Raw genomic sequence first — 140,307 nt, 5'->3', positions numbered from 1 at the left:
TAAAACATTTCTTTTTCAAGTTATGTTTTTTTTATATATATTTTAAAGTTAGATTTAAATTTTTGTATTTAAAGTGAAAATTATCAACCTTAGATTACAATAAACCAACTAACTAAAAAACTTTTATATCTTAGATATGATATTATCTCATAATAGTTTTGTTATGGAGCAAACAAGTACTAAGTTTTTGAGAGGGTAGGCGTTTTAGCACGATCAGTAACTGATCTTTTAAAATAATTTATTTCATTAAGATTAAAAATATTTTAAGATAAAATAATTTATTTCATTAAGATTAATTATTATGTTGTAAATAAAGAATGTGGAAAAGTTCCTTAAGAGAATAAAATGTTCACTTTGAGTTTCTTTTCTATTTTTTTCTTATAGATAATGAAATTTTTCTTACCACTATTTTTAGTAGTTTGTTATATTGATTATAAATATTTATCACCCATTGTACTATGGTGTATATAAAATCTCACATTTTGATTTGATGTTATAATTGTTTTTTTTTTTTTTTTTTTAATGATATTCAATGATAAATAATTTATTTACTAGAACTTATACTAGGCAATAGATAAGTCAAAAAATTTTAAAATCATGTTTTAAACATGGATATAAATCTTAGTTTTTTTTTTTTTTAAAAAAAAAAAAAAATATGTGAGAAGTAACTTCAACCAAAAGAGTTTGTTTGCATCTATGTGCATATATTTTAAACATCTATGGTAAATATACCAAAAAGTATTGATGTAAACAAATTTTTTTAACCTCTACTTATCTTTAGTGCAATTATTAGATTTACAATTATAGATTTAAAACTATTATCTTTGGTCCACAATTAGTTCTGATTTATATACTTTTAATCAAAATTGTAGTCATGAATACTTTTTTGTTTAACATTAGAGTTCTTTGAAAGATGCGTTGTTTTTTTTGTTGTTTTTTTGTATGTGTTTTTTGTTGTTTTTCTATCTAACCAGACATTAACTAAATATTTCCAAAGTGGTATTTTTCTGTAGGTAACTAATTTAAAAAAAAAAAAAATTATGAAAACAAATTTTGAATTGTTTATGAAAGTTTATTTGGTCATTTCTTTTTCTACTATGTTTTATGAAACGATTCTTCTATTAACAATATTTTTTTATATTTTTTTTTGATATATCATTAATTTTTTTCTAGGTATTGATATTTGAACTCTCAGATACAAACCTTTTTGAAGATTTTGACATTTTTACAGAACAACATGATTGATATATATTAATGAATAATGGATCAAGCATCAATATATCTTTTTTTTGTAATATGGTTCATTTTGAACATAATGCTGTATGCACAAAATTCTTCTGGTAAGTTTTTTTTCCTTTGAACTTTTTAACTATTTATCTGTATGAAATTTTTAAGTATTTGACTAACTTTAATATTGTTAACTTTTTATTTAATCATTTTTTACAGGTTAGTTCCAGGCCATTTCAATCAGGATCAGGAATTGATGTTTTTAAATCTTTTCTAAACTTCAACACAACACTTTCTGTTTGTTTTTATAAATAACATTTCCTGAAAAGTTGAGCTTTACTGCATCTTTTTCCCTTTTATGAGTCTTTCAAATTTTGAGGGTGGTTAAAAAATTTCCACTTTTAAATTTCTTCAATTGTCAAGTGATTGTCATTATTTCAGATACCATTTGGTTTACGTCTTCACAAATTTTTATTTTATTTATTTTTGAATGCAGGTAATTTTTCTAGTAGCATAAAGTCATATGAAAGTGGATACATTCTGAAAATATACAGTGTCACATGTGGAAACTTAAAAATAGTTTAAATATTAGTCAAAAATTCCTTAAAAGTGGACTCAAAAATTGTATTTCAATAATTACAGGCCTCCAAAATCTATTTAAAAAGATTATTTGAATAATGTTCAAACTCTATTAGTCTAATGGACTTTATAGGCAAAATGACATTACTCCATTTAGCAAGTAAAGATATTTAAAAATAGTATAACACAAAAACTATGTTCTTTTTTAATTAAACTTTTATAATGAATTTATGTTGACAAGGCTTTAGCTTTTTGTATTTGAAGCATTCACTTTGTTTTTTGGATGTATAATGGTGTTCTATTAAATCAGATAATATTTTTGTAAGATTTTCAATAAACTTATCAAAATTTTTTTTTTTTTTCTACCTAACTGCAATCTGTGAAGAATTGCTTGGTCTTTAAATTTTGTTTCATATCTTTTCAACTGTTCTTTAAGAATGTCTCAAACACTCATCTTTCTGCAGAAAAGCTTTAATTTCCCATTTTGGTATTTGGCAGGTACTCATAACAATTATCATGTCAAACCAACAAGAATACACCATTTTGATCTAAAATAGGTAAAAGTTGAAAAGTCAACATTCACGTTTGAATTCTTATAGATTTTAATAGGTTTCAAAAATAGCAATCAATAACTGAAATGGCTGGTTTACAATAATTGTTGCAGTTTCAAAAGACAGTTTTAAAAATTTTTAAAAATGATCTTCTTCGCCTTGATATAGCTTTTTCATGGAGCGATGTTTAGTTAATATAAATATTTAACATACATAATAAAAACAGTCAAATTTTGACTTGAACTGTTTTTGAACTCACTCATTCAAATATCATTTATTGTTTTCAATACGTGTTATTTAGTTTCAAACAGTTAACATGTTAAACTAGAATCAATCAAAAACAAAATATTTTTGGTGTTAAATCATTATTTTTTAATTTTACCTCCTAAATAAATCATTATTTTTTAATTTTACCTCCTAAATAAATCATTATTTTTTAATTTTACCTCCTAAATAAATAATTATTTTTTAATTTTACCTCCTAAATAAAGCCATTTTACATGTGAAAAGGTCTTCTTGCTCACTATTTAAACTTTCTTGTAAAGTCCAGGTATAAATCTAATTAGATAAGACTAATTAGAAATTAATTAATTAAAAATAGTAAGATTAAGTTTGAGCATTTTTAAAATAGTCATACAATTGGAGGCTAAGAGTTTATTGGTTTTTATTAGTTTTTAAACCCTCCTTGGGGACTAGAAATGAACTTCAATAATTAAGACAATCAGTTTCTCACAAAATCTTTTTACTGATTAAGAGACACCTAAATTTCTCCTAGCACCAAACTTTCACAACAATTTACAAATATTTAGTTTTTATATTTTCTTGGTTAAATTGAGTTCAACAGTTGTTTCCACCTGTTTTGAAGCCATTTGTGGTGCTAATTAGATAAATAGCTATTCTGAAATTGAAATAATGAAGATTTCCTGAAGATCCTTAAAATTTTAAACATTCTAAAGTTCTAAAGCTGAAATGTTTAGCTTTTTTTTTTTTTTTTTTTTTTTTGTAGAAATAAACAGGTGGTGAAAATCTAAAAAAAAGATTTCAGAACACAAATTTGAATGAACCTATATTTATTGTTTTTTGTGCTTTTTTCTAGAGACTAGTACCAATATTCCATCAGCGTCACCAAAAGTTGTAGACAGTATAATAAGTACAATAAAGCCAGATAAAACATCTCTTCCACATATAGCAATGAGAACAATATATGTTGTAAGGATAATTTTTTTGATTTGTATGGATTTTGCATGCTATCCTCACAGGGCAATATGTGAGGGCAATATGTGAGGATAGTTTTTTTTTTTAATTTATGCTCAAAGATGTTAAGTTTTCTACATCTTGAATATTTTACTAATGATATACTACATGGGAATATATATGCCAATAAAAACATTTCTAATATGGAAAAAAATAAGTTACTATAAACATTTTAGTTTTATGAAAATCTCTTGATAGTTTTGATGCAGCACAGTTTTATTAGAAGATACTTATTCTTGTACTACAAACATTTTAAAAAGTTTTAAATTATTTTATTTTTGACTAATAAGGTTTTATGAAGCAATTATGGAATGTATGCAAGAAATATTTAGAAATGTTTCATAATAAATTGAGAGTTTTTTTGTTGAGTGGAGTAAAAGATGAAAATAGCTCAAGAGATTTTTTTTTTTTCAGATATCTGCTGTATCAGCATTGGTGATAGTTTATTTAATTATACGTGCAGTATGCTCTCGCAGAAAAAAATCCAAAACAAAAAGGTTAATTTTGAAATTTGATTAGGCCTGCACCAAATGATTACATATTGATGTTACTTTTCAACTATGTAACCATCTGGCATAAATTTTTTTTTTTGTTACTTTTATAATAAGATTGTTTATAAGCACAGAATAAAAGTGAATAAAGTATGAATGTTCAAGATGAATGTCAAATACTTATTCTGTGTTATTACTGTAATGTTGCAACATTTTGCAGTATTTTTCAGTATTTTAATTCAAAATTTTAAGTTTTATTACCATTAAAGGCTAACTTTGAGAAGTAGGTATTTTTAAATAGCCAAACATTAAAGGCTAACTTGGAAAAGTAGGTAATTTTAAATTACTTGACATTAAAGGCTAATTTGGAGAAATAGATAGTTTTAAGTTACCTAACATTAAAGGCTAATTTGGAGAAATAGATAGTTTTAAATTACTTAACATTAAAGGCTAATTTGGAGAAATAGATAATTTTAAATTACTTAACATTAAAGGCTAACTTAGAGAAGTAGATAATTTTAAAGTTTTTTTTAGAAACAATGAGACAAGTAATCTGGAATCATATCAGTTACTAGGTTGTAAGACATGTACCAGAAAAAATCTGCGCGTGTTCTGATGTAAAATATACCTATAAAAAATAATTATATAAAAAGTTAACAATTTTAAATAGCTAATTTTTTTAAAATGTCATTGTATTAATGTTATTCAAATTTTAAACAACTCTGTTATCAAAACAATTACTTTTAATTGAAATGTTATCAAATCAAGATAAGAAGTGAAAAAAAATTTTGCATTTTCTTGTTTAAAATCCAACAAAACAATTTCTAAAGAGCTGCAGATTGCTTTGAGAACAGTGCAGAGCATTGTGAAATGATTTAAGGACACTGGTACAATCAAAAGAAAATCAGGAACAGGAAGAAAAAAATATTTTTTGTTAGACGAGATCTTGGTAAAAAGTAAAAGATGCCTTAGACAGAAAACCAGAGATTTCTATTCGAACTTTAGTGAATAAATTTAAGACAAGTGTCTCCACTATACAAAGAGTTAAGAGAAATTGTGGCTATAAATCTTATAAAAAGAAAAAAGTTCCTCGTCGTGAAAAAAAGCAAGAAAATCTTGCAACTCGATGTTCAAAGCTGCTCTATAAAAAATCATGTGCTAAAAAATTTTGTTTGATTATTGACAATGAAACTTATTGTGCTGCATATTTCGGATCTCTTCCAGGACACCAATGTTATTCAGCAATTACATGCAAGAAACTGAATTCCAATTATAAATTCAAGATATTCATTTATGGTACAATTTTTGACATGCTGCATCTTAATTGCTCTTTTCGGCAACAATGTTGAAACTGCTATGTGTTAGCTGCAGCTGTCAAGATTTCCTGTGACACACAAAATGACACAAAGAGGCTCAGTAAATAACATAAGACAAAATCGATCATCAAAAGATTCTAGAACTCTTAAAGAATTTATGTGCATATTAAAGAATTTATGTGCATAATAAATAATATTCCCATTTTTTAAACAAATTTTGTCAGTTATGCAGTGGAGATGTATGCTTTTATTCAAATTGGCATTTCTTCATCCGCATTAGTTCTGTATGCAACTGACATAAGACAAAGTCGATTAATTGACAGAGTTACTTTAAAGTTAGATTTCATAGAATGACTGAATATGCAAAATAAAATAAAAATAAAATTACAAAACCTGGCCAGCCTAAAATGCCCTCCAATCATCACACCAGACTTTTGAACTTGGAATCTATTGGTATATGATTGGAATCATTAGTAAGACTGTCACAATTGTTTACAAGAGTTTTAAAAAATACTCGTGGTTCTCCTATTTAAAAAAATCATCATAGACTTCTAATTGGTCCTGGGTGATTGATCAAATATGAGTTTTTATTCAACAGACTTACACTACTTATTCTCATTATTTCATTAAAATCCTATTTTGAGTTTAATATCCATTCAACATCGTTTGAAATTTAATCGATACGATCAGTTTGCATATTACTTTATTACAAGGTAATGGCGTTGCGAAGATAGCGATTATTAACGTTTTGTTTAGCTCTTTTTTCTTCAACTTTAAGCAGTGTGCAGAAAGTAAAATGGATACAAATTTTCTTCATTTTACAAGATGACCTTTCATAATATGCAATAAAAAATAGGGAGGGGGTACTATAGTGTTCTAACGCAATCCTTGTATTCATATTATTTGCATTAACAATATTTTATAAAAATATAATATAAACGTAAATTATTATATCAGCAATATTTTGTATTCATACGTCCAATACTTACATTTGATTTATTAGGTTCGGGAATAAGTGCGTAGCGTTTTTATCAAGCACTTATATTTTAACAAAAATTAATATTTATAACTATATTATTCAATTATCTATTCGCCGTTGTTGTTTACGGCCTCCTTACACCTCTTGACCAATTTCTCAATAGTGTTCAGCCAAAAGTTGGCCGGTCTTGTATCGAAGAAATTGTTCAGCCAGTCTTTAAGGTCATCTTCATTGTCGAAGGTAACGCTCCTCATATTGACAGTGAGCGAAAAAGATGATAATCCTGTGACGAGTCGGTACAAAAAGCGCTCTTTATGACCGCGTGTTGCTCGATGGCGGGCATTATGTTGCTCGATGGCGGGCGTTATGTTGCTCGATGGCGGGCGTTGAGAGGAAATTTGAAGGCGAATTTCTTTGTTGTTTTCGTTAAGCTCGTGAGACGCCCAGTTGACCGTCCTCTTTCAAAAGTGCTTTGAGTCGCTCTTTGTCGAATTTAGATGGTCTTCCACTGAGGGGCGTGTCATCGATGTAAAAATTGCCATTTTTGAACTTCGCAAATTATTTCCGTGCTGTAGACTCGTCTTTGACACCTTCGTATACGTCGCAAATGTCCCGGGCTGCTTTAACAGCTTTTTAACTTTGATAAAAAGCAAAGAAAAGCACGCGTTCAAAAATGTTGCTTTTTACTTCCTGGATATTCCATTTCTATCCTAAATAGTAAAAATTACTCAAAAAGATGATTAGTACAGTTTGTAGAACAAAAAGAGCTCTATCAAATGAATATTATACACTTTGTCAAACAGCAAAAACTCATCGTAAAATAAAAGGAAATACAAAAAGGCTACGAACTAATTCCCCAACCTAATATATTTTCAAAACAATTTCTGACACTTTTAAAAGGAAACATTGCCGATTGCTTTACATCTGGTTACCGTAATATTTATAGTTCACAAATATTTTTTTATTGGAACTCTCTCTTCCTAACGCTGTCTAAAAGTTCCATCTGATCTTAACCCGATAAAAGTTGCATGCTGCGATCACTGATACATACAGGGGGATCAGATTAAATTTAGACAATTTTTTATAATTGGTTATTTAACTCTTATAGAGTTCCTATTTTTTCGTCTAATAAGTTTCGATTTTCCGTCTGATAAGTAGTAATATAATTATTACAGGGTGATCAGACCAAGTGTAGACAATTTTTTAAAGTTGGTTATTTAACTCTAGTAGAGTTTTCATTTATATTTTTGTGTTTAGATAAAACTTCATACTCATGTTTAGTATTTTTATACGTTTTGCAGATCGAATTTAGAAAAAAAAACTCACCATGTAGAGAATAAACTCGACAGTTTCTAAGCTGTGTTTCATACTGGAAAAATGTCTAGTGAGATTTTTAAGATTTTGAAGCCTCATGTTAGCCGATCTGATGTCTATAAACTTTTAAAATGTCTCAGACAAACTGAATCTGCTCTTCCAAAGGTAGGAACCACCCTGAATTGAAAAATCAGAACACCCAGCCTTATCGAGAACACTTAACAAAAAAAAAAGGAGAAATCCAAAGAGGAGCATAAGAAACTTTGCTTCAGCAGCAAATGTCAGCTATGGTACGATACAAACCAAGTTGATCTAAAACGTACAGTATTCAAAAAGGGCAAAGCTCAACTGCTGTCAAAAACCACCAAAGCCAAACGGTTGAGTGGAGCAAAGCTTCTTTTGGATAAACTTAAGGATGGCATGCAACCTCCAGTGCTGTGGACAGATTAGAAATAGTTTACAGTACAAGCAATGAGCTATCAGATAAACCGGATTTACGCACAGCGAAAAGAAGGCATTTTAGTGAATGAGCATATAGCTTATCAGCCCTAAAAACTAGCCTCTGTAATGGTTTGGGCAGGTGTAACCTCAACAGGCAAAAAAACACCCCTTTACTGAAGAGGAGGTAAAAATAAACCAACATGTTCACTTGAAAGTGTTAAAAGAGCATTTGATTGGTTGGATCAATAGGACATTTAAAGAGACTGGCATCACCCTCCATCAAGACGGAGCCACATCTCATACCGCAAACGTTGTTCAAAACGTTGTGCAAGGACAATGTCAGGATTTCGGGGAAAGAGTTTATGGTCTTCCTCTTTACCGGATTTAAATCCGATGGATTTTTGCTATTTAGAATATTTTGGAAAGCTATCTATGTTCATCCTCTCACCAAAGTGTAACATCGTTGAAAGCTAAATTAAAGCAAGGGATGGTGGGACAAAAATTCACCAGAAACCGTCCATTCTTCATATAATGAGGTTTCTGAGAGATAAAGGCAAGTGATAAAAGCTAAAGGAGGTTAAATCGAAAAATAACTTTTAATTTCTAAGAGTTTCATTTTGTATAGCGATGTACTTTGTTTATGCAAAAATTAAAAAATCATGTTTCCTTATTTTTGCGAAGTTATTTAAATAGAAATTTGTCTGCACTTGGTCTGATCATCCTGTAAATGTATATAATTAAAATGAAAAGAAATTTAAAAGGTAGTTTCAGAATATGAACTTTGTGTTCTTTTAGATATGGCGTATTAAAAAACAATAGAGCCGACGGAATGGAGTTGCACCCTCTTTCAGAAGGAGACGACGACGATGATGATGACGATATGACTGTGTTTGATATGCGTCAGCAGCGTAAAGCCAAACCGTAGCTCGTTTATTAAATCAGCTGAAAATGATTTAACTTTGTGTTATTTTCTTCTTGGAATTTATTTTGTCTTTACGAACATGGTATTGAACTTTTCCATTTCAAACACATTTATAGAGTCAAACCCCCTCATCGTAATTTTTAAGAGTTAGAATCTTCGTTACCTGCTGTAATCGTCATATCGTTGGAGGTCATCGGGGGGTTAGTTACATTTTTTAAAGATGTAAAAATTTAGAATTTAAATGAATCTTTTATTATGTTAGGTAACTAAGTTTTGCTACCGTTTACTTTTGAGGTAATTTTTATTTTGTTGTTCCCCAAATTTTCCTTTCGTTATTTTTGCTGTGTAATACTACTTCAAATTATCTCTCAAAGTCGCGTTTACACCCGTAGAAGTTTCGCGGCAATTTTTTTTTTTTTTTTTTTTTTTTGAGATTTGTTTTTTGATTCCTCTCAATCTTACTTTCCAAAAATATAGACGCTTGTGTAAAATTGGAATTTTTCATTTTCTTAATATTTTGTTGATGTGTTATGGTTTCATTAGGTAATGTAAAATATCCCACTGAAATGTTTAGCCCTTTTTCTTTTTTTTTGAATTTTAAGAAGTATCGGCAAAATTTTCTTTACATACTTTTTTGTGGCGTATTAAATTGTACCATCATACTTTCTAATTAATCAGTAGCCTCAAATGTTATGATACACGACTAAATATTTTTACTGTGAGTGAAACATTCAACGCATTCACTTCGTCTTGGCGGTTATTTTTCATGAGCAATAATGCTTTTTTTCCTTTAAAAAAAGTTTTAAAGCCAGTTGTTTAGAATTATGGAATGGGGCTCACACGATAATCGTGTGGTTATAGTTGGTCTAAAGACAAGTGGCATTGAAAGAGACGATAATCTCTCGAACCATGCGACCACTTCAAGCCACTCGTAATTTTGTGTATCGTACCATAAAGTTGTTTAAGGATACTGGTGGACTAATTGAAGCAATCCGTTTCCCACATTCTAAGACATGATTTGGGGCTTCGAGTGTATGCAAAAGACAGTAATCACTTACTGTAGCATTAAACCAACGACACGAGCGAATCCTGTTTACTGACGAGGAAATGTTCGTGGTAAAGGAATCGTTCAATAAACAGAAAAATATTTTATGCTCTGTCATCTCGAGAGTTAGAAGAACTCTTTTCCGAGAGTTGAGAGAGATCGCCAACCGGCTTCTTTGATGTTTGGTCTCCATTTTTGTGAAAAAAACTAGCGAAACTTTGCGAAAGTGTATCAATCCAACATTTTGGGGAAAGTTTTGAAAATTCTCCACATGATATCATTTGCAAACAAGCCGTGGACTTTTCAAAAAGATTTTACTCTGGCCCCTGAATTTAATACTGAGGCCCTTGATTTAAATCAACATTGCAAAGTTCATTTCCAGGTTGTAGTCTGTGTTAGAGGGTATAGCTTACTCGACGCCAAAGTATCGAGTCTTTAGAGCGGGTTCTCGTACGAGTAGTGGATAATTTCCCCATTCGTGAGGTGCTTGCTGCGAATGACTTCGCTCGTGCTGAAAAGCAAATGGTGTCAATTTTAAGTAAGTTGTTCTATTTGTAGCTATTGAATGAATCTAAATATTTTAAAAAGTTTTACAAAATCCTTTGTCGTTTTCATTTTGTAAACAAAAAACCGTGAACCAAAACATTTGAAACCGTCTAAAAGAAGTTTGTTTTGAATGAACGAAAAAAAAAAAATAAAGAATTATCTTAAACTTTTAACAGAAGTTTTTAATAATTTTCTTAATATTATCTACTTTTAATTACAATCTTGTTTCGTACACAACTTTTACATTTTTGCATTTTTCTATTTTAAGCGTTTTTATGTGTTCATGATCAGCTTCTTATCAAAGACTCAAAACACTTAGTCGCATGCTCAGCTAAATAGTTAGAAAAAAAGTCGTGCTCTCATTAGTTTCACCGTTTTCGGAAATTTCAAATTGTAGTTTCTTTTAATCCTTCAAATACCTAACTAGATTTCAAAACGATTTGCTCACGATGTTCCGACACAAGATAGCAAATGTAAGAAAAGAAAACCTGCACTTTATTTTTTTTTCTTGCTTAGACCTACATTTTAAGATGATAATTTTTTACAATTACAAAGAGATCTATTACAAGACAATTACAAGGTATTACAAGGCTAAATATCATATTTTCTTAAAGCTTCTTAGAGTTTTTTAAAATCTGGTCGTTGTTCTAAGTGAGTCTGACAAAAATTTACTAGCATGGTGCAAAAAACAAATCAAAAAGTAATTAAAGATTCAATTAACAATTCATTAAATGCATGTGCATTTTTTTTTCTTTTTTTAAAGTGAAAAGTGAGCAAACAAAAATTAGAATTGTTGTAAGTACTCTTTATGATAGCTAATACCTACTTGACAGAGTATACCTAATTTGATATCTATTCTGTTTTTTATTCAATGAAAGTTTCTAAAAGGTTTTATGAAACTTACTTCAGTACAAACATTTATATTTTATAAGATTTTTACAATTCTAATAATTGAACCATAATAACTCACAGAGAGTTTGTTACTATAAGATTAATAAAAACTCAAGTTTGTATTTCTAACCAAAGTAAATAAGCTGATATATTTATTTTTCAATCTGATTCTCAGTCAAAATCTGGTTTTTGGTCAAAACATCGTTTTATAACATGCAACACGTTTTTTCGAAGCAGTCTTTTAAACTCATAACTCAAAAAAAAAATTCGGCCTCAATAACGTATGTCTTGACAACCCAAAAGTCTCGTTTGTCATTCTTTTATTTTTTTTTCTCGATTTATAGACTACTTTAGGTTTATTTTTATGTTGTTCTTATTTATATTTCAAATCTGCATATGCAAATTTACATAAGAATGTTAGGAGGCAAATTTTTATAAATCTTCCAAAACTCTTTTTTCTATCATGTTAAATAATGTTTTTTCTATCATGTTAACAAAAGAAAATTTTTCATGAATAATGTACTTAACTACAGAACACAACTTCAGATGGTACATTAAAGATATTACAAGACTAAATTTAACGTTTTTAAAACTGGTTGTTGTTTACAAGTAAGATTTGCACGGTATTATGACTTGAGGAGTTTCATAGTGGAAGATAAAAATCAATCGGTATACTTTTAATTTTAATTAGGTATAAATGTTTATTCTTATCTTCTTTAGCTGGGGATATTTACCTTCAAGCACAAAAATCTGTGTTAGAAGATTTTGGGCATTCTTGAAATCCCAAAGTTTAAGTTTAGATCTTCTTTGATTGGTTTGATGGAAGTTTAGATCTTCTTTGATTGGTTTGATGGAAGTTTAGATCTTCTTTGATTGGTTTAATGGAGTTGGAGCATCAATAATTAAAAGTAACTAAAAAAAGCTTTGCTAAAAAACTTTTAAAATTCTTAAGTTGTTGCCCTCTTGTCTGATAGATAGTTCTACATAGTTTTCTTCTAACTAAATTCTTATTAAAAAAAAAAAAGAAAACTTTAAAAGAAAAAACCATAAAAACGTAAAAACAATTGTAGCTTTGTTAAATCAGATATCTCAAAACCACAAGAGTGTAGCGTTTTTTCCAGTGGTGTAAAAAAGAGAGAAATAAGCTGAAATATAGGTTATAAGAACTTTATGAATTTAACGATTTACATAAGAAATAAGCAAATTTGCAAACAACAAATTTCACGCATTTAGGTCTATCAAGTCGGACAAACATAAAGAGATGCATCCACACAAGCAATGCCGTTAAAACGCCAGCCGTAATCACAATTTCTCGGTATCGTGCGGCCATTGATGCAATCATAATACCCGTAACAATTATATTGGTTAATGTACTTCCCATTCGAACGAGTGGCACAAAATGCTGGTTCTGATTTTCAGAATTGAAAAGAAAAAAACTCAATATTTTACAAGTTGTAAAGATTATTTCTCAAACTTCGCTCTCAAGGAGAAAAAAAAAAAAAGAGTTCGTTTTAACAAAATCTTACCTTCACAGGAAAATGAATACGATAAGACGCATGTTCCTGTCTTAGGAAAAAAGTTTGTGTGTAGCGGACAAGTTTTCTTTAATGGAATTCCATCGGATGTGCAAGTATAGTATTCATTGCATTTATCCGTGGCATACGCACCAGCTATTTTCCCATAACAGTTAATTGATTGAGTGTTCGCTAAAATATTTTTAGACTATAGCAAAGTTGTTGGAGTTACTTTAGATAAGCTTTATAAATAAATACTTCCAACGAAAAATTGTAGAAACCCCTTCCAAAATGCGGCAAATCACATAGATGCGAGAACAAGTTGCATTAAAACTGTCATATATTATCAGAAGTATTTTAGAATTATCTCATTTCTTTCTTTCATTTTTTTTTTTTTTTTTTTTTTTCAAAATACCCTTTTCAAACAGTTTACCTACTTACGAATATTTTGGACGCATTGGACATTTTCTGGATAATCGCAAATGTTTTGCAGTTCATTAAACCATAACCCGTGAGGACAACTTTGCACTAAAACAAGATCTCCGGAGCATGTAATAAACGCTCCACAACTACTAGGATGTGCGTAGTTCCCGGACTTTTTTCCATAACAAATGTTTAGAGGCAAACTTGGCGTAGTGACTTCAGCAGAAGAAGTTGTCGATGTTTCAGTTGACCATGCTGTTAAACAGCACAATTATAATCATAAAAAAAAAAGAATTAGAAAACATAAAAACTTGGTGTTTATGGCTCTTAGAAATGGAGTACTTAAAGAAAAACAAATGCATAACATTTTAAGAAAAAATACAACTTACTGAAGTGTCCACGTATACGAATAAAGTACAAATGTAACGTGTACATACGAACTTTAATTGCTTTTGAACAAAGTTTCAATTATTTTAATTTTATTGTAATTAACTTACGAATACAATTGACGTTACTAGGGTAGTCACAAATATTTTGCGTTTCGTTAAACCACAATCCGTGAGGACAGCTTTGAACAGTCAAAAAAGCACCAGTACATGTTACAAAAGCATCGCATCTCGTTGGATGAGCGTAGTTTCCTGGAGTTTTTCCTGCGCAGAAAACTAGCGAAAGTGTTGCTTCCGAAGATGTAACTTTCGATATTTGAGTTGTTTTCAAAACTGGAGATGTCGCTTGAGAGGTTATTTGCGGTAAGGCTTCAATTGTTGTTTCTTTAGAACTATCAGTACTCCAAGCTATATATATATATATATATATATATATATATATATATATATATATATATATATATATATATATATATATATATATATATATATATATATATATATATATATATATTTATATATATACACACACATATATAGATTGACAACACCTGCAAAACTGTGCGTACTTTTAATAAATATAATAATGAGAAATAGTGGTTGTAATGTAGTCTGTAATAAGTTGTGTGATGTAATATAAAGTTATACGAACTTACAAATGCAATCGACGTTGTTAGGATAGTCACACATGTTTTGTGTTTCATTAAACCACAATCCACTGGGACAGCTAAGTACAACAAAAGAAATCCCAGTGCATGTTATAAATAAGTCGCATCTAATTGGATGAGCGTAATTTCCTGGTGGTTTACCCACGCAAAAAAATGGATAAACAGTAAATTGTGCTTGAGATGTTTGAGTTACAGAGAGTTTTGACAGCGCCTCGCTGGCCACTGTTGATGTAATTACTGCTTCTAATGTTCGAGTGTCTGCTTCTGTGTTGACCACTTCAGAAAAAATAAAAAAAAAATTGTGTTGTAGAAGTAAGCTATTATGTTAAATTCAGTGACAAAAAACACAGTTGCTATAAAATGACCAAAAATCTGTATCAAATACTTTTAATGTTTTAGTAACATATCAAAACAAAAGCTACCCAACCAATCACATATAAGCAATTGTATAGAAAATAAGGCAAATAAAAAATATAAATGTTTAATCGCCGTTTGTATTTACAAAATCGCAAAGTTTTTCTTTACAAGAAAAACGAGAAAAACGCTTCTCTTCAAAACCTGTTGGTTATTATAGTTTCACCTTTTATTATTTTTTTTTTCACCTAGTTTTTCTATTTTTTTTCTATTCATTTTGCAAGTCTAAGTTCGATATTTCATGTAAAAGTTGTTTATCACTTACAAAGGCATCTGACGTCGCTGGGATAATCGCAAATATTTTGTGTTTCGTTAAACCACAACCCATCAGGGCAGTTTAGGATTGCATAAGATACCCCAGTGCATGCAACAAACGCATTACATTTTGTTGGATGAGCATAATTTCCAGGTGCCTTTCCATTACAAAAATCCTTTGGAAGCATTTCCTTTAATGGAATTTCTTCCTCTGTCGAAGATATCAGTGTTGGTGTTATTGGTGCTGAGCTTGATGTTGTCCAGTCTTTTGAATCTCCTCCATTCCATACTTTCAAATATATGTGTGTATTTACATACTTTCAAATATATGTGTGTATAAATATATATATATATATATATATATATATATATATATATATATATATATATATATATATATATATATATATATATATATATATATATGCATATATTAATATATATATATATATATATATATATATGCATATATTAATATATATATATATATATATATATATGCATATATTAATATATATATATATATATATAAAAGCATATATTAATATATATATATATATATATATAAAAGCATATATTAACATACATACATATATATATATATATATATATATATATATATATATATATATATATATATATATATATATATATATATATATATTATCTACCTGTACAATTGACATTCTCGGGAAAGTCGCATTGCCCATTATCTTTATTAAACCAAAGTGGCTTTGGACAATCTATCTGATACTTCAAGCCTCCGTGGCATGCTATATAACTATCGCATGCAGTCGGATTTGGGAGTGCTTCATTCTGCTTACCCTCACAAATGTTTTCTGTTGCCGATCCTATTAAAAATTTTTAAGTATTTGTATACATGTTATATCAATTCATTATAAGACCAAAAATAATATAAAGTTATCTTTGCATGCACAATAATTTTTTACAATATTATTTACCATTAACGCAAGGATAAGTGCTGTTGTGTACGCAAATCATGTATTTTGGATGATAATGGAGACCAGGTGGACAAAATTTAGTGGTTTCTCTTCCATTACTTTGACATACCAAGTATGCAGAGCAACTGCCAGGTTCGGGAAAGATTCCTATTCTTCCATTACATATTGAAGATTTTAGGGAAGAATTAGCCGCTTGTAATGCTCGCTTGTTTGCTAAATATAACTATACATATATCATATACTTATATATATATATATATATATATATATATATATATATATATATATATATATATATATATATATATATATATATATACACACTTAAATTATACCAATAAAAAAAAAAACTGTTAAAAAATATTAAAAATTAATATAAATCACCTATACAGTCTACATTTTCAGGGTAATCGCACTTATTTGTTTCAGGATTAAACCATAAAGATTTAGGACATTTCATGTAATAAACGCCTTCCGGATAGCAAACAATATATGCCTCACAGAAACGGTTGTCTGGATACATGCCGTTTGGTTTATTTACACAAGGGTTAATGATGGTAGATTTAATTCCTAACAACGGAAACGGTAATATTACAAAACTTAAAACAGCAATAACAAGTAGAATCATGAGTCTATTAATAGAAATGTTTTGAAAAACATTTTTTTTATCGTTTTCAATTAATACATTATTGACCAGCAATAATAACAAACTTTTCTTTAATCAGTTGAAAGAAATAAGTTGTGTGGAGTTTATTGAACAAAAACTGTTCTAAAAATAATTAAGCCTAAGGGGATCGGGAGTTGGCAAATGGGTCGTTGAAATTGAATTCGTTGCCTAACTGAACATAGATTATACATCACGGGTCACTTATTTGGAAAAAAAAAACTGCAATTGGGAAAATAAGTTCAAATCCAATTTTAATTTAAATGAAAAATAAATTTCGATTAATTAATAAAAAAAATACTACCGTTGCATTTGACATTTTTTGGCCAATCACATATTTGTAATTTTGGTTCAAACAATAATCCTGCTGGGCATTTAGCTTCGAAGATCTGTCCATTAGAGCAAGTTATAAAATGGTGGCAAGTGCGAGGATCGCGATAGTTTCCATTTTTTTTATCTTTGCAATAATCACGAGCAATCGCGTTTTCTTCATGAATCTTTATGGGAGACAATGTTGTTATCTTTTTCACTAAAATTTTTTAGCAGTAGAAACTTTCGTAACGGAAATAAAATCTTAAAGAAAAAGGTTTTTTCATAGTTGAGCTTAATTTTTAAGATATGTTAAATCATATTTAATATACTTCTAGCAAATGGATTGCTGTGTGATAAATACCTTTACACTTAACGTTTTGGGGAAAGTCACAACTTTTTTTCAAATTGTTGTACCATAAACCTGTTGGACATGCTTGATTAAACGTCATGCCTCCAACACATTTGATGAAACTATCACATTTCTCTGGATTTGAATATACTCCATCTTTCTTTCCTTCACAAATGTTTTTTTCTAAAAAAAAATTGCACATTAAGTTATGGTTTCCTGAAGATATTAATATTAGTATTTGATTGAACCGAGAGCCGAACAATAAAATCAAATATAAACTTTATAAACACGATCAACAACATTATTTGTTCTGTCATTTCCCCCTCACCCTGACATTTGTAAATTTGATTCCACACGCAAGTCTCGAAATCTGGATCGAAGTTTTCACCTACAGAGCATTCTTTTTCTACACCGAATCCAACCCCTTTGCAATAAAAATACTTTGTGCAACTATTTGGATGTGGAATCATTTTATTGCGTTGACAACCTGCAACAAATAGCTGAACGCCAGAATTTCTATAATCTTGAGTACCTAGATAAAAGTGTTCAGTTTAGAAACAAAAGTAGGTTACTAATTTCCTAAAATTTTGTAAAGTTATATAATTAAATTACAGCTTTTATAATGACTATGGCAAATTTTTTTTTTTATCTGTTACGTGCGAAAATCGAGAATCTTTTGAGATTTCGTTGCTGTGGTAAAGATTCTTCAATAGAAAAAATACAAATTTGTTAAACGTTTATCTATTTGACCTTAAAAAATGATTTATTTACCTTGAATTGCTACCACTGTACATGCTATTAGGGACAATATGGTCAGCATTCCAAAAGACCTTAAATAAATTTCATAAAGATTATGGAAAAAATAATTTTGACAAAAAATTATTTTAGCCGTAAAATTTCAACGTTATTTTTTCTTTTCTTTTCTTTTTTTTGATATTTTTGCAATTTATATATAATGCGTCATATTTTTCAAACAGAAACCAAAAGTTCAGTATTTCCGGTGTAAGGTTTCATTTGCATGAACTTTTTTTATTGTACGATGTGTTGAAAAATAATGTTTATGAGAAAAAAATTGGAAGATCCTATATCATTTTTTTTTTTTTTTTTTTCACTTTACGTTAGGAGTTCATCCAAACCTAAGCTCGGGTTTTTTTCTTTCCAAGTTACTTTTTTTTTTCTATCAGAAATTTAAAATGAACTTAGAACAATTTTGCAATCCTTGTTATCGATTTTCTAAGTGCAAAGATTTATCCAAATTAGTGTTATAAGGACACCCCCTGTTTCCAGTCCGAAACATTTGCGATTATAACAAAAGCTTCAAAGAAATGGAGAAACTTTTTATGATAAATGGTGATATGAAAATAAAAGGAAAGGAGGGGGTGGGGGTGGGGTGGAAATATTATGGAAATAAAAAAAGATTTAGAAAAAGTAATTTAAAAAAGATCAAACTAATATGTTGTAAATATTACTATTTACAATTTGGATCTTCATTTTTATCTTGGGTAAGAGGTTCACAGCTGCCATGCCAATCTATAGGTTGGCACCCATCAAAGTGTGGACGGGAGCCTAAAAAGGCGCTGGGGAATGGGCTGAGTGGTAGTTTTTGTCTACGTTCTGTACATTAAAACGTTAAAGAAACTATGGGGCTTTAAGACGCCTATAAAATAAACCGTAAACTCCGAAAAAAACTTTCTTTTCCGTTTTTACCTGAATATTGTTTACTACAAATATCCGAAAATATTATCAATTACAAAGTAAATAAACCAAATCATCTATTTTTAAAATAAAGTTTCCTATGATCAAAAGAAAAAATTATAAATGAGAACTAATAATACTCTGTGCTTCACAATAACTAGAGTATTTAAATACAAAAGCGAAAAACAGAAGTCATTGTAACGCCAATATTTATCTCCAAAACACGTTAATCCCCAAAAGACGCAAAGGATTAATACAAAGCACGGATTTTTTCGTTGGGTTTTATTTAAAAAAAAAAACTCTCCTTCAAGTTTAAAAAAAAAAATCACTGCAGCGGCAGTTTTTACCCAGTTGTGTTTGCTGTAACATCAACATAATATTGATCACGTTATCACTCAGCAGATTGATCGGATCATCATCCAGCAGAGTATCGTTTCTTTTGCTTCATCTAAAAATCTAGCAAGTGCTGTACAGAATTTCTAGTTTATACTTTTGAACGAAACAAAAATGAAGCATTGGAGATTATCTGGGTTAAACAATGGATTAATAATAGTAACAACTGATTTTCCATTCGGCAAATTAAGTTTCTAATGTGTTTCCTGCAAATCCTCTAACTCCCGATAAGATGTAATTGAATATTCTGCTTAAATATTTTTTACTAACCCTATTCTGCGGTAAAATTATGTCATCAAAACGTTGAAAAAGCAGGAATGATATTCTGAATTTACTTAACTTATCTCCATTTTACATTATACACAAAACATTTGAGCATCAATATTTATGAGTTTTAAAATCAAAAATTGTTAATTAATTCAAGTTTAAAATAATTTTAATTAAAAAAGTGACAATATAAAAATAAATATTTAATATCTATAATTACAACATAAATCATCTCTAAAGCGCTCGCGTTTAAACTTTACAAGCATTTATTCTTACCGTGATAATTTCTTTAATGCATCAATTTTTATCCTTAAAAAATTTTGAAACCCCAAAATGAAAGTTTTAAGATGAAGTAAAAACGTAAGTTTTATGATGAGTAAACTTTTAATGGTATGAGAAAAGTAAGTCTAAATGATAACATATCTGTGCAAGAGAACACTTGAAGATGAAGTGTGTATCATAAAAAGGTAGGCAAACTACTTTACTACAAACCACTTTTTCGGTTTGAAAAGCTCCGCAGTTTCCAACAGACGCAGAAGTTGGACATGCTTGATTATTCATTTTCCTATGATTCTAAAAAATCAATAAATGACTAATTTACGTTTGAACCATTCACAGAAATTTGCAGCATGCTATGTAAACAATGAGGACTCAAGAGCACTTCTAAAAAGTTTAACAGATCTCTTTAAAGTAAATATGTTTGGCAAATCTTCTCACAGAAGCGAATTACCTAAATGTAATATTTGACACTCATTTATTTTGATACTCATTTCACTTGATTAAATATACAAGATACTTGGCTTAAAGCTTTATAAAAAACTGCATAGGTTGGTTTCATGGATGATCATAACGACAGCAATATCTTTAATATATTATTTAATATATTATTTTTTAATAATTTTATTTTTTCTTTTAAATGTTGCCAGTCAGAAAAATTACTGGTAAAAAGAGTGTCATGAAAACTGCAAGATAAAGAATGGGATGTAAATATTTTCCTCTTCTTAAATCTAAAAAAGAAAGTTGAATTTGCTTTTAATGTGAACTAGTTGATACGTTTTGTGCCGCTGAATTTGTTAGTAAAGTTGAAGGTAGATGATGCAGTATAATGATGATGGTGCTCTAGTAGATGATGCGACAATATCAAACAATTTTGAGATACTGCAGTAGGCTGAACACTGATTTATTTCATTTATTTTACTGATTTATTTGATTTATTTAAGATTTTTATGGCTTAAAAATCAATTAAAAGAATTTCATGCTCGCAAACCGCAGTTTGCTCTATACCTGATCTATATTTTTTTATATATAGTTTCTATATTTATATGTATTTATATATATTATGCTTCTATATTTTTTACCTGATCTATATTTTTATCTTTTAGATATGCCCTTGGAGTCTGGATTTAAGTCAGCTGAAATCCAAATTTTCGAACCAGAAAAATATGTCGAGCAAATGAACCGTGCAATGCTTGCCGAAAGTGAGACCTAATAATAAAAATCATTTTATTTTCGTTAGAAATAAATAAACATGATATTTGTTTTTGTTTTTTAATTCATTCTTGATCTATTACAAGTTATTTGTAAATGACAGTTTGAAATATTGCTACGGATCTTGTGAACAAATATTGGAGAGTTTACTTACTATTAGTTAAAGAATTCTTTGTTGAATACAATATTCAAATCTTGGATTTTTTTACATGTAGGAGCTTCTATATAATATCTACTGTAAAAATTACACAAGTATTATTAACTAATATGCATCCAAATCCAAAACGCAATCAAAGGTTTTTTACGTTTTCTATATTGCTTCTGGCATCTATACTTGCCTTTTTTGCTGGGTTCGGCTTCCAATCCTACTTAACAAAAACAGAATCAGGCAGAAAAAATCACAGACGAGACTTAGGCGATCAATTGCCTATTAAAAGAAACTTTGAATCTCGTGATCGATCTCCGGCAGATGTTGCGAATGAAGACATGCTGTATCATCAAAACGGTTTAAAGCAAGTTAGAAACAGTACGTTAAAAGAGTTTTTTAAGTAAGTATTCACAGAGCAACTTTTAAGTAAAGTATTCACAGAGCAATTTTTAAGTAAAGTATTCACAGAGCAATTTTTAAGTAAAGTATTCACAGAGCAATTTTTAAGTAAGTATTCACAGAGCAACTTTTAAGTAAGTATTCACAGAGCAATTTTTAAGTAAGTATTCACAGAGCAACTTTTAAGTAAGTATTTACAGAGCAATTTTTAAGTAAAGTATTCACAGACAGTGGCGTATCTAGGGTAGGGCAGGTAGGGCACGTGCCATGGGCGCCAGCCTGAAAGGGGCGCAAAAGAGGCTTGGTTGCGATACAATAAGCGAGAATTATATAAAATAAATTAAGAAATAATATATCATATAAAATAAATATATTATATAAAATAAAGTTTGTGTCATCATTTATTAAAAAATTGTAATTAAGCACTTTATGTGGGGGAAGAGGGGCGCGAGATCGGTGTTTGCCCCAGGCGCTATTTACCCTAGGTACGCCACTGTTCACAGAGCAATTTTTAAGTAAGTATTCACAGAGCAATTTTTAAGTAAAGTATTCACAGAGCAATTTTTAAGTAAAGTATTCACAGAGCAATTTTTAAGTAAAGTATTCACAGAGCAATTGCCTCTCGTGATTTTCTCGTGATAATTACCTTTAATTTGATTTGTTTTATTTGCTGACTTTTTGTTTTTAATCGTTGTTATGTGATTGGTCCAGGTATTTTTTGTTAAGTTAGATTAATTAACTTTTACAAACTTTATTTAAAAAAGTAAAAACTTCAACTTAGCAGACCGAGCGAAAATAGAACATTTTAAGCTTTTTCCGTTAATAAAGAATAGCAACGAATAAAATACAAACTTCTTCAATCAGCCTTTCAAAACAGAGTTTTCTGAACTTAATAATTATAGAAGTTTTAATGCGTTTAAAATAGCGAATGCTTTTGGTTAAACAAATTTTAATACGAATCAAGGTTTGTTACTTCTGAAAAAAAGTTTAAACAATTATTACGCAACATTTTTAAGAAATGAAGAAAAACTGCAAAAGGTTTTAATGGTGGTACTAGTTTCAGAAAAAAATACTGTAGTGTATTTTTTAAGGAAATTTTATGACTTTGCAACTCTAAATATATGTGTATATATACATATATATATATATATATATATATATATATATATATATATATATATATATATATATATATATATATATATATATATATATATATATATATATATATATATATATATATATATATATATATATGAAATTCACTTTCAAAAGGCTTTTATTGAATTTGTACTTTTTTCGTTATTCCTTGTTATTAACGCAAAGACAAAAGGCTGAGCATTTTCACGTTTTTAAAGAAAACTTAAAAACGTTATTTGAATTACAGAAAAGTAGATATTTTACAGAACATCCAGTTTTCAATATCATACGTGTTATCGAGCAAATTATAATATCAGGGAAAGATTTTTGGTCCAGTTTTTGACCACCTATCGTTCAGTTGTTTATTGCAAAATATTTTGCTTAAGTATAGTTAAATATAATTTTATAGAAATTGATATTCCCACACGTCGATCTGTTGATTAGCCGGTTAATTTCTGTGTAAGTACTTTTAACTGTGTAAGTCCAATTGATTGAGTCACGAAATAAAAAAGGTCTTAATTGGTTAGGTAGGAGGTTTATTCAGTCTTAAATTGCATGGTTTTGTATTTTTGATTTTCCAAAAAAAAATGCCTATATTTTTGTGGTTTGAAGTTAACCTTTGGTTTCCAAGAGTTATTCCCCTAAACCCCTTTTTGTACCTTAATAGATTAAATTCAAATCATAAAAATTAAAATGAATGGTAGGTAGGTGAGGAGGGAGGGGGGGGGGGGAGAAAGGGTTGGGGGCGTCGATGGGTGTAAAGCTATATAAATGTAATAAAACAATGTGAAATAACACAACTGACAAGCAATCAAAACAAAAATTGAATAATATTATAAAAGTGAGACAGTTGTTTAAAATAAATAAGAATCACTTTAGAGTTTCTATTTCATTAAACCTAAAATTTTTAGTTTAACAAAGTAAAATTTTTTTTAAAAAAAGTTAGAATATCAACAAAAGTGTCAATAAAACTCTTTATAGATACTTTACAAAGGAACCTCATTTGGCTGGTACACCAATTGGAAAGCAGCAAGCGGAATATGTTAAGAATGAGTGGGATAAACATGGGTTTGATAAAGTTGAAATAAAAAGTTATGAGGTTCTTTTGTCTTATCCACGTTCACCTGCAAGTTTAACTGTTCTTGATCAAAACCAAAATGTGCTATATACTGCTAATACTGTTGAAGAACCATTTTTTGAGGAAGAAAGATCGAATCTATCAGTATACCCCTTTAATGCTTACTCTGCTTCTGGAGATGTTGAGGTATACATAAGTTGGCTTTTAAGTTGGAAAACCATTGTTGTTAACTTTTCCAAACAGTTTTTTACCTATCAATTACCTAACAATGTTTGATTGCTAGGAATTTAATTTTATGTATGTTTAATTATGTATTTTGATTTGGAATTTTTGCTTTTATTATTTATGCTTTTTAAATAGAACCACATTGTTCATTTTGCAGAATAAGTTTTTTTAAGTTATGGGTGTATGTTATATTTTTAGGCTGAGTATGTTTATGTAAACTATGGCAATGTGAAAGATTATTTGAGGCTAGCTGAGCGCAATATTAGTGTTATGAACAAAGTGGTCATAGCAAAGTATGGAACAAATTTTAGAGGTGAAAAGGTAAGTATAAGTTAAGTAGCAGATAATAAAAAAGTAGCAGATAATAGTTAAATAGCAGGTAATAAATGAAAGTTATAAATTAAAGTTATTTTATTTTAAAAGAAATAAACTTAAATTTTTTAGGAGTATCTGTGATTTTTCTATAAAATATTCTATATTTCAACCAGTTTCTCAATTTGTTTAATCTTAATGAGTTGCAATTCATATTGGCATTTTAAAGTTCAACTTTATTGTCGAAACTCAACCATAATTTTGTTGAAACAAATGCCAATAAAAAAAAAAGATAACTTTTGTTTATCAATTAATTTTTTTACTTAAGATTGCACCTTTTACAAATATGTAAATTTTGTTTTATTTTTAATCAAAAGCGAAGAGCTGAATGTCACATAACCAATATCAGTTTTATTTAACAGAATTTGATTTTATTTCTCTAACACAGGAATTGTTTTTAAATGTTTTAATTTTTCTAAATTTTGCCTCTTTCTAGTTGATAATGTAAAGTGTTCTTTTTCATAAGTTTTCATGAATTTTGTTTCATATTATAGGTTCGTATTGCTGAAAAGCTTGGTGCAGTTGGTTTAATATTGTATGGTGATCCTTCAGATACAAATGATCCTGGTGTAAAAACTTACCCTTATAGTTGGAATGCTCCTGCAGGAAGCATACCTCGAGGAAACATTGCAAATGTTAAAGGAGACCCTCTGACCCCAAAATATCCTTCAACAGGTATTGATTGAGGTTTTTTTAAATTGCATTATCATATAAGTAAAGTTTCATAGTTCCATTTAAATGTGCAAGATGAAAACCTGAATACCTCTAATATCAGAAGTATATTCATAATAGTGAGCATACAAGTCATTTTAATAATATTTCATCCCCTAAATGTCTTCAGAACAGTAAATTGTAATTGAACAAAACAAAAAAAGGAATGTAATTCATAAGTTAAAATTTAAAATAGGCAAATTAGGATTTATTTTTTATAGCTTACAACTTTCTAATCCATGGTTAATTTTTTGGTTCATAAAAGAATAAAATCCTTAGAAAAATTGTAAAAAATGCATGCTATATTCATTTTTTATATAGTCCAACATCAATTAGGATGATTAAATAATGGATGCTTTTTTTGTGTGTGAAAAAAAAGTTATGTTGTAGAGGGGATGCACAGAATAAGAGTTTCAGATGTTTCATATTTCACCAAGATCCCTGTTCAACCTATCAGTTATCAAGATGCGGAGCATATATTAGGGTTTGTAAATTTTAAACTTTTTAATTACTTATTTACTAAATTTTTTCATCATTTAAAAAAAAAATGTAGGATAATTCCTTTCAAGAATTTGAAAAAATTATTACTAAAACTTGATATCTTATTATTAATTATCTATCTAATTTTTATTAGGTAGTTTAAAAAAGTATGTATATCAATAAAGAACATGAGTTAGACAAGCTTTCATGAGTTTGACTTTCAAATCTATTTACTTTCATTCACAAAATTTTTGATATAATAAATAAAGTTCATAGAAAATTTTGAAAAAGGCAGAATGTTTGCTGGTTTACTACTTAAAAATACATTTCCAAAAAACAAATCATTATGAGTAAAAATAACTATAAAAAAAAAGGAGGAAAAATAGATAAGAAGAGTTAGACAAGCTTTCATTGTTTTGTCAATCGTAATTATTTATGACGAAAGTTAGGATTTTATGAAAGGTTGTTATGTGATGATCTTTAAAATATTTCAATAAAGAAAAGTATTATAAACTGTAAAATATGTTGAAAATGTTTTTTTTAAAATAATGTTTCCATATTTAAGAAAAACATGTGAAAATGTTAAAAACAAAATTTCACTCTGATTTTTATTTTTCCTTTTTGTAAACTTCATTTAAAGTTTTCCTATTTTTGAAAATTTTCTGAGCTTTTTTTCTTTAAGTTTCATTTTGTTTACAAATTCCTCATCCTTCATTAGTTTCAAACCTGTGAATCAACAAAAATGACCTCTTTGCTGATAAACTTTTTATCAATTTGATTATATTTAACAAGATATCGGGAGTTTGTTTCCTTTTTCACAGGTGTACTTGATGTGAGCTTCCCTTTCACATTGTTCTTCACAACTGAGACGAAAACAAAGTATTTTTTAAAAACATTTACAAGTTTATCCAATTTTTCAATGAAGTTCTCTTTTACAGATATTTGTATTATCATAATTTTCATAGGGAGTAATGACATGAACTTATCTTTTTTTTTAAATTATCTCTTCTGAACTAACTAAATAATTCTAGCACCATATCACTGAGAAGCTGATCAACATCACATTTTTTTTGTGATTTCTCATTTGTTTCTCTATGAAGACGCCTTTAATTTATATCTGTGAAAGTTGCAATCTCATTTTAACAATTGCACTCTTTTTTTCTAACCAAGTAAAGAGTCCAGAATCAGATCGCAAGTGTTCATTTTGATATGTTTTGTAAAATTTTAATAAACAAGTTTTGTTAATAGTCATTCATTATTATATTGTTTTTTGTACTAAAGTCATGTTATTGTTTAAATCAAGGTTAGGAAGGACTAAAAATTCTTTTTATAATGCAAAAGTTGTGATAACCATTTTTTATGTGTACATTCATAATCAGGACCTCTTAATATCATTTTTATTGGGTTTTCATAATCATACATTTTTCATAAAATTACATTCATAATCAAGACCTCTTGATATCAGTTGAACGCAATTAAATTAGCACTCTTTAATCATTAATTACTTGAAAACTGCTTGGCATATTTTTCTAATTGTTTTGCACAGTGAAGCTAATGTGTTGACATTTGATTGAATTGGTGTTAAATATTATTTGTCATTTTTATTGGGTTAAAATGAGTAAACATATGTTAAATCAAAAAATGAAAATCAATGTAAGTCATAGGAAGATCTTGCAAAAAACTTAAATGCAGCTTTGAAAAAAACATGCTGGATTTTTAAGAAAATGTTTTGTGGGCACCATGCTCCGCAGATATAAACCCTCTAGACTACATTATATGGGCACATGTTGAGTCAAATACATGTACACCTCCCCAAAACAGTATTAAACCTCTGAAACCTTTGCCATCAAGCAGTCGAATCCCATGACCAATGAGTATGTCTTAAAAACATGTAAGAGGTTCATGCTTTGATAGGAAAAGTAATTAAATCTCAAGAATATAAAGCATATCATAAAAAGAAAACTCTACAGCAAAGCATTGGCAGAGAAGTTAAAGCAATAGGCTTTAATTTCTGTTAATGGACTGCTTTGGAGTTAAGCTGAGAAAACTTGTGCATGATTAAAGACAATGAAAACCGTTACAAAATTCAAGTACATTCAAAACGATAAATTTGCTCCCAAGTTCCTTGTATGGCAAGCAATCTGATCTTGTGGTTTTAAAAGTGTATATTACTTATAAGAAGAATGTTTAATGAAATGTCTTTTTTTATTCATTAAATAGCATGATATGCAAGCAGCATTTTAGCCTATATTGGGCACAATCCACTACCCTAAGAATTCATTAGAATATTATGAACAAAATGGCATTGAATTAGAACCTAAGAAAGCAATTTCTTGAAGTTGGGCAGCAAGCTACTGAAAGATGTTAGTCAATTGTTAAAGAATCTTATTGAAAAGCAAGAAACTAGCTCGAGATGAAGAAGATTTAATAGAAAAAATGAATAGCAGCTTCAAAAAAAGTTACTCAATGCAAGATAAGGAGATGATGTTAAATACTGAAAAAATATTCAGCTTCTTTTTAAGTTTCAAATCAAAGTTAAAAAAATAAACAAAATACAAAAATGAATTAATTATTTAGTTAGCTTTTCCTTCAAAAAAAAATTAGAAATACCTTTTAAGTTGTTTTTGATTTGTTAATAATTAAAGGTGTCAAGTTTCTTTGTACTCATCTTAAACATAAACATTGAACAGATTTTCTGGCAAATTTGTGGGTTTTGTGGGTAATTCATTGTATTAAATTATATATGTATTTAAATATGTATTCATCTACTTATATATTATTCTTTATATATTTATTTATTGATGTTTTCATATTCTTTTGAGATTTCATTATCATATCATATTAGAATTATGGATGGTGATGATGCTCTTGAGCCTGAATGGGCCGGAGGATTAAATATCACATACAGAATTTTTTCAAAGACACCAAGGTATTGGTTTTTCATCAAATCATATTTTAAATAATTCTATCATTTTTTTCAATTTTATGACACAGCCTTTTATTCTAAGAAAAATTCGATTAATTGTTGATACACCAAAAGAAGTTCGGCCTATTTACAACGTTATTGCTACAATCAAAGGAGAGGTCGAACCAGGTGATTAAAATTGTTAAAGATATACTTTCATTTTAAACTTAAAATTTTTCTAAATTTTACTAGAGAAAGAAAAAAAACCTTAGGTAAAAAAAAACCTTAAGTAAAAGTTTGCTAAAGTAAGAAGAGAAAGAATACCTTATATGGTTTGGAGTTGGAATCCGTTGAACACTCTGTTGCTAATTGTTAATCTTAGCTTGGAATCCAACTTTTTCTTTCATTTAAATGTGGATGACTACATCCTGGTATTATTTAGATGCCATTTAAAATTATATGTTCTATTTTATTTAGATCGCATTATTCTTGTTGGTAATCATAGAGATGCATGGGTTTTTGGTGGGGGTGATGCATCTAGTGGAACAGCAGTTTTAATGGAGACAGCTCGAGTTCTTTCTTTGATGTTAGCTGAGGGCAAGTTATATCATACATTTTAGTTACTTATTTATGTCAAACTTTTTAATTAATAATTCTAATGGTTTTCACCAGGCCCACTTTTACAAAATTAATTGGTTTGTTTTAAGCCTGATACATAACAAATAGTTATTTAAGCTTTTTTTCCATACAGTTTAAATCTATAATGCTATCTATATATCAATGACACATCCACTTTGTTGTAAAAAAGGGTTTCCTGAAAAAACTGTATTTGCTTTTGTATTAACAATAAGAAATATAATTATGTTTACATCAATAAAATGAAAATTTCTCAATTTAAAGGTTTATGACAATGCTATAGTTTTTAGGATTTTTACTAATGATTCAAGACAAGAGACATATATTTAAATAAATCAAAAGATAACTGGCAAAACCTGTTTATAGGTTTTTTTATGACCCAAATGTCTACATAAAAACACAAATAAGCATGTACAAAAAAAATTATGTTCTATCCTGGAACAACAGATGATTTAAAATGTTGATGCATAAATACAGAAATGGAAGGATTGAGAAAAACTTGGAAAGCCACCAATATGACCCACAAAAAAAAATTACACATACAAACTAAGGGCCAGGCATGATAAACGTAAATGAATACCACCCTTATACTATAAACGAAATTTATTGGGCCTATTTTTTTTAAAGTACCATGTCTGTATGAGCAGTATATTAATTCTAGGTTGGCGTCCAAGAAGAACTATTATGTTATGCAATTGGGATGCAGAAGAATATGGCTTGATGGGTTCTATTGAGTGGGCTCAAGTAAAATTCAACATTTATTTAATTACATTGTTTTTCCTAGTATATGCTATTTTTATAAGAAGAGATACAGTATGGTCAAATATATATTTTCAAATTGATATTTAAAAATAATAATAATAAACTAGTGATGTGTGTTTTCAGGAATATTATTCAGTGCTGTCGGAGAGAGCTGTTGTTTATTTAAATATTGATATAGCTGTTTCAGGTAGAAAATCTTTATTGTATTGTTGTTTAGTATGATTATGATACATGATTACATATCTTGTTAAACAAGTTTAGTTTTTTCCTTAAAAAACTGCTTTTTTTTTCTTTAGGTGGTTACACTTTTCGGGCAAAGTCATCACATTCAATAATTGATAAAATGTTTGAAGTTACTAAATCGGTATACACAGATTCTTTACAAAAAGTTATTTACTGAGTTACTTAATTATCATATTTTTTTCGAGGAATTTGTGAATTTTGCATAAATATTTTTTGTAGACAACAGATCCAGATTATGTGGATGAATCAGCTAGGAAGAGAAACCTATTGGTTGTTAACACAACATTGTTTGAAAATGAAGAGATGAAGAAAAGAGAAAAAAGCTTGTTTTCAAACTGGAGAGACAAGTTAACAAATCCAAGTCATCCTTCTGAACCAAGGTTATAAATACTTTTATAAATTTTTGAAACTTGGTGCAGTAGTTGGATTTTTGTTGATGTTCAACTATTTAAATTTGTTTACTATTTATTACCTATTATTATACTATTATTATTTCAAGTTACATATGCACAGATGGTTTTAAATATGCTGCTAAAAATCACATTTTTTCCCTACACAGTCATTTAATATTCAGAAATTTCCAGAAAAAATTAAATTAAAAAAAATTTTTTTTGTTATAAACTCCATTAAAGTAAGAAATTTCCTTTCTTACTTTAGTTGAATTTATAACAAAATTAAGCAGCAGTAAAACTTGCAATTTTTAAAAAAATTTATTCCATTTATAAAATTTTCTACTGAAATTTCATTTGATCAAACTACATTTAATTCAAATTACATTTAGTTAAATTGAGCAAGTGTTTCAATTCTTTGTTAAACTTAATCAGTTTTATTTTTTTATTTGAATCTATTAAATTTCAAAATCTCTGACATTAAAATTATTGTTATTATTACTTAGTTTGGGACAAACTTCTATCCATATTTAGGTGCCCATTAAGCATTAGGTGCCCATCAGATAAGCGGAATTTCACTTACTTTCAATGAAATTAAAACTTATGTGAAAAATATTTTTAGGACTAAAAGTTGTTGAACATTTGGCTAATTAAACCTCTCATCAACGTTTCTTTGATTTGATTCTTTCAACAAGATTTCTTTGAGATACAGAAGCTAAAATGCACATCAGGAGCAGTTAACCATAGAACAAGATTTAAAATGTTAATTCACTCTTTGTATAGTTTCTGGTTTTAATTTAAGCTAAATATCTTTGTGCAAACTCAGTTTACTTCTCAAACATTCAAGCAGCAAATCTTTAAACAATTTGATTTAGTTTTCAAACGTTCTTTCAAAACTACTTTTCAAAAATCAGTCCAAACAGCAAAAATTTAAACATCTTAATTTAAACAAAAAACCTTGGAAAATATTCAATGAAATTTAGAAAATCAAATAGTAACTTTTTTAAGATATCTTTAATGCGTCTCAAAAAGATAGAAAATTGACAAAGGCTGGATTCTCATTTTTTGAAGTTGAAAATTCTTCTACTTAAGATTTAAATGATTTAGTAAATTAAATGACCCTCTTTGAAGTGGAATTGTCTACCATCTTGTGCATTTATAAATCTTTACTTAAATACAAATAGCTTTAGTTTTCAAGTACCTTTTTACAGATATTCAGATTTGGAATCTGGTAGTGACTATGTTTATTTCTATTCTGTAATTGGCATTCCTTCCATTGACATGAGGTATACATTTAATGAGGTAAGTCATTATTGATTTTTTAATGTTTTTTTTTTTCATTTTAAATAAAAGTAAAACTAATAATTTAATGGTAATGAAGCCAAATCTTTTGATGTAAAACGAATTTTTTTTTTTTGAATGAAAGAAATTGCATCCTAAAAGATCGCAGTATCCAACATACCACACTATCTATGACAATTTTTACTACATGACAACATTCATTGACCCAGATATGCGTTACCATGCTACTATTACTAAGTTATGGCTTCAATTTACACTGGAAATGGCTGATGACCAGCTACTAAAGTTTAACTTGACAAGGTATGCAAAGAAAATCCTTAAAGAGGTAGATTTGTTCCAGTTAACATTCAGAGAAATGCTTGAGCCTCGGCACATATCAATGGGTAAGAACATTTGTTATACTTTTTCTTGAATTTCTTTCTGGTTGTAAAAAGTTTTATCACTTAAAGTTTTGTATTGCACTTAAAGTTTGACATTTTGTAGTAAAAATTTCAGCATTGTGTTACAAGTAACAGTTTGACATTTTGTAGTAAAAATTTCAGCATTGTGTTACAAGTAACAGTTTTTCTTCCCATTATTTTGCTTCTTTATTTGCAACTTATCAAAAATATTATAAAAATATAAAAATATTATTTGTATAAATATCAATAGTCCTAAAAAAGGTTTTTGCTGTTTTTAGTATGCTATCACTTAATTTTCAGCATATGATGCATAATAATGCATCTAGTAACTCATAATGAATTATGGTAACTTATGTGAAAATATATAAATATATGCTTCAGCATCCATTATTATATACTTTATTACATTTAACGTAAATTGTTTAATATATATATATATATATATATATATATATATATATATATATATATATATATATATATATATATATATATATATATATATATATATATATATATATATATAATACTAGGTTTATCTATTTTTATTATAAAGATTTAGTTAAGACGTCAGCTGAAGGACTGGTAAAAGCAGCAGAAAACTTTCATAATAAACTTGAAGATTTAAAACTTGCAGAGTAGGGAAATCCTTTTTTATTTTCATCTTAACACACTTGTGTGAGTTCTAACTGATTTTGGGTATGTGTGAGATGAGTGTCAGACAAACTCAGATAAAAGATATCTGGATTCCTCTCACAAATTCTTTCAATTTTAGCTCTCTATCTGTGAGAAGAGCAAACGATCAAATGATGGCTTTTGAAAGAGCATTAATTGTACAAGAAGGTATCCTTGACCGAGCTGATTCAAAGTATGATTTTTAAAATTTTTTTTTGTTTTATCTTTTTTTTGTTTTAACGACATTTTTTTCTTGATCATTTCTAAATTGTTCTTGAGTTATTAAATCTATTTATTTCATAAAAGTTATTTTACTGCATAATACAGTTGCAAAGTATACAAACTATTACAAATTTGTTATACAATTATAATATTACTATTTATACAGCTATTCACAAAAGTTTAAACGATAACAGAATTTTAAGATCTAATCTTCGGTTTTTCTTGAATAAAAATCTAACGGAAATAGATATCAAAGTAATTTTTTTTCCAATTTGGCAAATAGGTTATTTGTTAATAAAATAAAAAAAAGTAGGTTTCGACTCATCACTGTTTACTCAGAAATTTCATTAAAAGGTAGCTGATACAAATTAAGAGGTGTCACAAAAGTTTAAACGATTTTATTTAGGATCAATTATTTTCTAATTAATTGATTAATCCGGTGCGAAATTTTTTTTTTATTTTCAAATAAAGTTAAAGTAAGTGGTTTACAATCAAAAAATTCATCACAACATCATCAGGCAGCTTTTAATTCATTAAAAATCAACTTGAAATATTGTGAATTTCAAATTAATTTCAATTGCGTGCAAATGGGTCGAATAACAGTTTCTAGTGGGATCAAGTGGCAAGTTATTGGTATGGCGAAGACAAAAAATCACACAAACGTTTAAATAGGCAAAATACTTCATGTTTCTGAATCTTGCTTTCGAAAAAGCAATAAAACCTGGGAACTTACCAAGGACGTCTCCGATATGCCGCGTACTGGGAGACCATCCAAACTCAGCAACCGTGACAAAAGTGGTATATTCAGAATGAGCAGAGAAAACCCCAGACTCAGCTACAAAAAGCTTGCACAAATCTTCAACGACTCAAAAAATAATCAAAAAGTTAGCAGAGAGCTCGTGAGACAAACATAGTTGGACAAAGGTATTGGAACGTACATAGCTGCTAGAAAACCTATTCTTTCAATCACGGATAAACGTAAACGACGAGTGTGGTCCAAAGAGAGGCTGAACTGGTCTGTAGAACAGTAGGCAAAAGTTATTTGGAGTGATATAGCTAATTTTCAAGTAGTAAACCGCAATGGAAGAATCTATGTCAAAAGATTTGCAACTGAGAAATATTCAGACAGGTTTTTGTAACATCGTCGACAAGGCGGTGGAGGTTTGGTTGGCATCTGGTGATGTTTTTCTCACAAAGGTATAGGCTTCTGTGAGCTGTACGAAGGCTGAATTAATCAATACACTTACAAGAACACATTGGAAACGTATTTAGTTCCATCAATCAGACACTTGTATGTCAGAAGCAAGAAATTTATCTTTCAACAAGACGGGGCTTCAGCTGACACAGCTCACTCAATCAAAAAATATTTTTTGAAAAAAAAGTTCAATGTGATGCCCTGGTGCCCTAGATCACCAGATCTCAACCCAATTGAAAATATTTGGTCTTGAATCGACAATCAACTGACATACCATGAAATTCAATCAACTCAGCAGTTGAAGCAACTTTTGAATGAGTACTAGCTAAAAGTACCTCGTGTGATGTGCATGAAATTAGTTGAATCAATGCATAAACGAGTTTATCTTTGCTATAAAAACAAGGAGGACACTTTAAATATTAATTCTGCTTTTTTTTTTTTCATTTTTTGTTCAAATGTTGCAATTCGTTTAAACTTTTGTGCTACTTATTTTACCTATATGATTTTTTGTAATTTTTTTTTTCTAACTAAATATTAAAGTTTTTATAATATGTTCATATTTATTTTAAAGCTAATTACTTTTTCTTTATTAAATAAAAAAAATTGATTCGATATTATTTTACAGTTTTTTTTTATTAAACAATAACCAAACATACTTGATAAAAATTCTGCAATCGTTTAAACTTTCGTGAATAGCTGTATAGTTAAGTTATCCCTTTGCGCAGTTAATTTTCTGACTACTTTTTTACACAATTCATTTTTCTTTTTTCATATAGACACGTAGTTTATTCACCTGTTCGGAACTCATTTTTTAAAACCAAGGCATTTCCTGCGTTATTGTCCATTCTTTACAATATCGAAGTTGAAAAGCGTGACGAATGGGGTCTACTTAAAGAGCAAATTTCAGTTGTTGCTGATAAATTGAACAATGCCAGAAATATTCTAAACGATTTTGGCATTATCTAAAGACCGTTGAAATATAAGTTAACTTCTTAATACGCAGCATGTTCAACAATAATTAGTGAATTACCCATTTTTGAATTGATACCAAAGTATGATGCGTGTTGTTGATAGAATTTGACAGATTTTTCTTCTGTTTTACTTTCATCACTGAAACATAAAACAATATTTTTCTTACATGTTTTTATTACAAGTTAATATATCAATTGTATAATACGTTCTAGTTTATAAAATAAAAAGAAAATAAGTAGATATTCTACAGAAAATGAAACAAAAACAAAAAAAATCTGAAAAAAAAGTCTCAAGTAGCTTGCATCATGGACCTATAAGAGATGGACGTGCAACCTATTGTTTTACATCAAAAAGGCCGCAAAAATCAGCGAGCCATTCGAGTTTCCGACAAACTCTAAATTTTCACCCGTCAACAAAAAAATCTATTAAAATGGCTGCCTACAGTTTTAAAACAGAAACTCTGATCACGTGGTATTAATTTAAACTTTTATAGAATTTGTTTAATAAGACTGTTCAGGATAAAGTAACTACTTCACGCGTCAAAAAATTGATAAACAAATTACACCAAGGTATGGAAATTAGTTGTTGGCACGAACAGATTTTCATCATTTTTCCATGATAAATATTTGTAAATTTGGGAACTTTTTTCGTGTAAACAAAGTTCCGTCAATAATTAAATACCCCTATAAGGTTAATTTTAAAATGACTGAAAAAAGTATAGCGAAATATAAAAAAGCTTAAATAAAGTTTTTAGTCAAGGCTTGGTTTCATTCAACTCCTTGGTCTTTCATTCACCAGGCTTAATTTTGTGTATTTTTTGAGTATTCTTTCCGATATGTCGCCATTTTTTGCCTCGACTACTCTATAAGCTCCATAATATATATTCCACTGTGCATTATTTTTTATAATTCATTTGATAATGCAAAACCTTATAAAAAGTTATTAAAATTTACAATTATCTTGCAGAATGCGGCCAGATATTTCATGCTTTCGTTTTTCATATTTCATATATTATTTCATGTCATAAAAAGCACATAATAACCTATTTGTTTTTGTCAAATAAAAATTAGTTTATATATAGCTGGTAAATCATACCATGTTAATATTAAATACTTAGTTATTCTTGCGGTTTGCCATAAATTGGCTTTGCTAAATTCTTTAAAACTGTGATAAATAACTTTTTTCTTTATTGTATTTACATTCATTTTATGTATAAGTTATTTATCCTTAACTGTATATAATTCTGTTGTTAAACATAAAAGAAGAAAATTCTATAATATTCATAAACTGGAAGTCTACAGCAACATAATAGATGGAGTAGTTCCCTGGACATGAAACCATTGTGCTCCAGGTAGCTACAAAACTAGTTGATATTTTCTATTATTACACCTCTAGTTATACATGTACTAAAGTAGTTAAGTAAATGATCTCAATTTCTATATCATCATCAGCGTTATTTCTTAAAATATTAAGAATATCTAGCTATGTAAAATTAAGCTAAAAATCTGATTCTATTGCTGTTATCTTGAATAACTAAAAGGAAGTTGATGTGACTGGTTAGACGAGACCAAAAATTTCGACGAATCCGACAGAATTTAATATAATTTAATTTCTATTGTTTAAAACAAAAGATTTGTAACAATGCGCAACAAGCATTGTTAGCAAAAAAAACAATAAGGTTACACGTCCATCTCTTAAGGTGACTTTCCACTCATCCGTTTTAGCTATGGGAAAGGGAAAGAGATGGGAAAATTAATCACGTGAGCATGCGCAGTTTGTAATTTAATTTTGAAAATTACTCACTGCGCATGCTCACGTGATTAATTTTCCCATCTTTTTCCCTTTCCCGTAGCTAAAACGGATGAGTGGAAAGTCACCTTTATAGGTCCATGCTTGCATGCAGCTTTCTCGCAGCGAATGCAACGTTGCGATTCTTCTTAAAAACTCTGTCCACATAATATTCGCATACAATTTATACTTCTCAAAATCCATAAAAGTGCCCTCAAACTATATTTACAAGATCCAAAAAAATCCGCTCAAACTATATTTACAAGATTATAAGGAAAATATGTCAATATCCACTTTACGTAACTTCTTCCGGGTAATTCAATTACACAACTTTTTTGATTAAAAAATAGGGTGCGCTAATTCTTTTTAAAAAAATAGGGTGTATTAAATTCATTTTAAAAAATAGGTTGCATTAATTCTTCTTAAAAAAAAAGGGTGCATTAATTCTTTTTGCATTCTAACAAGTATATAATTTGACAATAAAATCGATATCTCATGTTAAACCCAGTGAACCAATAAATTAATTGTAAAAAAAATTTTTATAAAAATTGCTGCTTTTTTATTTCAACTACTTTACTATTTTCATGAATTTTGCTCATATATCTCTCCTACTCAATTTATTTTATTTAAATAAAGATTTTTTAAAGCGAAATTTGCTTTCAAAAAAGGGATGTTTCATAACTGGAAAGATTAATAAACATAATAACAGCAACAACAACAACAAGTATCAGCGCATCGACTATTAAATATTCAACACCGACAAAGAATCTTATTCTTCTTAAAAGCGCTTCAAAATCGACTTGTCAACAAATTAAATATTATGTTGCAGAAACTAATTAAAGATATGCTGCTAAGTTTTAGGAGCAGAAACTATATCAGTCAGTGTCAGCTTTTTTGTATCACTGGCAGTTGTATTTTAAGTTAGAGCAAATAAATAAAAAGATAAAAAGACCTGTCAGTGTTACTTTTGCTAAAATAAATATTTGCCTGAATATTTAATACCCCAAGTAGCAGCGCTCGTATTGAACTATGTAAGTACTGGCATCGCAAATTTGTAACTTCTCGTATGTGCCGGCTATGCCAGTTCTGGCAATCCAATTAGGTGACATTAAAACTCCATGAGAGACATGCCGGATCCAATAACTGCTGTTTTTTCAAAAACTCATCTATTTATTGCAAAGGTAATTGAGGACTTTGCACAAGTTTCTTTATATGTAATAAATCGTTTTCAAATGAAAATGCTGAAATATTATGCTTAGGACCAAATGCTTTGGTATCTGGCGTCAAATGTATAAGCGCATGCATATTATTAAAGCCTCTCAGATATATATTGGTAGAAGTTAATTTACTTTTTCCACAGTATAATGCAGTTGTAAATGGATCCCTTTTTATCAAATCTTTCAAATTGTTTAAGCTTAGAATTGGACAAAACTGCACAACTAATATTTATATTCATGTAAATGTTTTAAAACTATTTACATATTTTATAGTGTACCCAGTCACATAATACATTTTTAAATTGATAAACTAAGTAAATGTTAAAAAAAAAATTAAAATATCCTAAACATCTTTTTTTTATATATCATAAATAATGTGATTACTATTTTACTGCACTCTTATGAGCATAGTGACCGCAATCATTAAGACAATACTACTACAATATGCGGATTCTGGCTCATTGATACTTTTCCATACTTAAGGAATTCAAGATGGTGTTGTGTTTTTAAAATGTAAAAATGTTATTAGATTTCCATCTCATTGTTAATATCATGCCGGAACCTGCAAAGAAGTATAAAACTGTATCTTTTTCGTAATTTATTCTAGACCAAAGAGTTTATCATAGTCCATAAATGTAAAGCACGGTTTTAGTTTGTAGTGTCCAATGGCTAGGGTATGAATACCGTCTTCCAAAATGACTCTTTTGTCGTCGTTAGCGCTGAGAGCCACTTTGTTGATTTCTTCGGTGTAAATGTCATGGTCATGTGATCGTATAACGTTCATGGTTGCAAGCTTTTCCATCTTATTCATTAAGCAGTCTTTATAATCTTGATGAGTGATGTGTTTATCAACAACTTTCTTTTTAACCCCTTTGCATCTTTTCTCTTCTTTTTCATTAAAGAGCTTATAGGAGTATAGCTTAGGACGAAGTCCAACAAACTCTTTAATTTGTTTACCAGCAGCTTCATCCTTGAACTTGCCTATAACCTTTTTATTTTTAAACCCAATATCAAATCCAAAGTTTTGAACGGCAGGATGATCTTTCGCGAATTCGCTCGTGTCAAATTTAGCTTCAATATCGTTGGCAATGTCTTGATAAAAATCATCCGTTTCGATTTCGTAAAAGAGTGAGTCAGTATCGGTCATGAGTAATTTCAGCTTATCCCCGTATTTAGGTTTCATGTAGTCGTAATGATGCTCAAACATGAGAATTTTGCTTATGTCTAGAACACACAGTCCCAAGTAAACAGGCTTGTTGTAAAAGAGTTTTGTTCTTTTCATGTGAACCGCTGCAAGGTTTTCATCAAAAATGGTATTTCTATCATAGTTAGGTTTTCTTGACAATTTTAGAACTTCTTTTCTTGTGGTGACAAGTTTAATATCAACATGTTTTAGAATATTCTCCATGGTTTTTCCAAAGACAGAGTTGTTCATAAGCTTGAAGAATTCTTTTTCAAACTCGTTTTTAGCTTTTGCTCTTAATGCGGTGTTGAGATCGATGTATTGTTTCATAAAAGGTTCTTCTTCAAAGGTGATACCACGATGAATTTTGGTAACGATCAATCCAAGTCGTTCATATAGTTTTAGGCTTTCATTGTGAATAGTATATTTTTCCTTGTTGTTTAAATTAGGAACAAGCTTTTCCACTTTTCCAATGGTTAGTCTTTCAGGAGCTAAAGGATAGTCGTTGTGTAAATCGTGAAGCTCTTTAGGATAATCCAAGTCGACTTCGAGAATACAAGGCATGGATTTCCAATTTAAAAGTTCATCCTCAGTCATCCATCTGAACCCTCTAACAGGAAGAGGTTTACACATAGCCCATCCATATAAATTATTAGCGTCTAAGTACTGAATGAATTTCGAAGGTTGTGAAGGATCATAATCACTCATGTATTTGTTGTTAGCAGTTCCATGTCGTTTGCTGATCATGCAAATTCCACCGCGTATCCCTCTTTGAACCATGAGAAGCATATCAATATCAGACAGAAGCTCTAACTGAATTCCAGTTAGCTTTAACATGGCATCCCAAGCCAAACCAGGTGAGGTGTAATACCAAGCAGGGTCGAGACTGTAATATTCCATGCAAGTGTCTCTGAAATTTTCAAAGATATCGGCAAGTATCAAGACGTCAGACATGTTGTACAGTTCTTGGTAATCTTTAAACGTTTTACATCCAAATATATTCCAAACGTTTTGTGCATGCGCGTAGTCTTCACAGCTTATTTCCTCATCATTCAGTTTGGAATAGAATGCTTCAATAGGAGGCAATTGCGTTTCGGAGAACTTTTCAATCGAGTCCACCCAATCATAAGGGTAAATACCTTTTTTTCTTAATAAATCAAACTTCTCTCCAGAGTAATATTGAGCAACGTTTTTGCATTGATCGTTGTTTAGATTTTTAGCTAAACTGTCTAAACTACCAGCCATGAATCTATAGCTGTCAATAAACCTCAATTCTTTCCATACTTCCTTTAGTTTACCCTTCTTATCAGTAAATTCTCTCACTTTGATTTTTTTCGAGAAGCTGATATATTTTTCTTCATTGTTGGGTATGCAATTAAGCTTTCCACCTAATTTCTTGATGAACAAATGACTATCGTAACCAGACAAATTATGTAAAATGATGGGTATGAATTTTGGAAGTTTATAATTCAAGTTGCATTTCTTATGAGCAGCTCCACGATACTTTCCAGTCAAATGACAATGATCCCACACTTTATCATCGTTAAGATCTTTATTGCAAATATGACATAGAGTTGCAACCTCAAAATTCTTTTCATCCTTATCAGTAACCACTTTCTTTTTTACTATATCAATCTTGTCAAGAATCTTTATAAGATCTGATTCAAGCATGGTTATAAACTTTTGAGCTACGTCATCCTCTTCGCTTTCAGCTGTGTACATGACTGGTTTTTCTTTGTAAAGATTATCGTCAAAGCATTTGATATAATAGCAGAAGGAGCTTGGAATGTGCTTTTGGTATTGTTTGGTGTACGACTCTTTATTATTATATTCAGTGTTGTCATCGAAGGGTTTGATAAAACTTTCAAAGTCATCATAGACAACGTATGGAACTTTCATACCCTTTTGATAGTTTTTAAACTGAACAGTCGTCCCTTCTTTAGGAAGTTCGATTCTTACTGAGGTGTTATCATAACAATAAGGTTGATGCTGTTGAAGCTTTTCTTCCTGCTCATAGCCTTGCAAGCAATTTCTGCAATAATGTTGTTTTCTTTTACCTTTTGATGTTTGTGTTGACAATAACCGACTCAAACTTTTAATCACGCAATAATGGTCAGTGTCTTCGTTTGAAATAAACTACAAATCAACACAGTTATTTCGATCAGCAAATTCAGATACTCGCAAAGGATAAAGTTTTTTATTTTCATACCCAAAGACGTTAATGCTAATAGTTGGATTATTCTTTTCAAACTTGTTGATTTTATTAAGCTTGACAGGAAACTCCATTCCATCCCAATTCAGCTCTTCTGATTTTAAAATAAGATCATTGTCAATTCTTTCGTTGTTTTTATTTTTCAGATTCAACGCTCGAGCGACTGACCATTTAAAGCATTGATCGTCCTCGTTTTCCATGTTGATGATCGCCTTTTTGTCTTTCAGCTCTTTAGACAGTTCAATATAGGAGGAACCGCTGATAGGCTCGTAATCAGTAAAGTTAATATCCATCCTTAAAATCTTAGACAGGGTAGAATTAGATCCTAAAGCATTGTATTTAACACTACTTTCCAATACTTTTTTTTCCATCTCACCCATGAGCTCTCTTACATTTGTAGTTGCTAGAATAATCTCTGATCTTGATGAAAAGCTCGCTTCCCGAGTCACTTCTTCACCAGTCATCATGCTTACAGATTTCATTTTGCACGTTAAAATAATTCTTACTCTGGTGTTTCTTTCCCCTTCCATGGTTTGAATGGCAGACTCTCTCACCAAATTAAAAAAGGATGCAATGTCTTGATATCGAGAAGAAGGTCTATAAGAAAATTGCCTCACAGAACTCTCCGCTGAATGTTCAGTCATTTTAAACTTTACTATAATTGGCTTTGGCAAGGGCTGTTTGTACACTGTTTTTGATACAAGAGATTTGATAGACTGTATCTTTTTATCGATTTGTTTTGCTGATTCGCTCACATTCTTCTTGACTACTTCAGGAACGTAAGGCTCTATCCATTCTTTAACATCATTAAACTTAGTTTTAACATAGGATGCTACACTTTTTGTAACTCTCGTCAGAGTTGAAAATAAACCAGGTCTTGGTGCTGGAACAGGTATAGGTGTAATAACGTTTGTTGAATCAACAACCGGTGTGTTAAGAATAGAGGGTTCATCTCTTGTTACCTGATTTTGCAAGAGAGTAGAAGGCTCGAATGAAATCAAGTCGCTAGACCTTGGTCTTGGAGCAGGCACAGGTCTTGGGGCAGGCACAGGTCTTTCAGGACTAACAACAAACCTTACTTTTGTCGGCTTTATTGAAACTTTTGTCGGTTTTACAGAAACTTTTACAGGTGGTCGAACAAACCTCACCACGGTAGGTCTTTCAGGCAAAGGTCTTGCCTCAGTCGTTCGTCTACGAAGAGCAGCAGGAGCAGAGACAACTCTAGGAGGCTGCAAAGCCATTATAAGTTCCTCCTTTCTCATTTTAGAGTATCCTCTTATTTTCTCCTCTTTAGCAATTTCTTTTAATTCTTTCACACTTTTACTTTCCATTTTTATTACGGAAAGATTTTTCTTTATGTCACTTTCAATTTTTCGCTCTTTGGCGAAAGTTTTTGCTTTTTGCTTTTTAGCATCAGTTTTATCACCCATTTTATTAAGGGAAAGAAAATTTTTTTCGGTGCATTCAATTTTTCGCTCTTTAGCAATTAATTCTGGTTTTGAAGAATAGATACTCATTTTTATTGTACCAAGATTTTCTTTAAGTCAATTCAATTTTTTTAAATCTTGGCACACTTTCAGCATATTTTCTTCTTCGAAAAGTTTTTACCGTTTTTTAATTCTTTTCGCGGGAGAATTAAAAACTTATGAAACAAGATAATTGGCAAAAATTTCGCTTATTGAGTCGTATACATGTGCTTGACCCATTTCATCAAATCTAATCGTATACTTTCTTCCCCACTCGTCATGTGCAGTAAATTCACATCCAGTCGCATGAATTTCTTTTTCTTCATAAAACAGATGCGCACGACCCATGGTATCAAATTCAATCACATACTTCCTCTCCATCTTTTTATTTACGCCAAGAATTTTATTTAAGTCAATTTTTTAACATGTTAAAAGTTAAAAAATCAATTTTGCTGCTTTTTACGTTTTTCAAGCTTTTCAGAATTTAAAAATTCAATCTTGATTCCATCATCCACCTTTCCATCTCGACGCTCTAAATATCTCCATCCACGTCCAGTCCCTGCCATCGCTTTGTAAAGAGACTTGTATTCAGTCACCTCACCCGTTTCTATGTCGGTTATTCTCACAGTGATGGGCTTTTTCTTAACTAAACTAAGCCATTCCCATTTTGGATCAACAGGTTTTTTTTCTTTTGGAGGAGGCTTTACTTTTTTTTCTTTTGCTCTTTCCAAAATCTCATCTTTACTGATCAAATTATTTTCAACCGCAAGCATCATCAACGTTATTAAATCATCTGCTGTTTTACTAACGCCGTTTTCATTCAACAAATTTTTCAAATACGATGTTGTATATCTCATTTTATTATAACAAGATTTTTTTTAAGTCAATTCAATTTTTCCTGAAAAGACATCTTAATAAACTTAATAAACAGCAGTCATGTTGGTTCCGTCTGAAACAAATTTAAGCAGTTTGTCAGAGATCACCACTGCAAAAATAACGGTATTTGCAATAGTTGAAGTTCGAAATTTAAGGTTTACCACTAATTCAGCTGTTTCCGACGCCACTCTTTCTTTTTGCTTGCTGATATCCACAAAGAACAACGGATATAATTTTATATATTCAAGCAAGCTTAACCCAGATTGACAAACAAGTTCATTTGTACCGTAATATTTTTCATCAAAAGAGAACGCATCTGAATAAGCCATGACCACTCTCTTTTCTCCAAAATTCAAGTCGTAATTGTAATTTGGATACTTTATTCCATTAACAGTCACGTAAAAATTGCTAACATCACAATGGTCGAATAGTGATGGATTAACTGTTTGACTAGAATTTCTGTTTGTCTGAAGTCCGAACAAGATAAATCTTGGAATGCTTTTGTCAGTGACTCTTCCAAGCGACCAGGTAAATTCTGTTTGACCGGCTGGAATAAGCTGTCTTTCACATTTGTTTGATTTATAAGCCACTTGAATGGGAATTTTTTGAGCTATTAAATTCATGAAATCAGTCTTTTTCGAAATATCTAATTCAACGCGAGGCATATAAAGTCTGAATTTTTTAAGGTTGATCATTCCTGCACTAACGCTCTCCGCTCTGTAAATCGCATCATCGCATTCTTTCTTTGTAAAGGTGATGGTATGTCTAAACCCATAAACAACTTTGTCATAGGTTTCGCAAAATCCAAAAATGTGTCTCAACGGAATTTTAAACGAAAAAGCTCCAACGGATGTAGTGTCTGCAAACAAGTGGTCTCGTCTAACATTGAATCCTGAATTTCCAACAAGATTTGACGTATCCATATACCACATTTGCTTTAATCCATCAGCAAACTGAAATCCATAAGGATATTTCATCAATCCAAGTATGGTGGTGGCTGGACCTGGATACATCACTCTTTCCACTTGCTCTCCCGACAAGTCATAAGTCACATCATTAAACAAATACATCAAAGCGTTGTTCACCAGTGCAATGTTGTCTTTAGCATCGTAAAAGGTTCCATCGTTCTTTTTCAACACTCCTTCAATAAGAATGTAAGCCTCTGATGGTACTGTTTGAATCGATTGACAGTCTATCTCAAAAGTAATCGTACCTGAAGAATTTAAATCGAGATTGGTTGGAAGGTACTCAAAAAAATCAACTTTTTCAATACCAATATCATACTCTGGGTTCTCAGTAACTCTTAATCGCTCAGTACTTATCATTTTTTTTATATAATAAAAAAAATTATTTAATTCATTTAAATGTCTCTCATTGCAAGACATTGCAAGTTTATAACAAGTCATCGCAATAGAATGCTATCTTCATACTATTTTCATACCCTGTCCCATTTTCACCAGGTCTTGGATTCGAATCGCGTTCTTTTTAGACATTTTATTACTTTGAATAGATGAACCAGTCTTTAATTTCTCAATGGTCTTTTTACCTTTATCAATAGCTACATCTCTAGCAGCGGAGATGGCTGAAAGGGCTAACTCTGTCCCAGCAGATTTTGCAGCTGTAATCGCTTCTCGTCCAATTTTACTTGTAGCAGCATTTTTAAGCGAATTCACTGTTGCTTTTGATACACTTGACGCAGCTGCTCTTTTTATGAAATTTTTAATCATGTCTACAATACCACCTCCTCCAACAACGTTCTTTTTCACATATCTTCTTTTGTTCACAATGAGCATTTTTTAAATAAAAACAATTTTTTAAATAATTTTATCAATAGTCTTCATTAACGATTTATATTCCTCTTTATTAATCTCTCCTTGTCTCAACAGCTCATCGCAAATAGCAACAGCCACATTTCTCGACTCTTTATTTCCAGCATGCCATGCAGCAATACTCAATTCAAGCTTTTCCACCAACGCATTAGGGTCGCCTGGAAGAATAATGACACCGCGACCTTTTTTACCTTTTTCAATACGCATCATTTTTTCCCAAATAGGAGCAATAAGTTGCTGATACTTTGGTCTTCTTGATGATTTCGGTTTATGCGGTTGCGAATCAGATCTTATAGCATCACTATCCATTAAAATTTTTTCATAATTTTGCAAATCTTCATCGGTATAGCTCTTTGGTATTGTTAATTCAGTCATCAGCTCCCAAAGACCTTTTGTCCCTTCATACCTTTCACCACCGACAATGATATCATCTCCATCTATTTCAACCTCCATTTTTCCAATATACATTTTATCTCCAACTTTGTTCACTTCGAAAGGCCTTTTTTTTTTTTGATCGACTGACAGGCTCTTGATCATCTTTTCATTGCTCTCTATGATCGGCTTGAACAGCTTGCTCAAATCAGCTTGAAAATTAACATCTGAAATGTTGTCGTTGATGCTGTTCTGATAAATTCTCTTTCTTCTGTCATTAATTTGTTTCACAATTTCATCCCTTTTATTTAGGTCTTGTATTTTAAAGAAAAACATCTTTTTAAAATACGTGGAAAAAAAACATAAATTGGTTTTTACGACTACGTTGATCCTTTTTTAAACAAATTGTTAAACGTTTGAATCGCATCTTCTCGACCTTTTTGAATCAAGTTTTCTTTAGTAACTTCATCTATTCCCTTTTTGGTTTTGGTTCGTATTTCCTCCATCAAGGATTTAAATTTTTGAAGCTCACCAAGAATCAATTGAAACTCTGAATCGCTTATTTTCCCGTCTATCAACGCTTTGGAAATGTGTTCACTAATCGTATTCAATTTCGACTCAGCCAACACTTTGATCTTCTCATGCTTTTCCGCTTTTAATGCTAGTTTTTTGTTGACTTGTCCTCCTACAATGAATAAAAACCCCATTCCAATAGCTACACCTTCACACGCAATCGCTACTGGACTGGCAATAATCGTAGACAAAAGCCCTATTCCAGTCGCACCTAGTGCTATACATAATCCTTGCATCACATTGTCCACATTCGAAATGATTCTAAACACGCGATGGTACTTTTTGCTTAGATGAACTCGCTTTGCTTTTTCACTCTCTATCTCTTTCTGAATCTCGCTTATTTTCTGAAGCCTATAAACATGTCCTCCTTCATCTATAGGAGCTGATGGAAGAACTGGATAAAGTTTTTCATTCAATATTTCCATTTTTATTAAGCGAAAAAAACTATTTTAAATCAATGTAACTAATCTTACAAAGTTTTTCTCCTTTTTTAATAATGACATCTGAATTGCTGTTACTATTCACGTCTATAATAACATCATCTACAGACTCTGAAATAATAACTTCGTTTTTTCTATAATTCAATTGATCAGTAATTTTATTCATTAATGTTATCACTGCAACACCTTTCTCCAAATTCAGCCCAATGGATAAAGATATCGTTGTATGTGAGAGAGCAGCAAATTTAATGTCTTTCTGGGCAAAAATCTCATATTGTTCGTTAACATTGAAATAAGGTGGATGATCTAACGTGTTCGTAGACACAATAACGTTGTTTGGTCTTCTTTCCTCCAACTCTCTAACCCTCTCTTCCAAAATTTTTAATTGCAAATCCAAACTGTGGACTTCTGCTGATACAACATTTCTAAAAAACTTGTGAGGAGCATGCATTTTTACATATTAAAAATAAATTTTTAGATCATTTTATTCCTCACATGTAAAGAATAAAATGATTATCGTTTTTTAAGCAGTAGAAGCGCACACTCTATATTTATCTTTTTTAAAACCTTTAATCAACGCTTTAATCTTTAATCTATTTCTTCTTTTCTCCTCCTCATTAATGTATTCTACGCTTTCATCATCTTCGATGTAAATGGTAAAGTTGTTTCCTCCCGTTTCATTACGCATATCTTCTAATAATTCATTATATATATAATCATCATATTCATTTTGTTCTTCAACACTCATCGAATTGTAATCTAAAACTACAGGATCACCCAACATAGACTCATTGTAAGGTAAATCTTCAGGATCATTGTAATCTAAAACTACAGGATTAGCCACAGAATCATCGTCAGAACTATCATCAGAATCATCGTCTTCTGAATTAGACCAACTAAATATGATAGCTTCGTCTAATGCATTCACATCATCGTCTTCGCTTTCATATATTTCATCGCGCTGATCTTCTAAAAATTCATTATCTAACATACTCATTGTTATTTTTTATATGAAAAGAAATTTATTTAACTCAAAATTCAAAATTTTTTTCTTGTCATACAAAACGACGCGTCTATTTTTGCAAACTTAACAATTCATTATTATCTACCCATGAGTTGAACGAGTCTGGATATCCCAACCATTTGACTAACGACTTGCTCTTTGTTTTGCGAATGATTTTTTCAATTCTGAATATGTCTTGATGCGTCTTTTGCATCTCCTGCTCGTAAAAGGTGCCTTGAATTTCTTCACCGTTAGCGTCAGAGATTTTATACGTAGGCGGATTCGAATACTGAACTTTTGACACTGTAAAAACCTCCTCGGTCCATCTCGGCGTATACCCCTTTTCAAAATGAGACTTCTTTTTTGCAATCCGCACTTGATCGCCCATGGAAAATTTCGGTTTTGCTGGTAATGTTTGATCCTTTCCATACAGATTCCGCCATACCCTACCTTTATTCTTTTCATCGCTAGCTTCCACTGGTGTCATTTTGATAGAAGAGTGCTTTGTGTTGTTGTAATTTTTCACCATCTCATCTAATACGTCAATGTATTTATTGGTATTGTTGGCTGAAAAATATTTAAACATTCTCTCTTTCATCGTTCTGTTCCATCGCTCGACAACAGAACTTTTTTCCTCGTTTTCAGTGGAGTATAATTGCACACCCAACGCTCTCACGTGCTTGTTGTAAAACTCTTTTCCTTTATTTACCCACAATTTGACGCATTTTCTTTCACCAAAAATCTTTTTCAACGATTCTGCCACTTCAAGACCCGTTTTGCTTTTTAACGGAACGATCCATCCATACTTTGAAAACACGTCGATCACCATGAGTAAATATTTTACACCCTTGTTGAATTTTGAAAACGATTGCATATCCACCAAATCAGCAGCCCATATTTCATCAATGTCATTCACAATCACCCTTCTTCTTTTAAAATGATGAATCACCGGTTTATGAAGCTCCTCTGCAAGCTGATCCGTCCATTTCAAATCACTCACACCCAATCCAAATTTAGCTTTGGCTTTGATGATGGGAACGATGATTTTTCGCTCGCTTATTTCTTTTTGAGTAGGATTTTGTATAGAATCCATTTCTTCAAGCATCATTCGATCTGCTAAATTTCTGTTTTGCTTGTCGTTAAAATACTTGTAAGCTAAATCATGGTGATATGCGGCATTGTCCACTCTATCCACCGGTTTGCTCCACTCTTGATACATGTTTGTGGAAGTGAGTCTTTTATCCAAATTGGTGCCAGGTCCTGCAAAGTTCATCCCTGGAACGTGCATTTCTCCTGGAAACTTTGCCCATGGAAGCTTTATTTTTTTTGAAAAATTGTTGATCGATTCCACCAAGTCTCCTCCATTGACCGCATGCGAAGATGATCCATGCGATGAAACAAACTTGCATTTTGTTATCCCACAAGAGTTGCAAGTCCCTTTCAACATAGGTCTGTTGTTTTTTGTGATCTCGTTTTTCAAGTGAATGGTTTCAGTCTCTCTTCTACACTTAACGCAGTACATTTTTAACATATATAAAAACCTTTTAAATATAAAAAATGGAAGTGATGAAATTGTCATGTAAAATTGGGAAAACCAAAAGAAACAACAGCGCGCTTTTACCTAGAAGTATACGCGGAATCATCGTTGGAAAGTCTGGTTGCGGAAAAACAACACTGCTACTCAATTTACTTTTAAGACCTGGATGGCTAGATTACAGCCGCTTGCAAGTCTTTGGCAAATCCCTTTTTCAACCTGAATACAAAATACTCAAAAGATCATTCGAAAATAAACTTCCTAAAAAGGATATTGTTGATTTGTTAACGGATGATGTACAAGACGAAATGGAAAAATTGAATTTAAACCCTGAAGATGTTATTGAGGAAATTTCAAAAAAATATTCCGACAATGATGATATGGAGTGTCAATTCTTTGAAACGGCTGATGATGTACCTGAACCTGAATCCTTAGACTTAACCAAAAACAATTTGATGATCTTTGACGATTTGCAATTGACCAATCAAAACAAGTGTGAAAAATATTACATCCGAGGAAGACATTCCAACGTCGACTGCTTTTACCTCGCTCAAAATTATTTCGAGATTCCAAGACATACCATCAGAGAAAATGCTAACTTTATTTGCCTCTTTAAACAAGACCAAAAAAGCGTTAATCACATTTATCAAGATCACGTTTCCTGCGATATGAAAATAGAAGAATTTAAAGCCTTTTGCAATCATTGCTGGAATGAACCTCACGGATTTGCAGTCATTGATCTCTCTTCTAAAAAGAACGAGGGAAAGTACCGAAGCGGTTTTGACGATTTTTTATTTTTCTAAAACAATTTAAAAAATAATTCTTATTTAAAAAAATGTCAGGTATAATCATCGATGTAGATGGAAAATCAAGTGTTATCACCACTGATTTTTTGGATAAAATCGTTTTTGACGAAGGAAAAAGTTGGCTTTTCTCGGTCTTGAGACTTACAACAGCATTCCAAATGTAAACAGTAAAAACAATTCTTTCAAATACAGCATGAACAATGGAGCTAATTGGGAGAACATTATCATTCCATTAGGAAACTATGAGATTAAAGGCATCAATGAGTATTTGCAAAAGTCTATTTTAAACACAATAAAAACAGCTCAACGTGGAAGTTATATTATTGCAAATAAAATTAATTACTCTCCAAACAACCTTCAAATTGGAATCAATCTTAATACTTTAAAATCAACCATTAAACTTGGCTTGAATTATTTGATTGACTTTAATGTGGAGAATAGCATCTCTTCAGTTTTAGGGTTTACTAAAAGAAAATTAAATTCCAATTCCGAATACGAGTCGGATCATATCGTTAGAATTTCAAGCATTAACACCATCAGAATCGTTAACAACGTGATCGGATCATCCTATATTAATGGAACCCAATTAAATTGCATTTACTCGTTTTATCCAAATGTTAGTCCAGGCTATAAAATCATCGAGAGACCAATGCATTTGATTTATCTTCCTGTTAAACTGTTTGAAATTTCAACAATGGTTACTCGTATCATTGATCAGAATGGAGATTTGGTTGATTTTCGTGGAGAGGATATTACAATGCGATATCATATTCGAGAAGTGAAATAAATAATTTTTAATACATAAAAAAATGAGCAATTATCAAAATATCAAAATTAATATCTCGCAGAGCCAATCTGATAAAATTAAAAAAGCTATGCATGATAAAACCGATACTAGCATTAAGCTTTCTCATCAAGACTTGAACGGTAAACATATTCTCGCTATCACTCGTGCGCAATTGAACAAAATTAGAAAAGCGTATGAAGCTGGTAAAGGAGTCACTCTTAAATTGAGCAAAAGACAAATTGCATACAACTCAACCATTGAAGGCGGATTCATCGGAGCTCTTCTACCTTTATTAGGTATGTTAGGTAGCACTCTTGCAACAAGAGTAGTTCCTGCTCTAGCCACCGGATTGCTAGCAGGTGTAGGCTCTTCTGCTGGCTCTGCTATGGTTGACAAAATTGCAGGAAGAGGAATCGTTTACTTGAAAAAGAATGGAAATGGAATGAAAATGGGAACGCACAGAGGAAACGGATTATTTTTAACACCCTGGCCTAAAGGAGGATCATTCAAAGACGGAGTTTACGTTAAAAGCGGAAGAGGATATGAATCTATCGGCGCTGGTTTGCTTCTCGGACCTAACTCACCCTTTAATAGTATACCCTTTTTAGGCGCTATTCTATGAAAAATCGCTTGTTAAAAAAATTCGGATAAACTTTTTAAGAAATTAAAAAAATGATCAACTTTCAATGGATTGACGTAGAAGGAATTGTTTTACCTAATGAAGCTTTAACTAACTTTCAATTGATAAAGTCTGCTAAACAGTTAAAATTAAAAAACTTTCAAGGCGTGTTTGTCAGGGATGAGTTACCGAAAAAGACAAGAAAAAAAGAATGTGGAATTGTGAATACGGGAGATTCAAGCACGGATGGGTTTCATTGGGTATGCTGGTATAAAGACGGAGACAGAAAATACAGCTTCGACTCTTATGCTCAGCCTCCTCTTGTTGAGCTGGTCGACTACTTGAAAAGTCCAGTTTATTATAACAGTGAAAGAGTACAATTTGGTAACACTTCTTATTGTGGTCATTTGTGCCTTTACGTCTTGAAAAAATTGAATGAAGGTCTTGACTTTCAAGAAGTTATCAATACCTTGTGGTGAAATTTTTAAAGAATAAATTTTTTTTAAAAATAACAAACCATGAACGTTATACGATCACATGACCATGACATTTACACCGAAGAAATCAACAAAGTGGCTCTCAGCGCTAACGACGACAAAAGAGTCATTTTGGAAGACGGTATTCATACCCTAGCCATTGGACACTACAAACTAAAACCGTGCTTTACATTTATGGACTATGATAAACTCTTTGGTCTAGAATAAATTACGAAAAAGATACAGTTTTATACTTCTTTGCAGGTTCCGGCATGATATTAACAATGAGATAAAAATATAATAACATCTTGAATTCATTAAGTATGGAAAAGTATCAATGAGCCAGAATCCGCATATTGTAGTAGTGACAATATTATATATATTTATATTGTTTTTGTCTTTATCAACACAGTTTTAAATTACTTTGTGAAAAAAGACCTGGAATAATACTTTAAATCTATTAGTTTGTGATTTTTTTAACTTTTGCATTTTTATAATGGCTAATATAAAATTTGCAACAGTTTTGTTTTTAGATATGGGCGATACAGTGGCAGTGGTCCGAGAAAAGTGGCTGATAATTAATGAATGCTATTGGCCATCATATACAAGTCAGCAGAGAAATGACAAAGGCGAAAAAGAATGTGAGTTACCAAACGAAAACTGGGTAAAGATACTTTCTCGCAGTGTCTCATGGTCACTGGTAATAAATCTCAATAGATTACGAAGTTGGTCAAAATGGGTCCGTACACCAATAAGAAGATCCAACATGCTTTGCGGTTTCTTTCCTTTTGTACCACTTTACAATTTCTTTCATGTTTCTTGATCCACATTTTTACCCGCTCTTTTATGCTCATTCAGGGTCTCAATTTTTTTTACTTATGATAGGTTCACGCTGCTCGGAGTCTTTTTTTCAGCATCTTTTCTCCGATTTTCTTCATCATTGTTTCTACCGCTTTTATTCTTTTGGAACAATATCACTGTTACTAATATCTATCAAAGGAATTATGTTTTCGCGAACATCATTTACTACAGAAGAATTTAGAGCTGCTTCTTCTGCTGTTAAAAGTATATTTTTTGCTCTTAAATCTCTAGCAAGCAACTTAGACTTCCAAAAAATACTGCTTGTTTCCATTTTTCGATAGGTGGAACAGGGGAATGATGCCAGGCTCTACGGAATCTGCCCTCAATTTTTTGTGTTCTTGAAAGACTTATTAACGCTTCTTGTATCATTGACAAATTACAGGTCACAAAGTACATGGACCTGGAAGCCACTGGCAACTTCGCCTTGCCTATCGATTGTATTGTCCGCCACAGTCGTGTAAACTGTGATTTTACTCAGACAAATTGGACCTTCGACGTAAACATCGCATACCAATTTTTGAGATTTGTACTTATTATTTGTTCTAGCTCTACAGCGTTCGGCAGACAACCTGAAAAAACACTCATTGCCTTCAACCTAACCAAAGTTGACATTACATTTGGTGGAATTTCTTGTAAAATTCAGGGTATGTTTCTCAGCCACTTCTTCGAGGAAACATATTGAGTGCTAAAGAAAGTAACAGAGAAGTATCTGCTGAGACAAATCATATACTCGCAATGTTTAGTTGTTCTCTTGCCTTTACTGCTAGTTATCAACACTGGAAATCAACAAATTCCGGTCGTAGACTAACGAACTGTCTTCGTTGGACAGTTCCACGACGAAGGAATGGAGCTACTTAATTCTGTCAATGCCCATCAAACCTCAGTCACTCGCACTGCCTCAATTGGGACAATTGATACCACAGTATTCAATGAGATGGGTGCCACCACGATGTTTTACGGTGGTCAACTTGAAGGTGTATTATGGTAAAAATACAAGTAAAAGTGCCTTTTGTAAGTAAAAGTGCTTCTAACTTCAAACCTTACTAGGGGGAGACATGAGTAATTCATCATGGTTGGAAGCTACAACCTAACTTATGTCTTACACCTCAGATAGTAATAGCATAAAATTAATGGCTCTGAAGCACTATCTAATGACCAAAACTCGAAAAGTAGAACCCAAAAAAACTATTCGGAAAAAGACCCTTACATTATGAACCGCGACGCAAATGATAAAAGCTTAAAACAAATTGGTCCGATTTAACTTAGTCATGCTGCTGCTATTAAAAAATGGATCATACCCAACATGAATATGCTCCCTTCTCGGACTCAGCAAAAATACATAATAATAGGCAAAACACGTTTGAAAATTTCTTTATCGTTGCCTGTGTAATTAATAGAAAAAAAAGGCATTAGTTTTAGAAATAGCTTAACATTTTTCACCACAAATTATCAAAATAAAATAAAAACAAGGCACTTAAATAAAAACATACACTTGGTAATATCTCTAATAGTGAAATAATATTCTAGTTCTTTTACGGATTATTTTACCCGTTTTCCGACGCTTAAATTTTGATTGAAGGAAAGATTTCACTCGATGCAACATGTCATCAGCATGCAACTTATGTTTTCTCACACTCCTAGATGAAGAAGCGACTGCACCATTGGAAGAAACTGAACTAAAATTTTTTACATTTACAAGATACTTTTTATGATCATCATCAGAAGTGCGAGCATGACCTTTCAAAGCCTCAGTCATCGCTGCATGTAACGCCCCCTTTTCAAACAACAACGATAGAGTATGGTTTAAACGAAAGGTTCCCTCGAATAAAGACTTATCACCTTCATTAGAGAAAACAACTGGAATGTCAACAACTTTTGCTCCAAAATCCTCAGAAACAAGATTGTTGCACGATTCAGAAAAACTAAAACATCCCTGTAAAACGTTCTCCTCAAATGCGATCGCAACATTTCCCTTCGGTTTATATCGAGCAACAAAAATAGTGCAAAGTGATCCATCTTTAACAAAGCTAGCTTTACCAATCCCAAAATATTTACTACCTCTCCAAACAACCTTCAAAAAAATTAAAAAATATATATATATATACAATAAAAGAAGGATCAAAAAAAAAAACCACAGAAAAAAGACCATCTAAGAAAATATTAGAAAAACAATTGAAAAACAAAAACTAAAAACAGAAAATGAAGATTAACCACTTACTTGAGTAAAGTGTCCCGTACCGGAAGTGCCCTCGCTGCCAAACGTGTATCCTCGCTTGCACACCTCAGAGTACCTAAACATTGCAGTCCGAAACTGTCACGCGCTGTTTCAGTACACAACAAACTCGCTCCAGTTCAACCATTCAAGGGCTTCGATTTACAGGCGTTAATACGCGCGTTTCGTTCACAAAGCAAGAAGCGGCCGAAGCAGTTGCGCGGCGAAGCGTTTACGCCGGGCTGAAGTGACTGTGCAGATGAACAGTTGTCTTTTAAACAACCGAACATCAAAAAAGTCCACAACAGCTCCGTAAAACACAGCAAAATGCCTTCGAGCCGACGCCCTTTCATTAAGCACCGCCACAACGGTGAGTAAGTGAAAACGAGCGACGCTTTCTCTCCGCGTTAGACTGGCCTGGAGCGACGCATCCTAACTCGAGTTCAAAGCACGTACGCGTTTTAGCGCTGAAAATCAAAGAGCATTTTAGAAAACTCACCAGTCCTTTACCGCTTCTGCAGCAGTCATTTCCCTTCCGTCAGAGCGACATGCATACGCCAGGTTTTCGCCTTCGTCTGCGAGCTCAGCATGCTTCAACGTTTGTATGCCTGCTAAGTAAACGGCATATTTCTGCGCGGACTCAGACATCTGCGCATCCAGTTGCAAATCGGCAACCCCGTGAATTTTGCGGAAAACGTTGTGCGCTCTCACTCCGACTTGATCGAACGCGCTTCCTTCCGATTCTCCCGGGCTCGTCTTCGAGTTTGAAAAGGCCGCGCCGTTTTCCACATTGGCTGCGCCAGCTTCAGAATCGCCACCAGCTGCACCGGACGCACCATTCAAAGCGCCGCCTAGCGCTGCACTGATCATTAAACTGTCTAACTTGCTGCACGGACTCTCCGATGCAAAGGATCCAGCCAGCACGTTTTCTTTGTATTGCGACGCTACGTTTCCAGCCGGTTTGTATCGCGCAACAACGTACGTGCAAAGCATACCGCCTTTGTTTGAGACCGCCATACCCATGCCAACGAATGTGCTACCTTTCCACACCACCTAAAAACAAGCTTGTACCGATAACAACTGCTCCTGAACGAGCTGCCCGACAGAATTGCTTCGTCGAACAATAACAAACACTCTATGGCCTAGACGTCTTAGTTTACGAAATGCAAGTAATGTGGCGATCTCGTCGCCTGCAAACTTTTCCCGCATACCTTCTCAGCGAGCAGCAATCAAGCGGAATCAAAGGCAAATGCGGTGTTAGACAAACAGAACAAAAGTAAAAATCGTCAAACTAGCGTATCCACTTACTTGAGTAAAGTGTCCCGTACCGGAAGTGCCCTCGCTGCCAAACGTGTATCCTCGCTTGCACACCTCAGAGTACCTAAACATTGCAGTCCGAAACTGTCACGCGCTGTTTCAGTACACAACAAACTCGCTCCAGTTCAACCATTCAAGGGCTTCGATTTACAGGCGTTAATACGCGCGTTTCGTTCACAAAGCAAGAAGCGGCCGAAGCAGTTGCGCGGCGAAGCGTTTACGCCGGGCTGAAGTGACTGTGCAGATGAACAGTTGTCTTTTAAACAACCGAACATCAAAAAAGTCCACAACAGCTCCGTAAAACACAGCAAAATGCCTTCGAGCCGACGCCCTTTCATTAAGCACCGCCACAACGGTGAGTAAGTGAAAACGAGCGACGCTTTCTCTCCGCGTTAGACTGGCCTGGAGCGACGCATCCTAACTCGAGTTCAAAGCACGTACGCGTTTTAGCGCTGAAAATCAAAGAGCATTTTAGAAAACTCACCAGTCCTTTACCGCTTCTGCAGCAGTCATTTCCCTTCCGTCAGAGCGACATGCATACGCCAGGTTTTCGCCTTCGTCTGCGAGCTCAGCATGCTTCAACGTTTGTATGCCTGCTAAGTAAACGGCATATTTCTGCGCGGACTCAGACATCTGCGCATCCAGTTGCAAATCGGCAACCCCGTGAATTTTGCGGAAAACGTTGTGCGCTCTCACTCCGACTTGATCGAACGCGCTTCCTTCCGATTCTCCCGGGCTCGTCTTCGAGTTTGAAAAGGCCGCGCCGTTTTCCACATTGGCTGCGCCAGCTTCAGAATCGCCACCAGCTGCACCGGACGCACCATTCAAAGCGCCGCCTAGCGCTGCACTGATCATTAAACTGTCTAACTTGCTGCACGGACTCTCCGATGCAAAGGATCCAGCCAGCACGTTTTCTTTGTATTGCGACGCTACGTTTCCAGCCGGTTTGTATCGCGCAACAACGTACGTGCAAAGCATACCGCCTTTGTTTGAGACCGCCATACCCATGCCAACGAATGTGCTACCTTTCCACACCACCTAAAAACAAGCTTGTACCGATAACAACTGCTCCTGAACGAGCTGCCCGACAGAATTGCTTCGTCGAACAATAACAAACACTCTATGGCCTAGACGTCTTAGTTTACGAAATGCAAGTAATGTGGCGATCTCGTCGCCTGCAAACTTTTCCCGCATACCTTCTCAGCGAGCAGCAATCAAGCGGAATCAAAGGCAAATGCGGTGTTAGACAAACAGAACAAAAGTAAAAATCGTCAAACTAGCGTATCCACTTACTTGAGTAAAGTGTCCCGTACCGGAAGTGCCCTCGCTGCCAAACGTGTATCCTCGCTTGCACACCTCAGAGTACCTAAACATTGCAGTCCGAAACTGTCACGCGCTGTTTCAGTACACAACAAACTCGCTCCAGTTCAACCATTCAAGGGCTTCGATTTACAGGCGTTAATACGCGCGTTTCGTTCACAAAGCAAGAAGCGGCCGAAGCAGTTGCGCGGCGAAGCGTTTACGCCGGGCTGAAGTGACTGTGCAGATGAACAGTTGTCTTTTAAACAACCGAACATCAAAAAAGTCCACAACAGCTCCGTAAAACACAGCAAAATGCCTTCGAGCCGACGCCCTTTCATTAAGCACCGCCACAACGGTGAGTAAGTGAAAACGAGCGACGCTTTCTCTCCGCGTTAGACTGGCCTGGAGCGACGCATCCTAACTCGAGTTCAAAGCACGTACGCGTTTTAGCGCTGAAAATCAAAGAGCATTTTAGAAAACTCACCAGTCCTTTACCGCTTCTGCAGCAGTCATTTCCCTTCCGTCAGAGCGACATGCATACGCCAGGTTTTCGCCTTCGTCTGCGAGCTCAGCATGCTTCAACGTTTGTATGCCTGCTAAGTAAACGGCATATTTCTGCGCGGACTCAGACATCTGCGCATCCAGTTGCAAATCGGCAACCCCGTGAATTTTGCGGAAAACGTTGTGCGCTCTCACTCCGACTTGATCGAACGCGCTTCCTTCCGATTCTCCCGGGCTCGTCTTCGAGTTTGAAAAGGCCGCGCCGTTTTCCACATTGGCTGCGCCAGCTTCAGAATCGCCACCAGCTGCACCGGACGCACCATTCAAAGCGCCGCCTAGCGCTGCACTGATCATTAAACTGTCTAACTTGCTGCACGGACTCTCCGATGCAAAGGATCCAGCCAGCACGTTTTCTTTGTATTGCGACGCTACGTTTCCAGCCGGTTTGTATCGCGCAACAACGTACGTGCAAAGCATACCGCCTTTGTTTGAGACCGCCATACCCATGCCAACGAATGTGCTACCTTTCCACACCACCTAAAAACAAGCTTGTACCGATAACAACTGCTCCTGAACGAGCTGCCCGACAGAATTGCTTCGTCGAACAATAACAAACACTCTATGGCCTAGACGTCTTAGTTTACGAAATGCAAGTAATGTGGCGATCTCGTCGCCTGCAAACTTTTCCCGCATACCTTCTCAGCGAGCAGCAATCAAGCGGAATCAAAGGCAAATGCGGTGTTAGACAAACAGAACAAAAGTAAAAATCGTCAAACTAGCGTATCCACTTACTTGAGTAAAGTGTCCCGTACCGGAAGTGCCCTCGCTGCCAAACGTGTATCCTCGCTTGCACACCTCAGAGTACCTAAACATTGCAGTCCGAAACTGTCACGCGCTGTTTCAGTACACAACAAACTCGCTCCAGTTCAACCATTCAAGGGCTTCGATTTACAGGCGTTAATACGCGCGTTTCGTTCACAAAGCAAGAAGCGGCCGAAGCAGTTGCGCGGCGAAGCGTTTACGCCGGGCTGAAGTGACTGTGCAGATGAACAGTTGTCTTTTAAACAACCGAACATCAAAAAAGTCCACAACAGCTCCGTAAAACACAGCAAAATGCCTTCGAGCCGACGCCCTTTCATTAAGCACCGCCACAACGGTGAGTAAGTGAAAACGAGCGACGCTTTCTCTCCGCGTTAGACTGGCCTGGAGCGACGCATCCTAACTCGAGTTCAAAGCACGTACGCGTTTTAGCGCTGAAAATCAAAGAGCATTTTAGAAAACTCACCAGTCCTTTACCGCTTCTGCAGCAGTCATTTCCCTTCCGTCAGAGCGACATGCATACGCCAGGTTTTCGCCTTCGTCTGCGAGCTCAGCATGCTTCAACGTTTGTATGCCTGCTAAGTAAACGGCATATTTCTGCGCGGACTCAGACATCTGCGCATCCAGTTGCAAATCGGCAACCCCGTGAATTTTGCGGAAAACGTTGTGCGCTCTCACTCCGACTTGATCGAACGCGCTTCCTTCCGATTCTCCCGGGCTCGTCTTCGAGTTTGAAAAGGCCGCGCCGTTTTCCACATTGGCTGCGCCAGCTTCAGAATCGCCACCAGCTGCACCGGACGCACCATTCAAAGCGCCGCCTAGCGCTGCACTGATCATTAAACTGTCTAACTTGCTGCACGGACTCTCCGATGCAAAGGATCCAGCCAGCACGTTTTCTTTGTATTGCGACGCTACGTTTCCAGCCGGTTTGTATCGCGCAACAACGTACGTGCAAAGCATACCGCCTTTGTTTGAGACCGCCATACCCATGCCAACGAATGTGCTACCTTTCCACACCACCTAAAAACAAGCTTGTACCGATAACAACTGCTCCTGAACGAGCTGCCCGACAGAATTGCTTCGTCGAACAATAACAAACACTCTATGGCCTAGACGTCTTAGTTTACGAAATGCAAGTAATGTGGCGATCTCGTCGCCTGCAAACTTTTCCCGCATACCTTCTCAGCGAGCAGCAATCAAGCGGAATCAAAGGCAAATGCGGTGTTAGACAAACAGAACAAAAGTAAAAATCGTCAAACTAGCGTATCCACTTACTTGAGTAAAGTGTCCCGTACCGGAAGTGCCCTCGCTGCCAAACGTGTATCCTCGCTTGCACACCTCAGAGTACCTAAACATTGCAGTCCGAAACTGTCACGCGCTGTTTCAGTACACAACAAACTCGCTCCAGTTCAACCATTCAAGGGCTTCGATTTACAGGCGTTAATACGCGCGTTTCGTTCACAAAGCAAGAAGCGGCCGAAGCAGTTGCGCGGCGAAGCGTTTACGCCGGGCTGAAGTGACTGTGCAGATGAACAGTTGTCTTTTAAACAACCGAACATCAAAAAAGTCCACAACAGCTCCGTAAAACACAGCAAAATGCCTTCGAGCCGACGCCCTTTCATTAAGCACCGCCACAACGGTGAGTAAGTGAAAACGAGCGACGCTTTCTCTCCGCGTTAGACTGGCCTGGAGCGACGCATCCTAACTCGAGTTCAAAGCACGTACGCGTTTTAGCGCTGAAAATCAAAGAGCATTTTAGAAAACTCACCAGTCCTTTACCGCTTCTGCAGCAGTCATTTCCCTTCCGTCAGAGCGACATGCATACGCCAGGTTTTCGCCTTCGTCTGCGAGCTCAGCATGCTTCAACGTTTGTATGCCTGCTAAGTAAACGGCATATTTCTGCGCGGACTCAGACATCTGCGCATCCAGTTGCAAATCGGCAACCCCGTGAATTTTGCGGAAAACGTTGTGCGCTCTCACTCCGACTTGATCGAACGCGCTTCCTTCCGATTCTCCCGGGCTCGTCTTCGAGTTTGAAAAGGCCGCGCCGTTTTCCACATTGGCTGCGCCAGCTTCAGAATCGCCACCAGCTGCACCGGACGCACCATTCAAAGCGCCGCCTAGCGCTGCACTGATCATTAAACTGTCTAACTTGCTGCACGGACTCTCCGATGCAAAGGATCCAGCCAGCACGTTTTCTTTGTATTGCGACGCTACGTTTCCAGCCGGTTTGTATCGCGCAACAACGTACGTGCAAAGCATACCGCCTTTGTTTGAGACCGCCATACCCATGCCAACGAATGTGCTACCTTTCCACACCACCTAAAAACAAGCTTGTACCGATAACAACTGCTCCTGAACGAGCTGCCCGACAGAATTGCTTCGTCGAACAATAACAAACACTCTATGGCCTAGACGTCTTAGTTTACGAAATGCAAGTAATGTGGCGATCTCGTCGCCTGCAAACTTTTCCCGCATACCTTCTCAGCGAGCAGCAATCAAGCGGAATCAAAGGCAAATGCGGTGTTAGACAAACAGAACAAAAGTAAAAATCGTCAAACTAGCGTATCCACTTACTTGAGTAAAGTGTCCCGTACCGGAAGTGCCCTCGCTGCCAAACGTGTATCCTCGCTTGCACACCTCAGAGTACCTAAACATTGCAGTCCGAAACTGTCACGCGCTGTTTCAGTACACAACAAACTCGCTCCAGTTCAACCATTCAAGGGCTTCGATTTACAGGCGTTAATACGCGCGTTTCGTTCACAAAGCAAGAAGCGGCCGAAGCAGTTGCGCGGCGAAGCGTTTACGCCGGGCTGAAGTGACTGTGCAGATGAACAGTTGTCTTTTAAACAACCGAACATCAAAAAAGTCCACAACAGCTCCGTAAAACACAGCAAAATGCCTTCGAGCCGACGCCCTTTCATTAAGCACCGCCACAACGGTGAGTAAGTGAAAACGAGCGACGCTTTCTCTCCGCGTTAGACTGGCCTGGAGCGACGCATCCTAACTCGAGTTCAAAGCACGTACGCGTTTTAGCGCTGAAAATCAAAGAGCATTTTAGAAAACTCACCAGTCCTTTACCGCTTCTGCAGCAGTCATTTCCCTTCCGTCAGAGCGACATGCATACGCCAGGTTTTCGCCTTCGTCTGCGAGCTCAGCATGCTTCAACGTTTGTATGCCTGCTAAGTAAACGGCATATTTCTGCGCGGACTCAGACATCTGCGCATCCAGTTGCAAATCGGCAACCCCGTGAATTTTGCGGAAAACGTTGTGCGCTCTCACTCCGACTTGATCGAACGCGCTTCCTTCCGATTCTCCCGGGCTCGTCTTCGAGTTTGAAAAGGCCGCGCCGTTTTCCACATTGGCTGCGCCAGCTTCAGAATCGCCACCAGCTGCACCGGACGCACCATTCAAAGCGCCGCCTAGCGCTGCACTGATCATTAAACTGTCTAACTTGCTGCACGGACTCTCCGATGCAAAGGATCCAGCCAGCACGTTTTCTTTGTATTGCGACGCTACGTTTCCAGCCGGTTTGTATCGCGCAACAACGTACGTGCAAAGCATACCGCCTTTGTTTGAGACCGCCATACCCATGCCAACGAATGTGCTACCTTTCCACACCACCTAAAAACAAGCTTGTACCGATAACAACTGCTCCTGAACGAGCTGCCCGACAGAATTGCTTCGTCGAACAATAACAAACACTCTATGGCCTAGACGTCTTAGTTTACGAAATGCAAGTAATGTGGCGATCTCGTCGCCTGCAAACTTTTCCCGCATACCTTCTCAGCGAGCAGCAATCAAGCGGAATCAAAGGCAAATGCGGTGTTAGACAAACAGAACAAAAGTAAAAATCGTCAAACTAGCGTATCCACTTACTTGAGTAAAGTGTCCCGTACCGGAAGTGCCCTCGCTGCCAAACGTGTATCCTCGCTTGCACACCTCAGAGTACCTAAACATTGCAGTCCGAAACTGTCACGCGCTGTTTCAGTACACAACAAACTCGCTCCAGTTCAACCATTCAAGGGCTTCGATTTACAGGCGTTAATACGCGCGTTTCGTTCACAAAGCAAGAAGCGGCCGAAGCAGTTGCGCGGCGAAGCGTTTACGCCGGGCTGAAGTGACTGTGCAGATGAACAGTTGTCTTTTAAACAACCGAACATCAAAAAAGTCCACAACAGCTCCGTAAAACACAGCAAAATGCCTTCGAGCCGACGCCCTTTCATTAAGCACCGCCACAACGGTGAGTAAGTGAAAACGAGCGACGCTTTCTCTCCGCGTTAGACTGGCCTGGAGCGACGCATCCTAACTCGAGTTCAAAGCACGTACGCGTTTTAGCGCTGAAAATCAAAGAGCATTTTAGAAAACTCACCAGTCCTTTACCGCTTCTGCAGCAGTCATTTCCCTTCCGTCAGAGCGACATGCATACGCCAGGTTTTCGCCTTCGTCTGCGAGCTCAGCATGCTTCAACGTTTGTATGCCTGCTAAGTAAACGGCATATTTCTGCGCGGACTCAGACATCTGCGCATCCAGTTGCAAATCGGCAACCCCGTGAATTTTGCGGAAAACGTTGTGCGCTCTCACTCCGACTTGATCGAACGCGCTTCCTTCCGATTCTCCCGGGCTCGTCTTCGAGTTTGAAAAGGCCGCGCCGTTTTCCACATTGGCTGCGCCAGCTTCAGAATCGCCACCAGCTGCACCGGACGCACCATTCAAAGCGCCGCCTAGCGCTGCACTGATCATTAAACTGTCTAACTTGCTGCACGGACTCTCCGATGCAAAGGATCCAGCCAGCACGTTTTCTTTGTATTGCGACGCTACGTTTCCAGCCGGTTTGTATCGCGCAACAACGTACGTGCAAAGCATACCGCCTTTGTTTGAGACCGCCATACCCATGCCAACGAATGTGCTACCTTTCCACACCACCTAAAAACAAGCTTGTACCGATAACAACTGCTCCTGAACGAGCTGCCCGACAGAATTGCTTCGTCGAACAATAACAAACACTCTATGGCCTAGACGTCTTAGTTTACGAAATGCAAGTAATGTGGCGATCTCGTCGCCTGCAAACTTTTCCCGCATACCTTCTCAGCGAGCAGCAATCAAGCGGAATCAAAGGCAAATGCGGTGTTAGACAAACAGAACAAAAGTAAAAATCGTCAAACTAGCGTATCCACTTACTTGAGTAAAGTGTCCCGTACCGGAAGTGCCCTCGCTGCCAAACGTGTATCCTCGCTTGCACACCTCAGAGTACCTAAACATTGCAGTCCGAAACTGTCACGCGCTGTTTCAGTACACAACAAACTCGCTCCAGTTCAACCATTCAAGGGCTTCGATTTACAGGCGTTAATACGCGCGTTTCGTTCACAAAGCAAGAAGCGGCCGAAGCAGTTGCGCGGCGAAGCGTTTACGCCGGGCTGAAGTGACTGTGCAGATGAACAGTTGTCTTTTAAACAACCGAACATCAAAAAAGTCCACAACAGCTCCGTAAAACACAGCAAAATGCCTTCGAGCCGACGCCCTTTCATTAAGCACCGCCACAACGGTGAGTAAGTGAAAACGAGCGACGCTTTCTCTCCGCGTTAGACTGGCCTGGAGCGACGCATCCTAACTCGAGTTCAAAGCACGTACGCGTTTTAGCGCTGAAAATCAAAGAGCATTTTAGAAAACTCACCAGTCCTTTACCGCTTCTGCAGCAGTCATTTCCCTTCCGTCAGAGCGACATGCATACGCCAGGTTTTCGCCTTCGTCTGCGAGCTCAGCATGCTTCAACGTTTGTATGCCTGCTAAGTAAACGGCATATTTCTGCGCGGACTCAGACATCTGCGCATCCAGTTGCAAATCGGCAACCCCGTGAATTTTGCGGAAAACGTTGTGCGCTCTCACTCCGACTTGATCGAACGCGCTTCCTTCCGATTCTCCCGGGCTCGTCTTCGAGTTTGAAAAGGCCGCGCCGTTTTCCACATTGGCTGCGCCAGCTTCAGAATCGCCACCAGCTGCACCGGACGCACCATTCAAAGCGCCGCCTAGCGCTGCACTGATCATTAAACTGTCTAACTTGCTGCACGGACTCTCCGATGCAAAGGATCCAGCCAGCACGTTTTCTTTGTATTGCGACGCTACGTTTCCAGCCGGTTTGTATCGCGCAACAACGTACGTGCAAAGCATACCGCCTTTGTTTGAGACCGCCATACCCATGCCAACGAATGTGCTACCTTTCCACACCACCTAAAAACAAGCTTGTACCGATAACAACTGCTCCTGAACGAGCTGCCCGACAGAATTGCTTCGTCGAACAATAACAAACACTCTATGGCCTAGACGTCTTAGTTTACGAAATGCAAGTAATGTGGCGATCTCGTCGCCTGCAAACTTTTCCCGCATACCTTCTCAGCGAGCAGCAATCAAGCGGAATCAAAGGCAAATGCGGTGTTAGACAAACAGAACAAAAGTAAAAATCGTCAAACTAGCGTATCCACTTACTTGAGTAAAGTGTCCCGTACCGGAAGTGCCCTCGCTGCCAAACGTGTATCCTCGCTTGCACACCTCAGAGTACCTAAACATTGCAGTCCGAAACTGTCACGCGCTGTTTCAGTACACAACAAACTCGCTCCAGTTCAACCATTCAAGGGCTTCGATTTACAGGCGTTAATACGCGCGTTTCGTTCACAAAGCAAGAAGCGGCCGAAGCAGTTGCGCGGCGAAGCGTTTACGCCGGGCTGAAGTGACTGTGCAGATGAACAGTTGTCTTTTAAACAACCGAACATCAAAAAAGTCCACAACAGCTCCGTAAAACACAGCAAAATGCCTTCGAGCCGACGCCCTTTCATTAAGCACCGCCACAACGGTGAGTAAGTGAAAACGAGCGACGCTTTCTCTCCGCGTTAGACTGGCCTGGAGCGACGCATCCTAACTCGAGTTCAAAGCACGTACGCGTTTTAGCGCTGAAAATCAAAGAGCATTTTAGAAAACTCACCAGTCCTTTACCGCTTCTGCAGCAGTCATTTCCCTTCCGTCAGAGCGACATGCATACGCCAGGTTTTCGCCTTCGTCTGCGAGCTCAGCATGCTTCAACGTTTGTATGCCTGCTAAGTAAACGGCATATTTCTGCGCGGACTCAGACATCTGCGCATCCAGTTGCAAATCGGCAACCCCGTGAATTTTGCGGAAAACGTTGTGCGCTCTCACTCCGACTTGATCGAACGCGCTTCCTTCCGATTCTCCCGGGCTCGTCTTCGAGTTTGAAAAGGCCGCGCCGTTTTCCACATTGGCTGCGCCAGCTTCAGAATCGCCACCAGCTGCACCGGACGCACCATTCAAAGCGCCGCCTAGCGCTGCACTGATCATTAAACTGTCTAACTTGCTGCACGGACTCTCCGATGCAAAGGATCCAGCCAGCACGTTTTCTTTGTATTGCGACGCTACGTTTCCAGCCGGTTTGTATCGCGCAACAACGTACGTGCAAAGCATACCGCCTTTGTTTGAGACCGCCATACCCATGCCAACGAATGTGCTACCTTTCCACACCACCTAAAAACAAGCTTGTACCGATAACAACTGCTCCTGAACGAGCTGCCCGACAGAATTGCTTCGTCGAACAATAACAAACACTCTATGGCCTAGACGTCTTAGTTTACGAAATGCAAGTAATGTGGCGATCTCGTCGCCTGCAAACTTTTCCCGCATACCTTCTCAGCGAGCAGCAATCAAGCGGAATCAAAGGCAAATGCGGTGTTAGACAAACAGAACAAAAGTAAAAATCGTCAAACTAGCGTATCCACTTACTTGAGTAAAGTGTCCCGTACCGGAAGTGCCCTCGCTGCCAAACGTGTATCCTCGCTTGCACACCTCAGAGTACCTAAACATTGCAGTCCGAAACTGTCACGCGCTGTTTCAGTACACAACAAACTCGCTCCAGTTCAACCATTCAAGGGCTTCGATTTACAGGCGTTAATACGCGCGTTTCGTTCACAAAGCAAGAAGCGGCCGAAGCAGTTGCGCGGCGAAGCGTTTACGCCGGGCTGAAGTGACTGTGCAGATGAACAGTTGTCTTTTAAACAACCGAACATCAAAAAAGTCCACAACAGCTCCGTAAAACACAGCAAAATGCCTTCGAGCCGACGCCCTTTCATTAAGCACCGCCACAACGGTGAGTAAGTGAAAACGAGCGACGCTTTCTCTCCGCGTTAGACTGGCCTGGAGCGACGCATCCTAACTCGAGTTCAAAGCACGTACGCGTTTTAGCGCTGAAAATCAAAGAGCATTTTAGAAAACTCACCAGTCCTTTACCGCTTCTGCAGCAGTCATTTCCCTTCCGTCAGAGCGACATGCATACGCCAGGTTTTCGCCTTCGTCTGCGAGCTCAGCATGCTTCAACGTTTGTATGCCTGCTAAGTAAACGGCATATTTCTGCGCGGACTCAGACATCTGCGCATCCAGTTGCAAATCGGCAACCCCGTGAATTTTGCGGAAAACGTTGTGCGCTCTCACTCCGACTTGATCGAACGCGCTTCCTTCCGATTCTCCCGGGCTCGTCTTCGAGTTTGAAAAGGCCGCGCCGTTTTCCACATTGGCTGCGCCAGCTTCAGAATCGCCACCAGCTGCACCGGACGCACCATTCAAAGCGCCGCCTAGCGCTGCACTGATCATTAAACTGTCTAACTTGCTGCACGGACTCTCCGATGCAAAGGATCCAGCCAGCACGTTTTCTTTGTATTGCGACGCTACGTTTCCAGCCGGTTTGTATCGCGCAACAACGTACGTGCAAAGCATACCGCCTTTGTTTGAGACCGCCATACCCATGCCAACGAATGTGCTACCTTTCCACACCACCTAAAAACAAGCTTGTACCGATAACAACTGCTCCTGAACGAGCTGCCCGACAGAATTGCTTCGTCGAACAATAACAAACACTCTATGGCCTAGACGTCTTAGTTTACGAAATGCAAGTAATGTGGCGATCTCGTCGCCTGCAAACTTTTCCCGCATACCTTCTCAGCGAGCAGCAATCAAGCGGAATCAAAGGCAAATGCGGTGTTAGACAAACAGAACAAAAGTAAAAATCGTCAAACTAGCGTATCCACTTACTTGAGTAAAGTGTCCCGTACCGGAAGTGCCCTCGCTGCCAAACGTGTATCCTCGCTTGCACACCTCAGAGTACCTAAACATTGCAGTCCGAAACTGTCACGCGCTGTTTCAGTACACAACAAACTCGCTCCAGTTCAACCATTCAAGGGCTTCGATTTACAGGCGTTAATACGCGCGTTTCGTTCACAAAGCAAGAAGCGGCCGAAGCAGTTGCGCGGCGAAGCGTTTACGCCGGGCTGAAGTGACTGTGCAGATGAACAGTTGTCTTTTAAACAACCGAACATCAAAAAAGTCCACAACAGCTCCGTAAAACACAGCAAAATGCCTTCGAGCCGACGCCCTTTCATTAAGCACCGCCACAACGGTGAGTAAGTGAAAACGAGCGACGCTTTCTCTCCGCGTTAGACTGGCCTGGAGCGACGCATCCTAACTCGAGTTCAAAGCACGTACGCGTTTTAGCGCTGAAAATCAAAGAGCATTTTAGAAAACTCACCAGTCCTTTACCGCTTCTGCAGCAGTCATTTCCCTTCCGTCAGAGCGACATGCATACGCCAGGTTTTCGCCTTCGTCTGCGAGCTCAGCATGCTTCAACGTTTGTATGCCTGCTAAGTAAACGGCATATTTCTGCGCGGACTCAGACATCTGCGCATCCAGTTGCAAATCGGCAACCCCGTGAATTTTGCGGAAAACGTTGTGCGCTCTCACTCCGACTTGATCGAACGCGCTTCCTTCCGATTCTCCCGGGCTCGTCTTCGAGTTTGAAAAGGCCGCGCCGTTTTCCACATTGGCTGCGCCAGCTTCAGAATCGCCACCAGCTGCACCGGACGCACCATTCAAAGCGCCGCCTAGCGCTGCACTGATCATTAAACTGTCTAACTTGCTGCACGGACTCTCCGATGCAAAGGATCCAGCCAGCACGTTTTCTTTGTATTGCGACGCTACGTTTCCAGCCGGTTTGTATCGCGCAACAACGTACGTGCAAAGCATACCGCCTTTGTTTGAGACCGCCATACCCATGCCAACGAATGTGCTACCTTTCCACACCACCTAAAAACAAGCTTGTACCGATAACAACTGCTCCTGAACGAGCTGCCCGACAGAATTGCTTCGTCGAACAATAACAAACACTCTATGGCCTAGACGTCTTAGTTTACGAAATGCAAGTAATGTGGCGATCTCGTCGCCTGCAAACTTTTCCCGCATACCTTCTCAGCGAGCAGCAATCAAGCGGAATCAAAGGCAAATGCGGTGTTAGACAAACAGAACAAAAGTAAAAATCGTCAAACTAGCGTATCCACTTACTTGAGTAAAGTGTCCCGTACCGGAAGTGCCCTCGCTGCCAAACGTGTATCCTCGCTTGCACACCTCAGAGTACCTAAACATTGCAGTCCGAAACTGTCACGCGCTGTTTCAGTACACAACAAACTCGCTCCAGTTCAACCATTCAAGGGCTTCGATTTACAGGCGTTAATACGCGCGTTTCGTTCACAAAGCAAGAAGCGGCCGAAGCAGTTGCGCGGCGAAGCGTTTACGCCGGGCTGAAGTGACTGTGCAGATGAACAGTTGTCTTTTAAACAACCGAACATCAAAAAAGTCCACAACAGCTCCGTAAAACACAGCAAAATGCCTTCGAGCCGACGCCCTTTCATTAAGCACCGCCACAACGGTGAGTAAGTGAAAACGAGCGACGCTTTCTCTCCGCGTTAGACTGGCCTGGAGCGACGCATCCTAACTCGAGTTCAAAGCACGTACGCGTTTTAGCGCTGAAAATCAAAGAGCATTTTAGAAAACTCACCAGTCCTTTACCGCTTCTGCAGCAGTCATTTCCCTTCCGTCAGAGCGACATGCATACGCCAGGTTTTCGCCTTCGTCTGCGAGCTCAGCATGCTTCAACGTTTGTATGCCTGCTAAGTAAACGGCATATTTCTGCGCGGACTCAGACATCTGCGCATCCAGTTGCAAATCGGCAACCCCGTGAATTTTGCGGAAAACGTTGTGCGCTCTCACTCCGACTTGATCGAACGCGCTTCCTTCCGATTCTCCCGGGCTCGTCTTCGAGTTTGAAAAGGCCGCGCCGTTTTCCACATTGGCTGCGCCAGCTTCAGAATCGCCACCAGCTGCACCGGACGCACCATTCAAAGCGCCGCCTAGCGCTGCACTGATCATTAAACTGTCTAACTTGCTGCACGGACTCTCCGATGCAAAGGATCCAGCCAGCACGTTTTCTTTGTATTGCGACGCTACGTTTCCAGCCGGTTTGTATCGCGCAACAACGTACGTGCAAAGCATACCGCCTTTGTTTGAGACCGCCATACCCATGCCAACGAATGTGCTACCTTTCCACACCACCTAAAAACAAGCTTGTACCGATAACAACTGCTCCTGAACGAGCTGCCCGACAGAATTGCTTCGTCGAACAATAACAAACACTCTATGGCCTAGACGTCTTAGTTTACGAAATGCAAGTAATGTGGCGATCTCGTCGCCTGCAAACTTTTCCCGCATACCTTCTCAGCGAGCAGCAATCAAGCGGAATCAAAGGCAAATGCGGTGTTAGACAAACAGAACAAAAGTAAAAATCGTCAAACTAGCGTATCCACTTACTTGAGTAAAGTGTCCCGTACCGGAAGTGCCCTCGCTGCCAAACGTGTATCCTCGCTTGCACACCTCAGAGTACCTAAACATTGCAGTCCGAAACTGTCACGCGCTGTTTCAGTACACAACAAACTCGCTCCAGTTCAACCATTCAAGGGCTTCGATTTACAGGCGTTAATACGCGCGTTTCGTTCACAAAGCAAGAAGCGGCCGAAGCAGTTGCGCGGCGAAGCGTTTACGCCGGGCTGAAGTGACTGTGCAGATGAACAGTTGTCTTTTAAACAACCGAACATCAAAAAAGTCCACAACAGCTCCGTAAAACACAGCAAAATGCCTTCGAGCCGACGCCCTTTCATTAAGCACCGCCACAACGGTGAGTAAGTGAAAACGAGCGACGCTTTCTCTCCGCGTTAGACTGGCCTGGAGCGACGCATCCTAACTCGAGTTCAAAGCACGTACGCGTTTTAGCGCTGAAAATCAAAGAGCATTTTAGAAAACTCACCAGTCCTTTACCGCTTCTGCAGCAGTCATTTCCCTTCCGTCAGAGCGACATGCATACGCCAGGTTTTCGCCTTCGTCTGCGAGCTCAGCATGCTTCAACGTTTGTATGCCTGCTAAGTAAACGGCATATTTCTGCGCGGACTCAGACATCTGCGCATCCAGTTGCAAATCGGCAACCCCGTGAATTTTGCGGAAAACGTTGTGCGCTCTCACTCCGACTTGATCGAACGCGCTTCCTTCCGATTCTCCCGGGCTCGTCTTCGAGTTTGAAAAGGCCGCGCCGTTTTCCACATTGGCTGCGCCAGCTTCAGAATCGCCACCAGCTGCACCGGACGCACCATTCAAAGCGCCGCCTAGCGCTGCACTGATCATTAAACTGTCTAACTTGCTGCACGGACTCTCCGATGCAAAGGATCCAGCCAGCACGTTTTCTTTGTATTGCGACGCTACGTTTCCAGCCGGTTTGTATCGCGCAACAACGTACGTGCAAAGCATACCGCCTTTGTTTGAGACCGCCATACCCATGCCAACGAATGTGCTACCTTTCCACACCACCTAAAAACAAGCTTGTACCGATAACAACTGCTCCTGAACGAGCTGCCCGACAGAATTGCTTCGTCGAACAATAACAAACACTCTATGGCCTAGACGTCTTAGTTTACGAAATGCAAGTAATGTGGCGATCTCGTCGCCTGCAAACTTTTCCCGCATACCTTCTCAGCGAGCAGCAATCAAGCGGAATCAAAGGCAAATGCGGTGTTAGACAAACAGAACAAAAGTAAAAATCGTCAAACTAGCGTATCCACTTACTTGAGTAAAGTGTCCCGTACCGGAAGTGCCCTCGCTGCCAAACGTGTATCCTCGCTTGCACACCTCAGAGTACCTAAACATTGCAGTCCGAAACTGTCACGCGCTGTTTCAGTACACAACAAACTCGCTCCAGTTCAACCATTCAAGGGCTTCGATTTACAGGCGTTAATACGCGCGTTTCGTTCACAAAGCAAGAAGCGGCCGAAGCAGTTGCGCGGCGAAGCGTTTACGCCGGGCTGAAGTGACTGTGCAGATGAACAGTTGTCTTTTAAACAACCGAACATCAAAAAAGTCCACAACAGCTCCGTAAAACACAGCAAAATGCCTTCGAGCCGACGCCCTTTCATTAAGCACCGCCACAACGGTGAGTAAGTGAAAACGAGCGACGCTTTCTCTCCGCGTTAGACTGGCCTGGAGCGACGCATCCTAACTCGAGTTCAAAGCACGTACGCGTTTTAGCGCTGAAAATCAAAGAGCATTTTAGAAAACTCACCAGTCCTTTACCGCTTCTGCAGCAGTCATTTCCCTTCCGTCAGAGCGACATGCATACGCCAGGTTTTCGCCTTCGTCTGCGAGCTCAGCATGCTTCAACGTTTGTATGCCTGCTAAGTAAACGGCATATTTCTGCGCGGACTCAGACATCTGCGCATCCAGTTGCAAATCGGCAACCCCGTGAATTTTGCGGAAAACGTTGTGCGCTCTCACTCCGACTTGATCGAACGCGCTTCCTTCCGATTCTTTTGTCTTCATGTTTAAGTTGTTGTTTTCTGTATCAACTTTTTCATTGGTTTTTCCCGATTTAGAGATTTCGTTATATGCCGGTGATGTTAGTCTTTCAAAGTCGATATTTTCTGTTATTTTATTTATTCTTGAATTAATAAATCCTATATTTTCGGAACCAGTTTCTGAAGTGCGATATGTTATTGGCATTCTTTGTTTATTATACTCGTTTTCATACATCATTTTGTTTATTTCTGGAGCGCTGGTTTTTATGAAGTTTTCTCTTTTTTCACATGGTTCTTGTTTGTTATTTACAATTATTGTGTCCAGATGTTCTGAAGGTTCTGTGTTTTTCCGATCAAGGTAAGAAGTTTCGCGGAACTTGCAAGGGTTTACCCCATTTACTAATATTTTATTTTGATTTGCCAGATCATTTTTGCTTTCCCACAATATCTAAATCCCATTGAATTTATTTTTTTTGTTATGATCTTAAACTTTTATTTATTTAATTCTATTTACGGAGTTAGTTTTGATTTATATCCGAAAATCCTCGTATTTATCATTTCATGGTGTAAATTTTTTATATGATTAATTTGTGTTTAATTTACTCATATTTGTGTTTGTATGTTAAGATTTATATCTCTTAAATTTCTTAAGTAATCGATCGTTCATTCAAACTTTTCTTTAGTTTGTACGGGAATCCAATAGATGGTTATGTTCCAAATTTATTTCTTTTTTTTTGAAATGTTTTTATATTTAATGCAACTACTTACATTTAAATTGTTTCCCATTCCGATGCCGTAATTGTTTTCTATTGCCAAAGTTGGTTTGCAGTTATTAGAGTTCCTAAATTACAAAGGCTTTTTAATATATATTTTTTTTTAACAAAACTGCTATTATCTGATAAAAGTAATTTTCTGAAATTCAATAAGTGTTTTTTTTAGGTTGCGCGTCTCTTAGCTTTCATTCTTAAGTCTTTAATACGACAAGTACTATTCTTTAAGTATTTATTGAAATCATTTCTTATGCACATGAAGAAGATTTCGAGCTTTCCACAGATTCAAATTTCAAGTGAAAATGCCAAAATCGAGAGGAAAAAAAAAATTATGAAAAAATCCTTGCAAGAATAATTGTTTACCAATACGACAGCTCTTGTCCTTCCGCCAACTTTGTATTTTCCATATCACACAGAAAATCCGAGTTTTCCCCTTCGTTGACATTTTTCATTGTACTGGTGTCTTCTATGTACTTATGAAAGCTTTCGGCATTTTGATGAGTTATTGGATTCAGTTGTAAGTTGGGTTCTTCAAGAACTTTGTTTAAAATATCATAAATATTTCCTTCATCTAACTGTCTTTTATCATTTTTTACATCTACTTTGTATTTTCGTGATGTTTTTCTTTTTTTAATATTTAATGGAAATGCTGTGTGTTTGATGTGATCCTTATTTTCCATACTCAGCTTTTTAAAATGATTTTTAATGTCGTTTACCTCTTCGGTAAGAAAACTGTTTCCGTGCTTTAAATTTTCTTTGTAACTAAAAAAAACATTTTTTTAAATGTTATTTAATATAATTTTCTTATTCTACCCAATTTTTAAAATCCCGTCCATTTAATGGAGGTGTTACTTTTCTTTCTTGGAGTTTTAATGGAACAAAGTTTCTTTTATTTACCCGTCAAGTTTTAATGGTGTAGAACTTTTATTTTCGTTCCAAACTTTATTTATTCACTATATTACAATCTTTACAAAGTATTACAATCTTTGGCGTTTTCCTATCTTAATCAAAACCTTTTAAATAAACTTTTAACTGCACTTATAAAAACATCTTCTGCCTTTCTCTATTTCAACTTTAAGAAGAGATCCTTGAGCAAGACAATTTTTAATTTCGATATGACATAAATGCTCAACTTTTTATTAGTGAAATCTCCATCAGTTTGGTTAATGATATTGGAGACAGGGATGCACTGCCATCGACCTATTTAATTTTTTTTTTCTTTGATTCTTACCTTTTTTTCACATCTTGGGTCAATTTTAGAATGAAAGGAGACAGTTTTCTCTTCAGAGATTTCTTGTAAATTTCAGTGTCTTCTTGCTCATCTGGTGCTGCATAATAAAATGAAATATCGTATTATATACAATCTTGCATTTAGGCTTCGAGTAAAACTACATCTAGCAAGTTTAATACAAACAGCTATTGATTTTTACCTTTTATTGATAAACCTGGGATGATAAATTGGTAAAATAATTACATAATAAGACAATGCTCAAATAATACCTTTAAATGCAGCAATCTCTGAAGACAAAATTACTAGTAATAGCTTTATAAGCATAACTTTTTATATTAAAAAAATAATGAAGATTTAAATCTCCATTACTCAAGTATCTGCTTCACGCCAAATTGAGATGAACTTGTCATAGATAAAAGCTGTTTTTCACAGCTCGTGAGCAAGTTAACTCAACTGTGTTATAGCTGTCTGTCAACGACTCCCGCTTCATATTAGCCTAGTTAAAAGTTAAAAAGCTCAACCAGTTTATATTTATAACACTAAAGATTGGAAACTAATGTTCAATTTTCAATTAAACTTAAGTTTTTAATCTTTAGTGTTATAAATGTAAACTGCAAAATTAAAGCGGCTTCAAGAAAATATTCTTAGGTTTCAAAGTGCTTTTTCCAAATGATTTCGAAAGTAAATTCTATATATGTTTTAAAAAGTCTTTAAAAATTCTTTATAAAACAAGTTATCCTACAATAAAAATTTAAAAAGAGTGACCACAATTGTCGCACTTTTTCACCTAGAAGCGACTAACTGAGACAAATCATCTAAACTGCTTTTCGTATACAGGTTATTAAATTATCCTCCGTATTTGCCATTAGGATAACAAACCTTCTAATAATTTCGATTTACTATTTGTATCTATTAATAAATATTGTACACTGGAGTGTGAAATTTGGTTTTTATCGATTTTAAATCTGCTTGTTCTCTCATATTTGTTAGAACCAATTTTTTATTGTTGATTTTTTCGGTAGTTTTTTTTTCTTTTTTTTTTTTTTTTTTTTTCCCTTTCTTCTTTTTTCTCCTTGCTTTGATGTGAACTAGACAATTCGAAGAACGTAACTCAAGCTTTGCTCATAATGATTTTATACGTTGGCAGAGGTCGTGCAGAGGCTGAAGCAAGCAACAGTCGGCTCCAAATCATAAATGGGCTTACTCGGTTAGCAACAGCAACAAATAAAGGGAATGGCGCTACCAGTTTTAGGGAGAATTGAATATAAAGAGAATGTGATTTCTTAGAATAGATCTATGTTAAGAATATTTTTTGGTATTAATATTTTTTTTTTTTTTGGTAAAATTGCTGACTGATTGAAAAAAGAGGGGGTACATTAACGTTGACGAAACTTATTGCTTATGGAAATCTTACCTCGAAAAGAATTTTTTCTAGGAAAATGCGCACGTTATTCGTTACTATTTTTCTATTTGGTCTCATAATATTCTGACTCCCATGTTTTCAAGTTTCACGCTCCAACATCTACCAGTACTAATCGATGTTCCTAATGAGATTTGAGAGAAAATAAACTTACTCAAAATTTTTTAATGAATATTTGAATTTTAAAAAAAAAATATTCGACTAATGTTCGATGAAAATTTTCCAAAATGGTCAGATTACCTACGTTGACCGTGAAATTCTAGGACTATTTTCTCAAGGGAACATTCCCCTAATGATCTGAAAATAAACTATAAGAATATATCTTGCATTTAAAACCAATTCAACCTACTTTGAAAAATAACTTTTGGGCTTAGAGTAAGCATAAGGGAAAAAGAAAAGGTGATTTTTATTTTTGCCACAGTTGTTTTAGCCATATTTGAATATTTATTGTTAAATAAAACATTATATTCTGTCTGGGAATGTCTTAAAATCATTCTTGTTAAAAATATTAACATACTGAAGGATATTAATAAAAAATGCTTTACAAAAATTTTGATTGAAATTATTTTTCATATAAAATAAATTTTGCAACAGTAATTAAAATATAAGTTATTACTAGTTTTTTTAACATCTTAAATTGGCTTTAGTACCTTCACATGGGGGTAATAAGACTTATATCCTATATAGCATAAAAAGTATTGAGAAAGGGTTTTAACATGTAGTTTAACATGTAAATGATGCAGTGTTTTTAGTATTAATTGAGGATAAACTGCAGTGTGAATATATTAAATCCTCGCCATTATCAGAATCATATTTGATAATTGCTTATCATACCAGACATAACACTTATAAAGTATAATATCGTGCATTCCATCAGCTTACCTTTAGAACAGTGCATTTTAAGCAGCTTTAAGCGCATCCTTTTAGCTGATATAGCTGATTTTTTGACCCGTTTGCTATAGTTTTTTTAACAGTATGGGTATAAGGAAGGGAAGTTGGGATAAGTTTTAAGAGGGAGATCAATTGTTGCAGCAAGATTCAAGGTAAGCGAACCTGGGCGAAAATATTCGAAAAGGTGTTCGAAAGAAAAAAACCCTGTAAATTGTTTCTTTTTGAAGTTTTTAATTTTATGTTGTTTACCTTAATCCTTTATACTTCATGTTATTATTATATTTCTTATATTTCACAGGTATATCCTGAAATTTGATAAGTCTATAAGAAGTGTAACAGTCTGCATATCTAAAAGCGCTCTGATTGATTTATGCTCTAAAGCATCAAATTTTCCCCACTTTTTGAACTTCAAACCTAAAACCTCATTATTTTAAACCTGAAAATAAAATTTTTGTTTTTCTACTAAACTTTAGTTTTAAGCGAATTTTTAAAGATCAAACATTTTGTCACTTTTTGTACGACATGATCATGGACCATAGTGGGCTATAGAAACTTTGCGAGAAGACTTTAACAAATAATTCCATTAAAATTTAACGTTTATTGTGTAATTATGTTTACAACGTTATTGTAAAAAGCACTTTGTATAATCCAAAATATTTATAGTTTTATTTATAGTTTGAAATACAAATTTCATAAACTTTTTAATGTTTAGTACGTATTATTTTGGTTCCTTGCACTTTTATAACCATTACATAATCCACTTATTTTTGTAATGGTAGAAAAAAATATCAATAATAATGTCATTTATAAACAAGACAAACAGCAATCCAACAACAGTATCATCACCATCGGATATTTATAACTGACGTTGGGCAATAAATAGGTAAACCAGATGAAGAAAAAACGATAGCGTCTTTATTTCTGCCAATAATATTCCCAATGCTGCTCTAAGATTCAACATCAGACATTTCGTTTAAGAAAGGTGTGTACAACTTGAACGCAAATTGAAAATCGTTAGGAGTTAAGCAACCTTTAAATAGATTCACGGACTTAATGAACAACTTTTGTTAAATGATAATTGGCTTTTCTGTCACTCTCAGCGGTATTTCGAACCGGCATATCTTTAAATTTTCGACATTGTAGAAAAAAATCTGGCTCAAATGTGTGAGGATGCGTAATTGAAGGATTGGGTAGAAAACATCCGTTAAACTTTGGTAATGTAAGTGGCATTCTTTTCTGCAATAAATTGTTATTTGCCTTCAAACACAAGTCTTTAAAATTTTAAAATATAAATAAGTTTCTCGCATATAAACATACATGTGTATATATATATATATACACTTGAATGTCGCATTTAACAAGACACCTACAAAAAGTACGCCAAGATATTTTTTTAATTACTTACAAGCTCAAACTTATTCAGACTTTTGGTCCTTCAGATAGACATTCGTTATAACAAGTTGAGAATAAACTTATAAAAATAATTTGATAAGTGCTCTAGTCGATAAATATTCCTAAGTGAAGGATTCAACGTTTTTTCCATCAGGAATATAAAAAAATTCACAAAAAAAACGTAAAGAAATATTTTAGTGTATGATGATCATTGGTTAACTCATCCAGGTCATGCAACGCACAAATTTAGATTTGCTTAGCCATTAATTGACATAAAACTAAGAAAATCCCCAAAGTTTGAGTAACATGCTCTGGTGGTTCGGAATTAATGAAAAATTTTACTTTCCAGTACTCCGCTATAAATTTATCATCGTGGATTTTCGGTTTATCTTCAAGCCATTTTAGCTCAAAGTATTATGACTTAAAAGTCCCATACACTGTTGTAAAGGAGCAAAATAACCAGTATTACAAGTTCATAGTGACGTAGGACCTTTTTTTACGTTTAAAACCTCCCCTCCTTACCCATAGAAGGAAATATTAATTACTTCTTTTAGAAAAACTATGAATATTAAAAGGTTGTTAGTGAGCTGGTGCTTGAGGGAATGCTAGTTATTTTAAATTAAAACTGAGCAATTAAGTCTTTATTTACCTTCAACTAAATATGGTAACACTAACTATTAACACAAGCAGTCTTTTCTTATGAATTGTGCCAAGATTATAAACTCTATAGATGCTAAATTAGTAGGACTTTATTAGTAATGATGTCACCCACAAAATTCTTAAATTTAGAACTTCAAGACAATAAATGTCTTTTATTTTTCAATCTCAAAAATAAAATTTAAATAGATTTAAGTGCTAAACTGAGAAAATATGATTTCATAAATTTTTAATTAACATAGTTTCTTTATATTTTATATATTTAACATAAAGCATTTACTTGTACTCTAAGGAGTAAATATTTATTTAAAAGTATTTAAATATTAAATATTGCCTTCTGTTTTTACTTTAAACTGTAAATAGTAATTTTTTATGGTTTACATTTTTAAAATTTTTATTATTTGCAAAGGAAAAATATTTACTTTGTTTTTTCTGACACTAGAGGTTGTGTATTTTCATTATAATTAGTAAGAAAAATTTTCTTGGTGTAAAATGCTAAAATTTGGAAGGTTATAATTTAAAATTCACCCTATATAGGTGAATGAAGAAAAGATTGCAATTTTATGCATGTATGTGAATAACAAATATAATGAATTCAAAGATTTTTTCAATCATTTTCAAGGGTTTTTATTTGAAGAACTAATTATTTAAATGAATGTTAGGATGGCAGTCAAAAATAATTTCGTCAATGGTAGGATGGCATCTTAAGTAATGGATGCTAAAAATTCTGAACCAGAAAAAATAGACCCGTTATTACTGGTACACATGGGACTAAACCAATAGAACTAACTTGAATTTAAAATTTAAACAATTTCTGTTTACATATAAGGATAAAAGATTATCTTTAATTCGTTCCCCTCAAAAATAGTTATTCACCATTTTTTAACAATTTGACTTTATCAAAACAAGATCTAGAGGAAAAAAACAGAATCCATAATGGTGGTTTTTGCTTCTATTTTTGAGAAAAAGGACAAACATTTCAACAGTGGTGCTGTTTGAGTTGAGCAAACTTCAAACTTTTGGCTTGTCATATTTTAAAGCCACTTAAAAGTGATTTTAACATGAACAAAATCCATTATTGTGGGTTGCATAAATTAATTTTTACATTTTTTAACTAGATAATTTGGCAGGGAATTTTTAACCAACTTTTACCAACAATAACTCTATACTGTTACTTTTTCTGAATAAAGTCATTATTACTAGCTTAGTAAAAGGGTTCATTGGTGATTTAATTCAACAGCATGATTCTTTGTGACAGGCACTACACTTAGTAATGTATAATTAGCATAATAATAAGGACACTATTTGGTTTGGAAGATCTAGCATAACATTTTGTGATCAAAAAATAAAACCTTAATATTTTCTGATCACAAGACTAGAACCTAGGTATTAGAAAGTACCTAGGTTCTATTTTTGTGATAAAAAAAATGGAACCTAGTTACTTTCTAATAATTTTTAATTATAATTATTAGAAATTATCTCTATTTTATGGAAAATGGTGTATTGATTCTAAGGGCAAAAAAAATATTGGCAAGAATATTACATATAAAATGTAACTCATGAACTACCATATTGGATTCTCATAAAAATATTTTTTAGTGTCAATTTCATTCGAGCATCTCAGTGCGTATATATACAAAAAAAAACCTGTGGTAACATTTTTGCATATTTCATAAATAGTATGAGTTTCTTTTAATAACCTTACCTCACTTTTCGGTCTGTTATGTTTGCTAATATTTTGATATGTATTGTTCATAAAGTCATTTTTGCTGCAATTTTCTCTCTTATCAATTGAATCATTCGTAGGAGAGGAAAAACAATTAATATCTCTATGAGTTGTGCTGTCTTGAAAATTGTAACTATGAAATAAAGAAATTTCACGTATGAATACATATTTCAAACCAAATTTCAAAGCAAGTTTCAGAGCAAATTTCAAAGCAAATAAAACTGATAAAGCATTATTAGCAACAAAGAGTAATAAAAATAATAATAATAATAATAAATTGTAAAAGTTAGGACAACAAAACTTAAGGTACCTTTTTGGTTCTTCTGAATAATATTTTTCTGAATTCATTTCATGAGAAGTAACTTTATTTGTTTCATCTACATATGAATTTTTATATTTTTGTCTAATTTTACTTAATTTAATTTCCCTATATTCTTCCATATACTTGTTAATATCTGTGTAATGATGAAATGTAAATTCTGGATCTGGTACTGAAGGTTCTTTTCCTTTCAAATACCATTTCCGTGACTTGAACTTTTCGTTTTTATTATTATTCTGTGATTTCAGATTTTTTGACATTTGCAAAGAATGTAAAGGGTTGTAAACATCTTGATGCAAACCTGTAATTGAAGTGTGCCAACCTGAAAGTTGTAAATCTGTATGGGCCCTAAAAAAACATTACCAGGGCCATTAAAGACACTATTGAGAAAGTTTTCTTTTTATCAACAGTATCTTTCAAAATTAATCATATGGTCAACATGCATTCACTAGAGTCTCAATAACTTTACAAAAAATTGACCAATTTAAAACTTATATGTGTATTTGATAGAGCGTTAAGTGGAATGCAGAATCCATTTCAAATGACAATTAAAAACATTGTTGTAAAAGTTCAGTGCAGGATTTTGAAATAAGCAACATAATTCATCATTCAAAACTAATCATAGGATTAAAATTTGTGTTTAAAAATCATGCAGAAAAGTTTGGTAACTATCTAAAACTAATTTATATTTAACTGTTAAGTACCCTACATTAATCTAATTGTCAAAATTTTTTAAGATGGAAAATAAGAAGAAACACATGCCTTTACTGATTCTTGATTGGATCATCCAAGACTGGAAAGGGAACAAAATAGGAACTTATCTCTAGGAAAGATAGATCCCTCATTAAGTGTGCATTAAGAGATTGAAAATGAAATTGGAACAGCAGCCAGTCTGCATACAATTGCAAGAGTACTAAAAAAGCATGACTTAAAAAGCTTTTACATTTTCAAGAAACCATACATCAACAAGAATAATCAGAAAAACAATTGAAATTTTTAAAGGATTATGTTGAGAAACCAGGATCCTTTTGGAGAAGTTTCCTTTTCCATAAGGCAGTTTTCAACAAGCATGATGCCTTCAGTGAGTATAGAAAAAGACGGGAGAAGCTCTGAAATTAAAAAACTGCTAAGTGTGGTCCACCAAAACATCAATGATAAATATTGAGGTTAATTTATTTAGAAGAACATTACAAAACAATTTATCTTTGTCAGGCCACATAAAAAAATTTTGAATTCTCAAAAAAAATATTAAAGGGAAAGTAGCTTTGAATTAATATTTCAGTATTTAGGGGATTTTTTAGGAATCACAAGGCCAAAAACCTTGCAAAGCTAGTTGAGACTCTGGTAACAAATTATGGCCTAAAACAATGTAGAATGTCTCTGAAAGTCCTCATAAATAGTCCACATTTTAATAACCTCCAGAATAATTTGGAAAACTTGTGGAAAATCTTTATTAAAATTTATAAAAATATTAGGCATATACATTGCAACTTAAAAAACATACCTTGAACTGGTAAGTGTTTTTTTGGACAAGTTAAATGGTGGAGCACTAGTAGAACGAAGCACACTTGTTTTGAAACGTAAACACTGATCTGCTGCCATAAGATTGTAAATTTTTGAACTATATTAATGAACATACACATGCTATACAATTATATAAGACACAAAAACACACACACACACACATAAAAATTGGGCTGAAGATATACTTTTTTTTTTTTGCATGAACTTTATAAAGTCGCATTTTTCCTCATTACATAGGAGACGAACTTTTATTTAATAACTATAATATAGTTTATGATAATCCAAAAAGGCAGTTTACGTATCTATGATAACTTTTAAACTAACTTGAGCTTGAAAATGTTAAAAGCTATTATATATGGTATAAAAGTGTAACAGTTATAAGATACGAATAGAATTTTCATTACTCTTTTACCGTAATGGCACATGCATTTATCGCCAAGGGAAACGATTGAATGGGGTTCTCTTTTTAGCCGGGGCCAATGCTATAAACATAAAAAACGAAGTTTTTTCCGTAAAACACGAAGTTTTTACCGTAAAAAGCGAAGAAAAAAAAAGTCCATTGCTATAAACATTCAAAAAATTCCGTTTTTAAGATAAAAACTTCGTTTTTAAATCCAATGCTATAAACGAACAAGGGAATCGCCTTTTCAGATAAAAAATGCGTTTTTTCGAAAAAAAACTTCAGATAGATTTTTGATCTCAATTTTAGATATTTTCTTCGTGATTTTTGGCGGCCATTGCTGGAACAACGTTAGCGCTTCAAAATCATTGAACATTCTTTGTTTGTGTTTTTATGTAGATATTTTATAGATAAAACTGAAAAGGATTTTGGTAACTCCATAATAAACTAATTACTTAAAATCTGCATTTAATCGATTATTCAGTTCCTTGTTGTTTTTCCTTGTTAGGTTTTCGATAGTAATTTTGGTTAAACAAATTTTTCATAATGTTTGACTAAAGAAAAGTATAAATAGTCAACAAATATGCCATATAATACACAAATACACAACAAAATAATACACAAATACACAACAAAATAAAAAGCTGTCTAAAGAACTTAAAATGATACTAGCAATAAAGATTAGAGAAAACAAAGAGGTTCTTCTTGGGAAGCTTGGTATGTTCTAATTAGCAAACTATTTAAATAAAAATATGTATAATTGCATTATATTTTATATATATATATATATATATATATATATATATATATATATATATATATATATAGGTAAGCTTTTTTAGGTATGATTCCTATTATAAAATAATATATTATTATAGAATATTTAGTATTTTACTATATAAGACTATATTATACTATATATTGATTATTTATTTCATCTACTTTTAGGTCCATCTATTACTATGAGGCATAGAAATAGAATTTGGGAAGACATAATGTCACATTTAAATAGTTTAGGGGCAAAAATTGAAGATATCAACCAGCTACGTAGTAGAGAGTGGAATTATTTGCGAAGAGCTACAATGCAAAATTTTGCTAAGAGTCTAAAAACAGGTATAGTTTTGTTATATATATATATATATATATATATATATATATATATATAGATATAGATATATATATATAATTAAATATTTTTGTATATATATATTATATATACAAATATATATATATAATTTTTTTTTTTTAAGGTGCTGCAGGGAGACAACTAACAGAATTAGATAATGTTGTTTTAGACATTATTGACAGGAAGTCAATAAATGTATCTGGAATCGATGTTCCTGATTTTAATATCTCTTTTTGTACAACAAATGATGCATTGTCATCCACTCCCAACCAACTTTCCACTCCCACTGCCACCCTTTCTTCATCAAGTAAAGAAGTAAACTTTACTTTGAAACAATCTTCTGATACAGCTTCTTTTATTTCGTCTATGTCTGGTATATTTTTCTTTGTTGGTTAAGACTAGTTGTGTTATAAAATACATACATATATATATATATATATATATATATATATATATATATATATATATATATATATATATATATATATATATATATATATATATATATATATATATTTCTATTTCTATAGTTTATAGAGTTAATTGATTGTTTATATTAGATGCAAGATTTGATTGTATGTCCTCCCCTAATTTAGACAATACCACTCTTGTTAGTGACAGTTGTCAGATACTTCAAGGTAATGCAATTTATAAATTAATTTTTTTTAAATCTCAGTTGTTTAATTTAGTTAATTGTAGGTTTTAGACTTATAATTATATAACAGACAACATCAATTTGTGCTTAATTTTTACACAACTAGTATTTCCAAAACCATTAAAAACTTCTTATTTTTAAAGGAATCTAAACCACCTTTCTTATTATTTTAGTTAACTGATCTTGTTTTGACACCTAGAATTAAATTTTAGATTCAATTCAAAATAAACCATCAAGGGGGGCATTAAAAAAATTAAAAAGAAAACAAGCTAGAGAAAGTCTCCTGGTAGATGGAAGTTTTAAAAAATTGAAAGTAAGTGTTTTACGGTTAGAAAAAGAAAGATTAAAAAAAGAACAAGAATTAAGAGTAAAACTTCTGAAATTGGACGTTGCTCTCAGACAACAGCAAATTCGAAAAGAAAAGGCTTTAACAATATATTACACAACAGCAACAAAGCTAATGAATGAGAAATTGCAACCTTCAAACCAGCAACATTTTGTAAATACAGAAACGGTATTTTAAAATTAATTTGTAATAATATTTAGTATGACTTTATCATTAACAAATTTTTTGTATTTAGTATAACTTGTAGCTTGTATTTAGTATAACTTTATCATTAACAAATTTTTTTTGTTTTAGGAGGAAATTCTTGAGCATTAAGAGAAGAGCTACATCATAATTTTATGTTAAATTTCGAAAAATGTTGTATAACTATATTTAAACATTCACCTTGAAGGTATTTAACTGTAAAGCCATGACCAATTACATTTTTTAGTAACAATAAAAATATAACTTCAACCTGAAATTGTTCTTGTTATTTCATTTTTTTTATCACCATTACCTTACAGTAATAAGTTCTGTAAAACTTCACACAAACATTAAGACCAATGCTGTTGCGATGTGAAATAGATACAAGCATCACAACTATATATAACTATATATAAGGTATTGCATTGGCTAGTGGTTGATTTTAAAATTTAAACAAAACAATATCTTTCATATTTTAAATTTATTTTGTAATCTAGTTTAATATTAATACGATCATATCTTAATTTTATGCTATTAAGCATTTTTTACCTTTTTAAAATACTCTTAATAAGAATTGCTCCTAACGACAAAAGCTAACAAATCTCCTAATTTTTTTTTAAGCGTGTTCTATAAAAAAACAAAATACACATACTATATAAAAACAGATATAAACATATATTTTTATGGTCTAATATTTTATAAAAATTTCTTGCATTTATTAAAAAGTCATTGTGTGAATTTTTTTCCAATTTTAATTCAACTAATTTAGGCACAAATCTATGATCCATGTCCAAACTATTTTGATAGATCCTATGCTCTAGAGCAAATTGTATATGAATTTTTAAACAATACTTTTAAGTAAAGTAGTTAAGTAGCTGTAATCGTCTATTCAAAGCTCCATCATTCTGATTTTCTTGAGCTAGATTTTCATCAACTTGTTCTTCTTCGCGTTCTTCAAAGTCATTACCGTTGTCTCCATGTTGAATACACAAGTTATGGATAACAAATCCACACATTATAAGCTTAGAGGCATCTTCGACCTTATGCAAACGAATTCCAGTTTTCAAAGCATAAAACCTGTTTTTGACAATGCCAAAACATCGCTCAATTATGTTTCTAGTTTTTCTCTGTGCTTTGTTGAAACGTTTTTGAGCTCCGTCTGGATCACCAGGAAAAGGTGGAATTAACCATTCTCGACATGGGTACGCAGAGTCAGCCAAAATTACAGCTCCATTAAATGGAAGCTCTCCAATTTCAAACTTGTTCCATAGGTTACAATTTCTTAGAACCTAATAGTAGTAAAATCACAATATTTAAATTTACTGTAAGTTACATTATAATACATTATATTAGTTAGTCTAAGTTACATTTTAATTAGCAATCATAATAGTTCAAATAGTATGTTCAATATGAACATACCGAAGAATGTCACGTACTAGTTGAATACCCAGCATTAGTGAACTAACAGTTGTAAAATATAACTTAGTGACAGGCTTACATGTGCATCATGCCACCTTTCTGGACTGTTGGTCGATGCATAAAATATGGACGTGTCGGGTCCACATACTGCCATTGCATTTATGCTATGGACATGATGGCGATTGATTAGAGAATCTTCATCTGCTTGAGGAGGGTTAGAAAGGAGTATATGAGACCCATCCAGAACACCACATACGCACGGAAAACCTCCGATTTCCATAAACTTTTGTGGAAGAGTGGAGCAATCATTCGGCCATTTTATGATCTCTTGTCGAATCTAATCTTATAAGATAACAATTTTTCTCTTTACTAAACTTAGTTTTTAATTTTCACACTAAAATAAAAATAATAAGCAACTTTATATGACATTGTAAAACTTCCAATAGTTTTATTAACTTAATACACTAACATTGAAAATAGCTTCTCCTACACTGTATAATACTATAAATTGTGTTGGTAAAGATTCCATGACAGTCTCTGAGAACATGAAAAAAAATATTTGTGCCAATAAAATGAAGAAATACCATTATTTGGAAAAGTACTGAAATGCTTTTATTTCGCTTAGTATAATGTTGCAAATCATCTTTAAGCCTAGTTTCTAAAAAATCTAATACAGCTCTTGGGACTCGATACTGCTCTCGAAAAACGTTGTCAGAAACATCTTCGTTAAAAAAGCGACCATTAAACTAAAATGATATTGAAAAACAAAACAAAAATATAATTTCTGCGCCTATTTAGTATGATTTCTGATTTTGTTCGATAAAAAATCATTAAAAAAATATATATATATAGTAATTTTAAGTAATGTTTTAAACACCAACCTCTCGAGGCAATCGGTGGCGAAGCTCATTTTCTGCAACTTCGAAATCTAAGTCTTCATCCGAAAAAATTAAATTCATGTTTCTACTTTAATTTTACACAGATTTTTTAAACACCAAATACTAGAATTTAAAAATATTCATAAAAATAGAATAGACAGCACAGCATACTTAATGACTAATTAAATTCATTAAGTAGGCCTAATAAATAAAAGTTACAATAAAAATTACAATTATATTACTACTATATATTAAGGATAAAAAAAGTTCGTGAATTTCAGTGACGTTTACGTTTTATGCTTTATAGCAATGGCCGAAAAAAATACAAACAGCGATAAATTCTTCGAGATTACGAACTTTTTTTCGTACGTGAAAAATTGCGTTTTTACGAAAGATTTTTTTTCTCGAAAAAAACTTCGAATTGTTTATAGCATTGGCCCCCGGTTTAATTTTCTCGTAATCCGGAAAAGTTAGACAAACTAAAAAAAGGTGTACTATTTACATTTAAAAGTAGTTAAATAATAAAATTGAAAATCACGCAAATTTACATCAATAAATTTAAAGATAGGTATTTTTAATAAACATGGAACAAATTGTATTACAAAAATTTTATTTTTCTACTAATTATAAATATATAAGGTAAATTTTAAACATATTTTAAGCACTTATTTGTAACGAAAATAAAAAAGGGCACGTTGACCTTGCTAAAAAATATCGAAATTCTGCTCACTCTCCTTTTCCAGTTCCGACGGACATGAGCTTATTGAAAAGCATTTTTAAGGCATAACTTTTTTAAACATTTATATGATTGTTTCTTTAGTATCTCCTATGCACTGCTTGAAAATTCGCCAAAAAATAGATTTAGTATTATAATGTCTAACTACTTACCATCTGGAGGTGATACAAGACAAAAGGTTTGTGTTATATGATAATGGAACATGAAACATAACATCCACACCCAAGATTCTGTTTTTATAAAAAGACAGTTTATAGACTTTTTGGTTTCTGCACTTCCTACTTTTCCAAACACGGTAATGTTTATTAGGTTTAATCTAATAGTTTTTATTCTTTCCGTAAGCTACATTATTCCCGGCTTCAAAACATTCTCTGATCATCCTTGGTGCAATTTATTGTAATCGTGTAGTTAGTTTATAACTGACTAGTTCTGCAACTTCTTCATTGGAAGATTCAACATCATCAGAAACGTTGGTATTGATTTTCTGCAATTTTTTTGGCATAGTGAGTTATACAAACTTTGACGAGTACTTAAAACTGTCCACACTTTGCGGCATATTTGAATTTGGGATTTATAAATATTTCATGAACAATAAAAAAGTGGCGTTCATCGCATTATCTACCAATCCATCGTACCACTTAAATTGGGCGTTTGTTTTTAAAAGTTATTCAAATTTGTTTGTTTTTAAAAGTTATTCAATTTGTTTGTTTCACAAAAAATTCACCGTTATGACTTTTTCAAAATACCTTCTAAACTTTAAAACCATTTTCCTCATAAAATATATTTACCACTCCAAAATCTTAGAGTGCTTTTTGATAACACGACTACAGACCATTAACAATCTGTAAAACTTATCTTAAGTTCTTTAAAACAAGTTTGACGTTCTGTTGAAATACTCTGTTGAAAGGTTCTTTTGCTGCTTACACGAGGTCAGTTTCTCCTCGGAGTAAAATCTCCTAAAAGTAGTTAGGTTCGTCCAGAGCTTTAGGTTTTACAATTCCTCCAAGCTCTGTTGATTTTCGGAAGTTTTGCAGTCAAAGTTTTATCCAGGGTATTTTTTAGATTTTCTCTTTGAAACTTAAAGAATTTTATGAACAGTTTGTATAAAAAATTTAACATAAAATATAAAAAGCTATTGAGTAAATAGGGCATTTAGAAATTGCATAGTGGGCCAGAGTTAAGTAAATATTCAAAAAAAGAAAATTGGAAACTGATGTTTTTTGGCTTTAATAATCAATACTCATTTCCTAGTAATAAAGAATTCACATTTTTGCATATTTCAAATTATGTTTTGGTATTCTAAAGGTATCTTAAAGTCAAAAATGGTAAGTTTTTTTTATGATAAAAAAATAAATAAAAATGAAAAAAAACCTCAAGGCTTTGAAACGCTACATAGAAGCAAAAAATAAGTTACTTTTCATTTTAAAGGTCGGTTCGTTACTTTTTTTTGAAGAGAAAAATGTTTAGTATATTCACAAAAATAATTCATAACTTAAAATTCAAATTTGAAAATTCAGTGGACTTTTTTTTAACTTTATAAATGTTTGTTCGGTTAAAGTTTTTTCAATTTTATAAATGCAAATCAAATTTCAAACCTAAGAATTTGTGAAGTTGTCAAGTGCTCCAATCTCAATTTTTTGCCGGAGTTAAATTCCATGAACCAAAAATCCTATTTTTCAGCTGTAACATTCAAAAATTTAATGCTATATTCTTAATCTAAGTGGTTCGGTTGATCATATTGGTCAACAGTTTCTGATATTTAATTTGTCTTTAAATAGATAAATGTAACTTGTTCTTTTAAATTTTTTGCTGGTTTTTAGCACATTCTGGCCCATTGCACATTATTTCATGAGTAAATAGTTACTGCTAGGCAACGATTTTCGAACCATTTTGAGACAACTAAACAAAAGGAGGTTTCCCTAATTTATATGTAAACACAAATCGCAGCTCGTGGTCAATAAACCTATCTAATTTACTGCTCCCATTGTTTACGTGACTCTCACTACTTCTATTTTACTTTTAGGATAGAATTTTTCTCCACATAAAAAGTTCAATTTTTTATGTAATGCTTTTGATAAGTGTTATATCAAAATGTATAATTTAATATCTGCTCTAGGTTGTTAGCGATAGGTATTTTATGCAAATAAATGATATTGACATATGACGTAAGCTTGCCTAAATTCAATGAAACTTTTAATATCTATCACTAAGCTGACAGAAGAATTACTTTGATAGCATACATACATACATACATACATACATACATACATACATACATACATACATACATACATACATACATACATACATACATACATAATGTATGTATTTATCTTGTCTAAGTACATTCAATGTATGTAAATGTGTGTGTGTGTGTGTGTGTGTGTATATATATATATATATATATATATATATATATATATATATATATATATATATATATATATATATATATATAGCTATAGATTAAAATTGTTGTCTGCTCCTAATAGGAAGTAATGAAGGAATGGATAATTATAAGGTAAAAATCTTAGTTTGATTTAAATTTCATTATACCTAAAATTTATACCTAAAAGCAGTTTTTTCTATTAGATCTATTAAACAAATAGTTAAACAAGTTTAGTTTATACTTTAGATTCTTCAAAAGCTTGGGAAAGGTGCACAAGGTGAGGTGTACTTGGTGGAGAATAAAGTTGATAAACTAATGTATGTCCTAAAAAAGGTATTGTTAAATTTGGTTCACTTAAAATATATGGTTAGAAGTAGAATGAATTTGAGAATTTTAATAAAGTTATACTGAGTTTCTAATTTTTTGTAAGAATTAATTTCATTCTTTACAAAATTCAAATTTTCAGTCTAGGGCTTTAATAGTAAAACAAACTCATTAAGTTAGACTTTATTTTTTTTTTTTTTAGATTGAATGCAATGATGAAACTGAAGCTAATAAAGCATTTAAGGAAGTAAGTGTATTATGTTAATAAAGAACTTATTTATGATGGAGTTTTAGCAGGTATATATTATGTATGTCTTTTAAACTTGTATTGGTCTATTTTTGATTTTTTATTATTCAATTTAGTAAAGTATGATACTAGTGTTTTATATACCTGAAAATACTTTGATTTTGTTTTAATTACCTAGGCAATGGCTTTACAAGAATTGAAACACCCTTATATATGTGGTTACAAAGAGTTTTTTGTAACATGGGACAGAGAGGTAATTAATGTATTTTAAAAATTTTACAACAATTTTTAAAGTATTTTTTTTATAATTTTGCAAAAAACATCATAATTCCTGAATATTTAAAATAATTTTTGTATCTTTAAAACTTATAATTTAAGCCACTGCTATTGTGTAACTTAAATTTTTTAAGATAAAAAAAAAAATTTAGTCTTCTGCAAGTTAAGTTACTTTTTCTTAAATGTTTCCTCATGGATGAATATTTTAATATTTTGCAAGAAAATTTTGTTTTTAGCTTGATTATTATCTAAACTAAATTTTCACCACCCACTTTATATTGTTTTCTTAGGCATAGTAAAGTTGTTTGCTATCTTTTTATTAGCTAAAATAATGCTATATCAATCTCTTTTTTTCTTCTTTTAAATAATATTTTTGTCAAGAATAGGAATGATTTAATCAAGATGAGTAGCTTAAATAAATATTTTTGAAGATTGAAGAGTAAATCTGTTTTGTTTTGTTTTAATTTAAAGAATTTTTAAAAATAAAAATATATTGGATTTGGGTGTTTTTAATTAAAATTTCCACAAGTTGAGAACTTTGGTTTGCATCCCATTAATCTTTATGCAGATGAACCATCTGAAATTTTTTAAATTTGTAATTAAAACCAATTAGCAATAAAACATAAATGAGCTTATAAGTTTAAAGTTCTTTTGTATGTGTGCATTATCAACCTATGAGTATAAACCTGTTAAATATATCTTAAGTTTTTGTGTCATTTATTTATTGTTGTTTTTTTGTTTTTTTTATTTAGAAAAGGTCATTATGATTCTTTTTTAACTTATTTCATAGAATGCTGCTATGTTTGTGTGCATTGTAATGCAGTATTATAAAATGGGTTTGTATTTTACACATCAAGTGTCCATTTGCTGTATACTTTTTATTTTAAAGATGATTTTTGTTTAATTTGATTTTATCGAACAACATTTTTGAGTGAATTTTTAAACTTATCTCTTGAAATATTAACTTTAGTGAAGAGTGAACTGTATGTTGCTATTTTAAAGAAGATTAATATTAAGGATGTAGCAGAGATTCTAATTGAATGAATTAAGCCCGTATTGTTTGGACAATTTTTATTTAACAGTATGGTGTTTAGTTAAACTTTTTTAGGCGATAAACTTTAAAGCAAAAGAAAATAAATTTTCAATGAATTTGATAAATGATTTGAATATTGAGGTTTAGTTTGAAATAAATGAGTTCAAATTTTACTTTTGATAATTAAGTTAACAATTTACTTTTAATAATTAAGTTATTAATTTACTCTTACAATACTGTGACAGTAAGATGTTAAAGTTAAAATTAAATCTGAGAATAATTTCTCTCAATAATCGTTTCTATTATGCTAATCTAAACTCAATTTTTTATATATATTCTACAAAAATTAGATATTTTTTATAGGAGACCTGGAAAAGTGTTTAAAACAAAAACGATCAAAGTATGAGCCATTAGGAGAAAAGGTTTAAATATATTTCATTTAAAAATACTATTATTATAATTTTATGATAATTTTTAAAAGATCATTGTATATTATAAGTTGTTTTTTTTTTTTGTTTTTTTTCTTTTTTTCCATAAAATACTAGTTTTTTCTCTTTTTAAGGCACACCACAAAATTGCTATTAGCAATTGGTTAAGAACTTAGTTTAAATAAAATTAGTTCTTCTACAAAATAAGTATAAAATAAGAACACTTATTGGTATTTGTATCTAAAAGGCTTTTGTTTGTACATGAGGGAGAGCAAGATTGGTCATCAGATGCATTCTCATTGATTATTGTGAAAAGGGATAGAGAAGACCTTTAGATAACAATTTGAATACTAATCACAAATTATTTCCTCTTTATTCCAGACCAGAGAAGCGTGTAGTAAAAATGTTTTTTGTTTTGTTTTGTTTTCAAATTTGTAAAGGAAAATTTTACCCAAATCTAGTGACATTATTGAACAGTTATTAAAAATTGCAGTCTAACTATTAAATTGAACTTCTTCTGATCATTGTTCCTTTTTTGATATATCTGAAATTCAATATAACCTTAAAGTACTAAGGCAGAGCTGAAGATATATTTCAGAAAATGTAGGTTTTCAATATGAGTGACTTAAATATAATGAGATTTGATTATAGTTTTTATTGATTATGACAGAAATAAAAACATTTCAAGCCAACAAACATTGAGCTTTAACTCACATAAGTTCAAAGAAAAACAAAACAAAAGACATTTTTGCAAGACATTGTAAGAACATAACATTTGATGAGCAATAGGAGATATTTAACATAATCATGTGATACATTAAAAACAGATTAATATTGCCAGACATGCTTGAAAAAGAACTGCTCACCTACCTTTTGTGTGCATCTGAAATCTGTTTTTCTTTAAATGTAACTGAAGTAAAAATGCTTTTTTTTTATCTGGCAAATAAAAACAATGTTAGTGTTGCAAAATCTTGGATGGAATTCAAGCAGGCAGGTAAAAACTGCATAATCTAATTGGGAAAATTGAAGTAAAAAGCTTAAGTTAGAAATAAAGTTCTGAGAAAGAAGATATCCTGACATTTCCTAATAATTTTTCAGCCTCTGCAAATAGTATTTGGAATATAAATTAAACAGCTGTAACAACCTCCAACAAAGATCTACCCAAATATTCTAATATTTCCCTTCAATTCTGATACTTTCTTAAATATTTTTCTACATTTGGCTACATTTAACTAGTAGAAATAGGTTCTGATTTTACTTTTTGTTTTATTTAACAACAACAAAGATTTTAAAAAAGTGGTTTGGACAGTTGTTAGAGAGTTTGGTGTTTGTTCACAATAAAAAAGTTATTCACAGGTAAATACTAAAACTATCCTTTTTTTTGTCATGCTTACTGATAGTTTTCTTAAATCTTAAAAAGAATTATTTAAATGTATGTGGTTTTTATTATGAAAGCATAACTTCTTGTGTTGATGGTTTGTAGACTGTTTTATTCCATGGATAATTTTAGTTTTGTTTTTACAGAGATTTAAAACCAAGTAACATATTTATCACAAATGAGTTAGATGTTGCTTTAGGTATTTTTTCCTGTTGCTGTTTTTTTTGTTTTTTGTTTTTTTGTTTTTCTTTATTTTTCCTTTTCCATTTAATGCCTCAGAATTTGATTAAAACTCAGAATCAATATTATCTATAATTTTAAAAAGAATATTTTTGGTAATTTTTTTTTGCAAAATATTTACATTATTCATTAAAATATTGATATTATTCCTTAAAAAATTTAAATGTAGTTTAGGGTGTTTTTTTTTTAAAAAAAAAAAATTTTTTTGAAATAATTGTGCATAAGAGCTTAAATTTTGTGATTTGATGACCTCAAAAAATTTTTTTCTCTTTTGGTGTGAGTGACCTCTCAGACCAATTTTTGTTTTTGCAAGTTTGACAACTTTTTTGGTTATTTTTAGCTTTTTTTTATCTAAATATTTATTACAATGTAATATTTTTGTTTTAATTCTCTTTGAAATTTTAATTTACACTTGGTAAATAGATAGAGTAGTAATTTTGATTTAGTTTTTAATTATTAATTACTCTAATAACATATTTTTAAATAGTAACTCAAAATATAATAGTTTGTTTAATTTGTCATGAAATTGGTTTATAGATAATTATTCTAACACAATTTTCAACAATTGTTTGGTTAGTTGGACAACAGATTCATGTTCTTAATGTGAGTAAATATAACTAGTTTTCAACTGATGGATAGGTTTTGTATTACCTGTTTTATAATTTCAAATTGAGATTTCTATTAAGTTGTTTAAATGTCATCAATGAGGTTTTCCAAATTGGCATACAGCCAACAACTTCAAAATCAAATATTTCAACAACTTCAAAATCAAACAATCCAACAACTAGGAAACCAAATTTTGTAATAAAACTAAAAGGGCTGTATGAAGAACATGTTTCAGTTTTTTTTTTAAAAAGATGTGTGTGTGTGTATATATATTATATATATGATTACTCCTTCTCTAAAAACTTGTATGAAGATAATTAACATCAACAGAAACAAGTAGTGACTCAGTGAAGATTTGGATATTAGGAATTGCTATCAGCAACGCCTTACAGAATATACAACTGAAAATGAAAGATTGTCTATAGGCTTTATTCAAATTCATATCTAAAAACTGAGAAACTGAAAATTTGAGAAACTGTGTTTAATCAATAATTTATTGCTTGTTGCAAGTTTAAATCATGCAAAAGCAACACTTAGAATGCAATTGTAGTTGATAAAGTTACTTGAGGTGTTGGTACCAAAACTAAATCTTGTACATTTTACTTCTCCAGATGCATGTCATAAGATTTTCTGCTTTCATGAACAGTTCAAGTTGAGTTTTCATAAACTACAGGCATTAAAATAGTTTACTTATTCAATGTAGCTGTGTGTGTAAAGTGTTGGCTCAGTGCACGAAATAGTGGCAATTCTCCTTACATTGACCTTTGTTTTTTCAAAACTATAGAGCTCTTTGAAAAAATTGATAGCAAAGTGGGAAAGAAGCTTTGAAGAAAAAGGTAGGATGTCTGGTACTTAAATGAAGACCTCTTTGGTATGGCACTTTTTTCTGATTCTGTTTTTATTAATAACAAAAGTTTTATGATTAAGACCTTACATAGGCCAGAAAAAAATTTAAGACAGGTAAAATAAAAAAATATTCAGTTTTCCCGATCAAAGAGTTTGTTACAAAATCCTTAACAAATCTTTTTTATTCACCAAAACTAATTCCGGATTTTCTTGTTATTAATCCAGAAACATGGCCACACCTACAAGACTGCAACAGTGCAAAAAAGAAAGTTCTATTAGTGTGTTTTGTTAATGATTGTACTGAATGTGCAGTGAGATCAGTGTCTGATTTTAATGTCACTTACTTAAGATGAAAAGCAGCAGCAACTCATTCCAAGTAAAGAATATCAGATATTTGGTAAAAAAAAATCTTTGAAAAAAAGTTACACAAAAGAAGATTACGTTTTAGAAATAAATGCACATTTTTATTACTTAGAATAAAAATCAATTTTATTATCTTCAAAGTTTAATAAGAAATAAAACTTTAGTTGAAAAATTGCCATCTATAACAAGGTTTTTAAAACTATAATATTTTTGAGAGGTCTCTTAATATTATTTAATCTCATTGATTTTTTCTATATGTTTTCATATTAGTAAATGACCTAAAATAAGCTCATATGCCAAGTTGAAATAAAAAAAAAATTTTTTTTTTCCTAATATAAAAAAAACACCCTAATATAGTTGAGTTGAATATTACTGGTAGCTGTGTTTTAATTTCTGTTAGGTGACTTTGGTGTTGCAACTTTTATGAATGATGCAAGAACAAAAGCCTGTACAACTGTTGGTTGGTTCTAATAAATTTTCTAAAAAATATTTATGTATGTATGTATGTATGTATGTATGTATGTATGTATTTATATTAGGAACCATGAACTGGATGGCTCCTGAGGTTTTAGAAAGACCGTATCTTTCCTTTAACTTCTTTTTGATTTGTTTTACTTCTATACCTTTTGTATACATAAACTTTTAAACTTTCAAACTTTGTTATAAAGTTTGAAAGTTTAAAAGTTTTTGTTTGGAGAAATAAAGTTACTCCAACATTTCCAAGTTAATTGTAGAAGAACACAGTCATCTACTGTTAGTTGTTTTTTTTAAAAACTGCTAATTCAGATCTTTTCAAGATGTTATCTTAAATATTTGCAATATTAACTCTACAATTGTATAAAAAAATCTTTAATTGGAAAAGCTATGATGAGCGTTCAGATGTATGGAGTCTGGGTTGTATTTTGCTTGAAATGGCATCATGTAGTTTTTTAGATGTGCGTTTTGTTTTTTTCTGATGTTTTTTCTGAGTTGAATAAGAGCTTTTAAATATATAAATAGTTAACTTATCAATTTATTTGAAGTTCCAACTTTTAATTTAAAATTTCTAATGCATTATAATATACATTTTTAAAAAAGGTCTAGCAGTTCAAAAATAAATACTCATAAATCCTTGCAAAAGTTGTAAATTTATCAAGTCCATGAAATTTTATCTATAGAAATTTATCTGCAAAGGCGTGTATGATTTGTTTTCTTTTTTAGTCTTCTGAAATATCAGGTATTTTATTTGAGATGAAGTCATTACCACATGTTTTAGAAGAGGCACTAATGAATATAGCTGAGGTTTAGTGTTTCTTTCACTTTTTTCTTAACAAAAATATTCTTTAAAAACCTTTTCTAGTTATACAATTAACAGAAGTTTTTTATTTAATTTATTTTTAGATTTATACAGCTGATTTATGTCAAGTTATACGTACCTTATTACGCAGAAACTACCAACAACGTCCAACAGCAAAGTAAAGCTCATAAATATTTTTGTTTAGAAATAAAGTTTGGTATTTAGTATTTCATTATGAAGTCATGTTTCAAATTATTGTTGAAGTTTTTCTTTTTTTTGTCTTGCTCAGCCAACTTCTAGAACTACCCTATGTTCAAGAATGCCTTTCATTGAGTGAATCTAACATTATTAGCAAAGAAAATATTCAAAAAAACGTTTTGGAATCTATTAACCCAGCACCCAGGAAAGATGGTGTAGAAGCTGTGGTAACATACATGGAAAATAACTTGCTAAATAGCAATTATATGCTAGATGCTTTTGATGCTCTTCTTCAGCTGTTCAAGCAAGATGCTACCATAAGCATTGTTGGGAAAAAACTTATAATACAAGTTATGAGAAAACACATTGCTAAAAATATGATCCAATTAAAGGCATGTACACTACTTGCTATATTAGCTAACAAAGGTTATTAGTTTTTTTTTTAAGATTTCACATTAAACTTATTTTCTCAATGCTATTGCTTTTATTAATTTATTGGAAGTATTTAAAAGGCAAATAGATCCCTCTAAGAGAGTGATCATTATTCAATTTATTATTGATAGATTAGAGGAATAAACTATGAAACATAGTGAGTCATTGGTTATTAATGAAAATGCCTATATTCACTATTACCTACTCTTGTCTTAAGCAAGCAAATTATAGAGTATTTCACTCTTTTAATTGTTGGTTTTCTTAAAGTCTAATATATATATATATTTTTAAAATAAGTTTATTGGAATGCTAGATAATTATTTTATGGTATAATATGTAGTAAGTATAATTCATTCACTATTTCATCATGGTTTACATTTAACTGTGTATTTTGATTGTCCTACAGGGTAAAGAGGACTTATTTTAAATTTAGAGTTAAAAAAAAATTATTTCTGAGTAATATTTGTAAAAGAAAAGTTCAAGATTGCTCTGCCTACTTTAATTAGATATCCATTTTTTCAAAAACAGATATCTAATTAAGGTAGACAGTGTTTGGGCTGAAAAAAACACTAACCATATTGTCTTTTAAAAACTGCTGGGTTTTTTTGGTCCCATAGTTTGGAGCATTAGAAGCAACAACACCTAATATCATTCTTTACTGAGGATGCTTTTTATAGTACACAGGTGGGGCATTGTTTCCTTTTTGAGCAATAAATCAATCGTTTCTTCTGTTGATGGCACAGTCAGCAGTGAATAGCTTCTTATTTGAGAACATTTTTGTCATTTATTGTTCATAGCTCTTTAAGCAATTTAGAAGCTTTTTTGATTGCTCTAATCTGAGAGTTTTGAGTCTTTCTGTTAAAATTGGACTGGTTGGTCTGACAATATATTTGCCCTTTAGAACCCTTTTCATGGTCTTTTTAATTAGGGGGGGTCCAAAATTCTATATATTTTGTTTAACCAGTTATTCTTAATTAATTTTTGTAGAAAAGTTTTAAAAACAATTCAGTTTTTTCTATTTTTTTGTGGTTGGCCTTCTACTTCTATTTAAACATTTTTAAAGATACATAAAAGAAAAAAAAAAAAACATATAAAAGAAAAATCTTTGCAGCGGTTTTTTTGCGTATAAAGTTACGCAACTTTATTTTAAAATTTATGCAATTTAAATTTTGATTGGATAAATTTTAATTAAAATGAATAATAGTTGCGTCTTAAAAAAAAATGTAATAAAACTTTTTTTGTTAAAACGTAAAACTTTTATATACTTAAAAAATAGCTTATTATTGTTAACTAAATTTAGATATCAATTAAAATGAAAAAAATTGTAACAAGACGTAATAACAAACTAGTTTTAAATCAAAATAAACAAACTCCTTTAGAAAGTCTCCCTGTAGTTGATAAATTTTATCATACAAAGTTGCCTTTACTCAGAGATGTTCTTGCACTTGTCTTTAACGAAGTCAACAATAAAGTATCTTTTGAAAGTGCTTGTCGAAGAGTTGCAAAGTTAGTAGAAAGTCATTGGACAGAGCGTAATATCTACACAATATCATATCAGGCCATTTTAAAACGTCTGCAATGTGAAATCAATGAATATCGCTACTTAAAAGGTGTTGACAAAAACAAGCAAGGTGATAGTTTTTTAAGTAGATGTATTTCTATGAACAAATCCCTTAAAAAACTTTTTGACGTTTTCTGCTTTAATCCAGAACGTCGTGAAAAGCTAGAGAAGTTTTTCGGTATTTCAATGAATGCTGAAGACTACTCGTATCTAGAAAACATGCGTGGTAACAGAAATTTTACTTGTCAAAATGTTGATAAAACTTTCCATCAAAAAGTTGTTAATGAAAAAAGAAAAATGGAGAAAAAGATTAGAAATGAAACAGCAGTTTATCAGACAATGTACGTTGATAATGATGATAGTGAGTTAAGTGAATTTGAAGATGAAGATGAATTTCTTGAAAAAGAATTAACAAAAAATGAATATCAGTTCTTTGAAAAAGACACTGAACCAATTAAAAAAAAGAGAGTGATGTTTGTTGATGTAAGTGAACCAAAACAGCCATACATGACGAGATCAAAATCAAAATTAATGTTTGAAGATAGTTCTCACAATACTTATGTTCCACCTAATGTGCGACAATCAAAAAACTTAGTCTTAAGTGATATCTACCATGCATGTGCAGAGTTAGATGGAGAAGGATTCTCGATGAGGGAAATGCAAGTTGCACTGAAAGTAATCGGCAATCGAATTTTTAAAACAAAATGGAAAATTCCAGATGAAACTGACCGTACATCAAAGTACGATAAAAATAATTGTGAAGCTATTGAGAACACATTTATTGATTCTAACACACTCCCAACACGCAGTGCCATTCGTAAAAAACTAAAACAGATGCACGCGTATTCTCTTGGCTTGATTGCAGACAGAGTTGTTCAAGCTAAAAATAGTGGCGATATAATAACTCACGCAACTGACTCTACCACTCGAAAACATGTTGGGACCTTTGCACCTTCTGGTTTACATATTAACCGAGAATATTATTTTCCTTTGCCTACATTAGCAATTGCTTCAGAAACTACAGCAAATATTGCAGATGGAATAAAAACAACATTCGAAATGTTACAGGAAGCCTCAAAATACACCTCAGAATAACTATACCAGAAGGTAGACGTTCATATGACTGACAGTACTGTTCATAATATAAGAATATCTAAAGTCACAGCTGATATACTCAATAGAGAAATTCCTGCTGGTCAACTGTTTTGCACTTCACATACAGCTTTAGGTTTTGACAGAGCTATTGAAAAAGTTCTAAATCAAATTGAAAATGAAATGAATATGGATAACCTTTTCAAAGGCTTTCTGTTAGATATATCTATTAACAAAAGTACGGAAACGTTGTCCTTAACCTTTCTCTCATGGGTACTAAACTTGTTTGGTCCGAGTTTCATTCAAAAACCATGGAATTATTATAAAGAATTTAAAACTTTTATGCAGCGTAAAAACAAAGATATTTTTCTTTTTGAATTTAAAGATGTTCGATTTGAATGTCTTTCGAAATGTTCTTCTATAGTTTGCTTTCACTGGGATGACTTTAAGGAGTTTTTGGACCAACATGAATATATTACAAATAAACTTGCTTGTTTAGTCCGAGATTCTATGAATTTTGATTACATTATAGTTACTTTAGTCGTGGTAGCAGCTTTTGGAATGCAAGTCATTTCACCATTTTTCTGTAAAACTAAAGGTAAAGCCACGCATTCTAAACTGCAAATATTCTTTAGCAAGATGCATTCAAGCTTATCTAATGATGTCATAAATCAACAATTCTTTGAATTTAAAGAGCCATGTGTTCAAGGAGTATCAAAGAGACTATTTGAAAATCTCATTAAAGAAGATTATGGCTTAGAAGTTGTTGATGTAGTTCGAAAATACTCATCAAAGAACTTTGATGATTGCATTATTCTAGCAAATATAGTTCGGAAAAGTTTAGCTATAGTTCTTCAACACCAAAGAGGAAAGCATTATGGGTTTGGAGAAAGAAACAATGAACGGTTACCTGATGAGTATTACGTTTTTAATCAAGTCGTTGGAGTTGATAAAGCAATTACAAATAATATTGAACTTGAGCGTCAGTGTGGAACTCATAGCAATCGACTTCGAAAAAAACCGTCACTTTCAACAGTTTCACGTGGTAATGTTCTTAAATATTCAAATAATTTAAGAAATGAAGATTCAAGTAATTTAGAGCTATTTCGGAAAATGGGTCCTATTGTTAGAAAAATTGAAAGTATAGAATATATTTGGAACCAGCGACAGATTCAGCTGAGACAAAGCGGCTTAACTAAAAAAGAACAACAAGCTTTACATCAGGCGTCCAGGAGAAATTCTATTTTAACTTGTTTAAAACTACAAGGCGGCCCATTTACTTGTGGATCAGATGTAAGTGAATATATTGAAAAAGAGAAAGATCTGATAAAATGCCAAAAACGATTGAAGAATGAAGTAATTTATTTTAGAGATACAAGTAGGTCATTGCCGCGGAAATCAGCTCTATTTAAAATCATGATTTTTGATAAAAATACAAAAAAGCGCCATCTTATGTCTATAGAAGAATATGCTACTAATTTGAAGGTTCTACTTGGAAAGTCATCACAGCAATCCACAATCACCTACGATGACTTCCACAAAGTTATTTTGCACTTTCAATAGAGATCGAAACAAATTATTATTAATATTAGACTATCTTAATGATGTGCAATGTCTAATTTTTTGTGTTATTTATAAATAGGCATAATGATTACATATTTTATTAATAAAATGAAAAAAAATTTACTATGTGTTTTACATCGCTTATATTTGAAAATAATAATGATTTCATTTAATTTAACAGTAAATTCTTTTGTGAAAAAAATCACTTTTTTAAAAAATTGAAGTAGAAGGCTAAATATTGATAATGAAGTAAAAAAATTGTGAAATTCGAAATCAGCATAAAAAATTAATTAAGAAAAAGTGGTTAAACTACAAAAAATCTAAAAAAAGTTAATTTTGGACCCCCCCTATTTTAAATTTTAACAAGTTTCTCAAGTCATTCAGTGAATCTTTTTGTTAACTTTTTTGTTCACAGGAGTTGGCATCTGGGCCCTTTCAGCAATATCACATTTTTTTACCTTGTAAATTGTACTTTTAGGCACTTTATATATTCTGATCACTTCTCTTGTATGTAAACCTGTGTAGATCAAATTTATGACTAGTTGTTTTTGCTTTCATTTTTAAAGTTTTCAAATAAATAAAAATTTTGTTCACTTTGTTTTCAAAACTACATTGTTAGGCATCAATAAAAGACAAAAAACACAAAACTTTATGAATATTTTAAGTTATGAAAACTTTCAAAAAATTAGTCTGCAATTGCTGTCTCACCCTGAAAGATGCATTTTCTTATAAATTTTTTGTTAGGTATGTTTTTCATTTTTAATTTATAGTTAAAAGCAGTTACTGTTGTAGTTCTTGAGAGTAATAATAAGAGTATTTTGCAACATTTTAGCTGCTATTGGAGATGAAATTTTCAGCAAACAGTTTATAGCACCTGTTATGCTTGCTATGAAGGTTTAGACTACAGTTATTTATATTTGAAATGAAAAATAAGATATATAAAAGTTCTTTCTTTATTTTAATTGCTTTTTTAAATTTATATATGGATTTTAAATTTCATACTTTATTGTGTTTTAGTCTCACCCATCTTTTGAAGAGTTGCAAATTGCCGCTATGAACCTACTTCTGGCTTTATCTGTTGATGGTTAGTGTTATATTTGCCTGTTTATAGCCAGTTTTTAATTTGACAAGAAAATAAGTTATTGAAAGTAAATGACTTTTAAGCTTACTTTAAACCCTCTAATTTCTTTCGAAGTTTATTTTATGTTATAATTTCAGTAAAAAAATTTTTTCGCAAAGTTCTTTTTTTTTATATAAGAACTTACCATCAAAAATTTAAAAGTTTAAACTTTTTAAAAAGTTTTCTTTGAAATAACCAATGAAACTTTGAGATTTCTACAGAGTATTAATTTTAGTGTATTATATAGTGTACATATTGTTATTATATGTATGTAGTTTTAGTATAATTTTATATGTATATCATGTTATGTTATTATTATCATTATAAGTATATCATATTATATATTATTATTATAATTTAAATGAAAATTAGGCGGTGGCATTTGATTCATAAGTTTAAAAGAGATAAATTCTACAAATCACTGTTTCAAAAATATTTATGCAAACAGTATTTTTGATTAAAAAAAAGCAATTTATACTATTAGCTTGCTTTTATAGAAGATTTGGCTAAAGAAATAGGTAAACTTGGAGGAGTGCAAGATACTTTATCAGCATTAAGATCATTTCCTGATAGTGTTGAGATTGCTACTTGCTGCTGTGGTGTTCTATGGAGTTTAGCTATTGTTGGTAATTTATGAATTTTACTATTATTAATTTTGTTTATCAAAATAGTACTATTAACTTTTTTTATCAAAACTTTTTTTACAATTTGTTATTTATATGATATTTAGTAACATATTTACTTTTATATTTTAATAAAACTTTATCAGAGGAAAATGTAAAAATTCTGTCAGAGGAGCGAGGATTGCGAGATATACGTCAAGCTTTGGATACACATATTGCTGATGCTGAACTTGCAAAAAGCGCTTGCTCTGCTTTGTGGGCATTATCAATGGAAGGTAGTTTACCTTAACTTTTCTCTCTCTCTCTCTCTCTCTCTCTCTCTATATATATATATATATATATATATATATATATATATATATATATATATATATATATATATATATATATATATATATATATATATATATATGGAGAGAGAGAGAGAGAGAGAGAGAGAGAGAGAGAGAGAGAGAGAGAGAGAGAGAGAGAGAGAGAGAGAGAGAGAGAGAGAGAGAGAGAGAGAGAGAGAGAGAGAGAGAGAGAGAGAGAGAGAGAGAGAGAGAGAGAGAGAGAGAGAGAGAGAGAGAGAGAGAGAGAGAGAGAGAGAGAGAGAGAGAGAGAGAGAGAGAGAGAGAGAGAGAGAGAGAGAGAGAGAGAGAGAGAGAGAGAGAGCGCGCGTGTTATATATATATATATATATAACACACACACACTTAACTGCAAAAGTGAAGCATCACTTATACATTTCAATTTATTTTACTTGTTGTCAATATTAATATATATTTTGACAAACTTATTAAGAATAAAACACATGAATACAATTATTTCGATGATAATAATAAAATTCACTTTGAGGACAGTGAAAAAAAAATGAAACCAAAAAAATGGTTCGTTTAACAAAATAAATTAAAAAAATTATTGTTGTTATGCACACTAATACAGCTTAAATGGAAAAATATTTTACTTATCAGTAACTAGTGTTAGCACCTCTAGATATTATTACAGCCTGACAGTGCTGTGATAAACTTTCAATTTGAGATCTAATCGTTTCTTGAGGGATATCTTCCCACATAATAATAAGACTTTATTGCAGTTTGTCTAGGCTGTTAGGTGGTAGGTGTTAGCTTCTAACATGGTGTCCCATTATGTCCCAAAGATGCTCTATTGGATCCATATTTGGACTGCGAGCTGGCCACTCCAAAACTTGAATTTTAAAATTAATTAAGCATTCAGTAACAATATGTGTCATATGTGGTCTAGTATTATCCTGCATAAAAAGGGATCCATCTCCAATGTACAGTGCTAAAGGTTCCACAAAATCTTTCATTGGACAAAGTAACAATTGCAACACATTGATCACGGCTTAAATTTTGTCTAGAAATTAAATAAAACCTACAAAAGGCGCAACAATAAACGTTATTATCAACTTTGTAATTGATAAATCCGGGAAATGCTTAGTATTTCTCAAAATAAGACGAATTTATAAGTGGTGCATTAATTTTGCGGTTAAGTGTGTGTATATTACTAATGGGTGTATATTAATAATGGGTGTATAGATTTTTGTGAAACATTTTTAGAGGGAATTATTGATAGCATGGCAGACTTTGCAGTTATTAGTCTATTGCTTCAGACTCTCAATAAACATAATAAGGTTTGCATGTTATTACTTTCAACACAATTCTAGAGTAAAGTTAGAAAATTGGTTTTTTGTACAAAAATTGGGGGAGGTGTTTGGTGTGGAAAAGGCTGAAGAATTTGACATAAGTTTGAAATCAAAGGCAAATGTTTATTGCAAAAAATGTTTTTGTACATATAACATTTTGACATTCTTTTAAGAAAATTTTTTGAAATGAAAAGTGATATTTACAATATGAAAAGAAAGAACTGAGGGTTTATTAGTAGCTATTATCTTTTTCTTTAGGTACCCAAAGTTGTGAAGAATGCATTATTAGCAATATCAAGTATTGTTGAAGTAGGAGGTATGGAGATTGGTGATGGTGAAATTGATTGTTATGATTTTATTAAAAGATTTTTACTTTTTTAGAATCTTGTGCAAATGAGTTTTTAACTAATAATTTGGAAACATCTGGGATCAAAATTTTGTGCGATGCGTTTATGTGAGTTTTTATTTAATTTTTATTTTTTTTGTCAGATTAACTTTTATCGCTTTGAAAAAAAGAATTATGTTGTTTTTTGTTATAATAGGCAAAAAATACGTTTTCGTACTTCTATTTCTGAAAATGGACAATATTATATTTAAACATAATTTTTCAGTTTTAACAAAGACAACAGTGAAGTAGCTGAGAATTTTGCTTCTTGTATTGCTGCACTAGCTAAGTATGGTAAGATGATATTTGTGTGATTTATCTTTTTTTTTATTATAGTTATCGTTGTTTCTATAATTAAGACTGAAATAATTTCTTTAAGATGATTTGCGCCCTGAAATAAATACCAGATCGGTCAATGAACTGCTTAATGATACTCGTTTAAAGTTTATTACAAATCAGGTAATCTCAATTGTTATTTGAAGCAATAAGTTTTCTCGATTATTCATGATGTAATCTTACTATTTAAAAGATTAACCAATCATAATTTATGAAGTTACTTCAATGGTTTTAATTACTTTTTTTTTTTTTTTTGTATTTGTTCTCTCCTGAAAATATATACTTGTTAAATGTTAAAAAATTATTAGATTGAGTTTAACTCAGAATCAACTCGTATCTGCTTAACATCGTCATTTCATTTTATGAATGTTTTCATAACAGTATTTTCTTTAACACGTTAATATAATATTACTTCGAGAACTGGACCTATCTCTGGCTTTTATGAATGCATAAAGACATGAAACACCTCACATACAACTAGGGATCGCCGGTTACAGTATACGGTATACTAACTTTACGGTATACTTTACGGTATACTTGGTATACTAAAAGTTAGTATACAGATTAGTATACCTGTTTACTTTTATTTGTGAAATATTTTTGGACTGGCTTGATAATTATATTTTCTTAATGAATTGAATTACTGGATCATGTCTATTATTTGACTTATCATGATTAAAGTGTTGTTTTTTTTTCAATTCAATTTTTGTTTTTTAGATTTACTTGATAAAAACTTTAATTTGTTAAGTTGTTATATTTTTATACGAGGCTGTTTGTGCTGCTCTTCACCCTTTTAAGATTTAAGATTGTTTATTCTACAGATTTCTCTAATCTGAACTAAATAGTAATAATAGTAATAAAAAAAAAAAAAAAAATTAGTAAAAAGTTTTGTTTACGTTATACTTTACAGTATACTTTACGGTATACTATACGGTAGACTGTACACTAAATTTTTAGTATACCGTATACTGGCGATCCTTACATACAACACCAATTGCGCCCGCATAGACAAATTCACGAAGTTCAACTAGAAGAGCCCCCTAAATCCATTGTCACTTTCACTCGCTTAATCTATCAGTTAAAGAGTTAATCTTTAATCCAAGATACCTTCAGAATAACTGAAATGAATCAGGTGAAAAAATATTTTTGATTAAACGTTCACTGAAAAGCGAGAAAATACCCGATAAACACCAAATATATAACTTAGTAACTAGATTAACTTTCTGTTCCTTTAACAGAATTCTATTCAATTTTGGTTGTACCTTTTCAATTGGTGAAATGATCTTTTTAAAGAACCACTTTTGTGTGACGTTGAACAGAGTCTGTAAATAAGATGGAAGGCTTTTCTTTATTCTTTACTTAATATTAAAGTCTTAATTTTTGAAGGCTTTTTCTTTATTCTTATGCTTAATATTAACATCTATGACACAGATGTTAAAACTGTGCCATAGAAAAAAAAACCTAAATCTTTTGAAGTTTTTTTAAAAGAAGAAATTATGGTTTTGCTGTAACCGAACGAAAAGATGTAAATGTTGGAAATATTTTTTAGATAAAACACTAATTTAATTTTCATCTAGGCAATATTATCAAACGGATAATAAATCATACATTATTCAAATAAAAATCTTTAAGAAAAATTTGTAGGCATGCGCTAAAGTACATGCCAGGTTTGCCCTGGGGGTTATCCAGCACTTGCTACTTAATTACTTTCAAAGAAAAGAAATATCGTTGTTGCAATGTATGACGAATAAAATTAGTTGTTTTTTTTAATCTATTAAACAACATAATAATTGGGTTTTATATTTCATCAATTACATAATCACTGTTTACATTAAAAATTCTTATAGTTTTTTTTTTTTTAATGATTTTGACTCGAGTTGATTTCATGTTACTTTTCTCTTGTTATTTTAAATCAGAATTAAACACTGTCGAGTTTATGATCTTTCTCGTTATATGAAAAAGGCTTTGTGCATTTTTAATTTGTTTGCGCTGTTTTATTGATGATTGAATTCTCTGAAGCTATTTTCAATCATTTTAAATTTTCGCTCATCTTTAGCTTATCCATTTAGGATGTATCTACTCAAGTAGAGAGAGCCATCAGTTTACTGAACGTTGAAGTTTAGAATGTTGAATGCAGAATGAAGCAAATGTGGAATTTGAAGGTTGTGTTGAAGCGTCGAAATTTCAACCAACAAATGTTTAATAAAAGTTTAATGAATTGTAATTAGTTTTTAAAAGAATGGAATAAGTTTCTACAAATAAAAAATGCGATTTTTTTTGGTCAGGTATTTATAACAGGATCTTTATATTCTTAAGTTCTCTCTGGAGAAATTTTCTTAACAACGTTTCCTCTTTTTAAACGAAAGTGTTCTAGGTTTAGAAAAACCTGCTACAGTTACGGAAAAAAGTATCCGGACAAATTATTTTTAGGTATTATTCTATATTAAATGAAGGAAACCTCATACTGTTATACATATTTTTGTAGCTCTCGACAAGCTCTATATAAGTGTACCATCAAACATTTACTACTCTAGGTAGATGTCTTTTTTGGTAAGAAAAACTAAAATGACTGTGGAAAAAGTATCCGGACGAAAAGTTTTTCTTTTTTGTAATTTTTTTCTATAATATTTAGTCCATCCTCCTTTATTAGTTAATACTTTGTACCAGACTCTTACACCTCGTTATATTTATAGAATTCCAGTATTTTCTGAGTGCTTCCTCGATATCGTCTTTTTTCGTCAATATGAGCTTACCAATTTCTTCTTTGACTACTTTCCATAGGTTTTCGATGGGATTCAAGTCTGGACTTTGTGCTGGCCAATCTAACACCTCGATTTTTTGTCCTGGAGCCAAATTTTAGTATTTTTTGCCGTATGTTTTGAATCACCATCTTGCTGGAATAAGAATTCTCCATCGAATAACTCTCGAGCAGATGGTAGCATATGATTTGAAAGTATTCTAACATACTTAGGGGAAGTCAATGTATCCTTTATAACATGAATGCGCCCCACACCATTCCAACTGAAGCATCCCCAGGCCATGACATACTTGCCATGCTTTAACATGTTTTTGTTGCAATAATTCACCTGGTCTTCTCTATGTCTAACGTCTACCATCTGAACCTTTAAGGCATATTTTGGTTTCGTCCGACCATAATACTTTCTTCAAATCATCAACGGTCCAGTTTTGATACTTCTTTGCAAACGCAAACCTCTTTGCAATGTTGTTTGTTAAGTAACGGTATTTTGGCAAGTGCTCTACCATGTAAATCATACTCATGCAGCCTGTTTCTAACAGTTCGAGACTTATATTGATGAATTTGAATTCTCTGAGTTGATTCGCAACATCTGTTGCATTTGGTCTCACAGAATTCTCAACTAAAGTGAGAATTTTTCAATCAATCCTTGGAGTTACTTTTCGTTTTCGTCCAGATCTTGGCAAACTTTTGAGTACTCCATGCTTTTTAATTATCCAGAGTATCTTAAACAGTTGATTTGGGCATACCAAGCTGTTGTTATATCTCGAACCGTTTTGCCTTCTTTTGAGAGCACTTTAATCTCTTTCCTAGCAACTTCTGTCAATTCTTTACTTTTCACCATGGTAACGGTTGTCAACGGATTCTAAATGTTACAGAAATAGAAAGTATGGCTTTTATCATTTTTACTTATATTATCCTAAGCTACTAGGATACTTATAAGATCTTGCATCATGAACTTTATTGAAAATCTTGACCAAAAATTAGCAGAAAGTAACTGTCCGGATACTTTTTTCCACAGTCATTTTAGTTTTTCTTACCAAAAAAGACATCTACCTAGTGTAGTAAATGTTTGATGGTACACTTATATAGAGCTTGTCGAAAGCTACAAAAATATATATAACTGTATGAGGTTTCCTTCATTTAATATAGAACTATACCTAAAAATAGTTTGTCCGGATACTTTTTTCCGTAACTGTATATCACCTGCTTTTTCTGTTTCAGCAAGATTACCTGCTGTTATGTAGAATAAATCAAGTTTTCGCAGGATGTTAAGACAGTGTTAACGTTTACCAAGAACTCTGACAAAAAATAAGTAGAAATTTATGCAGTAAATTGCTCGAAAAAGTCAATGATGCCTTTTTTTGAAGTGGCCTTCTGCAACTAAATGTATTTGGATGTTGAGAAATGAGTGATGAGTCGTAGGCATATTATTCTAATCTTACTTCATTAAATGCGCAGACATTTTACAAATTCTTTACATCTGCTAATAATACGAACGGGTTTAAAAAAATCGTAAAGAAATGTTTTTCCTATAAATTTACTTTATCTCTTAAAACAAAAGACAAAGATACGATGCTCGTAATGATAGTAAAAATCAATTATGGATGAATTCGGAACCCAATGGGTGAATTTAAAGTAAAGTCTTAAGAGTCATTTTACCATAATTCTTTCTTCACAAATAGGAAGCAGTTGATGATATCTTCGGAAATTATTTAATAGGACTGTGGCAAAAATGTTTTTTCAAACATTTTCATGAGCTGTGGTCGATGAACTTAAATGTGATGATCATGACAACCACATTGGTTAAAATTACTCTAAGAAAACCATTTAGCACCCAATCCACTTCAGCTTTTAATACCTATCATAGATAAAATGTATATCTAAATTTAAAAACATCTTTGAAGTGTTGTAAAATAGATCAAATTAGTATTTGAATAGGCACCAATCAATCAGTCTTTTTTGCCGTTGTAAACATTGCTTTATTAGATAAATGAATTAAAATGTTATTCTGTTTTCAAGATTTCTTGTTTAGTTTTGTTATTACCATAGTCCATTATTGGGTGTTCACGATGAGGTTCAGCCCATTTCAAAATGAAACATCTGCACAACAGCATTCAATTAATTTTGCTTTTTTTTACCAGAACTATTTCAGGGTAATAGTTTTATTTTTGAATTTGTGCAAAATGAAAACGAAGATTAGTCTACCCAATATCTGGCAAAGAAATTTTAAACAGCAAAAAAGGCCTTGCAATTTTATTTAAAAAACCCACAAGCTTTTTTTTTTTTTAAAACATTTTGAGATCAATTGTAGGATATATTAGCTTTTGTAGGGCCGCTCTTATCAGACGTTCAAAAAATTAAAGACAGTCAAAAACTATCGAAAGGCAACTAAAACTTGGAAAAAAGAAGGGCTTTTAAAACAAATCAAAAGTAAAAAATATCAAGGTTTTAAATTTCAAGATTCTAATGCAGCCTTCGAGAGATTTGGACAATAAATTTAATCCTATTCAAATTCATAAGCTCATAAAGTGCTTCAATTGAGTAGTTTTTTTCTTCATACCATAAACAAAAAATGCAAAAGCCCAGTTTAGATTGTGAGAAGAAAGGTTTTCAGCATACAAGAAATTTGTACAAATTACTGCTTCAAGAAAATCAACGTTTCATTATGGGTAACAAAACTTTTCATTCAAGTTCTCGGACAGCAAATTTTACTATAAATATAAGTGTGCAAAGATGTCGAAAGTAAATTTAAATACATTCAGACTGATAAATTTGCTTCTAAGTATCTCATTTGGTATTACAATTTACAGTTATGGCCTCTAATGCTCTCGATTCATCACTAAGCAGACTTTGACAGCGGATATCTACATCAAGAGTATCTGAAAAAGAGATTGCTAGCTTTAATCAAGTGACGATATTTTTACAATTTTCTGACCTGATTTAGCTTCCATTCATTACTCTTAAAAAACAATTTAGTATTATGGACAGAAAGAAGCCAACTTTGTTCCAAAGTCGACTAATCCGCCCCATCGCCCCAAAGAATGCCCTCCTTTCCCCTCCCCCATCGAGTTCTTTTGGTCAATTGTGAAAGGAAACTTGAGAAAACTCGAAAAAAATTAGAATTTTGAATTGAAAATTTTTAAAATCATTAAAATGCGTTTTTATCATTCTTTAAGTTTATTTATGAATAAAAAGAAAAAAAAAAAAAAAAAAAAGAAATTTGTTGAATGTGTTGTTGCGAAGATATTTCATTTAGAAATCGGCCAAATTTCATAGTGAACACCAGATATAAGTCGAGTAGAAATAATTAAGAAAATCATGAAAAGATGAACGCAAAATCTTGTTGTTAATGCAACAAGAAGACGAGATTTACCTATAACTGAAACACTTAGTAGTAACACCCAATTTCCACCGAAGGAGACTTTTGGTCGATACCATATTCTTTTGGAACATACGAAGGAAATGAAAACAAGAATAGTTATGATAACAGATGAACTTTTCTGTTAATTGGAACAATTTGGCTTTCCAATTTTGACAAAGAAAACAATAATATTAAAGCTATTGAAATGGATTGAAGGATACGAAAAAGTACAAAGAGGAAAAAAGATTCATTCTAAATTAAAACAGAAAAACCATTTGATATAAACAAAGCAGCAGGAAAGTGGCTACAAAAAGAGATAAAGAACTTTTTAATTTGCAATTTGAATCTTGTGTACCCAACAAAGCTGTTCTAAAATTTTTAACCCATCCTTCAAAAAGAGGGCAAAAGCCAAGTACTTTACCAAGTACCTAAACCAAATGCGGCTTTATACCATATCATTGCTTATAATGAGAGTAATTCATTATAATTGCTTATAATGAGAGTAACTCATTATGATTGCTTATAATTAGAGTAATTCATTATGATTGCTTATAATGAGAGTAATTCATTATGATTGCTTATAATGAGAGTAATTCATTATGATTGCTTATAATGAGAGTAATTCATTATCATTCCTTATAATGAGAGTAATTCATTATCATTCTTTATAATGAGAGTAATTCATTATCAACAGATGAAGAAAGTAGTACAACGATTACTGATGCAAAATCTGAAAAAAATGACATTACCAAACATAAATCCGTTTTGTTTTTTTTTACGTCTCTTTCTACTAATGAAGCTCCATTTGAATGTACTAATCAAAGATACAATCAATTTTCTAATACCATCACAATCAGGTGTTTGATAAGAAGTGGTGAAAAAGCGAAGTTTAAAACAAAATTAGTTCTGCAAAAAGAGAAAAATACCTGCTTTCATTTTGATGATAAAAATATTGCAAACTGTAAGCTTCAAGAAATGTTCAGAGAAAGTTCAAGTTGGGTATAATTAAATGCAAAAGCGTATCATCATAAGACATTTTCACTTAGCTAGGAAATTTGTTAAATGACATCGATACATGGAGGAAAACTTTTAAAATGATCACGTGACATAACAAGAGTGAATATTGGAAGGCTGGAGTCATTGTGAAACAGCAAAACGTTATGCTCAGCTGAAGTTTCGATAAACAACAGCACATTTTTTGCCAACATAATTTTAATAGAATCATAAAATGTTTTTCAATCCGATTTCCTCAACAAAACCTACTCTCAACTGTAAACTTGTACATGACTTTGTAAAACGTTATAACTTGCTGAAATTCTACAACCCAGGAACTGAAATGAAATTTGTTAAAAATCCAGGTCGCAAAGATGATTTTCTATTTCTTTTTAAGTAGAGCATTCTGTTCATTTAAAGAAATCGAAGGGTCCAGGGGAAAAACGATGAGATAACCAAAAACCTTATTTTGAGATATGAGCCAAAAGAAACTTTTACAACAGATAAGAACGTGTGCGTATGTTAAGTGCGTATAAAATAACTACTCCGAGATATAAGACTTTATAAAATAATTATTCCGAGATATAAGACTTTATAAAATAACTATTCCGAGATATAAGACTTTATAAAATAACTATTCCGAGATATAAGACTTAGTAGAATAAAGTCCACTAACGCGTTTTAAACGGTAATAACGTGTATTTATCATTCTTAAATTTCTTTTAATCAATAAAATTCATAATAATATATATTAACGTTCAATTAATACTAATTTAAGCAGTAACTTACAGTAAAAAAATGAAAGAGAGACAATGTATGACGCAACGCTGTAAAGGGATGGGATGGGCAACTTTAAAAAGCATTTTTCGTAGGATTGCCATTGTTTTTCCCTTTCGCAATACAGTATTCTGAAAGGCGACAAAAAATGCTACTAGATGGCACTAGCACAATTTTTTCAGCCAAATTTGGAATCTCATCATTTTTCCCCTGGAGTCTTCAAATGGTATCTTATTAAATCCCTAAGTTACTATCTCAGATACAATTCCAGATGGAAATCATGGGCGATATTTGTTTCATACGCCCTAAAATCGATAATATGTAAGTGGTAAAATTTAAGGAAAATGAATGGAAGATTAGAAGGCATGACATGAGAAAGTTTTTTTTAGGATAAAAATTTTCTCAACTGAGGTACCTCAACAAGGTTTAATAAATTTTCAAGGTTTTTTTTTTCAAAAATTTTTCAATATATTTTTCAAAAAATCAAGACTATATAAACTGGTAAAACAGAGCTCGAAAAAAACTTGAGTTTCTATTACCGAAATGGTTTTCTTTGCAAAAAATATTTAGAAAAGAGTGCAAAAATCAAAACTAACTTAAAAAAAATAAACTATAAAATGCAAAAAAGCTATAAATATGCAAATTTTTTACAAATAATCCTAAAATTGATAAATATATATGAAGCACTTACTTCGCATCCAATATAAAAATATCTAAAATATTTTCTTACAAAAAATTTTTTCTGTGCTTTACTTTGCCAAGTAAACATAAACGCTTTAAGAGACATTGAGGAAATGGCTGGATAACTCAATTTATTGTAGAACTCTCATTTTTTAGCATATCTATTTCTAGTCTTTTGTACCTCTCTTTAAAAACCATAATAACTGGAATGCACAGACCGCAACTGGCTACTAAAAACCAATTCATCCACTTTGTACCAACTCCAGGAATTAAAGGGAGAGTCAAAAAAATAATGCAATAAATGTTATTAGAAAAAGTCATTGCACCAGTGTTGATGCCTTCTGCTACTGGGTAGCTTGATTCTACAGCCAACTCGAAGAAAAGTGGAATAGAACCATTTACACATAAGCCACCAATAACTGATGTTAAATAAAAAAGGGCCATTGATTTAGGTATTATCTTTACACATATTAAAGCAAATACACCAAAACCTGCTGTTGAGACAACAAACAACATAATTATAAGCAGCTTCAATGCTCCAAGAAAATCAGCCATTCTAAAAACAATTTCTAAAATTTTAGCATTTCTTAAGTAAAGACAATTAAGCAGGTAAACGAGAGAATTTAAAAAATAAGCATTCCTAAAAAAGATTCTTGGTTAAATGAATACAGAAGTCAGAGTAATCCATGATAAAACCATTTATCATCTTACGGCGCATAAATTATACACAGACAATTGCATAGATACCACTAAAATAGACTTACATTGACAGAGCAATTCCAGATGCAGCACCAGCAACAACTGCCCAAAATCCTAAATTATTAGCTGTTTCATCATTTATTTCAAACTCTTTTAAGTTTAAAGCTAAATCTGAACACCATGCGCTATAAACACCTGTTGTTAAACCATATGCAAAAGCAATAAGCTGAAACTGTGGATTTTTACAAAGATTTTTCAATCCAGTTCGAAACTTAACACGTTCAAAGTTTGATGTTAAACTTGGAGGTTTTGGGGGCTTGGATGGAAATGTTAAAAGTACCAATAAAAAAATACTTGCACATACCCCAAATTGTATATACATGAAATGCATCACTTGGTCAGATAGCTTTGACACAACATCTGGATATACTTCATCACCTTTCTTAACTCCTAATGAATTAAAGTCTTGAACAAGATGAGGACCAACAAAAAAGCTAAGTGCAGTTCCACAGTAACTTGCAAGGGAGGCAATTGCTGTGGCAGTAGTTCGTTGTTTAGGAGGAAACCATGTACTAGAAATAACAGTAGATGCTCCTTGACCAACTGGCCCAGCAAAACCAATAATAATTTGTGCAGTATGGATTAGATAAGTAGCATTTTTTGGGTGAGAAGTGATGCATCTTAAACCAGTTCCAACTAATAAACAAAAGCTGGAAAACAATGTAGCTTTTCGAAGACCTAAATTTAAATAAATATACAATATACACACAGGCATACATACACACACATAGACACAGGCACACATTCTACATACATATAAATAAATGTATGTAATGTGTTTTAAACATATCTACAAACAACAAGCAAAGAAGAGTTTTGATATATTTTATAAATTAAGTCTACCCTTATTAAAATCTCACCAAAGACATCTAATATATAAGATGAAGGAAAGACAAATAATACAAAAATGATAGCTCCCCAATCAGAAAGCAATGATATTGTCCCTGTGTCCCACCCAAACACAACACGAACGGTTGATTCAATTGGTCCCCAAGTGTTCCAAGAAATGTTGCCCAATGCTGCTGAGCATGAATATAAAATTAAAACATACCAACGATACCTGTAATGATAAAATTGCAAAAACGAATAAAAATATACCTACACATGAAATACTTCACAATTATATTTTTTATTTATGCAAAAATACCAATAGACTTCAGTTTCCAATTTATCTTCCTTTATTAAATATTCATTAGATGGAGGCTCCATTAAATTACCAGATCCGAATTCCACAAAAGCATCATCCTCCAAAAGTAGTGGCTTCCTCACACTTTTTGTGCTCATGACAAGATTATTACTTAAAGAGTATCAGTTAAATCGATAACATATACTGTGTGTGTTTGTGCCTCAACAGACAAAAGTTATTTAAATGTTTTTGTTAGACATTAAGAGTTTGTTAGAAATCTGCTATAAAATTAATTTTTTTAAAGAGAGATTGTATTTACTTTTCAGTATAAGTAAATATAAATCTACGAGTAATCGTTTCTTTTTTTTTTTTTTTTTGTTCCGTATGAAAATCACGTTTACGAAGAGACCCGAGACCGAACTCGGATTCGGCCAGTTGTTCCGGGCGTTACCCAAAATTACTGTTCACTTTCGTGAACACTCGCTGCTCCATTTTGTTAACACTTAAATTTGTTCTCCTTACAGTGCAAATGTTCCCTGTTTTTGAAAACACTATTTCAGAAGAAGCAGATGAGGCTGGGATAGCCAGAATCTGCCTAGCAAGCCTTGAAAGCATAGGGTATTTGCCTGCATTGACCCTCCAAAAGTTCAAAATATCCAATGTTATTTCGCCTAGTGCATCACTAAGGTCCTTCAGTGTGTTCACAAGGGTGTTCCTCGCAAGGTCAAAACGCTTCAGTCTTTCTGTTAATGCTCCTTTTGCTCGGAGATCCAAGAAGTGGGCCACAATGTACTCCATCTGTACACTTCCACAATGTGGGAATCTTCAATCATTCTCCAGCAAAAAACAGTTTGTAACTTCTTAGATTAAGATATCCTTCATCAATTTTTGAGTTATCTCAAGTCTTGACTTTATTATAACAAGCATGGTTGCAACCTTGTGGATGGTCACTGTCTTGTCGGCAGAAACAGAGCTTGAAAATGCTTCAAATAACTTCAAAATTCTTATGATGGTTTTGACTTTGCTAATCTCAGATTCGTCTGGCATCAATTATTTTAATTCTGAGCCAGATGATGTCTTACCATCAGGCCTAACTATTTGCTAGAAGAAGCAACTTTGATTCCAGCTGGGCTAAGTCTGAATTCTAGTGCGTTGGACAGTTCTGTACCAATCTAGTTGTTGTTATTTTAAGGGCCTTTGCTTTGCTGCCAAGATCAATTGTCCTCTTCCCTGAGTTGTAAAAATAGTTTACCAAACCCGCTATCTTTTTTTGAAGTTTATTCCATTATGGACATATATATACATTTTCTTTTCACGATCTTTTGCAGCTAGTGAACCCATGACAATCAAGTGATCTTGCGGTCGAGGTACCACATGTTGGTATCAATGTCACTATTTGTTTTTGATCCCTTTTGAATGTTTGTAGCGCTCTCTGTAACAATGGTGATCCACCTCACTGTTTTGGGATTCAACTCTATTTCGTGAACCATATCTGTTATCTTGACGCTGATGATATTCGCCGTATGGTCCTCTGGAAAATACTTCATTGCGAAAAGGAATCTTCACAGATGGATATTTTTTTATCTATGTAGTGTCTTGTCAAGCTTATGTAAGAATGATTTGCTCTGGCACTCCAGATATCTGATGTTAAGGCAATTCCTTCAAGTCCATCTTTTTCTGCATTTAATCAACAATTGTTTTTTCATAAACTTATAGATTTTTAGAATTGCTCTGCAACTCAGTGTATGCGCTGAAATTTCATTGTATTAGCCTAAGATAGCACTTTTAAGCATGCGAATGAATGCTTTAGCTTTCACTCCTGAAAATGGTTTCATCTCCTCTCCACCCACCTAGTGATGTCTGTGATCAGCCTTACTTGATGAATACTATCCTCATCCCAGACCTTTTTTATCTGGGCTTTCCTCTTTTCCGGTTTTTCTCTTGCCTTTGTCGTCATTGGCCTTAGTGAAAGCTTTCCATATTTTTTATGTTTTGGTCATCTGAAAAGAAAGGGAAAAAATATATAAAAGGAAAAGAAAAAAATACATATTACCCGAATTTATAAAAAAGTTACCCGAATTGCGGGTAGTTCTGTATTTCGGGTAGTTCCTATCCGTTCCAAAAGTGGTAGCGTATTAAATAAAAAAAGTAAATAAATTTAAAAAAAGAAATTTTTACTTACTTTTATATTTAAGAGGTAAGGTGATAGCACAATGTTTAAAAAAAAAACTGTTGAGAATTGAGTATTAACTCCACCTACTCCATTTAAGTCACTGCTCATTTTTTGGTGATTTTAGTTTCAAAAAAAAATTTCTCTCAATTAGGGGTATGCAGAGGTCATTTTTCAAGGGTATTCCAGCTCCTTAAATTTTCCATCTCTACTGACACACACAAAACATTAGTAAATCTCCGATAACAAAATCAGACAAATGAAATGCCACAAACAGTATTTGAAAAATTATAATGTGTTACAAAAATGAAAAAGAAATAGGTATTTTTTCAATCTAAATATATTCTTGAAAAATCTTCTCACAATCTCGTTGAACTGTTGAACTTAGCTTTTCACCGTGATAGACGTTTTTCTCAGACACAACGAATGCTTTCAGTGTCTTGTTTAAGTTTTTATGTACTGCTTCAGATGTTTGTTCTGATATAATACCGAGCGGGATTTTCTTCCTATCGAGATACTCCTTGAGATGGAAAATGTTTATGTGAAACTTCCATTCAAGTAAAATCTTCATTGCAAAAACATCATGGACATATACCTTTAAGTGAAGCATGGACTCCACAAACTTTTTTATTTTTTCTTTGTAGGATATATCGAGTTTTATCCCAAAACACCATTTAGCTACTAAATTAAACAAAATTTAACCAAATATTAACTTACTGAAAATAATAGTATTAACATATTCGTGTCTTCTATTTTTATTTAGACTGGTAGGTCAATAGTCCCCTATCTGTACTAATTGAATTAAAAACGTTCTAAGAAGTGTTAAAAAAAATTTTAAAATCAATGAAGTACCTTCTTTAAACCTCCTCAAGGTTTCAATACATTCCAGATATTCAATTAGAAAATAAAGTGTCATTTCGTCCAATGATCTTAAAACTTTGGCACAGTTATGTCCATCAAAACCACCATTATTATAGCCATGCCTGATAACCGTTTTCTTTTCAAGAAACTCCTTCAGATTTTTATCAGTGAAGAGGAGATCAATAATTTTACTAACATGGTGTTCATAAATATGATATTCGGGTGGTGTAATTATGTTGATAATTTCTTCAGTCAATTTCTCATCCAACAGACATGGATAAGTAACACTTTTATAATATTGCATCTGTATACGAGGTTTGTTATCAAATTGGTATTTTTTGAATTCATCTGCTAGTGATCCGAAAGTCCTTTGAACTCCTTTTTCATCCATCGGCCCACCACAATAGCAACACGAGTATTTTCCACCGTGACCCTTGATTATAGAAAATAACTTATAGGTATTGCTTACTTAAAATATAAAATATAAATGTAATAAGATACTTACTGATCATCCAATGATGATGTTGATCAATTTGAGGTCAGAAGCCAAGGTAAACTTCAATTGATTGAGTTGAAAGAGTTGGAAAAGTGTTTTCAGATTGTGATGATTCTCTTTTACGTTTTGAACTATGCCTAAAACAATCACTTTATAGACTCCGGTGTACTTCTGTAGTCAATGTTATAAAACTTTTTCTAGCCTAACGCTAGAAATGTCATAATTACGATGGAAATGTTACGCTACGACTATTTCAGCGTGACAAAGTTTTTCAATGTTATAAATAATTTTCAGCGTATTGCATCGTATCGTAATCTTTTCGTCATTTGTTTAAAGTGTGTCATAAGATTTCAACTCTATGAGTTGAATATTTTAGATGTCTGTGATTCAAATTGGCGGACAAAACAACAAGGTTTTTGGTCTTGCAATAACAATAACAATAACAATTTATAAATTGAAAAGGTAATAATTTTTAAAAAACTTATTTAATTATCTAACATCATAGATAAATGTTTAACACTTCATCTTTTATACCAACTAAATCTTAAACTTATATTTTTTTAATTCATAATGTTTTGGTTGAATATAGACTTTTCCAATATGTATGTGACTTTCTAATAAGTTCTTGATTCGGGTTGACCCTCCAAAAGTTGAACCTGAGCCTCAGCCAAGCTTGAGCTTGACAATTTTAGCCTGTTGATCATGATTGATTCTGATTTCAAAATTACTTGTTACGGACTTATTTCTAAAATTCAAATTCCCCTAATCTAACAAAAGTTTCAATATCCAAAAATTTAATTCACTGAAATGAGAGCCCCCATACTTTCATTTAAAATTTTACTTCAAATTTTGCCCCCTCCCCCTCCCTTGATTGGCTTGGGCCCTGCTTTGGGAAATACTGGAATAATTTAATGCCACCGCCTGATGTCGTCAAACTAATTGGGAATTCAAAATCGGTAGTTAAAAATAGACAATTTCTAAGTCTTAAAATATTTTTATTTTTCATTAAAAATAATATAATATAAACCAATTATACTTTTACCTTGAATCTCAAATGGCAAAGAATAAACTTTGTTTTATTAGTATTATCTTCTGTTAAAAAAGTTAGAGGACGCCACTTACCTTCTAATACTTAATCAAAACAAAAAAATATATATAGATATTGCACAGCGCCATATATCATTACGACAAAAATTTGAACTAACGCTGGACTTTTTGTCGTACAGTTTTGAGCGTGACTTACGATGCTTCCAGTGTAAGTTACGCCAAAAAAGTTTTATGAAATAGATTTTTTTATTTTTACGCTAGAAACTGCGTAAATCACGAGCGTAACACGTTTATAACATTGACTACTGGTTTCTCGGTTGAAAATCTAATACTGATGTGTCAAACATCGTCATGTCAATCTTTAAGGATCCCTGTCCTCCATCAATACCAAAGCGTACAACAGAATTTAAAATATCCATTTTTCTAAACGAACAAACTTCAGTTACGAGCATAGATAGGTCAGTAAAATAAAAAATATCTTTTTTAAAAAAGTTTTTACCGACCTTGAGCTGAAATTTTATCATATCGTAAAACCTATTCAAGTAGCGTGACCTGTACGTAACTCCAGCATATTCAAGTAGCGTGACCTGTACGTAACTCCAGCATATTCAAGTAGCGTGACCTGTACGTAACTCCAGCAGCAGGTGTTTTCCTGTATTCCAGATCGTTCAACACCTTTTTTTATCTCCTTCATTATTCCTAACACTGCACAATTTGGAAGATCATGGTTTATCTTCAAGTTCATGATTGTTTCACTACTTATGTTCGCCTTATAGGTGATCTATATCACGCCTTACAGGTGATCGGTCTCTGTATCTTTAACAGGGAGAGGTTTACCTCCTGTTACAAGTTTTATTTTTTTACAATCACCAACAACAGATATTTTTTTTAGCTTACAAGAAACAACTGTGTCAGTGATATTTTGATTCTTTGAAGTAATTAAGGCGTAATGATTTTGAACAGTTTTTTTTTTTTGCTGCAAGGATGTCGAGTACCAGGACCAACAGTTTGACAGCATTCTGAGCAAAATGAATTTCTTTTTTCGAATTTAATCTTTTCAGATTCTACGTAGGTGAATTCAGAAAGATTAAGTGTACTACTACTTTTAGTACCTTGCCCCTCGGCAGCAAATTTCACAATTGCAGTTGCCATCTTTTTGTTTAATTCTTCCCAACTTTTTAATTTGATCACGACCATTTATCCAGGAAGTCTCCACAGCTTTACTGAGAGCTTTTCCTTTCTGTTTTAAATACAAGTTTGTCTTGCAGCTTCCGCATATTCCTGACGGATGAGAACTTCGGCTCAGACTGAATCCAGGGTCCACAAAGTCATGGATCAGATGAATCAATCAATCATTCTTCTCCAAAGATAGACATTTTTTGTCTTTATTGACACAACAGAAACATATCCATGTCCTATTTTCTGAATGAGATCTTGCTTTTTGCAGACTCATTTTGTACAAAAGCGTTTTTATTTAGTATTTTCTGTATTAGATTTTTTAAATTTTATAAATCAATACTCTAAAAAATTGTTTGATTTAAACAAATTATCAGACAATTGACATAATTTATTGAGAATAATTTGTCTAATTATCGCGCTTATGCCATTAGTTTGATATTAGATCATTTGTAATAAGTCCCTAAATAAAAGTAACTTCAATTATAGACGCAAAACATGTGATTTGCAAAAAAGAGTAGAAATACCCTTCAAAAATGACCCCTACATCCCCCTGGTTGAGGGAAAGTAATTTTTGAAAAGAATTAAAATATTATCCTGAATCCCATCATAAATTGTAATACGGCTTCAAATTTTATCAAAATATATTTTGACGCTCAAAAGATACAGCCATTTAAACATTAAGACCCCCTCATTTTTTAAAGGTTTTAAATATTTAGAAAAATGGTCAAAAAACGAAAAAAGATGCGGGTTTTAATTCGTTTTCAACGGTTTCTGTTTCATGTCAACCTGCTCAAAAGAGTGATTAAAAAAAATCTGAAGTAAAATTTACTTCAACTTAAAACCTCTATAAAAACAAACAAACAAAAATAAACGAAAATACCCGATCGCACGAAAATTTCGGGTCGATGATCGGGTAGTTTTATTACCCTATATACCCGATTATCCCGTAATTTTGTTACCCGATTTTCGGGTACTTCTGCGGGTAATATTCAGGTAGTTCAAATCGGGTAATACCCGACCCGAAGACTTGGGTATCGGTTAACTAAAGTTATTAAAATTTCCCATCTCCGGGTCGGGCTTTCGCTCCCTAGTTACACGCAATTATCCGATCAATCCTTTATTTTCTGTCTTCACCAGTCTGTTTGAAAATATGACATTTTTTGTGAAAAATAGTTTCATTAAGATACGTATCACAATTTTGAAAAATGAAATACGTCAAGGAACGTTGATCATTCCTGATTTTTTGATAATCAGATTTGCAGTTTGTTTTAGGTAATCGGAGCTACGTTTGTTTTCAGTACATGAAACAGGAATTAATAAAGTGCATATGGTTTTCAATACAGAGTTGACAAAAGGTAAATATATTTTTGACATTATTAAATTTACGTTGAAAAATTTGCTGAAAATAAAAAATTAAAATGAGCAGATTGCTGAAGATAAAAAGGGGCCACACGTCCCAATTTCATTTTTACTGTGTTCATTTTAACTTTTAGGGTTATCATGAGCAACATTTCTCTGCACTATTGCTTTGATAATTTATATATTTTTAAGTTTCATAAGGAGCTAGTTGGACAAATCGTGAAAGAAAACTTAACAAAGTTACCTTTTTAAATTTAATTTCTATAATTTTTCGATTTTAACAAGTCAAAAGAACTTTTTTTATAATATATACTTTGTTCTATTTCAAAAGATTATTGGTGAATAATTTTATTAACTTTAAGGAAAGCTGCTACAAGAAATCTTTATACCACTGTGCTCATTTTATAACATAACATAAAACTTTAACGGGTAAGTAATTGATAAGTAATTTATGGACATTTATTCAGTTTATGGTGAACACTTGAAATTAATATATATATATATATATAAAAAAAAAAATAATGACAAAAATTGATTGACCAATCAAAATTAAAATATACAATTTAAAGCTACATCACATTTAATTAAAAAAAGGAAAAAACTTATAAAGTCTTTTGGCTTGTCCCATTCATGAAAAACTTATTAAGAATGATCAGCTGTAATTCAAAAACATCACACAAATTTTACGCAGCTATGCTAATATGAATGTCAAATACTTTTATCAGTGGTCACTTTTAGAAATAGTAGAATCTCAAAACTATAAAATTCATACGCACCGGATCTTTTGGATTCATATTATATATTTACACTAATATATAATATATTACCACGGAATGATACAGAGCCAAAAGCAAATATATAAGGAGACAGATTTTACTAAAATAATTTTATGTATAACAAGACAAATATTATTTAATGATAATAACAACAAATGTATAAAACCCTCATAAAGTCCATTTTACATCGATATAATTTAAACTCCTATTTTGTTCCCAAAAAGCTTATAAAACAAACCAACTTCTGATATCGTTTTGCGCTATGCTCATTTCGAAAGCATAAAAAAAAACTCTTGCAATTGTAAGAAAAATGAAAGAAAGAAAAGTACATTTTGACAGGCAAAGCGAGATCAGTATCAGCTTCTTAAGCCTTACAACATAAAAAACACTCCCATGTTAACACCCACAAGTGTCTTTATTCTGTGGATTTTCTTGTGGAAAAGGACTTGGCCCACCTTTCTTTGGCGGTTTATGCTGAACACCCGACTCTGCAGCGTTGAGATCGAGACTAAAAAACACAAAAACAAAAAGCCATATTCGTTCCTACATCTCAAAGCTTAAGGGCACTATCGTTTTCAAATTTTAAAGTTAAGAATACCTTCCGTCTTGTATACTTTGGAATATTTTTTTTGCAGTTTCTAAAAAGGCATCTTCTACATTGTCGCCTCTATAAAGACACAATTATAAGATATAAAGACACAATTATAATAGATATAAAATCAGCTCTAACTCAATTTTAAAAGCAGTTACTAAAATCAAAGAATAATTATATATATGAAACAAATGTTTTACGTTTTGGCACTGGCTTCTAAAAACAGCAAACCTAGAACAAAAATTTTTTTATTTCACTCATAACTATAACATTTATTTACGAAATGAATATTTTATGTTTAATTTATGTATACATTTTATGAAAAACATTAATTACCATTTTCATCAGCAAATTGTTTGGCTTCTTCGTATGTAACATCTCTCTGTTAAGGGGTAAAAAGTGAATTCAAAAATATAATATTTTACATTAAGTAGGCAGTTAACCTAAACAAAACTTATATGCAATAAATCTATAAGAAAGAAAAAAAGATACAGTATGCAAAAAAAATAAATAATTGTGCACTTAAAAAATATTATCCTTCATATTTATGACTAAAATATTTGTAATAATCAGGTAAAAAATGATAACAAAGTTTGCATCTAAAGAATAGAGCAGAATATCAATATCAAAATATCAAGATTTTTAAAAAAATTATAGTTTTATTTTGTACTATGGAAATTTTAGAAATTTAACAACAAAACTACTACTTCTACTACTATTACTACAAAAAAAAAAAAAAAAAAAGAAATTGTACAGTTCAAAAATAATCTAAAATTCACTAAATTTTATGAAATTAGTATTGAGTGGGGCTTTTTTTGGACTTGATGACCTCAGCTAAAAAATTTGGCACTGAGTTGATCAAATATCCCATGTGCTCAGTATCACTTGTTTCAAGTCTTTGCATCTAAAAATTGGGTCGCTAATTTTTCTGTCTAAAATATACAACAAATGGTCTAACAGATTCAAATCCAGACTTTGAATGGCCATTCTAAAACATTGAGGCTATTTGTATCAAAGTATAGCTTCATTTTCTCAGCAGTATATTTTAGTTCATTACCCTGCTGGAATATGAAATTGTTTCCCATTATCAATTTTTAGTAGATGGTTGCAAGTTGGCTTTGAAATTTTCTTAATAAATGGAAGCATCCATTTTGACATCAAAAAATTTAAACTACCCCAAACAATCATATTTCCTCCTGCATGCTTTACAGTACCTTATAACAATTCAATGTATAAGCTTCTCTTTCTTTTTGCAACACTTTTTGGGCTCCATCCAATGAAACAAGGCTGTATTTTGACTCATCTGACTTCAAAACGTTTTTCCAATATGATTGGCATTTTTTTGTACTGCTTTGTAAGCTACAATCAACATTTCATTTGTTTTGCAGTTAAGAAAGATTTTTTTTGAACTACTTTACCTCTATAACTTTTTTCATAATGCAATATCTGATTGCTTGAGATGTTGTGTTGTTGTGGTCTTCCTGAATATTAAATTTTTTCTTCACACTAATGATGATATTGAAATCAACTGCACTGGTGCATCTTGCATTTTTGTCCTCTGCCAGTCACACTAGCAATGGTTCCAATCAGATTATGCTTCTTTAAGATTGAGGACACTGTGGTAAATGGAACTTCGGTTTCTTTTTGGATCTGACTATTTTAATTGATTTTTTCAAATCAACTTCCGAGGCTCTGTTGAAAGACAAATGTTGTTTTCTTGATGCCATTTTGCTAAAAAACTATATTTTACTTTGTTTCTAGGCCAAAAATGTATTTCTTAGCTATTTTTAATTTTACTTACCAGTTTGATTGTTTAATTTGTTCAATTTAAGCAAAATTAATGACTTATTTTGTTATTGTAGAATAATTTTCTTTTGGCAGTCAATTTTATTCATCATTTGATCTTATGTCTAAAAGTCAATATCTTCAACAAGAAATTTATTCACCAAAACACAAATAGATTCTTAAAGTAAAACTTGATAAGATACCAAGAAAAAAAAATTCAAATATTTTAACAGGAAAATTGTTTTTTGATGCAATTTTAAAACATGGATATTTTTGTGTACAATACTTTTTTTGCATGCTGTATCTAGTATATCTAGGGAAAGTGATGTATGCTAAATAGCAAAATATGGAGTAGATTTATAATACATACATATACAATATATGAGGTCACTTTTATACATCTGTTTATACACTTCAATGCCTCTGATAATAATATATGCAACAATAAGGAAGAGACAAGGGTGAGGAAAAAGGTAAGGATGGAGTAATCAAAGCAGTTTAAAGGTAATTTATGTAAGTATATTTATTTAGAACACTTACTTGTGCTTCTAAGTCAGACTTATTTCCAATCATTATGATAACCTAAAGGAAGTACTTTCTCATTTTTAGATCATTTAAAACAAAAAAAAATAATAATAATAATTTTAAAACTATTTTAAACAATAATATTTTATTACTGTATTTGGATTAGTAAGATTTCTTGCATCAGTTAGCCAGCTGCTTAAATGGTTGTATGTACTTCTTCTTGTAATATCATAAACCATAAGAGCACCAGCAGCACCTCGGTAATAACTTCGAGTAACAGCTCGAAATCTTTCTTGACCAGCAGTGTCCCATATTTGAAGTTTGATTTTCTGAGACGCTACTTCAACAATACGTGTTCCAAACTCAACACCAATTGTATGAGGGCAGTCAGCCATAACTTTGAAAAATAACAATTTGAAACAAAATCATTTCTAAGTTTAGCTTAATAATATTAAAATTAACTTAAATCAGTTAATAAGTGTAGCGTAAGTAGGAAAAAAAATGATATTTTATTTAGAATATAATTAGTTGTTTGAGAAATATTCCTTCTTTTCCATAACTTGGTAATTGAAACTGATTGAAAACAATATTTGAAGGTGCTATTTTGGAAAACAGAGATTAAATTTTTTTTAGAATGGGTTATTATTTGGATGTATATTTCTTTTCAGTTTCAAAATCAAGGACCAAAATAATTTAGTAACCAATACTTAAAAACTTTACTATCATAATCTAAAAGAAATAAATTTTTTGAACTCTCAAAAAAAATACCAGTACCAAATTCCAGCAGTAAAATAGCAGCAAAATAGTAGCGGCAAAGCAGTGGGATCAAAAAGTAAACAAATTTAAGATAACTCTTTGAGTATAAAAACTCAAATAACTGAGAGATAAAGCTCAATAAATAATTTACAATTATTTTATTTAAATCATCACAACTAGCCATTATATCATAAGAAATAAATTAATATTTATCAAACACATTTTTATTCATAATTTATGTTAAAAATTTAATGTTAATATATTAAACTGCTGTATTTTAAAGTTAAGATATTAAAAGCAAAAAGAGTAGTTTAGGAAAATGTTGTATAACTGAAAAATATTTTTTCAAATAAGAGTTACTGAACAAACCAAGAGTTTTTGAACCTTAAGAATAAACTATTCCTTCTTAGAGTTTTAGATAAAATTGATAAAATACATTTTTTCTGTTAAATATAATATTAAAAATAAAACTCCATACATACATTTTTTTTCAGTAAATTGATGCAGGAGGCAAGACTTTCCTACACCCATATCACCTAAATAACCAAATCCATGTTAAACACCCTTACAACAAGTAAAAAATCTATTTAACAGCTAAAAGTTTTAAGTTAATACTTACCAATGATAATGTACTTGAAAATATATGAGTAGTTATAAGGACCTCCTGCCATTATTGTTTTACTCCACAATCACACAGGTTTATTTCAAAATATATCAAACAATTAAGGTATTTCCAAACTTTTTCTTTTTAACAATTTCTTAAGTGAACCACAAAATTGTTAAAGGTTCCAATTGTTACCACACTATTCTAGATACTGAAAATAATTTAAAAGAATGGTTATTATTAATATTCCTAAGTATTTTTATATATGAATTTCCAACAAATATAAAAGTTATAAAGAATTTCAAAATAACAAAAATATAGGTTTATTTTTCTATAATGAAAGTGTTGGGTATTTTTAAGCACAAAATGATCTTTTTATTTGATGTTCTTTCATAAATGTTTTGTTACAACAACTTTTCTAATAAAAGGGCACAGGATACATACTCACATAGACACTTAAACACATGCTAAATCATCTTTAATAGACATATTATTTTAAATTACTTGCCTTAACAGGTGGTATTATAAAAAAAAAAAACATCAGATTTATTTGTTTTAGCTGTTGCTAATTATCTGATGTGCCAGGTATTAATAATCAGATTTAAATAATTACAATTTGAAGTATGATTAAAACTTGACACATTAGATCATACAATAAATATTGAATATTTTAAAAATACATTTCTTTATTTTGATTAATACTTTATTATATCTATATAGTACCCATTAAAATTGGGATATGAGGGTATAGTACAGAACTAACATACTGCCATACTACATGTAATAATCTATAGCTGTAAATTTTTGAATTATCAGAACAACCTTCACATTTAACTATATTTATCTCTATATTATGGGTAGTATAAGAGCAAGATAGAGGTGATGAGTATAATCAACATTGACCATTATCAACATTACCATAACTGATAACGGTTTATCAAATCTACTAAAAACTTCATTTTAAGACAAAATTGAAATAGATTTGATGAAATTACTATAAATCTAGTATTTAACCAGATATAAAAAATGAAATAGCTCTCTATATATTAGATGACAACTTTTTCAATATGCAAAAGAATTAACTCATTTTAAAAGACTAAACTCATAAGATAGACAAGAGTTAAGGCGAACATATCAAATCGTTTGAATGCGTTGAAACTTTAATGGCATCTTTTTAAACAATCCCAGAATGCTATTAAAGCTAATGAAGAATATCCTTTAAAAAATTGTTTTAAAAAATTAAAAATAGAATTTAGGAGTTTATTATAGACATTTGTTTTAACTTTTATTGAAAGGTTATTCTTCTGTTAAAATTCTCTCTATCTTCAAAAATCAAAGAAGAATTTTTTAAAGTCTGAAGATCTTATGATAAAGTCCTCTTTTGTTCTGGTCATATCGGATGTTTCAAATAAGGTTGAATTTTTGCTGGATACAAAGCTCAGGATAACGTCAAATTTTACTCCTAAAATAGTCAGCTATGACCTTATATCAAATCACTTTATATCAAAACTTTACATTACTTTATATTAATTAAAAAAAAAAAAAAGTTTCATGGATTTACTTCTTTTAATTTTTTTATTTTTATTTATTTATTTTTTTTTTATTTTACATGGAAAGTCTAGGAAATTTTCATTGAGCTCATATAAAGTGGTGGCATCAATATGGATCCTGTGGACAGTAAACGGTTAAAAAAAAAAAGCTTAATTTGGCTGAAATTTAAGAATTTGGAACAATTTTATTATTTTATTTGTAAGAACACAATTATAATTCTAAAGTAAAAGAAAGAAAAAGAATGAAAAAAAAAAAAAAAAAAAAAAAAAAAAAAAAAACGAAAGAAAAGGAGTTAATTGTTTAAAGGTCCATTTTTATTAATTGAGAATTATACAGATTATATTTTTGTTTTGTTGGTGATGGTGATGTTGTTGCTTTATATTTTTGGTAGATAATAAAGAGATTAAAGTTTGTACTCTAGAAGCAAACATATGTAAATCAAGGTCTATTTGTATATAAAACTACGAAATTTGCAGATAAGAAATTTTAAGTTTTCAACAATAATTAAAACGAAACTTACAGATAAGAATTTCGTTTTAAATATTGTTTTCACCAAATATCAATTTTCACCCTATTTTTTCAATTTCACACAATTTTAGTTTTCAATATCAGAAAATTTCTTCTAAATTATGATTCCGTCGGTAATGCGATTAAAATTGGCTGGAACGTAGACTCCCTATTTCATAATAAATTAAACTTGATCAAATAAAAAATATATAAATGAATTCCATTAACTTGGTTTAAGAAGTGACTTTTTATTTTATCTACATATCATGGTTATTTAAAGTATTTCAATCATTAATTCATTTCAAAATTTGGAGTTGGATCCGTATGCTATTAGTTATGTTAGTATGCTATTATGCTATTATGCTATTATGCTCATTAAGATGCAGAATTGTCTCTTGGAAATTAGAATAGGGATTGAGGGGCCTCAACAGGGTTTGAGTTTATTGTCTTAACTTTGAATTGGCAAAGTCTGTGTTATTGGATTTTTCAAACAAGTAAAATATGAAGGATAATATATCATTTAAGTAAAGCTACAAAAATTAACTTTCTGTTTTTGTAGATTAAAGTTTTGCCGACCACAGTTTACCAAAACTTTACTTCCGCTAAGAAGACTATGATAATTCTTGTCCTACATGTTAGGGGCCGAAAGAGATTTTAAAAGTTGTTGCCGACATATGATAAATATATTCACTTAAAACATAACTACTTGTACTGGAGAATGGTAAGCGAGTACTTCAGCAAAATCACTCCTTGTATGTTATATAGTATATTAATTCTATATAACATACTTGAATAACTTACACGAATTGAATCTGCCAGTGGATAATAGCTAATTGACATCTGCGGTTTGCTAAAATATCTCAAACAGTTATAAGCAATATTGCTAAAATATCTCAAACAGTTATAACCAATAATTATACATTTGTTTGTTTAAAAATAAGGAGTATTTCTCATTCAAAATTGTGCTTCGCATCTTATTATGACCGGATTATGATCAGTTGAGGCCCTAGAGCCAAAACGTATTTGGGGCTCTTGCTATCCTTAAAACCTTTAATGACTTTTAAAACACAACATACAACTTAAAACCTTTAATGACTTTTAACACATAACATACAACTTAAAATTTTAATGTAAACAATCATTAGAAAATATTTATGAGCTCTTTATTTCATCTGATTTTTTTTTTTTTTTGTACTTTTTACCTAATTTATGAAGTTTTATTAATGTGCTTTATTTTTTGAACAAATTATTGCCTAATTTAGTATTAGAGAGTATTACCTAATTTAGTATTAGAGAGCTTACGATTGCTTAAATTTGTCTAAGAATCCAGATTTACCGTTTCGGAGTTATAAGCAATTTTGTTTTAGAAATCATATCTGATGATGAATGCAAAAGTGAATTTAGATTTCTACGTAGCGATATATATCGCTTACTCAATGTACTTCAACTACTTTAAGAGTTTGTATGTTATAACGGGTTAAAAGTTACTCCGGTAGAAGCACTGTGTATTTTTTAAAACGGTTTTCCTACCCATGTAGACTAGTCAATATATATATATATATATATATATATATATATATATATATATATATATATATATATATATATATATATATATATATATATAATATTTTTGTTATTATATAAACTAAATAATTAGCTTGGTTTATATTACATAAAGTTTCACGCAATAGCGAACATCAGATGTTATAAACCGTAAAAAAACGTAACGACAAAAAAATACGAAAAAAGTGCTATGGAGTGTCTGCTATGATGGCATTAAAGTTTTTTATTAAAAATTTATTTTCATGGCGGCACTTTGATGTTAGTTCACTTCGTTTATTGAGCAAGTCTAGTTTCGAAGTAATAATGTGGTACTTTTCGGTCAAGCACAAATTACAGTAATTACAGTAATTATTGTCTGCTATGATGGCATTAAAGATAAATTAAGGTTTATTTATGATTATTGAATGGGACAAACTCAGATTCTTATAGAAGCATCGATGTAAGGATATTCAAGTTCCTGTAACAAAGAGTGATAGAAACAAGAACTCAACTGACCGACTCATCCATCCTATTGCTCTATGACCGTAATGACAATAGATGTTATTGTGTTTTCAATTGTAAAAAGTAATTTTTAAAAATGTTTTTTTTTTTTTTCTGATTTTGCAGCAATTTTTGAAGTTATGGAAAATAAAATTCCATACTTAAATAGATAGCAGTCTCTAGTACTACAGTGAGTAAAACATTCAAGCTTAATTAATGGTGTTTTTGGTGTGACTAATCATTTTTGGATAAAGTGATGGGCATATTGAATGAGACAAAATACTACCTATTGAATGAATTTAATAAAGTATTATTTAAAGCTCAGCATAGGGATGCTGCAGTCCCTTACTTTTATACCCATGGGTAATGGGTATTATTTACACACTTTTATACTGCAATATTTTACTTAAATAAAAATAACTAAATATAACCCAGCGTGCACAGACGTCAAAGGGACGTCCTATGGACGTCTTAATTAGGTCGCGACGTCTCCGACCATATTATGACGTCTCAAAGACGTCATCACAGGACGTCTTTGTTAAGACGTCCTAGTGACGTCTTTGAGACGTCTTTAAAAACTTGTAAATTTACACGTAACTGAGTTAGTGCATTAATGCGCTAATCTTATTGAGTTAGCGCATTAATGCGCTAACTCAATTGAAAGTGTCCGCTCGAGCTGGTCGTTGTTTAATTTTCGTTTTTTTGGGGGTTATTTATCTTTTAAGTAATTTTCTAATTTTTTACATGATTCGGAGTATTTTAAAACTTGATTAACCTAGTTATTATTAATTAACTTAATTCAGTTAAATACGTTTTATATAATTTTAATGTTTATCTTAATAATGATCTATTTAGATAATGAAAATTTATATCTGAAATGTCTAACGCAAACTATCTAAGACTCTGGCGAAGAAACCATGAAACCTAGTTGGAAGTTCTTAATTATTGTCACGACTCTTGTGAAGAGACCATTTTATTCGATTCACCATCCGATAAAGAAGAAGTTGAAATAGTTGAAGAAGAAGTTGAAATAGTTAAAAGAAGACTGGATATAAATGGCGAGGTTTCACCCTCATCTTCAATTTTTAGCGATGTAAATAGCATTTACATCTCAGAAAACGATGATGTGCACAATAAAGATAACTTGGCCTCTGAACTTTCATCTTGGGCATGTGAACATCACCTTACAATGGCAGGAACAAATCATATCTTGTAATATTAAGAAACCATGGTCACAAAGAGTTGCCTAAAGATTCAAGAACCTTATGAAGCACACCAAGAAAAGTTCCTCTAAAAAAAAAATGTGGTGGTGATTATTTTTACATAGGTTTCAAAAGTTCAATAAAAAGTAAGTTAGAAGAGTTTTCATCTCATGATATTATTTCTTTGAAGACAATTAATCTATTGATTAATGTAGATGGTATACCAATGTTCAAATCATCAAACACACAACTTTCTATAATATTTCTTAAATTTTTAACAACATAGTTTAAAAAATAATTTCATTGCAATTAATTTTTTTTTTGTTATATAATATTATGTAGTATAAATAAATAATAGTTGATAATAAGTGCATGATGATTTTCAAATTACTTTAATGCTATTTTTATGAAAGAATGTTAATAACTAATTTTTTTAAATTCATATTTTTATTTTTTAGAGTTTTAAATTTTTTTAATGATTAATGGCGAGCTTTTAATGAATAATGGAGAGCTTTTCAATAAATACTAATTTGTTTAATTTAATTTTTAATTAACTCTCCAAACATCATTTTCTGTATAAATTTTATTTAGTTTTTCTTTTAAGTATAACAATCCTTTCCTGTTATATCTAACATCTATTTTTTAATTACAATAATAAAGTAATTGACAAATAGTTAAAATTTATCTGTCTGATTTTTTACTGGTATAAAAATGCATTTTTAAATAATCTTTTCACTCAGTTTTGAAGATATTGGTTCGCTTAGGAAAAGTAAGCTTCATTTTAATTTATTAATAAATTTAAAAAGTCATTTATACACACACACACACACACACACACACACACACACACACACACACACACACACACACACACACACACAGATATATATATATATATATATATATATATATATATATATATATATATATATATATATATATATATATATATATATATATATACATATATACATACATATATTTAGTGCATGAAATAGTCGATATACCAATTCCTTCGATAAAATTATTGAAAAGAAAACTAAGTCATACTGCTGGTTAGTACTACATGCTTTTGTGTACTATCAAGGAAAGTGTAGCTTTTGGGGACCTGATGTCCCTATTTTTTTTTTAAGTTTACTTTTTATATCTTTTTTTTAAAGAATTAAATATACCGAATGTTATGGATTCCTCTTCTTCAAGCAGACCATTGCAGCCCGAAACTGCAAAAGATTTAGCAGGTAGTTGCAAAAGGATGTATCCTTTACCAGATGCAGGTAAAGTTGCTTGTTTCCATTTCATGTTTTCTTTTGTGGGTTTGTAATATCAGTAAAATTTTATTTAAGTTATTGTTTTTTTACTTTTTAGAGTTTCAGAGAAAAGTTATGCTTCAACTTGCTGAAATAAAGAACTTGTTGATAGATAGAACTGCACATTTCTCTAATTATGCACAAGAAATTTTTAAACAGTGCAAAAGTTCAGACGAACTTATTGTTTTAGAAAAAACAATTGCTGACGGGGATATTCAATACAATACTTTTGTATGCTTGAATGTAATTATTTACTCGTTTATGTTATTGTCTTAGTTTTCTTTTTTAATTGTCTTAAATTGTTCCTATCATATTATCTATTTGTTTTCGGTAAAACAGTTATCATCAGTTGGCGGTAAAAATCCAGCTAATGCAATAAAAAATATTCTACTCACATTAGTTACCAGCATAAGTTTTTTTTGACTCTAATTCGAATACATATTTTTCAGAAGATAGATTATCGTTTTCTTTTGTTTTCCATATAAAGAAAAATTTTTATATAAGAAAAATTCAAAATAGGATAAATATTTATCCTATTTTGAATTTTTCTAACAAATATCTAAGATATAAATATTCTAAGCACTGCTAGTGAAATATATTTTTGCATATTTAGACTGACAACAGACAATTTTTTTGTCAGGATACAGCATGAATGGTTTAAATAAAAAGAAATTATTTAAAGAGCTTGTAAATCTATGTAATGCAACCACCGGTATCGATCTTAGCTTATTATTGTATTCAATTAACTTATGTTTAAAAATTTTTCTTTTTTTTCTGATGCACTGATTTTGTTGATGAATTTTTCTTATTCTTTTTAATAGATGCTGTTTTAAAGTCTTATAAAGGCAGAAGCAATGCAACTTATTGGGACAATAATAAAACACTCTTCCGAACGATTGAAGAGAAAATCCTAATATTAATTGACAATGATTATATTCTAATATAATTAAATGTTGTACTTTTTTAATTTATAATCCTTCATAAATTTGTAATTCTTTATGTCTCTCTATGTCTCTCTATGACTAGATAGAATCATATCAAATTCGATTGCTATATGCAATTTGTTAAATAAAGGGCTTGGAAAAATATCAAAGACTTTCTAAAGACTTTCTCTTGAGAAAGTCTTTACTTCTGTACATCTTTACATAGATTCTTAGAATCTATGTAAAGGTGATAAGTAATCTTAGAGTCTGTACATCTATTGATGGATGTACAGACTATACTAATAGATGTACATCTAATTAAGACGTCTGAAAAAGACGTCTTTAAGACGTCTGAAAAAGACGTCCTCAAGACTTTCACCTGAGACCGAATAAGGACGTCTTACAGACGAGAGAAATCGGACGTCTTATAGACGTCCTTAGGACGTCATTGTGCACGCTGGGTAATATTGTAAAATGAGAAAGTTCTGCTTTGATTGAAATTTAATTAGAGTTAAAATGTTTAAAGTTAAAAATATTTTTTGTGTGGTCTTTATCTATGTATCTATATATTTAACTACATTTACAATTAATAAACTAATTTTTAAAATGATTGAATTAAATACGTTTATTTTTAATTCTATTATGTTTGTCCCATTCAATGAGACATACTTAATAAATGGGACAAATGTCATGCTCCAATAAAACTCTCTTTTTTCCAATAGCCAAATACAAATCCAATTTTTTTGTTTTACTATATCATTGAGCTAGAGTCCAGTGGTTATCAAACATATTTAAATATATATATTAAACAATTTTATCTACGTTTAAAAAGCATTTTGCAAAAACTGTCCCATTCATTGAGGTTTTCCCCTAGCTTCCGCGCAACTCAATTACAATAAAAATAATAATAACTTACAGGTAATTGACAATTCATTTTGTTGCTTTATCTTAGCAATATGATTGATTTTATTTTGTATGTAACGCAGTCCTATCAACTGGGGTGACTTGCCACTATTCGTAACTTTTTTCCCTCTAAATTATTTTTTTGTTTACTTGCAATCAATTTATCAGAAAATTGAGAGCTTACGATAAGAAAACTGCAACGGCAACTTCTAAATCATATTTCTCGAATTGGTTTACTAAATTCACTGTCAACAGGATCAGTGTAATGTTTTGTGTGCAAACTATTCCCAAATAAATTCTCACTAACTCGATTTGGAACATCATCATCATCATCATCATCATCATCATCATCATCATCATCATCATCATCATCATCATCATCATCACCATCACCATCATCATCATCATCATCATCATCATCATTAGACATTAGATGGGATTTTGTGACTGGAAAAACAGTGCTTTATATAAACATCACGAGCTATATTCATTAAACATCACAGCTAACATACATATTTGTGCTAAGGTTTGATACATCAGTTGGAAGAGCATATTTTGAAAACGTGAATAGAGCGGTTTGGTCAGGTTGAAAGAGGGTCTGATGAGAAATTTAGATCATTGAAAAAGGGCAATTACATGGCGTTATCAAATCTTGTTGCTAAGTTTGATCTATTTTTGAAAATCATATTTCTAAATAGGGCACTATTTTGAAAGGAAATGTGTCATACTTATCAAAGACAATTTGTAATGAAGCCATAAAAAAATCATAAAAGTCATACACATCAAAAAATTTTTAGTAGATTCAACATTCGATCTTTTGTATGTAGATCAGCTAAGTATCATTCTAAGATGTATCATTATTCGATTGGAAGCAAGTTGAAAGTTTTGTACGTTTCTAGTAGTAGAAATCCATAGAGGAGAACAAATCTTTGTCAAAGAACTGCATTATTTATGTAAGAAATGCAGATTAGATTTGTCTTGGTGAAAAACTTAATGGGAAGCACATGTAAAATAAACTTGCGCCGTAACTAATAAAAACCTATCGGAATAAAATGGGAAAATGGGTTTTTTTTGGGAAATTGTTATCCAAAATCTGGAAACTAATTTTGAGCAATATGAGGGTATAGCTGAGGGGGTTCATCACAAGCTATAAAAGATATTATCGAAAAAATAGTTCGGAAGAAACAAAATGATGATTTAGATTTAGTTTAATTTAGTGCGAGGAATCATTCCGTATTACCACCTATTATCCAATAACTAGTAGTTTTCAAGCTCAATTTTAGAGAAGTGTTCAATATTTTGTAAAATATTTATATTAAAATATTAAAGTTGGTCCTTATTTCAGTTATGAATCCGTTAATATTTCCAAAAGTATAGATGACATCATCTTAATCTTTGAAGCATCTTCTAAAGCTACAGATAAGTTAAAAATAAAAGTTCTTTTTTAGTTTTTGCATCTTAAAAAAGCAATGCAAAAAACTTGCTTTGCTAAAAATACAGATATTTTGTAAATAACCTAAAGACCTTTTAATTTAAAGATTTTTAATCTTTAAAAATAGTTTCCCCATGAAAGATAATTGCATGCCATTAAGGCGATTGATCATGAAAAATATAAAATGTGCGGAAAAAACATTTCTGTGGAAAATATTGAATGTAGGGAAAGATTGAGAACTTTAAATTGGAACAAATTTTTTATTCGTTCTGCAAAACAGATGTC

The 140,307-nt window shown here is 32.1% G+C and overlaps 11 protein-coding genes across 40 annotated transcripts; 6 read left to right on the top strand and 5 right to left on the bottom strand.

Annotated features, from left to right (window-relative positions):
* The first annotated feature begins 673 nt into the window (after positions 1-673).
* Positions 674-9,774, top strand: LOC145181549 (membrane protein FAM174A-like). Its single transcript, XM_090072015.1, has 5 exons — positions 674-746; positions 1,174-1,340; positions 3,454-3,566; positions 4,026-4,108; positions 8,948-9,774. Exons 2-5 carry the CDS (start codon positions 1,262-1,264, stop codon positions 9,075-9,077), a joined length of 405 nt encoding a protein of 134 aa, XP_089928141.1. The 5' UTR covers positions 674-746; positions 1,174-1,261; the 3' UTR covers positions 9,078-9,774.
* A 2,935-nt stretch (positions 9,775-12,709) lies between these two features.
* Positions 12,710-20,227, bottom strand: LOC145180888 (uncharacterized). 4 transcript variants are annotated; one of them, XM_090071425.1, is made up of 14 exons: positions 20,135-20,227; positions 18,275-18,333; positions 17,832-18,035; positions 17,516-17,686; positions 17,147-17,371; positions 16,563-16,748; positions 16,179-16,391; positions 15,888-16,067; positions 15,227-15,505; positions 14,536-14,823; positions 13,991-14,287; positions 13,512-13,748; positions 13,083-13,262; positions 12,710-12,964 (listed from the first exon to the last, which is right to left on the bottom strand). In XM_090071425.1, exons 2-14 carry the CDS (start codon positions 18,321-18,323, stop codon positions 12,795-12,797), a joined length of 2,679 nt encoding a protein of 892 aa, XP_089927551.1. In that variant the 5' UTR covers positions 18,324-18,333; positions 20,135-20,227; the 3' UTR covers positions 12,710-12,794. The 4 variants fall into 4 exon arrangements, with proteins under 4 accessions (XP_089927551.1, XP_089927550.1, XP_089927552.1 ...); XM_090071424.1 differs by lacking the exon at positions 20,135-20,227 and adding an exon at positions 19,211-19,378; XM_090071426.1 differs by lacking the exon at positions 20,135-20,227 and adding an exon at positions 18,980-19,280.
* A 1,082-nt stretch (positions 20,228-21,309) lies between these two features.
* LOC145180889 (glutamate carboxypeptidase 2-like) lies at positions 21,310-35,837 on the top strand. 5 transcript variants are annotated; one of them, XM_090071428.1, is made up of 17 exons: positions 21,310-21,894; positions 24,015-24,297; positions 24,535-24,657; positions 25,203-25,383; positions 25,810-25,903; positions 28,745-28,828; positions 28,908-28,993; positions 29,282-29,401; positions 30,102-30,184; positions 30,326-30,389; positions 30,499-30,566; positions 30,665-30,825; positions 32,046-32,136; positions 32,261-32,519; positions 33,094-33,175; positions 33,313-33,405; positions 35,406-35,837. In XM_090071428.1, exons 1-17 carry the CDS (start codon positions 21,614-21,616, stop codon positions 35,593-35,595), a joined length of 2,343 nt encoding a protein of 780 aa, XP_089927554.1. In that variant the 5' UTR covers positions 21,310-21,613; the 3' UTR covers positions 35,596-35,837. The 5 variants fall into 5 exon arrangements, 4 of the variants coding, with proteins under 4 accessions (XP_089927554.1, XP_089927555.1, XP_089927556.1 ...); XM_090071429.1 differs by lacking the exon at positions 21,310-21,894 and adding an exon at positions 23,235-23,492; XM_090071430.1 differs by lacking the exon at positions 21,310-21,894 and adding an exon at positions 23,732-23,874.
* A 19,219-nt stretch (positions 35,838-55,056) lies between these two features.
* Positions 55,057-75,920, bottom strand: LOC145180882 (uncharacterized). The gene is made up of 33 exons (XM_090071409.1): positions 75,783-75,920; positions 75,514-75,610; positions 74,646-75,044; positions 74,281-74,353; positions 73,281-73,960; positions 72,788-72,860; positions 71,979-72,532; positions 71,486-71,558; positions 70,677-71,230; positions 70,184-70,256; positions 69,375-69,928; positions 68,882-68,954; positions 68,073-68,626; positions 67,580-67,652; positions 66,771-67,324; positions 66,278-66,350; positions 65,469-66,022; positions 64,976-65,048; positions 64,167-64,720; positions 63,674-63,746; positions 62,865-63,418; positions 62,372-62,444; positions 61,563-62,116; positions 61,070-61,142; positions 60,261-60,814; positions 59,768-59,840; positions 58,959-59,512; positions 58,466-58,538; positions 57,657-58,210; positions 57,164-57,236; positions 56,355-56,908; positions 55,862-55,934; positions 55,057-55,714 (listed from the first exon to the last, which is right to left on the bottom strand). Exons 1-33 carry the CDS (start codon positions 75,835-75,837, stop codon positions 55,148-55,150), a joined length of 10,095 nt encoding a protein of 3,364 aa, XP_089927535.1. The 5' UTR covers positions 75,838-75,920; the 3' UTR covers positions 55,057-55,147.
* Positions 75,921-78,402: 2,482 nt separating this feature from the next.
* Positions 78,403-83,948, bottom strand: LOC145180897 (uncharacterized). Of its 4 annotated transcripts, none has more exons than XM_090071467.1 (5): positions 83,855-83,947; positions 83,423-83,539; positions 81,910-82,266; positions 81,579-81,732; positions 78,403-79,060 (listed from the first exon to the last, which is right to left on the bottom strand). In XM_090071467.1, exons 1-5 carry the CDS (start codon positions 83,869-83,871, stop codon positions 78,875-78,877), a joined length of 831 nt encoding a protein of 276 aa, XP_089927593.1. In that variant the 5' UTR covers positions 83,872-83,947; the 3' UTR covers positions 78,403-78,874. The 4 variants fall into 4 exon arrangements, with proteins under 4 accessions (XP_089927593.1, XP_089927592.1, XP_089927595.1 ...); XM_090071466.1 differs by having other exon boundaries at positions 83,628-83,881; XM_090071469.1 differs by lacking the exon at positions 81,910-82,266 and having other exon boundaries at positions 83,855-83,948.
* A 177-nt stretch (positions 83,949-84,125) lies between these two features.
* On the top strand, positions 84,126-86,429 carry LOC149879099 (uncharacterized). 5 transcript variants are annotated; one of them, XM_090071463.1, is made up of 6 exons: positions 84,126-84,559; positions 84,791-84,955; positions 85,093-85,341; positions 85,565-85,606; positions 85,836-86,137; positions 86,264-86,429. In XM_090071463.1, exons 1-6 carry the CDS (start codon positions 84,505-84,507, stop codon positions 86,282-86,284), a joined length of 834 nt encoding a protein of 277 aa, XP_089927589.1. In that variant the 5' UTR covers positions 84,126-84,504; the 3' UTR covers positions 86,285-86,429. The 5 variants fall into 5 exon arrangements, 4 of the variants coding, with proteins under 4 accessions (XP_089927589.1, XP_089927588.1, XP_089927590.1 ...); XM_090071462.1 differs by having other exon boundaries at positions 85,529-85,606; XR_016446847.1 differs by lacking the exon at positions 85,565-85,606 and having other exon boundaries at positions 84,259-84,559; positions 85,093-85,283.
* Positions 86,430-89,547: 3,118 nt separating this feature from the next.
* On the top strand, positions 89,548-109,812 carry LOC149879097 (uncharacterized). Of its 12 annotated transcripts, none has more exons than XM_090071435.1 (25): positions 89,548-89,658; positions 91,678-91,706; positions 91,821-91,907; positions 92,101-92,145; positions 92,324-92,398; positions 93,212-93,257; positions 93,818-93,876; positions 95,168-95,238; positions 95,407-95,459; positions 97,716-97,775; positions 97,855-97,894; positions 98,178-98,250; positions 98,516-98,596; positions 98,696-98,769; positions 98,881-99,215; positions 104,270-104,331; positions 104,455-104,521; positions 105,055-105,183; positions 105,327-105,455; positions 106,740-106,813; positions 107,084-107,141; positions 107,207-107,279; positions 107,437-107,504; positions 107,590-107,669; positions 109,616-109,812. In XM_090071435.1, exons 2-25 carry the CDS (start codon positions 91,692-91,694, stop codon positions 109,667-109,669), a joined length of 1,908 nt encoding a protein of 635 aa, XP_089927561.1. In that variant the 5' UTR covers positions 89,548-89,658; positions 91,678-91,691; the 3' UTR covers positions 109,670-109,812. The 12 variants fall into 12 exon arrangements, 9 of the variants coding, with proteins under 9 accessions (XP_089927561.1, XP_089927560.1, XP_089927559.1 ...); XR_016446844.1 differs by lacking the exon at positions 89,548-89,658 and adding an exon at positions 90,115-90,236 and having other exon boundaries at positions 98,881-99,181; XM_090071434.1 differs by lacking the exon at positions 89,548-89,658 and adding an exon at positions 90,115-90,236.
* Positions 100,155-103,559, top strand: LOC149879098 (uncharacterized). Its single transcript, XM_090071432.1, has 2 exons — positions 100,155-101,843; positions 102,510-103,559. The coding sequence occupies exons 1-2, from the start codon at positions 100,534-100,536 to the stop codon at positions 103,435-103,437; spliced, it is 2,238 nt and encodes a 745-aa protein (XP_089927558.1). The 5' UTR covers positions 100,155-100,533; the 3' UTR covers positions 103,438-103,559.
* A 6,158-nt stretch (positions 109,813-115,970) lies between the features above and the next one.
* Positions 115,971-118,394, bottom strand: LOC145180895 (solute carrier family 49 member 4-like). Of its 2 annotated transcripts, none has more exons than XM_090071448.1 (4): positions 118,023-118,394; positions 117,736-117,935; positions 116,881-117,553; positions 115,971-116,672 (listed from the first exon to the last, which is right to left on the bottom strand). In XM_090071448.1, exons 1-4 carry the CDS (start codon positions 118,157-118,159, stop codon positions 116,243-116,245), a joined length of 1,440 nt encoding a protein of 479 aa, XP_089927574.1. In that variant the 5' UTR covers positions 118,160-118,394; the 3' UTR covers positions 115,971-116,242. The 2 variants fall into 2 exon arrangements, with proteins under 2 accessions (XP_089927574.1, XP_089927575.1); XM_090071449.1 differs by having other exon boundaries at positions 118,093-118,375.
* A 7,240-nt stretch (positions 118,395-125,634) lies between these two features.
* LOC145180899 (ras-related protein Rab-14) lies at positions 125,635-130,386 on the bottom strand. The gene is made up of 8 exons (XM_090071471.1): positions 130,167-130,386; positions 130,030-130,083; positions 128,944-129,188; positions 128,807-128,848; positions 126,818-126,863; positions 126,682-126,712; positions 126,488-126,556; positions 125,635-126,397 (listed from the first exon to the last, which is right to left on the bottom strand). The coding sequence occupies exons 1-8, from the start codon at positions 130,216-130,218 to the stop codon at positions 126,286-126,288; spliced, it is 651 nt and encodes a 216-aa protein (XP_089927597.1). The 5' UTR covers positions 130,219-130,386; the 3' UTR covers positions 125,635-126,285.
* Positions 130,387-135,467: 5,081 nt separating this feature from the next.
* On the top strand, positions 135,468-137,715 carry LOC149879096 (uncharacterized). 4 transcript variants are annotated; one of them, XM_090071474.1, is made up of 7 exons: positions 135,468-135,603; positions 136,198-136,226; positions 136,444-136,512; positions 136,618-136,731; positions 136,823-137,007; positions 137,378-137,476; positions 137,586-137,715. In XM_090071474.1, coding segments are annotated over exons 2-6 (408 nt in total). In that variant the 5' UTR covers positions 135,468-135,603; positions 136,198-136,225; the 3' UTR covers positions 137,417-137,476; positions 137,586-137,715. The 4 variants fall into 4 exon arrangements, with proteins under 4 accessions (XP_089927600.1, XP_089927603.1, XP_089927601.1 ...); XM_090071477.1 differs by lacking the exon at positions 136,444-136,512 and having other exon boundaries at positions 135,477-135,603; XM_090071475.1 differs by lacking the exon at positions 135,468-135,603 and having other exon boundaries at positions 136,094-136,226; positions 136,823-136,995.
* Positions 137,716-140,307: the final 2,592 nt, after the last annotated feature.

The sequence above is a fragment of the Hydra viridissima genome, unplaced genomic scaffold (assembly GCF_058129835.1).
Source record: "Hydra viridissima isolate aposymbiotic clone 2 unplaced genomic scaffold, HvirCarnegie_v1 scaffold_14, whole genome shotgun sequence".
Taxonomy (NCBI): domain Eukaryota; kingdom Metazoa; phylum Cnidaria; class Hydrozoa; order Anthoathecata; family Hydridae; genus Hydra; species Hydra viridissima.
This window is presented reverse-complemented; position numbering and strand designations above follow the sequence as displayed.

Bases quoted from the DNA above. Each gene is read 5' to 3' on its own strand.
- LOC145181549 (XM_090072015.1), top strand. From the start codon at position 1,262: ATGGATCAAGCATCAATATATCTTTTTTTTGTAATATGGTTCATTTTG. The intron at 1,341-3,453 runs GTAAGTTTTTTT...GCTTTTTTCTAG, and splicing joins GTATGCACAAAATTCTTCTG to AGACTAGTACCAATATTCCA. The intron at 4,109-8,947 runs GTTAATTTTGAA...GTGTTCTTTTAG, and splicing joins AAAAAATCCAAAACAAAAAG to ATATGGCGTATTAAAAAACA.
- LOC145180888 (XM_090071425.1), bottom strand. From the start codon at position 18,323: ATGCTGACCATATTGTCCCTAATAGCATGTACAGTGGTAGCAATTCAA. The intron at 17,372-17,515 runs GTATTTATCACA...AAAAAATTTTAG, and splicing joins CCAAAACGTTAAGTGTAAAG to TGAAAAAGATAACAACATTG. The intron at 13,749-13,990 runs GTAAGTTAATTA...GCTGTTTAACAG, and splicing joins TAGTAACGTCAATTGTATTC to CATGGTCAACTGAAACATCG.
- LOC145180889 (XM_090071428.1), top strand. From the start codon at position 21,614: ATGCATCCAAATCCAAAACGCAATCAAAGGTTTTTTACGTTTTCTATA. The intron at 25,904-28,744 runs GTTTGTAAATTT...ATATCATATTAG, and splicing joins GATGCGGAGCATATATTAGG to AATTATGGATGGTGATGATG. The intron at 32,520-33,093 runs GTAAGAACATTT...TTTATTATAAAG, and splicing joins GCCTCGGCACATATCAATGG to ATTTAGTTAAGACGTCAGCT.
- LOC145180882 (XM_090071409.1), bottom strand. From the start codon at position 75,837: ATGCTTATAAAGCTATTACTAGTAATTTTGTCTTCAGAGATTGCTGCA. The intron at 72,861-73,280 runs GTGAGTTTTCTA...TGCAATGTTTAG, and splicing joins GCAGAAGCGGTAAAGGACTG to GTACTCTGAGGTGTGCAAGC. The intron at 68,955-69,374 runs GTGAGTTTTCTA...TGCAATGTTTAG, and splicing joins GCAGAAGCGGTAAAGGACTG to GTACTCTGAGGTGTGCAAGC.
- LOC145180897 (XM_090071466.1), bottom strand. From the start codon at position 83,662: ATGCGACTTTATAAAGTTCATGCAAAAAAAAAAAA. The intron at 83,540-83,627 runs GTATATCTTCAG...TCATTAATATAG, and splicing joins GTTCATGCAAAAAAAAAAAA to TTCAAAAATTTACAATCTTA. The intron at 82,267-83,422 runs GTATGTTTTTTA...ATGTTTTTTTAG, and splicing joins AAAACACTTACCAGTTCAAG to GGCCCATACAGATTTACAAC.
- LOC149879099 (XM_090071462.1), top strand. From the start codon at position 84,505: ATGATACTAGCAATAAAGATTAGAGAAAACAAAGAGGTTCTTCTTGGG. The intron at 85,607-85,835 runs GTAATGCAATTT...ATTAAATTTTAG, and splicing joins CAGTTGTCAGATACTTCAAG to ATTCAATTCAAAATAAACCA. The intron at 86,138-86,263 runs GTATTTTAAAAT...TTTTTGTTTTAG, and splicing joins ATTTTGTAAATACAGAAACG to GAGGAAATTCTTGAGCATTA.
- LOC149879097 (XM_090071435.1), top strand. The intron at 97,895-98,177 runs GTATCTTTCCTT...TAATTGGAAAAG, and splicing joins CCTGAGGTTTTAGAAAGACC to CTATGATGAGCGTTCAGATG. The intron at 99,216-104,269 runs GTTATTAGTTTT...GCAACATTTTAG, and splicing joins TGCTATATTAGCTAACAAAG to CTGCTATTGGAGATGAAATT.
- LOC149879098 (XM_090071432.1), top strand. From the start codon at position 100,534: ATGAAAAAAATTGTAACAAGACGTAATAACAAACTAGTTTTAAATCAA. The intron at 101,844-102,509 runs GTTACAGGAAGC...AATATTCTTTAG, and splicing joins ATAAAAACAACATTCGAAAT to CAAGATGCATTCAAGCTTAT.
- LOC145180895 (XM_090071448.1), bottom strand. From the start codon at position 118,159: ATGAGCACAAAAAGTGTGAGGAAGCCACTACTTTTGGAGGATGATGCT. The intron at 117,936-118,022 runs GTATTTTTGCAT...TTATCATTACAG, and splicing joins TTGGAAACTGAAGTCTATTG to GTATCGTTGGTATGTTTTAA. The intron at 117,554-117,735 runs GTGAGATTTTAA...ATTTAAATTTAG, and splicing joins TTATATATTAGATGTCTTTG to GTCTTCGAAAAGCTACATTG.
- LOC145180899 (XM_090071471.1), bottom strand. From the start codon at position 130,218: ATGGCAGGAGGTCCTTATAACTACTCATATATTTTCAAGTACATTATC. The intron at 126,713-126,817 runs GTAATTAATGTT...TTTTTGTTCTAG, and splicing joins ACAATTTGCTGATGAAAATG to GTTTGCTGTTTTTAGAAGCC. The intron at 126,398-126,487 runs GTATTCTTAACT...TGTGTTTTTTAG, and splicing joins CAAAGTATACAAGACGGAAG to TCTCGATCTCAACGCTGCAG.
- LOC149879096 (XM_090071474.1), top strand. The intron at 136,513-136,617 runs GTTAGTACTACA...TTTTTTTTAAAG, and splicing joins AAAACTAAGTCATACTGCTG to AATTAAATATACCGAATGTT. The intron at 137,008-137,377 runs GTAATTATTTAC...TTGCATATTTAG, and splicing joins ATACTTTTGTATGCTTGAAT to ACTGACAACAGACAATTTTT.